Source organism: Sycon ciliatum, chromosome 8 (genome assembly GCF_964019385.1).
Source record: "Sycon ciliatum chromosome 8, ocSycCili1.1, whole genome shotgun sequence".
Classification (NCBI taxonomy): Eukaryota; Metazoa; Porifera; class Calcarea; order Leucosolenida; family Sycettidae; genus Sycon; species Sycon ciliatum.
Genome location: NC_088650.1, coordinates 11,356,701 through 11,465,878, shown reverse-complemented (window position 1 = coordinate 11,465,878; position 109,178 = coordinate 11,356,701). Strand labels below are relative to the sequence as shown.

General features: G+C 47.7%; 3 protein-coding genes across 8 annotated transcripts; 1 reads left to right on the top strand and 2 right to left on the bottom strand.

The window, feature by feature from the left end:
* The first annotated feature begins 7,471 nt into the window (after positions 1-7,471).
* On the top strand, positions 7,472-65,611 carry LOC135823409 (trithorax group protein osa-like). Of its 5 annotated transcripts, none has more exons than XM_065336256.1 (12): positions 7,472-7,979; positions 8,087-8,151; positions 32,033-32,205; positions 36,102-36,222; positions 48,360-48,395; positions 49,213-49,263; positions 57,512-57,850; positions 60,168-60,432; positions 60,869-61,173; positions 62,029-62,105; positions 62,686-63,020; positions 63,410-65,611. In XM_065336256.1, exons 1-12 carry the CDS (start codon positions 7,907-7,909, stop codon positions 64,114-64,116), a joined length of 2,547 nt encoding a protein of 848 aa, XP_065192328.1. In that variant the 5' UTR covers positions 7,472-7,906; the 3' UTR covers positions 64,117-65,611. The 5 variants fall into 5 exon arrangements, with proteins under 5 accessions (XP_065192328.1, XP_065192327.1, XP_065192329.1 ...); XM_065336255.1 differs by having other exon boundaries at positions 7,475-7,979; positions 63,407-65,611; XM_065336257.1 differs by having other exon boundaries at positions 7,477-7,998; positions 63,407-65,611.
* A 3,221-nt stretch (positions 65,612-68,832) lies between these two features.
* Positions 68,833-72,011, bottom strand: LOC135823408 (tryptophan decarboxylase-like). Its single transcript, XM_065336254.1, has 2 exons — positions 71,728-72,011; positions 68,833-70,685 (listed from the first exon to the last, which is right to left on the bottom strand). The coding sequence occupies exons 1-2, from the start codon at positions 71,892-71,894 to the stop codon at positions 69,329-69,331; spliced, it is 1,524 nt and encodes a 507-aa protein (XP_065192326.1). The 5' UTR covers positions 71,895-72,011; the 3' UTR covers positions 68,833-69,328.
* Positions 72,012-72,967: 956 nt separating this feature from the next.
* Positions 72,968-93,574, bottom strand: LOC135823407 (kinesin-like protein KIF3B). 2 transcript variants are annotated; one of them, XM_065336251.1, is made up of 28 exons: positions 93,281-93,574; positions 93,032-93,120; positions 92,360-92,467; positions 89,513-89,583; positions 88,613-88,666; positions 88,207-88,292; positions 87,853-87,891; positions 87,288-87,371; positions 86,809-86,888; positions 85,864-85,933; positions 85,146-85,238; positions 84,603-84,674; positions 84,105-84,165; positions 83,641-83,684; positions 81,746-81,789; positions 81,413-81,508; positions 80,296-80,360; positions 79,830-80,020; positions 79,430-79,522; positions 78,416-78,541; positions 77,757-77,876; positions 77,282-77,400; positions 76,711-76,827; positions 76,058-76,163; positions 74,849-74,991; positions 73,992-74,084; positions 73,524-73,707; positions 72,968-73,314 (listed from the first exon to the last, which is right to left on the bottom strand). In XM_065336251.1, exons 1-27 carry the CDS (start codon positions 93,290-93,292, stop codon positions 73,593-73,595), a joined length of 2,391 nt encoding a protein of 796 aa, XP_065192323.1. In that variant the 5' UTR covers positions 93,293-93,574; the 3' UTR covers positions 72,968-73,314; positions 73,524-73,592. The 2 variants fall into 2 exon arrangements, with proteins under 2 accessions (XP_065192323.1, XP_065192324.1); XM_065336252.1 differs by having other exon boundaries at positions 78,416-78,520; positions 93,281-93,573.
* Positions 93,575-109,178: the final 15,604 nt, after the last annotated feature.

Here is a 109,178-nt window from a genome sequence, read left to right as displayed (position 1 = left end):
CTACAGACAAAGCGCGCCGGAAGCGCGCCTGCAGGAGATGTACACAAGCGGTCATTCTGACGGCCTTGCGCAGCTCAACAAACCCGATCGCCTCTCTTCTCTTTATTGATAGTTTTTTTTACGGAAACTAACCTTTCGCTCAGAGACAAACATCATCCCGGGTCAGATTCGGTTTTGCACTGGGATTAACATTCTCTTCGTCCTCTGCGGCTTCCTCCTCCTGATCAATCTCTGAATAGTCCACGATTGCGACCAGCGGAGTCTGCGGAGATGATGAGATGTCCAGTCTGTCATTGAGGGCATCGGCGACAGGGGGAGTCCCCTACGGGGTACCGGGACGATGATGGAACAAGACCGGTTTGTTGATATACGAAGAGAGTCTTTGCGGTCCGCTTTGTGGTCCGCTCTAAATTTTCTGCTAGCTGCTACCTTGCTAACGACTCAGTCAGAGGCTCAGAGCGGGTACCAGGTGCGACAGAGCACTGTGACTGTGACGGTGAGTTCCTAAGTTCATATCCAGTCGCTCACACTCACAGTCACACATGAGGTACTGCAAATGCCATTATTCTCACGAGGCGCGTATATAACGATTTCCCAAAATTGACTAGTTAACGTGTACCAAAGGTATTTTTTTGTATTTGTATTTTATTATTTTACTTGGGCATTCCCAACAGACCCAAAGGTCTTCTTACAGGGTGCCCAAGATGAATGAAAGGTAACGATTCTCACTCACTGAGGCTGCGTTTACACGGAGACGAAACGAAACGAAACGGAACGAAAATGGGCTGGCCTCGAATCGTTTTCAAAAAAAAAGTTACACGAGAACGGCAAATCATTTTGAACCGTTTACACGAAAACGGAAAACGGGCGATCAGGCTGGAGTTGGCACGTGCTGGCTTGGCGCAAGGGCGGGAAGTACCACGATAGTTGGAGTTGGTACGTGCTGCATGCGCTGGTGGTCGCAAAGGTCAGGTGTTTCCCGCGAAATATAGTCCCGCGCGGAATGGTTTCCATGACCGCGCTCCGTTTTCACTGTTTTCACCGAAAACGTTTCAAAACACTTTGAAGTGCGCTTCCATTTCGTTCCGTTTAGGTATCGTTTTCGGGCGTTGTCGTGTAAACGATAGTAGTAAATGCAACGATTTCGTTCCGTTTTAGGTCCTACTTCGTTGTCGTGTAAACGCAAACCGTTTTCAATCGTTGTCGTGTGAACGCAGCCTGAGGCTGCGTTTCTCAACGCTCAATAGTAGGCCTTGACGGATTATGCTAGCATAATTTTTCGCATAATTCCTACCAAAATCGAATAATCGCATAATTCGAGGCAAATTAATTGCATACGAATCGCATAAATTGGAATAATCCGCCTGTTCGCATCAAATTCCATACAGTTGTACATGTTCTACAAGTACAAGTACAAGTAGATGCACCAGGAAGTCGTAGGTTTACGACTCCCATGATAACATGTCCAGTCCACAACAACTGAATCAGTGACGGTCGTAGCTACAATTGTTTGTAGGTCGGACGGCGCGTTGAGCCGTTGACCCCGTTGAACTTTTGCTACTACAGTACAACGCCCTAGGCCTCGACCAAAATTAATATGCTTGCGCATATTTCCGCATATTTTTTGAGACAGTTCATGTATGGCATATTGAGTGACAAAGGGAATATTGGAATGGAGCCAGCATATAATTCAAATATTCTGAAGAAAATGAGGACAAAACGTTTATATTATGCACAAAATTTGTTCAGAAATGCCTTTATGGATGAATTTGGAATGGTTGAGGCGTTTGCTACATTTCCCCATGGATGAACACTATCGCTACGGTTGCAGGGGAGTCTGCGGGGACACACCCCAGCCATACTGCAAGTGTTTTGATTTGCACCATAAGCATGATAGCCGGGTTGTAATTTTACTGAAATGATCTACACTTTCTGCTTATGTCGAGCATATTTTGGCATATTTTGGCATATCTTTTTGCATATCTTGCTAAGCCTTTGGCATATTATGGACGTTTTCCCTGATATGCGACGAGCATAATATGCTCTTTTTTTTAGCATATTTGGTCGAGGCCTACAACGCCCTGTACAAAAAAATCCCTCTGTTATTTTGCACAGAACCATCATATACATTATTTATTTATTTTATTTCACCTTCCCGTGGCCAGAGAATATAGGCCAATATGGAGGGAGGGGGCGGTAGCCAGCCATGGCAGTAAACAAAAACAAAGCAAAAATAAATAAAATTAATATTACACATTACTGGAGGCAAAGAGAAACAAATCCGGATGAAGAATTAGCAGTTATTAGAACACGAGCTTCATGTTGGCCTTGAAATCCTTTAGCGTACAAGACGATTTTACTGATAGAGGCAGGGCCAGCCAGAGAGAATAGGCAGCGAAAAACGGAGATCTGGTATAAGCTGAGGTTCGGGCTTTAGGTAAAGTGCAGGGATTGCGAGTAGGACGAGTGGGAAGAAACCAGTTATATTTCTTCCCACTCGTCCTAGCAGCATTATGTGAGCATAATGCAACATAATAATGATAACTTTTAGCATAAAAATAGCATAATTCTGCCATTTTTTCAGCAATGCGAAAAGCATAATTTCACGAAAATATTAGCATAATCCGTCAAGGCCTACTCAATAGGACAGTATATGTATCGATTTCTGTATAACGATTTCTATTTTAACGACAGATTTCTCCTCGTTAACTCTTTAGTTTAGAGTAGGGAGGGCCGGTTGCGCATATTTTCGCATACCGGTATTTGGTCCTTTTGACACAAGGTCGCATAAAGTAGCAAATCTAGCATATTGTACCAAATGTAGCATATTTTGCTACAAGGAGCGAAGAATTCGCATAATTATAGAGCAGATTGCGGGAATGGACAAGGAAACTTACCACGGCACGCTCGGTCAGGGAACACTTCCAAACTTAGCCCGGAAGGAAAAATGCTCATCCAAACACGGGGCGAAATTTTGACCCGAAAAGAGAGTGTCCGCGACTCAAGGTCGCATAAAGTAGCAAATCTAGCATATTGTACCAAATGTAGCATATTTTGCTACAAGGAGCAAAGAATTCGTATAGAATAAACACCGATGTCGTAGTGTTTATGGGAATATAAACACTGCTATAAAAACCGAGGCGTAGCCGAGGTTTTTATAGACAGTGTTTATATTCCCATAAACACAAGACAGAGGTGTTTATTCTAATCTATGTATACCTAGCTTCGTTTTTGGCCTGAAATACTGGTCCGAAATAGCTGTTTTAGTATCCCAGTATACTATAGTATACTATTATGTGTAGGTAGCATTGCGTGTTCCAGACCTAAGACCTATCTTTCAACCAACATCTGCATCAACACCCTGGTGGCTGGGTGGTCAAGATACATGTAGGTGCTTGGGAATCTTATGTTTGCAGGTTCGATTCCTGCTGAAACTTCTTTCTTCTCTTCAATTTTTTCCTTTTTCAATTGGAGAGAAAATTTCTAAGTCCTTTGAAAGTTGAAAACTTACAACCTCTAAGTGGGTAATATAGCAAAGTATATACCCCAAGTTAAAGTGGTGAATATGGAGATATATATTGACCTTTGATAAATACCCACACTCATTAGTGACCACACCATCAACAGTATCAAATTCAAATAAATTTGCTTGACTCAATAAATACCACTGTACTTTTCCATGCAGCACTACTGGTGCACTGCACTTTTCCCTAAAAAGGAGTATTTTATAAACAGTATTTATTGGCCTAGTGGTATTTTATAAACAGTATTTATTGGCTTTTGGGCCAATAAATACTGTTTATAAATATCACTAGGCCAATAAATACTGTTTATAAAATACTCCTTTTTAGGGAAAGTGAAGGTCAACATATGTATAATAAATGTAGTAGCCTCAGGATTTATTGCAATTACATACCAGTTATAAAAACCTCGGGGGACCTCGGTTTTTATACTGGTATGTAATTGCAATAAATCCTTCGGCTCTACATTTATTATAATACATATTCACCAGTTATAGATCACAGGAATTAGTGGGGGTTATATGAGCTGGGTATAAGCATAATTATTATCACTGATATCAGTTCATATTTCGAGCATATTTCGAGCATATTTCGAACATATTTTTCTGCTTTTGTGTGATTTCGAAGCATATTTTGAAGCAAGTGGCCAATATGCGAAAGCATAATATGCGACATTTTTGAGCATATTTGGGCCCTCCCTAGTTTAGAGTTAGCACTTCGTTATAATATTATGGCTTTTACAGTAGTTGATGCACACCGGTAAGAATTTTACTAAAATTAAGGGTCTGTACTCCCGGCCCAGTGTTCGCAGGTCTAGGGCTGCGCAACGCCCGGCGCGTACTGGCGTGATGCGACTGGATTTCATTGAGCAAGACTGCAGTACAGGTTTGGCTCCACGACACGTGGGTACTGTCACTTGACACGTGACTTAGGCTTTGGGAGTAGGCACTGGCGGATTACTAGTATGCTGGCATAATTATTGGCATAATTTGGTGGTTGAACATTTTGAGCATAATTTGGCATCCTGTTGGAGGTAGGAGCATAACTACATGATTCACCACAGTTCTAGTATGTAGGCTACACAATTGTGTACAATGCACCTGATCAGTGCTGGTGGTCTGCATAGTAAAGCCACTAAAGCCTAGGATTCGGAGGTCATGCAGATAGTGTTTTCAATGAAAAGCAGGGTAGAAATCATGGCAACACACTATTGTATGCTCGAACTCGTCTTCTTCAAAGTAACGTTCTTTCTCACACTGATACAGTGCATGTAGCAGAAGATGCGAGTGAATCAGCCTTTATCAGGTATCCTGGGGCAGACGAGATAGTGACGGGTAGTCCGCAAAACTTCGCGTACATGTAGAGTCTACATTATGCATGTTACGAACAAGAAGTCATAATTATGACCTCTCGATTTTGGCAGCCATGACTGTGCAGGCTATGGATATTGCTCCAATAAACAAAATTGAGGTATAGTTGATGTTCGGTCATGTTGGAAGGAGTGGTGGAGCTACGAGAGATGAGCTGATTACTCGCAGGGTGAGGGTAACATCGGTTGGACGAGTATGACGATTACGAAGACAGTTCCTGAACATGATAATTTTCAAAGGTAACTCAAACTAATTTGGCAATGAAAAATCTTTTTACGAAAGAAGTCAACTAAAGAATAGAAGAAGTAATGTTTTCTCTTTCCATGTTGATCTTTAGCATGCAATGCATGGATACCTTGGTATGGAGATACTCATGTATTACTTGTACGTTGTACTTATGACCACTTGCAAGTACGGAAAAGGCACAATTTTCCGAACTTTGAGGCTGTATAAGTACAACACAGTGAATATGTATCCCCGCGTGCCAAAGCATAATATTATGAGGATTTTGCGAGCATATTGCGAGAATCCATGAAAGCATAATTCCATGATCTCGCGAGAATAATCCGCCAGAGCCTATTTGGGAGGCTAAATATTAATTCCTAAATGCAATAATAATACAATCTTATCAGCAAAGAAAAAAGGACCAAGGAACTACAAGTTACGCTATAATGTCCCCTGACACCACCAGTTACAAAACAATCAGCTCATGCGATAACATTGCACGACCCTGACCAACGGTACTGACGTTTTACAACTAAACTGAATCATATTATCTTCCTTATTGGCCATGGGCCATCGTGAAATTAAAGAATAATAAATGAATAACTGGCTAACAGCTCTAGCACATCTTGGATGCGCACTCCAACAGCCTTCCAACTTGGACGTTCTAAGTTATAGAAATAACAATCATAACATAAGGAGGGAAGGTGAGCGCAATCAAGACAAGCACGAGTTGAAAGTCCAGCTGTGAAGGACGTTGGAGGATAATCATGCATGTCGATGACGATACTGGCAAGACCATTGGACAATACGGTCAAACCACGATTCAAGGACGCAAAGCAACATTCCACACAACTTGTGTGGCTCAAAAGATGCGAAGATCAATATGAGGGGAAGCTATGCGAACAAGAATCATGCAAAACCGAACGCCACGGTGCTTCGACTACGGCAATTTAGATGGACAATAAGCAGCGGTAACAAGCAGCAGTTTCACACGACGATCGTTTCGCCGTATACATGTGCTGTATACATGTAAGTACACATTTTCGTTCACGAAATCTTTCGTTAGATCACTCCACCAGAACGAATATAGCGAAAGTTAATTCCAAACGAAAATTTGGTACTTATGTATAGATTATAGACCGGTTAGGAGGTCTATACAGGATATATAGACCGAGTAAAAGACCGAGGTCCCCTTTTCTTTTTCTAAGTTGGAGAGAAAATTTCTAAGTCCAAGAAGTTCTAAGGAGTCAAATATAAGTAGTCAAATATATCGTGTATTTGACTAAGCAGTCAAATACGCGATATATTTGACCGCTTAGGTATCAGGGAAATTAGTGGGGTCAAATACTAAGAAGGCGATAAACAGTAGATAAAGGACGGCTCATCAGATGTGCAAGAATGGACTCAGATGGAGAGCCAAGGATTAATTTATAGAAAAGAAAAAAGGACCAAGGAACTACAAGCTACGCTATAATGTCCACTAACACCATCAGTTAATAAACAATCAGCTCATGCGATAACATTGCACCGTCTGACGTTCTACAACTAACTGGCTATCAGCTCTAGCACATCTTGGATGCGCACTCCAACAGCCTTCCAACTTGGAAGGTTCTAAGTTATAGACAGTTTACTCCAAGATGTGCTAGAGCTGTTAGCCAGTAGTTAGTTGTGGAACGTCAGTACCGTCGGTCAGTGTCGTGCAATGTTATCGTATGAGCAGATTGTTTAGTAACCAGTGGTGTTAGAGGACATTATAGCGCAACTTGTAGTTCCTTGGTCCTTTTTCTTTTCTTTTCTATAAATTCATCCTAGGCTCTCAATCCGAGTCCAATCTTATCAGCGTTCCTTTTTTACACTTCAGGTTTACCGGTACAACACCCAACAATTAGTGAGTAGATCTCCTGATACAATGTTTATTGTATTGGCAATTTGCCTGTTGGCAAAGCATGGACACAATGACAATAGAATGTCATATCTTCTGCAATTTTAAAACAGTCCATGGCCTGGTAGTTGCAAGTGCGAGTCGGGTTTTGTTGGGCAAATCCAATAGCGAGTTTTCATCACTCAGAACATAGACCGGTTACGGAAACTAAAATCTGCGTCCCACCTAATATACCTTTCGTTGGTGTGCTGCGCCTGAGTTGGGCACTGGACCTGTCAATGAATTTTTCAGCTACATCAATGCGGCCCACCACTGTCCGCCTGTCAACTCCTAGACGGGTGGTGAGCTGCATGATCCGAGGCACGGATAGTTTGTGTCAAATCTCCAACTTGCAGTGACATCCAAAGACGCTGGCTTGTTCGTGCAAAGGATTCATTCGAGAGTACAGTTCGTTTACTTGACAGCACCGGACTCAAACGGCACGACCCCGGAAGCCAACGAGGTCGGCCACATGTCAAATCCCCACCCTCGCACAACTATGCGTGCTGACAAAGACCTGTCACAAGGAACGAAAATAAATATCATCATACGTGAATTCCCAGTAAGTCTGACCCAATGTGACACCGAGCAGCTGCCTTAGGGTATGCAACAAAGCAGGCAAGGCCACGATGCGAAGCCTGGAAAAAGAGGTGATCAGGCCCATTCCTGCTTGGCGAGATCAATATGAGACTGCACAGTAATGGCTCGCAACAGCCATTGATGGCCTATTTCCATGGTAAAACTGAGCAGAGAGGCCGACAATTCCTACCGGGGTGGAGATGGAATATGGAAGACGAGAGTGGCCGTTGACTTTAGCCCAGAGGAAGAGTTGATATGGTCAAGAGGAGTATTTGTCAACCCGGCTGTTTATGCAGCACCGTGCGGGACAACAGGCCCACTCAGTCCGGCTCTGCAGGAAACTAAGGGCTGACTCCATGATCCGTGAGTCCTGCAGGTCCATGTAGGTTGAAGAAATGTTTGCTTGATGTGATCGTGATTAGCACTACCTCAACTGCTGCATGTCATTCTGTTACTTATGCTCGCACTAGTTGCTGTTGCTGCTCAAGCGCAGCGGATCGACTCAGTACCTGAAATGGCTTGTAAACGTTTTGAGGTGCGTATTCATTTTTACTTCAACGCATTAGTACCCCACACCACACTCAATCTCCGGATAGCTGAATGCCCCATGGAATCCACGCGGAATCATATGCATACTCAGAAAGTGTACTAGTTTGAGGGAGGTATAACGGGAATTTACTGAGAGAGATGTTTTCGCTGCCTAATGGTTGCCTTTTTTAGTTATGAAACTATGAGTTGTTTTCCTACTAAAATTCATTCTCTGCCGAGTGCTCTGAAGAGACCAATGATGTCCATTCGTGCTACAGACTTATCTTAATTGTTATTATTTAAGTTTGTGTTCCTCCATTCGTTGCATTCAATTACCCTAACTGCACTGTTTGCAATGTTTCGAGGGGGGGGGGGGCTGGGGCATCATTCCTTTCCCCCCATTTTGTCGTCAACTCTGCACAGCTATGGGCATCTGCTTGTTAGCGTTTACCCCACAATTCATAGTTCATTTCGCCACTGCCCGGAAAAACAAACTATTGTCTATAAATTGTATTACCTTCATTATTGTATCCGTCACCATTTTGGTTTACGAATGCATTATTTAGTCAACAGCAGATTTGGAAGAATTTTAGCGCTAGCTCCATTAGGGACCGGCGGATTCTGCTCGAAAAGGTGGCAGATTCTGCTCGAAAAGCAGTAAAATTGGCAGAACCATATACATGTAAACCTTATGGCGGGCAATTCCTCGAATTCTGCTCCATTTCTTTATCCGCATACCAAACATGCATGAAACTTACCACAAAAAGCACCGAATTCTGCCGATTTTTCTGCCGGCAGAATCCGCTGGACCCTAAGCTCCATCGTTGCATATCAGAGTGCCAATTGTTTCTTCGCAAAGGTATCACTTGACTTATACTTTATCTCTTCCCCACAAATCCGCAATCGAATTAAAAATTTATTGTCACTTTAGAAGCCTCTTCGATTCTGACCTTTTTCTGGACTCTGGGGCATCCCGTAAAAATGAAAATACAAATACAAAATTGAACTCTGATGGTGAGCCAATTTTAGTGTGAAAAAAAAGGAGAAGGACAAAAAGTTCAAATAATCTGCGACGAGATAATAATTTAATCAAAAGCTATAAAGAGTATAAAGGCCGCAGACATCACCACGCTACATACCCCGCAATTTTCTTTAATTAATACACTGCCTGCCGACTCTTGCCGAGTGGCGCAGACACCACCGTACCTGAGGTCCTCTACATTTGCAAACCAACTCAGGGATCTTTTTAACCCTTTATGGGTCTCACATAAGCGTAAGGGTCGTATGTGACCCTTACAGTAAAATCGCATTTTCTGTGAGTTTTGTTGCTAGGAGACAACTAAAATGGTGCTCCACGCGTAGCTGAGGTTCAAGGCTTTCCAGCGGTGTAAAAAACAACCATACTTACCATACAATTTTTTGCAGTATCGATCGACTGAAGTCTGGTGAAATTGGTAAAGACGACCATCCGCCATGCGCGCATTTCGAGAATGGGAGTGCGTCTCGTAAGGCCGTGTCAGAAAAGCTTTCTAAGGACACTGACGGAACCAGTCTAGGCTGGATGTCCCTGGAGGATTTCCAGTGTAATGTGGTGAGAAAGAGAGCCGCGTTGAGGGCTCCTAGCTCAAATAAATCGTCCCCGAATGAAGAAATCAAATTTACCAACCAGCGAGGAAGCACAGCAACAGCAACTCTTACAAGGTCTTGTCAGGTGCGATCAGCTGATTCGCCTGGCCGTGAGAATCACGGCATGCGTGACATCGCACCTGAGCACTCAGCTGAGCGAGAGTGAATCTGACGCGAGCGGCGCTGAGGTGAACGAACCAAAATTGTGATATTGTGGAACTGTTGCTGCTGGTGCATCGCCGATGGCGAGGTACTCGAGTTCAAGGACGGAATTAGGAGCATATACTCTTCACAAAGACGTAGCGCTTACCTGATTGTTTATCATAGGACTTCAGCTCCATCACGAACTTGGTATGCACTTCGTGCTGAGATTTTTGTGTTTTTTGTTCGCAATTGTATTTTCTCTCAACTTGAAGGGCTACCACGGGTCCTACCCTTACCTGGATATAGTCATATTTGTGTTTTCTGGACTCGTCCAGGCATACAGATTTTGAAAATATAATAGTTTACCCATACCTACAATTTACAGAACTTGAGTTATGGCTGGTTGTTTGTGCGCATGTTTGCGTGACCACCCCTCACATACATTGAGTAAGACCCACAAAGGGTTAAAGACCCAGTGGCGTTTAAGAAGTATTTTGACCTTCTTTTTGGAATCTGTTGAGTTTCTCGATGATCTTGATAGTTCTTGTACTAAGCTTGAAGTTGACTTGGTGTTTGATTACTGTACTGCTTGATGTCTGGATTCCAATTTTTTTCCTTTTTTCTTTTTTTTCTTTTCTTATCGCCCCTCCCCCCGAGACACACACATCATAGCACCATAGAATGGGGTTGTATTTTTGTTGTTTTTGCCATGTGATTAAGCAATCACGATTGAAACGAGGGTTGCCTGCTGCTCCTCGTTGCTAGTCTTGAAGAAAAAAAATCACGCCCATCTGCTGCTGCTGCTAGCTGCCAATATTGATGCTGTCCCTGCGTTCGCCACCTCCAACTGCTGAGGTGCCTCGTTCTGTGGCACTACCACACCTTGGTCCGCCCTGCGTTGATCCGGCCTCGTACTCTCGTACTCTGCTCATGCTGCCGTACTCTCGCGTTGTGGCCTCGTGGGTACGTCTTACGCTATTTGCGCTTGCCACGTGCTTATGTGGCCCGCCTTACCTGGTGGTAGGCCTAGCCCAAATTTGCTCGAGGCGCTTCGATATTTTGCCGGCAAATTTTGCCCGAGCACTTTCCATATTTTGCTTGGCATTGCCTTTTGTTTCCGATATTTTGCTCCATTTTGCTCCTGCTTTGTGGCAAAAATGGCTTCGAATGAACCGTCTACTTTGGTAAAAGTGGATGGTGACTCTGATGAGGAAAGCAAAACTTATAATGGTGTCAGTATTACAGATTTTGTAGCATGATTTCAAATTTATGTACCCCTGACAACCTGCACGAGCTATTTCAGCACGACATTGGCCCATGAAACCAAAGAAATTTGAATAAAATTGCCAAAACACACCAGGATCCTCTGTAAATTCGATAATTTGCTCGGAATTTGCCGGCAATTTCTTTTCGTGGGAAATTCCGATATTTTGCTGGAAGCATTGCCGGCAAATTTGGGCTAGGCCTACCTGGTGGGCTCTCGCGCCTTATTTCCCATATAAGCATGGTGGTGTCTGTCATTGTGGGCCGGGCGGCATCCGGGGACTTCGCCTCTTCCATACGTGGTATGTTTGCTCCGCCACACCGCCTGTTCTATCTTGCGTACTCGGTTAGTACTGTACCTTGGCTGAGGCTTAGTACGCGCGCTGGAGTCCTTTCGTGCCATAAAAGGAACTGCTTCCTAATATAGAGATTAGGCGCCATGAGCCCTGCTTGTAGTAAACATTGCATTAGTAGCGCTGATACCTTTATGCAAATATGGGGTAGTCTCGCCCGCGCATATGGGCGTACTCGTACTGCGGCCTGGGCTTTCCCCAATACGGCTGCCCGCCATTGCATGCCAGACACCCCCATTGTTGCGCGCCTAGCCACGCGCGTGGCTTTTGCCTGCTGCTCGGTTGTCAGCGATAACTACGGTTTGCCGTACGCTGCAAACCTACATTTATCACTCCCCCCTCACGTGACCGCGGACTCCTGCATATACACTCACACAATAACCACACAACTGTTTGGGGATAGCGCGCTTCTTGTATTATGCCAAACTTGACACGCTGAGTCCAGCTTGACTCAGCTGAGTCCCTAACTGCAATTTACTGCTCTAACATGAAGCCGTGCCTGGAAGAAGAGAAAAAGCGAAAAAAAAAAAAAATTCTGGCCTTCTGCAAGCAATAGCAAGTAATGAGTGACGGCTGTGTAAAGTCGCACAACCATGCAGTCGACCGGATGATGGTGAGTGTCCGGCACACATCTTGCTCTGCTGCTCCACCTGCGCATACCTGATACGGTGGTGCGCTTACGGGCGGGCTGCCTGGGCCCCAGATGCCTCCTTGATGCGCCACGGAGTGCCGTCGAAGCACCTGTATCACTTCGGTGATCCAAATGCGAATGCAGCCTTGCCGGTCGCCCGCCGGCCTGCCGCCTACGCGACCAGCCTGAGACTGGCCCTGCCGCATTTGGCGCTTCTAAACGCTGCGATCCGGTAGACAGCTCACTGGGCTGCCAAAAACGTGACTGGCTTGAGGACAGTTCCATACTGGGCAGGGCGCCCAGCTCAGGTCGCACGCCGTGGCGGCGTGAGCTGGGCGCGGTGAGGGTTGGTGATAACTACAGTTTCCTCCTTCCTCCTCCGGAAACTTCCATTTATCACTCCCCCCTCACGTGACCGCGGACTCCTGCATATACACTCACACAATAACCACACAACTGTTTGGGGATAGCGCGCTTCTTGTATTATGCCAAACTTGACACGCTGAGTCCAGCTTGACTCAGCTGAGTCCCTAACTGCAATTTACTGCTCTAACATGAAGCCGTGCCTCCCAAAAATAATGGGGGTGGCCTCGCCGCACGCTATCCCCTATTCTTGGTCCCGTCGATCTCTGTGCTGTTCGCTGTAGACCTGTGATGGCATGCCTGATTCGGTATACAGTGAAACCAGTAGCTAAAGACCACCGTGACCAGCGACCAGTCTGGTACTACCGACCACTTCGCCGGGCACGGACGGTCTCACATTCATAATGGTTGTGCGGTGCAAGCCTGCAGCCAAGGACCACCTGCCACTAAGGACCGCTTTCTCTGGCTTAAAGGGGTGGTCGTTAGCCACAGGCTCAACCGCACATGTATCTCTTGCGGGTCAACCCTGACCACCTTCCGGCGGCCTGGAGCTGCCGTCCGGGCACCTTCCTGGCCGCCAGATCCTGTGTCAGCTTGAGGGCGTCTACCAAGGGCATTGCCATGAAGGACTGCTAGGCTTTCCCCTGGTTGGTAGCTCCTGCTGGTGCTGGGCACTACTGAATTCGCTGACGACTTGTCAACTTCCGCGGGTAGTGTTCGCACGGGGGATACCTGGGCGCCCCAAGCCGGGCAGACAACAGCCGAAGGGCTGTCGTGTTGGATACAAGTGTGACTAGCTACCTGCCTGGTACTATGGACACCTTCGCCGGGCACGGACGGTCTCACATTCATAGTTTGCGGTGCAAGCCTCCAACTAAGGACCAAATGCCCCTCAAGACCGCTTTCTCTGGCCCCAAGGGGTGGCCGCTTAGTCAAAGGCTCCACCGCACATGCATCTCTTGCGGGTCAACCCTGACCACCTTCCGGTGACCTAGAGCTGCCGTCCAGGCCCCTTCCTGGTGGCCAGATCCTGTGTCAGCTTGAGGGGGTCTACCAAGGGAATTGCCATGAAGGACTGCTAGGCTTTCCCCTGATTGGTAGGTCCTGCTGGTGCTGGGCACTACTGAATACGCCGTCACAACTTTTCCGCTTCCACGGGTGGTGTTCGCACGAGGGGGATGCCTGGGTGCCCCCCGCAGAGCCGACAACAGAGCCAAAGGGTTGGCGCGTTGTATACAATTATTAGTTTCTCAGTTATTCTTGTATTTTGCCTCTTTAATAGGTCGATGACGGCTTCCCGCCCGCCGATCGTCCAAAAAAAATATGGGGTGAGGCCCCTATCCTGCACCAGGCAATAAATGTGGCCGGGAGTATGCGCTAAGGGCCAGTCAGGACCTGCTGGGTGCCCGAGCTACGGTGCTAACAAGCAAATGCGAACAAGCAAGCTCGAAAGGAGATCTTCGGTTGCACTCCCCATCTCAGCTGCAAACAAACCACGCTCCGAGGGAGAGCTGTCCCTGCATTTTGCAAGCCTAGCTGTAAATATACAAAGCTCCAAGGGGAAATGCCCCTGCATTTTGCAAACATAGCTGTACACATCCAATGCTCCCAGGGGAGCTGCCCCTGCATTTTGCAAACATAGCTGTAAACTTCCAAGGCTCCAAGGGGAGCTGCCCCTGCATTTTGCAAGCATAGCTATAAACATCCAAAGCTCAGGGGAGCTACCCCTGCGTTTTGCAAACCTAGCTGTAAACCAACAAAGCTCAAAGGGAAGCTGTCCCTGCATTTTGCACACATAGTTGTAAGCATCCAAGGCTCCAAGGGGGGCTGACCCTGCATTTGCAAACATAGCTGTAAACATCCAAAGCTCCCAGGGGAGCTGCCCCTGCATTTTGCGACCACACCTGTAAACATCCAACTTCAAAAGCTCCCAGGGGAGCTGCCCCTGCAGTTTGCAAGCATAGCTGTAAACATCCAAAGCTCCAAAGGGGAGCTACCCCTGCGTTTTGCAAACCTAGCAGTAAACCTACGAAGCTCAAAGGGGAGCTGCCCCTGCATTTTGCAAACATAGTTGTAAACGTAGAACTAGAAGGATCCAAGGGGAGCTGCCCCTGTATTTGCAAATATAGCTGTAAACATCCAAAGTTCCAAGGGGAGCTGCCCCTGCATTTGGCAAACCTAGCTGTAAACCTACAACGCTCTGAGGGGAGCTACCCCTGCATTTTGCAAACCTGGCTGTAAACATCCAAGCCCCAAGGGGAACTGCCCCTGCATTTAGCCAACATAGTGGTAAACATCCAAAGTTTCAAGGAGTGCTGCCCCTGCATTTTGTCCGCACAGCTGTAAACTAGTTTTAAAAGCTCCAAGGGGAGCTGCCCCTGCATTTTGCAAACATAGCTGTAAACATCCAAAGCTCCAAGGGGAGCTGTCCCTGCATTTTGTCGCGTAGCTGTCAACTAGCTAAAGCTCCAAGGAGAGCTACCCCTGCATTTTGCAAACGTGGCCGTAAACATACCCAGCTCCAAGCCCTTTTTTTTTTTTTTCTTCCTCGCAAACATAGCTGTAAACATACCACGCACTAAGGGGAGCTGCCCCTGCTTTCTGCAAGCATCGCTGTAAACGATTACATACAAGGCTCGGAGGGGAGTTGCCCCTGCTTTTTGCAAACATAACTGTACCAGGCCCCAAGGGGAGCTGCCCCTGAATCTTGCAAACATAGCTGTAAACATACAAAGCTCAAAGGGGAGCGGCCCCTGCGTTTTGCAAACATAGCCGCAGCGCCGGGCATAACGCCACCCAGGCGAGGCGCGCTGCCCCTGCCTTGACCAATGCCGCCGCAAACAACACGCGCAAAGGGGCGCTGCCCCTGCATTTGCTCGCATAGCCGCCGTATCAGACCGCCGGGTCAGCCGCCATATCAGACCGCTGGGTCAGCCGCCATATCAGACCGCTGGGTCAGCCACCATATCAGACCGCTGGGTCAGCCGCCGCCGCCATATCAGACCGCTGGGTCAGCCGCCATATCAGACCGCCGGGTCAGTTACCATATCGGACCCCGGGGCCAACTGCCATGTCGGGCCGCCGGGTCAACCGCCGCATGGGCTAGGGGCGCTGCCCCTGCCTCTGCCGCCGCCACAAACAGAGCTCAAAAGGGAACCACCCCTGCATTTGCTCGCAACGCCGCCGTATCAGGCCGCCGGGTATTCCGCCGCATGGGCGATTACGTAGGGGAATCGCCCCTGCCTCCGCTAGTACAACTGAATAAGCAGCATGGGCCAATCGCCCTGCCCGCCGGGTGCGCATAATGTGTGAGTGTGTGTGTGTAACACACATACGCGTGTCTGCAATATGCCCTGCGCGGTCGTGACGGATTAATCCGTCGCACCTCGGGTAAAGTGTTAATTACTGAAAGTAAAACAAGGTCGCCAGCCCGCCAACACCGGCACGTACTGCCGGCTCGCCGTGGTATCTAAACAACAATGGCAACAGCGACGACAGCCGCAAGGAAAAAGATAACAGCTTGCCATGTCCAAACAAAGCCCCAAAACAGCAAAGTAGACCCCACATGCTGAGACTTGGTGTAATGCCGCCTAGTACGAGTAGGAAGGAGAGGGGAGCGACAGCACTTAGAGGCGAAGCAGGGTGAGGGATGGAGGAGAGGAGCTAAAGAGAGAGAGAGAGAGAGTATGTGTGTGTGTGTGTATGTATGTATGTATGTATGTATGTATGTATGTATGTATGTATGTATGTATGTATGTATGTATGTATGTATGTATGTATGCGTGTGCGAGGGTGTGTGTGTGCTTGCGTGCTTACCCACGTGTGCTGAGAGATATAGACTACACAGCGAATGAAAAAGGAGGCACGCATTGGTTGAGAAGAAGTTCAGCCGGTTTGCTGCCATGATTAGTTGCTCCCGCATAGCATGAGTTCGGGACTAAGCCGAGTCCAGCAGCTGGATTAGGGAGCCGATGAGAGGAAATGGACTAATCGTCCGCGTGAAAGAGCGTCCGCAGCGGAGTTGTCCGTGACCGTAATATGGGTAGTCAGCGAGATAAAGCCTTGTGTTCTGCTACCATGCGGGGGCTGAAGTGGGCTAGTTCCGTTACGGTTGGATTTCGGCAAGTCCCGGATTTCACACTGCTCCAACTGCCTTTTTGTCGCCGTGCAGTATGAATTTCTTGTCGGACTACTTAGGGCCCCAGAGGGCGTAAGCTCGTGTTGCAAGGCGCGATGGTTCTGAAAGTCTGCCAGGCCTCGACCCAGTAGATTAGAGATTCAGTTTTTCTCTTGCCAGAAGAGGAGCCGCCAATGACAATTCCACTCAGTGATTGCCATCGGATTGATCGATTCTAACACGTTTGGTTGCTGGCTGCGTGTGGGCAGGACAGGAAGGAAGCATTGTGGCCAGCTCGACGTATTCCGCACGCCGTATTGTCCTAATCGTCTCCCGTGCGCCAACACATGCGCCGGCCGGCATCATAGCGCCTCCAAGGAACTCAACTAAACTGGTCATACACGACAGTGTCCATGCCTGCATTTTCGGCCGGCATGCTCATCGCCCGAGGCTTGTTGGTCAGGGCCGACGCTGCCGTCGCCGCGGTCTCAAACGAGGAATACCAGCGATCCGCTGCTGAGTAGGATCCATGCTCAGGTACGGGTATAAACCACGTAAACCAACTAGCTTTAGAGCAAACGAGAGCAAAAAAATTCTGGCCTTCTGCAAGCAATAGCAAGTAATGAGTGACGGCTGTGTAAAGTCGCACAACCATGCAGTCGACCGGATGATGGTGAGTGTCCGGCACACATCTTGCTCTGCTGCTCCACCTGCGCATACCTGATACGGTGGTGCGCTTACGGGCGGGCTGCCTGGGCCCCAGATGCCTCCTTGATGCGCCACGGAGTGCCGTCGAAGCACCTGTATCACTTCGGTGATCCAAATGCGAATGCAGCCTTGCCGGTCGCCCGCCGGCCTGCCGCCTACGCGACCAGCCTGAGACTGGCCCTGCCGCATTTGGCGCTTCTAAACGCTGCGATCCGGTAGACAGCTCACTGGGCTGCCAAAAACGTGACTGGCTTGAGGACAGTTCCATACTGGGCAGGGCGCCCAGCTCAGGTCGCACGCCGTGGCGGCGTGAGCTGGGCGCGGTGAGGGTTGGTGATAACTACAGTTTCCTCCTTCCTCCTCCGGAAACTTCCATTTTTCCTTTCCACTTATCCCGTTATCGGCCCTCTTATAGGCCTTTCACACGACGGGACAAAGTCACGTCTGTTCGGGCTCGCGGGCGGATCACCAAGGCGATCATCAAATGGCGGGAAATCTGAATCCGTAGACCCGACGGTCTCACGGCTGTTACGGGGAGGTCACTTGGCAAGATGGCGGCGACCTGTAGCAACGCCCCTGGCAACAGAGGTCACACGGAAAGCGTGGGTACGCTCATCGCATTTTTCAAATTTTCATGATCATTTCTGCAGAAAGAAAAGGTTCTGTCACTTCGAATACTTGAAATAGTACTTTTATGGATTTCGTCTCTTCAGTCTCTTGCTCGTCAAAAAATGTTGTTGGAGGCAGCTGTGCTCCGCGAAGTGCAACGGATACCGCTCAGTAGCAGATAAAGGAGATGTGCTTCGCAGGACTCTTTCGCAAAATGACGACCTGCGCCTCGGATCGGAGGAGAACTTTTTGTCAAGTTTACTCAATCTCTGGACAGCTATAGCTGTTTCGACCTTGTTAGGTCTCATCAGCGGAGTTCGCAGTGTGTGGCCGAACAGATCAGCAAGAATTAGTTTCAACCCTGTTACAGTGTTAGGTCTCATCAGGGGAGCTCAGAGTGTGTTGCCGAACAGATCAGCAAGAATTAATTTCAACCTTGTTAGGTCTCATCAGAGGAGCTCAGAGTGTGTGGCCGAACAGATCAGCAAGAATTAATTTCAACCTTGTTAGGTCTCATCAGAGGAGCTCAGAGTGTGTGGCCGAACAGATCAGCAAGAATTAATTTCAACCTTGTTAGGTCTCATCAGAGGAGCTCAGAGTGTGTGGCCGAACAGATCAGCAAGAATTAATTTCAACCCTGTACAAGGAAGGACATGGCACTGGAGAAGGTGAAGCTTATGAGTCACATTGCCTAACTTGCGTGCCAGAACCTCCGCTCTGCAGGTGGCCATGAAGGTGTGGATGGCATCACCCAGAACCTGCCTTGTTGCTGTTGTAAAAACCAGCTTGCCGCTGAACAGCTTGCGACATGCTGCATACTCTGTGAAGAGTCTCGAGTAGCGATCTCTCAAGGACTTTGCCTGGGCAAGCAGCTGAACCTCGCCGCTGTCCGCAGGTGTGCGGCTCTGCATGACTGTAAGGGGAACAGAAGTGAGGGCAGCAATGACATCCGGTTTCAACGCACGGTGTATGTGGTTGCCGACAAATGCTCCGGAGTGATATGCTTGCCGCTTTATTTGGTACTGTGGCAGTACTGCTTCCAAGGAAGTTACGCACGGGCCAGCTGCTTTTTTTAAATCTTTTACTGTTAATTTCTCATGCTCTTTTCGAGCCACATCACCTCTCATTCATCAAATTGAGTTCCTTTTCTTTCTCCTTCCATAGGAAGTGCAGACTTGATGCCACAGTCTGCAAGCCAGCAGCCACTACTTCCTGCTGCTGAATGTGCAGCGTCACACACTGCAGCTGCCTAAGAATGCTTTGTGCTTCTGACTGTAGGTGTAGTTGTTGTGTTGCTGTGTCGTGTACGTTCTTGTAGCGTCACAAACTGCAGCTGACTAAGAATGCTTTTGTGCTTCTGACTGTAGGTGTAGTTGTTGTGTTGCTGTGTCGTGTACGTTCTTGTAGGCATTGATAAGTGCTGTAAACGCTGCAGAGTCACCGTCATCTGCAGCAAGAAACATACATTTGCTCAGTGCAATATCGATTTGATGTGCGTCAGCACAAAGTGCACCGTAAATCCAGGGATAAATCCCTAGATCTAGGTGGAGCACAGGAATACACACGTCTTGCAGCTCAACAGGAAGAATGGCTTTTCTAATCACGTGGTTGTACCGCCGTGCGTGCTGCAACGAACTCTGTATTTAAAGCGTTCCGGCAGCAAGTCAGCAATTGCTTTGTATGGCGGTGATGCAATGTCGTACAGTTTCATCAGGGGAATATCCATGCCAATTATTGCATCGTCTAAATGCAGACTGGATGAGGCTGGAGCTACATGCATATTCATATGCATGAGTTTTTTGGTCATCACACAACACATTAATACTCAGCACAGATTCAATGGCTTTCGCATGATCTCTCACAAGGTGCTGAGTTCCACGGCTAGTACTACACAACTTTTCACCGCCTAACCTGCATACCAGCTGTAACTTTTCTTGGTGTTTTTCCATTTCAAATCCACTGAATAAATAACAATTTCCACTAAATGTTGCAAGAGATTTGGACCCAGCGGGGCCAACAAGGAATCAGCGGGGCCCCAGCAGTAACAAAAAACAGCTACACAGATACTCTTCTCCTCGGGAAAACTACCCTTGACGTGACGAAAACTCGTTGAGCACCTCAAGGAGGCAACAAACTTCGGTGACTAGAACGATCGAACGGCAACAACTTCAGAGACAAATTTCCATGAAGAATGGCTTTTCTCGGCGAAGGAAAGCTCAAATTCACTACTTTTTTCTTTGGCGAAGTATGGTCAGGATGTTGCGCAACTGTAGCCGCGAGGACAGCTCGACGCGGTGATCAGAAGTGGTGCTTTGGAGACCCAACTGAGCAGAGATTGCGTTCAAAATACACCTCCTTGAGTACAAATTTTGAACGTTGAGAACGGGAAAGTCCCGGGAAGCGCCATCTCCTGTACAAAAACCAAGTGGGCCCGTTTTGTACTGTCGTAACAGCCGTGGGTCTGCCCGCGACATCCTGATAGCCTTGTCACACGACGGTTCGTGCTCACGATTTCACGATACCATGGTTCTACGATCCACGGCAAGACACTTCACACGACGACTAGCTCTGCCGACACGGCGCACGCGAGTCGGTCACGATTTGACTGTTGCCTAGGTAATTGTAATGGAGGCACGTGTTTTGATGGAAATAAATCAAAATATTTTTTTATTTTCATGCCTCCCGGGAAAATTCAAACTCTCTTTGCCTGATGTTGGAGTAGAACAAGACTGAAAAGACGACTTTGTTGCTTTGGCGTTCTTGACTGGATTTCTGGGACCAAGGATTTGACAAAGCCGCGTAGCTTTGCTCTATTTTTGCTGTTTGTTTTCCGTGGCCTTGGGCAACTGGGTCCAGACAGGGCAATCGGCTCACAACCTACAGGGTTTGGAGTGCCTCGTTCGATTTCCCAAATCCTTTTGGCCGTTCAGCCGTTTTGTTGCTTTGTCTTCTTTCGCTGCTCGCGTCATCATCATTTTATCAGTCGATTCAAGTAGGGAGCAGTAGATTTCGATAAGCATCCTTTCGGATTCTGGGCTGAATGTCCGGGTGGCCATTGTTCAGAAAGTCGGACCTGTGCTGCTGTTCAGGAAACGCTCAGTGAGAAGACGCGATCGCGAACACAAGCCAAACCAGTACAGGAAACACGAAATCGAAAACGAAAACGCACAGCCAGGGGGTCAGGATGTCGCGGGCAGACCGTCGGGTCTACGGATTCAGATTTCCCGCCATTTGATGATCGCCTTGGTGATCCGCCCGCGAGCCCGAACAGACGTGACTTTGTCCCGTCGTGTGAAAGGCCTATGACCCCCTGGCTGTGCGTTTTCGTTTTCGATTTCGTGTTTCCTGTACTGGTTTGGCTTGTGTTCGCGATCGCGTCTTCTCACTGAGCGTTTCCTGAACAGCAGCACAGGTCCGACTTTCTGAACAATGGCCACCCGGACATTCAGCCCAGAATCCGAAAGGATGCTTATCGAAATCTACTGCTCCCTACTTGAATCGACTGATAAAATGATGATGACGCGAGCAGCGAAAGAAGACAAAGCAACAAAACGGCTGAACGGCCAAAAGGATTTGGGAAATCGAACGAGGCACTCCAAACCCTGTAGGTTGTGAGCCGATTGCCCTGTCTGGACCCAGTTGCCCAAGGCCACGGAAAACAAACAGCAAAAATAGAGCAAAGCTACGCGGCTTTGTCAAATCCTTGGTCCCAGAAATCCAGTCAAGAACGCCAAAGCAACAAAGTCGTCTTTTCAGTCTTGTTCTACTCCAACATCAGGCAAAGAGAGTTTGAATTTTCCCGGGAGGCATGAAAATAAAAAAATATTTTGATTTATTTCCATCAAAACACGTGCCTCCATTACAATTACCTAGGCAACAGTCAAATCGTGACCGACTCGCGTGCGCCGTGTCGGCAGAGCTAGTCGTCGTGTGAAGTGTCTTGCCGTGGATCGTAGAACCATGGTATCGTGAAATCGTGAGCACGAACCGTCGTGTGACAAGGCTATTAAGGGCGCGTTCAGACTACCGATAAAAAGTGACCGATTGGGAAAGTCGCCGAGGTGATTTGATCACGTGACGTTACTGGCACGTTACCGGTGGGAAAGTTTTACTGCCGGCCGCGGCTGCTGCGGCAGTAAACTTTTACCGGCAGTAAAAAAGTGCTCAAGCTGCATGCGCGCTGCGAAAAAAAGGGAAAATCCCTTGTCAGTGCCGCGGTGAGAGCTGAAAACTTCACGGTAACGTTAGTTTGTTATCGGTAGTGTGAATGTCCTTCACGGTTTATCGGCATTCACGGTTTGACGGGGTTCACGGTATACCGGTAGTCTGAACGCGCCCTAAGGTGGCTGGGGCGGTACAACTTTTTAGGGGTCATTTTGATCACATTTTGACTGCATTTTTGAGTTTATCGGCAAGGTGGAGATGAAATTTGAAAATGTTTTCTGGTGAATCTCTGGAGAAGAGCCTTCTCTAGCCTCCTATAGTTTTATTTTTACTTTTGGACAAAATTTGAAAAAGTTTTATGAAAGGTGCGTGAAAAAATAACACGAACCTTTCATAAAATGTTTTCAAATTTTGTCCAAAAGTAAAAATAAAACTATAGGAAGCTAAAGAAGGCTATTCTCCAGAGATTCACCAGAAAACATTTTCAAATTTCATCTCTGCCTTGCCGATAAACTCAAAAATGCAGTCAAAATTTCCCAAAAAAGTTGTACCGCCCCAGCCACCTTAAGAGTTGTGTACATGTATATCACTGTTGAGGCATCCGATGGTAAATAAAATAAATACTACTACTACTACTACTACTACTACTACTACTACTACTACTACTACTACTACTACTACTACTACTACTACTACTACTACTACTACTACTACTACTACTACTACTACTTGACACAATCTTTATTAGGAAACTTGAAATGGAGATGTGAAACACAAATACAGCCATGTAGATGGAGCAGCAATGCAATACAATGTCCAAAAACTCAAGAATTCATTATCATGGGGCAATGTTGGGCAAATGTCTGTCAGGTACTATCACGCTCAGGCTGCCCGCAACCTGCACATCGTCGTGAAATTCATCCTGTTGCGGCGGTATGACGATCTTGAACCACGCAAACAGGTGACTGCCCATCGCATAAGGCAGACTGACAGCTTACAACGGAGCTGACCCATGATTACCGATACGTGTAGGTCGACGTTCTTCTCAGCAATCAGGCATGCCAGTGTCTTCAGTGCCATTGAACATTCTCTGCCAATCATGCCCGAGGTAGAAAAAACTAGCGGTGTAAACGTACCTCTGTCAACTGCTGTCACCCGCTCTCCGTACTGGCGCTTCTTCATCCGTTCATGCGTTCGGAGCTGGCTGATGACTTCCTGACGCGACAGCAAGCTTGCCTTTGGGTGTGTAACCCGGATGTCGAAAAAGGCATCTTGCTGTCTCGTCCAGAAGCCACAAGCCCGGATGTCCAGGCGGGCACCTGCCGAGCGGTTGGCTGTCCTCCCTTGGAGCCGCTCACCATCATATGGTAGTAGAGGCGGTTCCACCTCCACATCCCGGACCGCCTCACGCATCACGTCAGCCAACAAGTCCCGGATCTCATTGTGGCGTGCCATGGGGTAGCCCCCTGCCGGACACATCATCGCATGGTCTATTGTGTTTGCAGCACCACATACACAAGTCAGGGGGAGTCCGTCAGGCTGCAGGCCGTAGCGGATGCAGAACGCATCTCGGAAATCCGATTTGTTCAGCACCATCTGCATTTGGGACGATGGTTCCGCCGTTACCCAAGATGATACGCCCTTTTCCGCGGCATTCTCCACCAACAGAGCCTGTGTTGCTGTCAAATCCGGGCGCAATTCGCTAACGAGACCCGTGGCTTGGGCAGCTTTCTCTCTGCGAATACGCCCGGCCTCCTGCCGGCTGAGGGCTATTGCCTCGTTCAGCTGGTCTGTTTGAGTAGTTTCGTTGGTGCTGGTTGGATGTTCTGGTGGTCTTATGCAGGCCGCCACAGGAGCCACAATCTGTCTGGATGCAGAAAACTCTTTCTCGGCCTCCACCGAGGGCACAGGGATTGCCATGCCACCAAACCGCGCTGGTAGCGATAGCAACTTTCTCAGTGCCGACTCCTCCGAACACGAATGGCCGCTGAGCGCTGGCAGCAGCTTGTCCGTAATGGCGGCGTCGAGACGGGCCAGAAGATGCGCAGGGCAAGATAGGACGCGCAAGTGGTACCGCCACTTGGACACGAGGCCCTTTACAAACACCTCGTACGCAGCATGTGGCTGAGTGGTGGCCACCTCCGCCAGGCGATCAACCTGCAGCGTCCACTTGTCGATCAAATCTGTGATATACTCCTCACAGAAGACCGTTGTACCGAGTGCGCCGCCAAGATAACGAGCACCCTCGGTCACAACACGAATGCCCGTGTCCCTGAAAAGCTCGAGTGCCAGGGCCGAATGCTGCTCCTTGACAATTAGTGTTGTCTTGTTCGCGTTAGGGTAGTACCCATACCCAGGGCCATGCTCCAGAATCCCATCCCAGTACTGCCTTAGATTGAGGAGCTGTCCGCCACCAGCATCGTCATCAGCATACCATAGCTGCACCACGTCGGGGCAGCACTCTGACAGCTTGTCTATCAATGGCATCATGGCGACCGCGTATATCGCCATGGCGAGAGGATCACCTTGGCAGGTACCCTCCTGACTCCTTATCTCTCCACCACCCGACACAAACAGGCGGCATGGACTGCTGTAGGTGTTCTTGAACACCTGCCCCAGGGCAGGGCAGACGAGTGGCACGTTGTGTAGGGCTGCTGTGCGGTTCATAGCGTTGAAAGCGTTGGTGGCATCGACCAAGAGCACACCCTCCACCTCCGGCGAGACAAGCATGTCGGTCATCGTATGCACGGCAGCTTCACACCCAGACGGAACACCAACACAGAGTTGACGAGGGGCTGTGGCGTGCATGGCGTCATACTGAATTATCTTCATCACAGCTTTGCCTATTAGTCTCCGGAAAACCTCCCCAACAGCGATAGGGCGCACCCCCGGTTGCTTGTCCAGTGGGATGAGGCGGGCCGCAGTGAACGAACTTAGCTCTTCTGGTGGGACTTCCTGGGTGCATAAGCGTTTTCCTGCTTCTGCCATTGCCGCACAGAGCTGGTCAGACGCTGCAGCGAAGCAGGTCAACATGCGTTTCCACGCATCAGAGTCCAGGCCCGATGGACCGGCCGCTCCGGACATTTGACGACTTATCTGCTTGATCAGCGCTCCTGTGAGCCTGGCAAAAAGGATCGGATCTTGAGGGGTAGCCGCGTCATGCCCCTGCAAGAGAGCGTCATCCGGAGGTACAGCAGGCTGGGGATGCTTATCAAGCAGAATGTCACGTACTGTTGAACCTGGGCTGCCGCTGACAGTGTCGCTCATTGACAACACTCCACCCGAGCCACTGGAGCAAACCATCCGAATGGCTGACTGCGTTTTCCCAGAACATACGAGTTTTGAAAACAAGGTGTCGTCAATTTGGCCTGACTGGTCGACGTTCCGGGTATGGTGTGCCGGAAGATGCGCCTGGATGCATCGGCATTCACGCAGCAGGGTGTTGATGTCTCCTGACTTCCAAACAGCAAGTCGACGCGTCAGGTGAGTTCCGTGTTCGGAGGAGGAGCCCTGTCCGTGCGGTTTCTGCAACAGGAGGTGGCACGCGACAGCTATTGATGTCCAGGCTCGTTCACGGTTGGGCGCCGCATCGGAAAATATGCGAACCAGTCGTGCAATTTCCTCAACAAATTGCTTCCCGGCCGCTCCGAAGGGAACAATAAACAAATTTCTCCTCCAAGTCACACACTCTTCATACGCCTCCTGCAGGCTGTCTGGTTGACCCTCAGGAGCAGTCGGCAAAGGGCCCAAATCGTGCGCCGCTTCTGTACTGGAGTTGTCTCGTGCCGGCTGCTGTGGCTGGGGCTGACTGGCCAGCGGTGTAGACGGGGTGGTAGACGTTGGCCGCTGCGACACGGCTGGGATCGGAGAGTCTGGATGCTGCGACGCCTGCCGCAACTCCTGCATTGACATCTGTGAGCTGGCCTCAGGCTGCGATGCATCGGTGGTTAACGACTGCGTTGAATCGAGAAATGCCAGAAGATTAACGTCCGCAGTAGAAGGCAATGATTGGCTGCATGCCAAAGCAGAGGCTGATGCTGACTGGAGGTCCTGTGTCCTCGTAGAGGCTGTTTGTCCACTACCAGCTAGTGCAGGCTGAGTACCATCTGGCGCTGCAACGGAGGCGCAACTTCTCGGCGCCTTGCTAAAGTTAGTGTTTCTGCATCTCCCCTTTGAAAGCGGGACGCAATTGTCACAACTGACACTATTCTTTGCGCAGCTGCAATTGGCACAAGAGCCCAATGCGTTACACTTGCAGCATTTAGGCATGATGAACACAGGACATTGCGTGAAAACTGGCTCCGGAGCTAATACCTCACAGCTCCTGGGTGGAGGTGATCCAATACTGAGAAACAGAGAAAATGCAAAGAGTAGCGCTAGCAATTGGAGTCCGCCACCAAAAACTTCACTAGTTAAGGGTGATAAATGACGCGGGGGCGCTATCAGCGCAAATGGTTGCACTGGGAAATACTCTAACATAGAACGCAAGGAGGGTAAGGTAATGCGGGGTAGGGAGCTGAGGTGAGAAAAAGGTGACGGTCCCAGAGGACGCCACAAACAAGTGAGAACACGAATACTTGCAAGGAAAGCAGCCAAGAACACAACACAACCCAACACCAAGAATAGAAAAGAGTACAGTACCATAAAACAGGTGTCCAAGCTTCCTCCTCAGTCAGTTGTTAATCGTCAGAGCTCCAAATCAAGCAACCGTCCTCCACCAGCGCACCAGCCAACTACTACTACTACTACTACTACTACTACTACTACTACTACTACTACTACTACTACTACTACTACTACTACTACTACTACTACTACTACTACTACTACTACTACTACTACTACTACTACTACTACTACTACTACTACTACTACTACTACTACTACTACTACTACTACTACTACTACTACTACTACTACTACTACTACTACTACTACTACTACTACTACTACTACTACTACTACTACTACTACTACTACTACTACTACTACTACTACTACTACTACTACTACTACTACTACTACTACTACTACTACTACTACTACTACTACTACTACTACTACTACTACTACTACTACTACTACTACTACTACTACTACTACTACTACTACTACTACTACTACTACTACTACTACTACTACTACTACTACTACTACTACTACTACTACTACTACTACTACTACTACTACTACTACTACTACTACTACTACTACTACTACTACTACTACTACTACTACTACTACTACTCCATACATACATGTAACACTTGTTCAAGCTGTAAATATGTATTTTACTAGAATCGATCTTCTCGTTCCAATTATGAAACGAAATAATTATCTTGACAACTTGAAATGTTACAAGTAAATAATCTCTGTGGAGATAAAAGTTTAATAATAGCTATGAAAAGTATGAATGCCGTAGATATCATCACGTAATATGACAATTTGTTAGAGGTTTGAAATTGTGTGTTTCCAGAATCGATTTTCAAGCTCCGATCATCAGTGAAAATACGGTGATTTCTGCGGCATTCATACTTTTCATACATGAACATGTAGCTATTACAATAATGTTACCGGATATTTCTATGTTTATTACTTGAACAGGAGCCTCCCAAGTTGGGTGGTCTGTTGCTTTGGGTCATCGAGTTGTAGCGAGACCGGTATGTCCCAATAGTCTTACTAGTTTCGTCATCATCCAGTAATTTTCGGCATTCTTTGTTGCCATGGAACGTAGCTCGTGCTCTCATTGCGCTTTCCTTCCCGTCTTGGACCTTTCCTAACCTGAGCCTTCCAAGTCGGAAGGTTGTTGGTTTGCGCCTCGGAGAAGGGTTGGAGCTCGGCGTCAGGTCGTTGAATGGCTCAGTACTCCTTATCAGGTTTGTGCCATTTTGTCGCACTCGCTGACTGTACATGTATATGATCTGGTTACGTTGGTGGACAGTTTGTCATAACTCGTAACATTGTTGTCCTTCTCCTTTTTTCCACAAATACAAAATTATGCGAACTTAGATTATGCAATTAATTATTCAAGTCCTAACTGCCTACCGCATGCGCTCTACGGCTGAGGTCGTTAACCACGCTAGCAACACGACTCCAAGTTGTAGTAGATACCGGCATAAATTCTTCAATGCAGCTGTTCCGGCCGTACAGATCTCATCGGGGAAACTTGCAAGAATACTGAACGGGTTGACTATGTGAAAAAGCATTCTGTTATACAGAGAAATTATCGTGGAAGTGAAGTAACGCAGTCACACGTTTTGTGGTAACATAAGCGTTAACTAACACAGTTATTATTATTTATTATTATATGCATTCCCGCGGCAGCGTCAACAGTGCAAGTGCAAGTCGCTCATGCACAAACACAGTCCACACGTTCGCTTATGCTGGACATGGTAAGAGAAACAGTTGATATAGGAGACATAAAGACTACACGCACAAACGTAGCTGTAAATCCTTTGTGTATAGAATGTTTAAAGTGTATTGAGCGATATTTCCGTGATCTGGGAAAAAGGTGACGGCGCGGTTTCATCGCCGCAACCTCTACTTGCAGATCATATCCAGTAGCTGCCTCCATTCGCTTCGAACTGCAGCTACGTCTGATAGGCGCTCCAGATCTTCCAGGCTCTGCAATCGCCCGCACGCAGCTCGGTGGAGGTCGTCGTCGAGCTTCACCGGCAGGGTGATGCGAGGGCGGCCTCTCCACCTGTGGTCATCACATTGAAAGTAGCTGACCATGCTTAGGACGGCGGGGGTATCACTGGGAAGTCGAAGGATATCGGGCCAAATAGCCTCCACCGAGCTCTGGTGATGATGCGGCTGATCGGCTCTGCCTTGCACCTGTCGTAGAGTGCTGTTGTTGCGATCTTCTGCGGCCAGACAAAGCCGATCAGTGAACGGAGCTGGCCGCGGTGGAATGCGTCGAGTCCACCCTCGGCAGCTGCCGTGAGTCCCCATGTGCCGGCGTTGTATACTACCACTGGTAGTACAAACGCATTGTAGAGACGAAGCCTCAGTTCTTCTCCAACGGTACTGCGCCGGCTCCATAGTGACCAGAGCGATCTAAACGCTGCAGCGGCTAGTTGTTTCCTCCGAGAGACATCCTCGCTATCCCCGAGGAGTGAGCCGAGCTTCTTGGTGGTGCGCCACTGTTCCGCCACCCTGTCCAGGGATCGGCCCAGAACGGTAATTTCTGTTTTATCCGGGTTTACCTTCAGAGCCCATCCGTTGAGGACGTCACCGATAACCGGCTCCAGGTCACCCAACCAGCCAGACTCTGTGCTGATGAAATCCGCGTCGTCGGCGTACGCAATTTCAAACGGCAAGCCGAGATCCGATGATGGCCGAGCCCTGGCAGTAGCAGTGCTCCTTACATCCCGCAAAGCTGCCTCGAGATATACCACAAATAGAACAGGGGACAAGGAATCGCCCTGGGGCGTCCCGATAGTGGTGTCGGCGGATTCGGATGTTGCTGTGCCGATGCGTACACAGAAGGACGTGTTGGCTAGTAGGACACGGATGAGACGGATCTCGTCCTCGTCCAGGAAGGAATTGAGAACTGCCAGTAAACGGTCTCTGCGGATGCAGTCAAATGCTTTTGACATGTCAATGCCGAGGACCACCAATTGCTTCTTGTATTTCTGACAGGCTGCAGCATACCAACGGTGGCTCCAGATCACATCCGCCGTTGACCTGCCTCTGCGGAAACCGCTGTGCGTTGAAGAGAGACATTGTTCTACTTGTGATGATATTCTCTGAAGAGTAATGATGGAGAGGGCTTTGCGCAGTGCCGTCAGCAGGACAATTGGGCGAAGGTTACTCGGAGGTCCAACTGGCTTGCCGGGTTTCTGGAGCGGGATTAATGTCCCCTTTCCCAGGTCGATGTGCTCGTGCATCTCAAACATTCCATTCAAGATCGTGGCAAATATTGGCGCCAGAGCATCCCCTCCATACTTGAGCAGCTCGGCCGGGACCAGATCGGGGCCCACTGCTCTGCCGTTGTTGAGTTTTTTTAAGCTGGTAATCACTTCTGCAGATGTAATGGGCTTGTTGAGATGCCTCCGCGCTCCATCAAATGGGTCCATGCCATGGCTGACATCGCCTTGAAACTGCTTCATGAAGTGACTTCTGACGATAGCTGCCGCTTGACCGTCGCTGCCAGCAAACCGTCCAGTTTCATCCGCCACAGCCGGTTTCTGGGCTTTCCGTCGTCTCATGAGGTGCACAGCTTAAACATGCGTGCCCCGTCCTTCAGCCTCTCAATCTCTGCTGCTTTGGCCTCCAGAAGCGCCTCAGCGTTGGCTCGACACTTGTCTCTGATGGTGTGTTGAAGGTCATTTCGCTGTCTCTTCAGATTGGCCTTGACTGCTGGGTTGGTGGAGTTGTTGATACTCAGACGAATATTCTTTTGCTTGAGTGATAGCTCTTGTATCGCAGGGTCTGGTTTCTGGTGTCTGCTACGGTTGACGTATCCCAAAACGTCCTTGGCCACGCTGCTCACCGTCTGCAGCACATTGTTGCACGTGTCGAATGGCTTTGTTTTATCCCAGGTACAAGCTGCTGTGTCCAGCTCGTTCGCCAGTCTCTCTCTGTATTAACACAGTGCGCCTGATAATTGTATCTACAGCGCGGGCAACTGAAATCCGACCCCCTGAGCGGTGCGCTCACATCGCAAAGACCCAACACGGGATGGTAAAACTACGAAACAGAGACCGCTAGAATGTAAACCCACCGCTCAGGGGGTTGGATTTCAGTTGCCAGCACTGTACATGTACATGTTGTACATGTACAATGTATGCTCGCAGTCCGTCATTACAGTACATGTAGTATGATTTTGCACTTACATGTACACTCCGTGTATTTGCAAAGAAAGTTGGAGGTGGTATATTTCTGCTGCTGGATCAGATGGAGTATAATGCATGTAGCGCTGCATTTGTCTTACTACTGTAAATATACACATTTTCGGCAGCTATTTAATTTCGGCTATATTCGGCACCGACCCAAAACGCCTAAATTAAAACGCCGATGAAATTTTTCACAGCATCTGGCAGTGTCGCGCGCACTACACCATGCCCTCTACCCCACGCCGAAAATAAATCGCCGCCGAAATGTCAAAAATCGTGAAGTGCCGAAATTTTGCAGCGCCGAAATTTTGTATATTTACAGTACCTGGTAGACTTCAGAACTAAATATTGCGACAGAGCTTGCTGTGTCTGTATGGTTCGGCTGAAGAGCGCGTGGTTGTGATGAGTTGGGAATGCAATGAACTGGTAGACTACAATGATAGAATTTGATCCCCGTTTGTTGCTATTGATGGAGGTTATGACCAGAGGATTGCAAAGCGTGTAACTCCAGTTTCAAACAAAGCCCGCTTGGTCTTACATGCTGCACGATGCATGTGCACACACACACTGTACGTACATGTACATGTACGTGCTATACGTTAGGCACCGGCGGATTCTGCTCGAAAAGGTGGCAGATTCTGCTCGAAAAGCAGTGAAATAGGCAGAACCATGCAATCCTTATGGCGGGCAATTCCTCGAATTCTGCTCCATTTTCTTTATCCACATACCAAAACATGCATGAGACTTACCAGAAAAAGTACTGAATTCTGCCAATTTTTCTGCCGACAAAATCTCCCAGTGCCTACTAAACGTGCAGGTGTTTTCTCCATCACAAACGGCAATAGTTCGGTTCTAGCGGAGAATTTCACGGCCTTCAGGTGGGCAGCGTTTTCAGATTTTTGACTTTATATACAGCCAGGCCCATGACACTCGGAGTAAGTTACAACCGAACCAACCTTACGGCCATTGTCGACTTGAATTACCCATCACCCTTCAAGCCATTTTCTTGCTTTGTAATTTTCTGGTGTATCAGTGACCTTTTGTTTGGTTTTGTATTTCTGGTGTGTCAGGTACCGGCGGTGCCCGCCACAACGTCGCATCAGGCATGCGTGACGACTGCACAGTTTCTAATCCTGAGTCCACCTGTGGCAGACGGGCTCCATCCGATCATCCGCGGACCTCATGCGGTGCAGCCAGTACTCCCACGAGCCCTGTCCAGAGGCGTTATGGACCGACTCAAACGGTACGGTCATGATTGCATGGAAACTTGAAAAAGGACTTTTGTATGGCTAGGAAAGGTGTGTGCTGACCATACTCAGGGAGGGGTGCTTTCTTGCAGGTTTGCCGAGTCGAAGGTTCGATGGACGCCTGGTGTGCTCTGGATGGCAGTCAGGAGTCAGTCAAGTGTCCTGTCAAGTCGGCGGAAATGCGCGAGCTCCGGAGTGGAGAGCAAACACATTTCCTATGAACCATCGCCGACGTCGCTACCACTATCTCGTTTTGTACAACTATTTGGTTTCATTGCTGGCCATTGCCTCATTCACTGGGGCTACAGCACCGAGACCACGATGACCTACAGCACCGAGACCACGGTGATATTATAGGTTTAAAGAACTACTGTAGAGGGTCTATATTCATGGATAAATTCATGGCACCATTTCAGAACAACGTTCAACTCATGCAGGGGGAACTCTCCCTTCAGTAAGCAGCACTTTGATTTCTACTGGCACTCGGCCTTACACACGCCATCCAAGTTTTCACCAGTGATGCATACAAGTTGTCTAATGAGTCTAAAATCCCAATGTACATGATTGTATAAGAGCACTTTAGCTATAAAGCACAATGCATTTCTGTCCTATGAATTGTGCAAATAGGGTCTTATGGACTCAAAACATACGCAGAAGTAGCCAAAATTTGAAGACGTTATAGGCAATAGAAGAAGTTAGCCGCTCCCAGCGTTGAGCTCAACCCTCCTCAACAATGCATGGACGCTTTCTCAGTTTAGACCTGGATGGAGAGTCAAGAATTGAAATGAGACAAGTTTAGTTGGTCAAACTCAAACAACTCTAAAACCGATACTGGTGAGTCAGAAAGTACTAGGGTCCAGCGGATTCTTCCGGCCGAAAAATTGGCAGAATTCCGTACTTTTTCTGGTAAGTTTCATGCATGTTCGGTATGTGGATAAAGAAATGGAGCAGAATTCGAGGAATTGCCCGCCATAAGGTTTGTACATGTATGGTTCTGCCAATTTCACTGCTTTTCGAGCAGAATCCGCCACCTTTTCGAGCAGAATCTGCCACCTTTTCGACCAGAATCCGTCGGTCCCTAGAAAGTACAACAACAGAACAGTTAGCACAAGATCAAGACTACATGTACAAAGAGGTTCCCTTTCGCCAGTGGAGAGCGCTCAATAGAACAATGCGTAGCACTATTACACAAAAAAGGCCCTAAGGAGCGTGGCCTCGAAATCCAGCCTATGAAATAATTGTAAAAGGAATCGCATACTAACATGTACGCGTACAGGAATATTTATCTGATATACATGTATGCACATGACATACTTCTACTGCAGCAATCAGAGTCAAGTGAGACCTTGAAGTTAGCAGTATTATCAAGGTTGTTGTGACGAGTGCAGTGTAGCTCTTCCAATGACCTACATTAGATACATGTATGGGATGCGGGCAGGTTCAACAAACGACGTTACGTTGTATTCGTGCCAGGCTTAGCTCTAGCTGCCTTCTTCGTCCTCGGTCGCTGCTTTACGTCAGCACGATAGTGAAGCCATTGTATTTGGTTACTAGTCTTAGTTGTATTGATGCGGCCTTATCGATCGAATCGCCTGGCTGCCTACAACAATCACTGACTCTGTACTCAGACCAGCTAGCTTGGTGCAATATGCATGCATGCAGGACAATGGTTCATCGCGATTGCGCAACATGGCATGATAAAGTGCGTCGACATGAACAACACGCAGTCTTTATCATGAGTTTAGAGGATCTGTGAGGCAACACCAGTGACCATGTACCAAGGAACACGGCCCGGATTCTGGCAGGTTTTTACTTTTTACATAGAATGCCACCGAGGCACTGTGACGATCCTGAAATGCAATTATGCGCGCGATCTAAGATGCTCGGACTTCGCCGGACTGAGTCAGCGTGAGGTGATTTGGTAGAAATCTCGAGCTGTACACGACTGTACAATGACTATGTTATTCACCGTATTATTACATGTGTACATGTAAGTCCAACGGTTGGACCAGCCACCACAAGTGCTGTTCCTGGCTCAGCGGCTCTGCTTTCTCTTCTTAAAAACCCTATCGTCTATTGTATTTTTCAGCAGCTCGGACTATTGTACTTATTTACCTGTGGATACCTACAATGTACAATGCTGTCACCATAATAGACATGTCACAGAGCTAATAACAGTTAAATATAGTACTGTAGATGATGTACTAGTACATGTGCTTCATAAAATCTCGGATGTTGAGCCAATAGTAGTGAGTTGTCGCACTATCTGACTGTACATGTACATGTATAATCTCATTAGCTTGGTGGACTGTTAGTCATAACTAGTATCTTATATACATGTAGCCTTGTAGGTTCTTTTCTCTTTACATGTACAGTCATATACAGTCATTGTAAAGAGGAAAGGGACAGATGGATACGAGTCCAACACATCTCTAAAGCGCTAACCAAACGCTTACCAACTCGGAAGGTTCTAGGTTAAGCAGAGATCCAGGAGGGGAAGTTGAGCGCAACGAAATGAGCACAAGCCAAATCCCACTGCAACTGTTGCTGTTACTGTTGCTGCTGCAGCAGCTTGGAATTGTATTTGGACCGCTTTGTCAAAGTATCTTACTAGTCTCGTCATTGTCCAATTTTTCGTGAATACAAATGGCCGTCCGAGTTTTTTACAACCTGATATTGCGCTACTACACGCTGAGAACATATTTCAGCATTTTCATGTCCATTGTACCTTATAGAATAGGAGAGGATAAATGAGATCATGAAACAAGACACGGGAAGCGTGAGTTTCGAAGTCTGAGGAGGATGTTGAACGGTCGCTGTTTAGGTGATACATGTAACTAATAACTGCATGTGTATCATAGCGTATTCAAGTAATTGCTGGTAGCGCATCGCTGGTCATGGTCATTGCCACATTGCCATTGGTGAGTAACAGTAAATAATTGAGGTCCCTAGTTCGAGTCCTGATGCATGCATGGTGCTAGTCAACGACTACGTGTTTGTAGCTGTGTGCGCGCTTTAGTGTGTACAGTAGGGATCTGTGACTGTAGACTGTAGTGCCCTGCTTGAGTTACAGTCAGAGTTTGAGAATTCGCAGTTAGTACTCAACTGTGTACAGTACATATACCAGTATTACAGCTTTTGTCTACTAGTAATCCAAATCCTGCAACACAGCGCATGATCACCACAGGTGCCATTAGCGACCTCCCAGAGCACGCTTGCTCCCTGAAATGCCTTGCCGAAATCCGTCCCCCTGCCTCGCGCAAGCGCTGCTCGTTTACTCTTTATCTCTGCACCGCTTGCTTGCGCAGGTCAGCCGTCGAGCACGAAACCAGTTACCTGCGTGAATTCCTAATTAGCTGCCATTCTTTGCTGCACACATGCACCGCACTGGATCGAAGCCGAGGGACGGCGGCAGCGCTAATGAATTGGCGGTGCTAGTGGGATGGCTTTGGCCTAGATTTGACGAGCAAAATGCCCGGTAGAAAGTACAGCGTGCCAAACTGGACTGTCATTAATTCACAACTAAATGTATGGCACGAGTCGTAGATTGTTGCTTGCAACTAGCATGCGCTGACCGTACACCCTGCCATTCAGTAAAAGCAGTGACGGCTTCTTTATACCATCACCATCCACGGGTATCAGAACAACAATAGATGCTGGAAGATTCACGCGATTGTATGATTGAAACCGTGCATGCGTGCAAACCGAAGAGCGTTCCATACACGTGACGTCCACTGGGTAGAATCTCCACATGCTGCTCTCTCTCTCTCTCTATTCACGGACGCACTCCACGACGTCTCGGGGGAAGGCCGCAAGTTCTTGCATGCAAGCGCAGGCAATATGATGATTCCGACTTTGGCGCTGATCTCTGTACACGTTGTGCTCCTACTAGAAATCCGCTATTTCAAGTGGCACATGAGCCGCACAGCACCACAGAGGAGCTGAGCAAGAGGATTCTCGACGTCTCAAATTCGCTACCGATTGACGAAGACGAAAGCCAGGAGATGGGGAAGGTAAGGAACTAATAATTCCTCTAATCTTGCTCCTACTGCTGCTGTAGCTCTATTGTTTGACTGTCAAGTAACAGAGAGTGTTGAGAGCTTTCTCCCTTGGCTCTTTGTATTGTGAAGTCCGGTCACTAAATGGTCGAATCTTAGGCCAATAGCTGTCTGTGGAGTGTTGTTGAACACACCACGGAGGCATGGGACCTGTCCAAATCTGTCACTGTCCGACAGGTTCTGCTACAGGTCGATCTGTCTGTCATCAGTCCCGGTGCGATTTCTTGCTGGTGTGAAAGGTGATTGTGTATCAACTGTCGCTCGCGTATCGCATGTCTAGGCGGTAATACTAGTAGTCATGCTCTCGTCGTAGGCAAATGTAGAGACTAGTACTGAAGTTACAAAGGACCCGGCTGTACTGCCTAACACGACTTCCGCACAGTATCCAACCATAACCTTTTTTCACTAGTTTGAGGGAAAGACACACGCGGGAAAAGTCTGAAGAAAAAATTGACTGGCACCACCACGACTCGAACCAGGGACGCTCGCTTGTAGCTAGCGATGCTCTAACCACTGAGCTATGGTGTAGTCGTCATCCCAGCAGAGACCGTTTCCGAGTTCATAACTAACTTACTTTAAATGGTAAGGGAAGCCTGCATCATCCATGTTCGAACATTGACTCGTTGTGGATATGGTAGTAGTCCACTCACAGAGGCCTGCCAGATAACTTCGGATGTCCGAGGTCGCCACCTTCAGTGACGATAAATGTCCAAGTCCCTCAACGCCATAATACTGCGAAGAAGGACACACTTCACACTGGTTTCAATTCTGCCATCAACCGACACGTGGGAACCATAATCTCTGGTAAGCCTCTCTCGGCGCTGCCTTGGTCTTCACGCCGTTTTTGGAGGTGTTCGAGGGCAATCATTATTACGGATAATGTCTAAGATAAAGACCAGTGAGAAACACCTTGAAATGTGGAAACGCGCGTCCCATCTCTAACACACTTGCACAGAATGATGTGGGAGGAAGGAGGTCCAGTAATCTTCCTCATCTAACCATTACCTGACCCAAGTTTAATAGCACGCACCATGTACCATGTACTGTCGTGGACATGGAAATCCGGTCGATTGACCGGGGCCGGCGCCTTCAGCGCGTACAGAACGCTGCGTGAAGGGCACATGTTGATCCGATGCGACTAGCGCGCTGCAGCGCATAAAACGCATGTGTGTACCGCTTATCCACGGCTGCATGGCCAGCGCCCTGGGGCCGCTAGACGTGCGACCGGATTTCCATGTCCACAACAGTAGATGTATGCGCCCGTCGCGAGATGAGCACGCACATCTGCAAATGCGCTGGATGTGTAGCCACAGAATTGCATGTACTTGTATAGCAACGATAGCGGGCAAGATCCGAATGAAGAAGATCAAGATAACTGCCCAATCCACACAACTGGCGAAGCCTATTATAACTCAGTACATCTACGTCAGCACTGCTCTGCAGATCCCCCGTACATGTACTGAAACTATGGAAGTAAGAGCGAAGAATGATGCTCCCTGTGAGCCCCTCTGGCCAAGAATCTCTACTATACCGTCATACTGCGGCCAGTGTGATTGAAAAGGAACTCCTGTGGAGGCAACGCTCACTGTGGACCAACCTGCAGTACATGTACATGGTTGTATACAGTCCCAAATTACATCAGCCCCCAATTTTATTACTGCTTTCTATCTGCATTCGCCACCTTTTCATTGGGCAGATCTGCCCGTTTGGTTTGCGAATTAAAATAAACACAACAACAACAACAACAAATAGTGTTTCGTTAATACACAGCGGATGACTTCGGGCGATCGAAGGAAGGTAACAACTTTCTATCCTCTTTGGTGACCGCAGAGAGTATGGGGTATGTGTACAATGCCACCTGAATATGCAGTTCAACATCAGTGAAAGTCCCAGCGTTAGCAGGTCTAGGGCTGCACAGCGTCCGGCGCTAACTTAACCACTCGATCGGAACTCATTCAGCAGCACTCGTGCATGTTAATTTTGTACATGATTGTAATACAGCAAGTACAGTGAAAGATGACATTGTACATATTCATGTGTTGTATAATCCTGCCATCCTGGCTCCATTTCAATACCCGCGTTATCCTAGTCTCTGGCATACGGTGTTGGTCCAGACGAGGACAGCGACAGGAAATTGCAGGACTCCTCAGCTCTAAATATGTACATGTACATTAAAGACCCTTTCAACGATATCCCGAGGACGACGACGCCACCAAGTGAATCGTGGCGAGCAGCAATCATGGCCAATCGTTTAACAACCACCCTTGGGTTTACTGGCATACTAACCTCGGGGAAACCTTCCCTTCGGCTGGAACAGTTCATGAAGATAAACTAACAATTATTGTAATATCTGTAAAAAATCCCCAATACTCTTCACAGCCCAATTTAGCAATATCAATGATGTAGTTATTTTGGAGTGGGCCGGTGCACGGACGAAACGACATATGAGCCACTTGGTCTGGCTCCTCCTGAAAACCTCAATTGCCAAAGGACAAGCAGCCTGAATTAGTCTACTTTTCAATACGCCAATCATGACCAAGGGATCGTCATGTATGGCTGTTAGCTATAGCATTAGCATTGTGTTGGTAAACTTTCAGGCTTTGAGTGAAGGCCAACTGAGCGGTCGTCAGTTAGTTGTCTTTGTTACACTTACCTTACCGTTTTAGACTTTGGATGCAACCAGCATTTTTGATGCTATTCGTCACTGTTGGCATATGGACCCTAATAGTGTTCGTTTTCTCTGCATACAAGTCTACATGCATTCGGCTCGCCTTCCTGCATTCTCTATCGTGTGTTTTCTAACTGATGAATGTCACAAGAGAACGTTTTTTTGGAATAAAAGATCCACTGGTGCCTCGCTTGGATTGGATGTGTGTATGGAAGCTTGAGTGCTAAGTGGATTCCGTTTTTCGTTATTCAAACTCTAGAGAAGTTGTTGGCTCCCCAAACTGTAGTTCGCGCTTTTACAGCCGACCTGACTTGACACTTGACTGACGCACAGCTGCCATCCAGAGCTTACCAGAAGTCCATCGAATATTCGTGCTGATAACGGAGTATTTCTGTACGTTTTATCCCAGGTGATAACTGGAGCCAGTGCTAGTGGAGGGCAAAGCACCACTTATTTTTCTGGGTGATGTGACGGGTGATTTCCCCGAAACACTGTGCATTGAGTAGTGAGAAGGGAGTGGTGCCTTCTTGCAAGTTAGTTTGCGGAGTCGAAGATTAGATTGGCTTCCCAGCTGCTCTGGACTGGATGGCAGTTGTGAGTCAGAAAAGTCACGTAACTTACTTGTCGGGAAAGGCGCCTGCGTCAGCGTTGGGAGTGCCACTACTTGTCTTAGTAATAGTACTAAGGAACGCATGTACATGTACATGTTGTTGTACATGTACATGTACATAATTATACTTAGTATACTTATTATAATCCAATTCTAGTACAGTACTACTAGCATAATTTTTGGCATAAACAGGTCCTTTTTAGAAGGAGCATAGAATGGCATCTGAAAAACAAGGGCAGATGCCCAATGAGGCTGTTATATACACACCTGCTATTGAAGGACCATACATAGCGCTTCTTGTCGATTTGGAATACCGTATTATTTTAGCAGCCACATAGGACAATCACATCTCCCTCAAGTTCAGCGTTTGCTTGTGAACTTGGTATTCCTCTTGCATATTATTGTCTTGTACTTCCACAAAGCTTCCAGTCCACATCATGACAATGGTTTGAGTCCTTTTGTCATGACGATTATCTCAGTTATCTGTTCTTTCTGGTCTTTTTGGTGAAGCATATAAAGCATAATAGGTTGTTTTCTCGAGCATCCTGCGAGCAACCGCTAGAGCATAATCTGGTCACTTTCTGAGCATAATCCGCTTACCCCTAATCTTCGACTATGATACAGATAATATAGAAAGGAAAAGGACATAATGGATACGAGTAAGGAGTGACTCTCCATCACTGTAACTAGATACCAGAATTGTAGTAAGACCGCTTTGTCAAGTATCTTACTGGCCTCGTCATCGTCCAGTAACAATCGACATTCTTTGTTCCGTTGGGACTGTAGCTTGTGCTCGTTTTCGTCGCCCTTACCTTCCCCTCTTTGGTCTCTCCATAACCATGAACCTTCCGAGTTGGAAAGCTGTTGGTTAGCGCTACGTAGATGTGTTGAATCTAGGTGTCAGGACATCGAATGTCTCAGTACTCTGTCAGTTTTGTGCCTAGGTGTTGCACTTTCTGACTGTATAATAGTATCTGGTTACAGTGATGGAGAGTTACTCTCAACTCGTATCCATAGGTCCTTTTCCTTTCTACATTAAAATTTTAGTATTGGCTCAACATCCGAGTTTCAAATTGCATACAGATAGAAAATAATTATGTTTATAGTAAAGAAAATAGAAAGGACCCAGAAACTACAAGTTACACTATAATGCAGGGAGTCGTAAAAATACAACTCCCTGCTATAATGTCCACTAACACCACCAGTTACTAAACAATCAGCTCATGCGATAACATTGCACGACACTGACCGACGGTACTGACGTTCTACAACTAACTGGCTATCAGCTCTAGCACATCTTGGATGCGCACTCCAACAGCCTTCCAACTTGGAAGGTTCTACATGTAAGTTATAGAAATAACATGAGCAGGGGAAGTCGTTTCTTGGTCCTTTTTTCTTTGCTATAAATTTATCCTTGGCTCTCCATCCGAGTCCATTCTTGCACACCGGATTAGCCGTCCTTATCTACATGAATACAACGAAACGTTCGTCGTGTGACACTGCTGCTTGTTACCGCTACTTATTGTCCATCTAAATTGTCATAGTCGAAGTACAGTGCTGTTTTACTGAGGCGTTCGGTTTTTTTCAGGATTCTTGTTCGCATAGCTTCCCCTTTTATTGATCTTCGCATCTTTGAGCCACACAAGTTGTGTGGAATGTTGTTTTGCGTCCTTGAATCGTGGTTTGACCGTCTTGCCAGTATCATCATCGACATGCATGAAAATGTACATCCGCCAACGTTCTTCACAGCTGAGACTTTCAGATCGTGCTTGTCTTGGTTGCGCTCACGTTCCCCTCCTCATGTTATTTCTATAACTTAGAACCTTCCAAGTTGGAAGGCTGTTGGAGTGCGCATCCAAGATGTGCTAGAGCTGTTAGCCAGTTAGTTGTAGAACGTCAGTACCGTCGGTCAGTGTCGTGCAATGTTACCGCATGAGCTGATTGTTTAGTAACTGGTGGAGTGGTTGTGCTATTGGACAATAGCGTAACTTCTAGTTTCTTGGTCCTTTTTTTCTTTACATACATAATCAGATGCAATATTTTTGTGAAGCGGCCGGGCCGTGCATGCACCCCCCCCCCCCCCTACATGCGTCACGTGCACAATTACACGTGGTGCTGCGATAGTAGCCAAGGGAAAAAATTTGTAACATCGAAATTGTGGGCACAAGTTATGCGATCAAGTCCGCCAACTAAACTAGATTTTGAAAGTCAGACGTGCACAACCTAGCACAAAACTGACAAGGAGACCTGAGTCATCCCACGGCATGAAAGTCAGTTTGAGCACTGCTCGATAGCGCTAACCAACGCCGTGGAATGTCTCCGTACTCCTTGTCAGTTTTGAGGTAGATTGTGCACGTCTGACTGTTCAAAATCTAGTTTAGTTGGTGGACTCGATCGCATAACTTGTGCCCACAAATTCCATGTTACACAATTATAAATAGAACTAAAAATAAAGCTGAGTGCCAACAGATCAGCGCAAGAGAGCAGGGAGGTATTATTCTTTGTATTCTCAGTAAGAAACGACATACATGTATTTGCAAGAATGAACTCGGATGGAGAGCCAATGATTATGTATAAAAAGTAAAAAGGAACAAGAAACTAAACTATAATGTCCACTAACACCACAAGTTACTAAACAATCAGCTCATGCGATAACATTGCACGACACTGACTGACGGTACTGACGTTCTACAACTAACTGGCTAACAGCTCTAGCACATCTTGGATGCGCACTCCAACAGCCTTCCAACTTGGAAGGCTCTAAGTTATTTTGGTTGCGCTCACCTTCCCCTCCTTATGTTATTTCTATAACTTAGAACCTTCCAAGTTGGAAGGCTGTTGGAGTGCGCATCCAAGATGTGCTAGAGCTGTTAGCCAGTTAGTTGTAGAACGTCAGTACCGTCAGTCAGTGTCGTGCAATGTTATTGCATGAGCTGATTAGTAAGTAACTGGTGGTGTTAGTGGACATTATAGTGTAACTAACTTGTAGTGTCTTGGTCCTTTTTACTTTTTACATGTATTTGCATGCAACACTACTCTAGTCCGGATGAATTCAATCTCCGTTTCCATCGTTTCCCATTTGTCTATTGAGAGTCGGACGTACATGTACATGTATTAGTCACTACGACATTACTAGCGCTAGCTGAGGGAGTTGATTATCATTTCATTGTTATTTCAAACGCTGTACTCGTACAGTACATACATATACATGCATACTTCCAAAGTACATAAATGTATCGATTATTTTACTCTGAGCTCAATGCAGTAAAGATCAATGAAGTAAAAAAAAAGAAAGATCGATGCAGTAATGTGAGACCTTGCAACCAGTTGTAGCTGCCACGGCCACAAGGTCTAGAACGTCGAAAATAAAAAGCTCCCCAACACGTCATAAGTGGGCCGGCAGTGGGCCGAGATAAAATCTGCCCAGGCGCCATCTAGCACGTCATATTGGCCAATGGCTAGCGATGTTACATCATTATGGTCATGCATAACAATTTCTGAAAGTTTTGGAAAAACAAAAAGACACAAGCTATCCAACTCTCTTGGGCCCCTTTGGCTTTGGCAGGCTAAAGTGTATCGTGGTCATCTTTTCTGGCAATGTATTCATGGTATTATGCAACACTGAAGTTCCAGGCACGGCAAGAGTCACATCCACGAACATGTCCAAGGCCCCACTTCCAGGAACGTGGCCCACGACCATGTGTATTATCTCCTCTAGTCTTGCTCCTGGTACCTAGTTCTCTTCACTTCGTCTTTAGTTGTTGGTTGGTTTATTTCAGTTCCTCACGGCTGGAGAAATTTGTGCCACGACGGCGAAACTCACCAATCACGCCCTTCTGGAAGGTACATGTACACGTATGCTGCAGCCAAGAGGCTCTGAGGCAAGTAAAGTCTGAAAAGATCCTGCACTCATTCCCTGGGGCATCGAGGTATTTACCAGTTGGCTGGGCCCTAGGCCCCTAGCTAAGGTTCGAAACGACCTGAACGCTCGGAAGAGATTGAAGAGACAGGCTCAGCCGCAGAGTGCAAGCACGGACATCCGAGAAGCTCCTTCAAACTAACGTTCCTTGTTCCTGACCGCATTCAACTTGACTGGTAAGTCTATCGCCATGCAGCTAGCCGTGACGGTTGATCGCGTAAAGTGTGACACACTGTACATGCACTGTATGTTGTAATAGAGGCAGAGGCAGTACACGTTGCCATTTTTTTATGTTACTGAAAACGTGCGGCGGAAAGTATTAGTAAAGAGTCCAATAAGACCAATAAGTAACGAGTAATGACTAACTGTCCACAAAGGTAACAATTCAATCATGTACATTTGTATTACAGTGGAGATCGGATATAACGACCTTGCATAATTATAACGACAGGTTGAGTTTAGCGACACACACTGTTGCCCAAGTCGTTTAGTCAGTCCTTTGTGACGATCGGGTTGAGTGACAGATCGAATATAGTGACATTTTGTTCTCTCCCGAAGGAGTGTCGTTACCGGTATATCCAATCTCCACTGTTGTGAAACGACAGGTTCTCGAGAGTGAAAGGCCTTCTCGCTTGTGACATTGTGTTCGTTTCAATGCAGCTGTATGCCGACTCCGCCGTACCGCTGATGATTACGACGTAGTATACGCTACATGCGCTATGTGCGGTTTGCTGAGTGCGCTGTAGTTGTATGTTGTATGTGTATGCTTTTCTCATATACGCTGTCATTTTCACGCTATAACTACCTGGTGGTTTTAGTGTTAGTTATTCAGTTCATTCAGTTGTTCCATTCATTGTTCATTGTTATTAGTCGATGGAAGTGAAAGATACTGTTGAGAATAAATAGTTGTCCTCGTGCCGTGTGGGGTCGTTCGTTCCTGATACTTTAGAGAACCAGAGGGTTCACAACATTTGGCGACCACGCCAGGATACGAAGCGAGCATGGCACAGGAACTATGGATCATCGAAGCCAGCTTTATCGCCAACGGAATTCGGTATGGATTTGAAGGCGATAGGTTGAGAGAATACGTGGAGAAGAGGCTCCGACAGAGCGAGGAGTTTGAAGAGCGCAGTGCTAGACGGCAAGAGTGTGCGCTCCGCGCAGAGTTTAACGAAAAGCTCAAGAAGATGGCCGAGCGCATCGCCGTCAGTACATATTATGAGGAAGCGAAGCGAGATTTGCTTGCCTCGCCCAGAAGGACGCCGGACAAGGCGTGTAAGACTTTGCTTACAGACAAGCAGCGGTCAGAAGAGTATTCGAAGCCAGTGGGAGGATCAGACCCAAGGCCCACTGGGTCGGTGCAGTGCATGGTGACATCGGTCGGAGACGCTCAGAAGCAGCTGGAGTCTCGGCCGAACGACGTAGAGGCGCAAGAGGCGCAAGAGTTAGAGGCGCAAGAGTTAGAGGCGCAAGAGTTAGAGGCGCAAGAGTTAGAGGCGCAAGAATTGGAGGCGCAAGAGTTAGAGGCGCCAGAGATAGAGGCGCAAGAGTTAGAGGCGCAAGAGTTAGAGGCGCAAGACATAAAAGCGCAAGGCGTAGAAGATAAGGAAACGAGAAGGGCGATACTACTGGTTAGCACGGAAGAGGTCAACGGCGAGACTGTGTGGAACACAGAGATCGGATGTGTGTTCTCGGGTTCCGCGCCCGCCCCGGATCGAAGCAGTGTACCAGTGACCGTGTCGTGTATGACAGCCCACATCGGCGAGCTTGGTAAAAGTATCGGTTGTGTGTTGTCTGGTTCAGCGTCCGCCCCATGTCGAAGTGGATCGGTAACAGTGTCGTGTGCGACAGCCCACAGCGGCGAGCTTCGCGATGTCGAGTTGTCTGAAGTGGTGGGCATTAGTGATATTCTACCATGGCCACCACCGCAGCAGCAGATGACGCGTAGTAAGCCCCAAATCGTTTGACTTGTGAGTTTGTACGGCGGTGAGAAGCCCTTTGGTGGGGAGAATGTTGTGAAACGACAGGTTCTCGAGAGTGAAAGGCCTTCTCGCTTGTGACATTGTGTTCGTTTCAATGCAGCTGTATGCCGACTCCGCCGTACCGCTGATGATTACGACGTAGTATACGCTACATGCGCTATGTGCGGTTTGCTGAGTGCGCTGTAGTTGTATGTTGTATGTGTATGCTTTTCTCATATACGCTGTCATTTTCACGCTATAACTACCTGGTGGTTTTAGTGTTAGTTATTCAGTTCATTCAGTTGTTCCATTCATTGTTCATTGTTATTAGTCGATGGAAGTGAAAGATACTGTTGAGAATAAATAGTTGTCCTCGTGCCGTGTGGGGTCGTTCGTTCCTGATACTTTAGAGAACCAGAGGGTTCACAACATCCACTGTATAACAACGTTACGGTCAGATAGTGCGACAACAAGGCACAAAACTGACAAGGATATTGAGATATTCAACAGCCCGACGTCTAGCTCCAACACATCTATGAAGCGCAAACCATCACCCTTCCATCTTGGGTCGCTGAGGTGCGGAAATTTCCAAATCCAAATGAGGGGAAGGGATGCGCCACGAAGATGTGTACGAGCTATGTCCCTGGGCAACAAAGCACGTCGAACGTTACGGGATGATGGTGACGAGACTAGTAAGAACATTGAACAACCCGGTCTAACTACCTGTACAACTCGACGACGCAAGGCAACAGATCACCCAACTTGGGAGGCTCAAAGGTGGGTACAAATACATAAAAAATAAAACAACTAGGGGAAGCCAAGCGAATACGAAAGTCTTGTATACATGCCGGCGTTGTGCTAGTCGGTATATTGGTAGAACTGTTCAGCACATGAGCGCACGGATCAAACAACACACACCACTTCACATTCTGTCAGAGGAAGCACGTAAAGACCGGCCTAGGCGTGGCAGGCTACGGAAGCACCCACTACCTGTGCTGCCCCAGCCTTCTCCACCAAATCCAGTCCGGTTATCCGGCGCTGGTTTAACAGATTCTCTGGTGGCTGCAGCATCAGCAATAGCAACAGCGGTGACGGTAGTCGATGGTGACTTGACAGCAAAACCGACACCACAGTCCATCAATAGCACAGATCGTGGTAAACCAAGGAATTCTCTGCCTCCTCAACCAACTCCAGGCACACGCCCCCTGCCGGATCCACCACCATCTGACCAAACCTCATCAGCGCCAATATCGGAGCAGACTACAAAAACAACTTCTCAAAGACCAAGACGTTCAACTGCTAATTACAGTATGAACTATGATACCGGCAAGCAACAACGACACAGGGCGAGACCCAGCGTGACGGCAACACTGGACGTGACTGCCAACGATGAGGACGATGACGGAAACCGCACGGAAGGAGGAGATTCTAAGCAGTGAGTTGAGTGAGGGAGAGAGCGTGGGTATGGGAGAGTGTAAGAGTGAGTGTGGGCGGGTGTTTCGACCTCGTAAGTCTTCTGTGTATGATCATTAATTTTGGTATCTCGTCCTGAATGTTGCCAAGTTTATTCTGATTCATGTTTCTCCATTTTGTCTCATGGACGTCATGGTTATCAGTTACAGGTGAAAGTGTTGGAGGCTGTTTTACAACGCATTCATAAGCCTGACCTTTGTGTTCAAAGGGAGAGAATTATCTATTTGAAATTGTTCAACCAGTAAAATGTTCTGTTAGTCTGGCCCGACAAGGCCAGAATTTTGTCACTATTGTTGTTTCATACTTGAATTTTGTCCCTTTGAGTGCGATCTTTCACGCACATGGTATCTTGCAAGAATTTCTTGTGATACTCTTTTTCAATTTTTGGCATTGTTTAGGTGTTACTGATCACTATTCATCCTTTATAATGGTCTGTGTTGCAATTTGTTAATCAGTATAACGATGCTTCCTGATGAGCATTGTGCGAAAGCTAGTTCGATGCATTTTTATATTTTTTCGTCGTTCCTATTATTGTTCTGCACATTGCGTCATTTCCATCTAGTTGTTTCGTTGTCCATCACCACTTTTCTCTAGAATTTGTTCGTCACATCTCAACAAAGTCTTCGTGAAATGACGCTGATCGGCTGATTCTGTTTATTGCCATCCTAGAACTACATTTTTTGCTTGAAGTAACACTCCTCGTGTAACCGAATTCCGGAAAGGGATACGTACTACTACTAGGGAGATTCAGAGAGTAGAAACTACAGCACTCAAGTATACTCAAGTAACGTTGCCGTTGGTTCTACTCAGAGCGACAAAACACTGCACAGGTTTGATGAGGGTCACCGACAGTCGACACGTACCCGGACCCACTGATCACTAGCTGTGTCTCAAAATATTTAGCGCATCTTGGAAAATAGCATCCTCCAAACGCCTTGCATTGTACCTGGATATGATTGTGTGAGCTCTGAATGATTGGCCGTACTTCCATGCTACAAAATGTACTAGTCACGGCGGTGCCAGGTACAATGTAGATCATACAGCCAAGCACTGCGTTGGCTTATGCCAGTCCTTCTTCGCCTTGCAGTGTTCGGCGCGGGAAGCCCAATGCTTGATGAAGAAGAGATATCGCACAGGTGTTAGCGATAGTATTAACGTTTTCATGATTGTACGTGCTCTCCTTACGATTCTGCAAAAGCCAGCACTGATCGAACGCCGTTATGGTGAGTCCGGTGTTGTGCTGCCGTGGCGCACCAAGTCAAAGGATTGCATAATGCACACACTGAACGTAAAGTAGCACTTTAAAATTTGAATGATGGTTGATAATGATGTGAACGGTATGCTGTATGGTCTTCTGTCACGTCGTTGATTATCTCTGTGATCTGCCTCTGCTGTTATCTGGTGTCTTTCGTATCGACCAATTATTGTGTGTCCGCGGCCCGGTCACTACCATGCTGGCAGGCGGGGAAACAGGAGGCGGAGGAGGACAATGAGATCGTAAGTATTAGTATTTTTATAGGTGGGTTGACTGTGCGAATCTGTGGTGTGCCCACTTGTGTCGTGATTCCTGCATTGTATGCCCGTATGCCAGGTACGCCGTCTGTGCGTTTCCAAGGCTCCTGTCGGTTGCTGCGAAATGCTTCCATTTCTGGACGCTTGATTCATGCCAGTTTGTCGAGCTGTGGCCATTGGTCGCCTCGAGTACGTCTCCCGAGTCGCTGACAGAGCGGATGTAATGATCTAGGACGGTGTCCAAGGCAAAGCCATCAATCAGCGCGAGCTATGCAAAGCTGCTGTCACTGCTGACAGCCGCACGGGCTTGGTTGTTGTCGGGAAGGATAACATTCAATCGTGTCGTCTCGGGCACACAATTCCATCTCTCTCGCGAGTCTCGGTCTCCCTCCATTGCATACCGTTCAGAGGGCAGAAAACCCTGTTCAACTGTGCTCGTCCGTCTCCCTCCGTGTACATCTATTCACAAACTTACCGTTGCATGTTGGTTCTGTGTGGCTGCTTCTGGCGTCACACGAATACCTTGGAAGCATTGAGGCTGTGCATCGGATCCTGTTGAATACTCTATGCAGCCCGATGGAATATGGACCTTGCCTCACCATACACACCATACAGCTCCAGCTCGCCCTTGATCCGTAATACTAATAATGGTCGGTCTATCTTGCTGGCCCGGCTAAGCGGGCTTATCCTCTCAGGAGCTCACGATCACTAGCACCCTATTTCTCTCAACAGTCAACACCTTTTGCTTTTATAGTTGAGTGACACTAATTTCCTGGTGACAAATCTGTATGCTACCCTGCAGCTGATCAGAACCCTGAAGGAGAGGAGCCACCAGTTTCAAGACAAGGCAAAGGTGAGTGAGGGTTGCGAGAAAGGAACGCCGATGCTTTATAGTTCTACCCTGTCTTCTCTTGCCGTGAGCTGTCAGCTGAGGTTGCTGGCAGTCACTGGGATAACGAGTTGGTGCTCTGCTGTCTGATAGTGATAGCCTTGGCCATGATTTCACACTCTGGCATTGTTGTGAGTGATCTTGTCTTGGCCATGACAAAGCTGCTGTTCTGGTGACAGGTGGCTGACAGAAACAGCGCCTGTCCAATCACCTGCCTATCAATAGGTTGCCCCTCGTTTGAACTGTTCGCTTCCAGCAGTAGCAGTGCAATCATGTAATGTGTTACTGTCAGTGAAGTGCTACGCGTATACCAGTAACAGTTACAGCAGGTTAGCATCCAGTCAAGTGACAGTTCTATACTTTTACTTTCTATCCCAACTCACTACCAGCTGTCACTGTGTCAGAAGGAATAGTATCAGTAACAATACTTGAAGTATCCGTAAACCCTTCGTTGAATTGTTGGTGTGTGTAATGGCTACTGAGGGTAGCCGGCTGAGAGCGCATGGAGGAGAAGAGGAGAGATTGTTGTTGAATTAGTGTGCAGCCCAATGGTAGATCTACATGTACTGTTCGTACCTGTACTTCTACTAGTTCAGTGGTTTTTTTTCGGGGGTAACGGCCTCTTTTACGGGCAAAATAAAGTCATGTAGACGTGAAAAAATAGTGGTTCGGTGTAGGCCTTGACAGATTATGCTAATATTTTCGTGAAATTATGCTTTTCGCATTGCTGAAAAAATTGCAGAATTATGCTATTTTTATGCTAAACGTTATCATATTATTAACTGGTTTGAGGGAAAGAGACAAACGGGAAAAGTCTGAAGAAAAAACTGACTGTCACCATCATAATTATTATGCCGCATTATGCTCACATATGCTGATAATGTATACTGGTTCTGTGCAAAATAGCAGGGGAATTTTTTTGTAGAGGGCTTTGTACTGTAGTAGCAAAAGTTCAAGGGGGTCAACGCACCGTCCGACCTAGCTACGACCGTCACTGATTGTAGTGGACTGGACATGTTATCAAGGGAGTCGTAAACCTACGACTTCCTGGTGCATCTACTTGTACTAATCGAATTGGGTCTTGTACTTGTAGAACATGCATTGTACAACTGTATGGAATTTGATGCGAACAGGCGGATTATTCCAATTTTATGCGATTCGTATGCAATCTGCCTCGAATTATGCGATTATTCGATTTTGGTAGGGATTATGCGAAAAAGTATGCTAGCATAATCTGTCAAGGCCTAGTTCGGTGGTTGTAGGTCCGAGCAACTCAGGACGACGCTCTTCTCTGATCATGCGTGTTACTTTTCAAATCTCACTGGAGAGTTACATTATTTACACGTTTACATGTAATATGCTAGGTCTTTATCCTTCGCTTTGTCTGCGTGGCAAAGCAAGAGATCTCTGGAGCAATGTGGGGAGGAGAGGTCAGGTCTAACAATTACTCCGGACTTCGGACACGTGTGCTTGGCGTGTGTGCCTCTATAAGACATTGTCTACATGTGTCACATCTGCACCTCAATTGGCTGTACAATCTACTGACAATCAAGACAATTTTATCAATAGAAAATTAATGTTTCCGATGGTTTCACCTTCATTGTACAGGTACTTGTAAAGCAAAACCCGTCCTTATGCAGAACGTGTAGCGTTTTTGAGTACATGTACATGTATGGACTTAGCACTATACCAGTCATTGTATGTGTATCATTCTTTCAGTGCAGTTGGTTCAGTGAAGCCTTCGATTTCACTGGCGTCCTCGGGCATTTACGAACCAAAAAATACACTCCTGTTTTTACATGTACGTGTACATGTAGCTATTTCATGCGCTTCACATTCATATACTCCCTGCATGCTGAAGACCCAAGGGTGAAAGTTAAATCAAATTATTTGAGAGATATTTACGACGATTGCAGTGTAAGACCGTGGTGGTGAAAAAGGAGATGGCGACATACCATGTACCGATACATTGTGATTGCTACTAACTTCATCCGCAAGGAAGTACTGCCAGTAGCCTAAACCTGCCGCAGTGATGACTCGACCCTGGAAATATTCGAGTTCGATACTAAGATTTCGTGCGTTGAGCCTCAGAGTCGGAGTCTCCGACAGTATTGCAAATGCTAGTTATGGCTTGGAAAATAGTTGTAAGGGATTTGGCGACGTCACTCCTGGGACCTCCTGTCAGGACATTGACAGCGTCTGATTCTTAGCACTTCTGGACCTGAGCTACATTGTAAATACGTGCTTCAGCGTGTCGCCTCCAACAAAAGCAAGGATTGTGCGATGTTGATGCGCCGGAGAAGTCTTCTCCACTCGCTAGTCTACTTCTAGCGGATTTTGTCATGGTCGTACGTGGAGATGTACATTGTCATGGTCGTACGTGGAGATGTACATGATTGTACATGTATTAGCCACCTTGTAATTGTGTGGGTGAAGAAGGAGAGATACAGTCATGTAGGTTCAGGCAATACCAGTGACATAATGTGGAAGACGACAGATACAATATCTTGCATACTAAAAGCTGAAAATATAAAGGCGACTTGGAGGCAAGAGTTCGTGTAGGCCTTTATCACTCCGGCACATCATACTGGTGGTAGTGCAACTGCGAACCTCTCTTGGCGCATGTATGTACATGACTGGAAGCGCCTGTGATAAGGCTGGATGCGTGTGCAGCTGATCCTGGCGGGATTTTCAGTAGAACCATCTGCAGTACCAGTGCAGTGGTGCTTTCCTCAATGCTATGGCCTATGCCTTTTGAAGGAGTTCTCTGGTCTAGTTCACTGTAGTGTAGTACATGTAGTAGGTGTGAACAATGCCGATACCGAGGGGGCGAGGGTCCATTCATGCCATTCTCTTTACCCACTTCGGATTTACTGTTCCGTGTTCATATTCTTGCTGCTTGTCCGAAGACTGCGAAGAGCCCTGACCGTCCCGGCATGACAAGGCGTATCTCTGGGAAGCTGCTCATTTGTCAGCGTTGAGTTGAGCGCATCTGCGAAACCTTACCACTACCAGTACAGTGCCAGTTCATGTGTGGAGTTGACAAGCGTGCCTAGGCCCAGCGCCGCACTTGATGATAATGGAAGCAGACTATTGAGTGCATTCCTTGTGTTACCTGAATAGCCCATCGTGCGTTGATCACCACTCGCGTATACCATACCGATAGGCGATACGTACGTGTCGTTGCAAGCATAATGATTGTGCATGTGCAGACGTGCCAGTACGTACATGACCTGTACGTGTAAATGTTTGAATCTATTATAATAATTATTAAAACTTACTTTGAAGCTATTTTTCGGCTCATCATGCGATCACCTGATGCTGTGATGGTCGGAGGCATACCATAAGTAGAGAAACGTTCGTACAGTACATGTAAATCGTGTACACACTGTAAACCTGGGCCGGGGGGTGTGATCATGGTGATGAAGATCCACACCAGACCACCACACTGTAGAGTGTAGCCATGCTGTGCACAGTCAGTGTACCCATACTACACATTGTATGTGACATAGTCATCACAAGTCATAGTCATTGCTGTCTATCTAGCTATGCACTGATAATTATGTGCTTGCTGGAGCATGGAAGATGGAGTGATCACTTGAAGCGATCTCGAATACACTGTACTTCAGTGTAAGTAATGCTCTATCGCCAGTATCGGTGACTCTCTTCACCAGGCGCTTGGCAACCATGCTTCATCTACGGCATCACGAAACCAATAATTTCAGTTCAGAACTGGATTCTCTCCGAAACTGCAGCATAGTGTAGAAAGATCCATGTAAACATGTTCTTCTAACGGTGCTGTGGAGTGTAGAGTTGGTCTCAGCGGAGTGCTGACGACCAGAGTTCATTCTCAAGTGGGAAGAGGGCGGACGTGACTGATCAACTTACAATGTACTAACTTCAGAGAGTTTAGTGTTTAATAATATCTTGGAATCTTGTGGCTATGCTTCGTTTTATAATCCTATACAAAGAGTTGAGCTGCATCGCACATACATGTGCATTGTACATGTAGATGTAACTTCAGCCTAAACCAATGTATTTCTTAGGGAAACGAAATAGCCGAGCTGAATGTCCTTGATACAGATAGAGCTTACTTTTACCGTACCGTAGAAGCATGGATTTACATTGTACTATCCACATGTACATGTACATTGTAGGCCTTTGCGGATTCTGCCGGCAGAAAAATTGGCAGAATTCGGTAAATTTTCTGGTAAGTTTCATGCATGTTTGGTATGTGGATAAAGAAATGGACCAGAATTCGAGGAATTGCCAGCCATAAAGTTTGTATGGTTCTGCCAATTTCACTGCTTTTCGAGCATTATCCGCCAATGCCTAGTACATTAGTCATTACATGTACAAGGGAGCGTCTTCCCACTCCCAGCTCTCCGCGTGAAGAAGATGAAGTCATGTGTGACGGTACTAAGGGCTTCTGATCGCCATGACGGCATGAGGCCTGCTATCGATCGGCAATTGAGAGTTGGTCGAGCCTGGGTATGCATGGCACCCGAGCAGTTTATCACTGTCTGGGTCGGTGGGCTTGCCATTCGAGATCGACTGTGACAAGGACTTGGCGAAAACGTACATGTAGATGCGGATGCACGAAAACGTACGACTGCTTCCTTGATGTGCCTTTGGTCTTATCTGGTCGTATTTCATTGTAGTCATACGCCTACATGTATTCGTCATTGTACGTGTGCGAAGGGCATATTGGGGGGGGGGGGGGGGGGGGGGGATAAAGCTACCTTTTAGTACCCTTTAAAGCAACACGGTATGCAGCTTGTTTTTCCGTGTACATGTGTGTAGTTTTTCCCTGTTCCTTTGATGCTGCTGCCTTATAACACACATGACGCCCCTACGACCAGAATGGTTATGGGTTGTTTGTACATACATAATAAATAGCAACAGGGTGTAGTATACTTTTGAGAACGGTTTTATGCACGCCAATTGGGCCAATCGCGTGAAACCATGAAGTAAGAGTCAAACTAAGTAGTACTACTTCGAAGTAGTATGTTTTACAAATTCGGCATTCACTCCTCCTTCTCCATGCGTTGCCAGTCAGACGGGTAGCTTCTCTTGTCTTGATCATGCTGGTAGCCTAGTGGTAGGTGCGAGTCTTTTGCGTTACGTATCGCGTTACCGTTCCCCCATGTACCTGTTGTCCCCCTTACTGCTTGGGCGGTCCTCGCGAATATTGCCATTGCATGTTATTGTTGTGTTCCAGTCCAACACGATGCCAAATCGGCCCAACATAATGCCAAGTGTTCTCGTGTTATAATCAACACGGCTGCACCACATTGGCTGAGAGTTGTTGGGCACGACAAGTATGACTGTACATACATGTAGTACTAAACCAACGATCGTGCACGTAGATGTACACGTTGTGTTAGAAACGCTTATCGAGCATCAAGCGTACATACATCCCACTCGACTGCAAAGACAACTTTCTGTAGAATGGCATTGCTGCATTATCTATTTCCAGTCATGCGAGCTATGACGGGCGAGGAATGGCGAGCTAGCTGGCCTGAAGCTCACGATGTAAAATGTCTCACAGCAATGGACTGTGTCGTTTCGTCGCGTCGTGGCGCGATCCGCGTCGGTGCTCGACTTTGCACTGATATTGCAGTGACGCTGTAGACCTCTAGCTCTGCGTGGGACACAACGCAGATCTAGCGTGCACTTGTGGATGACTGTGCTGGAGTCGAGTACATCACGGCACACACGGGACGACACGTGGATGCGAGGGAGCCTCGGCCCGTGATGCCCGCCCGCATGTGTGTGCAGATCGCATTGTGGTTTGAAAACGGACGCACTCGTGGTTCTAGGATACCAGTTCAGTTGGTTCGCCATTGGGTTACCAACCTACGCCGAGTTATCGCCGCGACTGTGAGGACCGATCTGTGGGCTGATCAACCAAACAAAGTGGGTACTGTGCAACTCGGTAGTGTGCTCGTAGTTTTCCGTTCTCTAGCCCTCTGATCGCATCATATCGCCACTGACTTTCCCTGAGTGCAGATCGATAGCGGGGCTTTTACTGGGCGAGTCGCCATTGGCAATAGCCACACATTCTCCGTACCTAACCGGTGTGGGAGATTACGCCAGCAATGGTCTACGCGTGACCAATACAGTTCTTGCGTATCAGTTATCCGCCAGCCGAGCCGTGCAGCGAGCAGACCCGGCCATCGCCAGTACACGCCAAGGGGGCGTTTAGGACAAAGTGTGGTGCTTCGGTCAGGGAGGCTGCTCCAATCTTCATCTAGAATCTACATGACTGTAGATCCTGTAGCGTATGATGTACATACAAGAATCACGCAGTTGTTAATAATAATGGCTGTCACTTGGTACCGATGCTCACAATGCCTCGCGGTCGGCAACAGCGGTCAGAAGACGAAGTCTCTAGTTGGAAATTCCTTGTACATACACGACCCGAGGCCAAAGCCGTTGAGAAGAAATAATTGTAATTCGGGACCTGGCACGCGAAAAGTGGAAGTAAGCATTAGATCTATAGACCCGAAACAAGAGCTACAAAGAGAATTGCAAAACTGATTGACACTTGCAACTTGTTGATGACAGAAGTTCAGGCTCCTCGCTGACAGGCAACTTCCGATCCTTTGTGGCAAAGGTGTGAAGAAGGAGCCCGTTCCGCAGTCACCAGTGGTCACCTGGTCAACATACTGTTCGCAGCAGACGTGTGAGCGATTGTTCAGTGCTGTGAGTGTGAGTGTGACTGTGCCCGGGCCATGTTGTGCTGAGTGCAGAGGAGGTGCGGCACACCGACAGTCCCAGCTCAGCACGTGGCAACAGTAAGTGCTGAGTCGAAAAAAGACTCGAAAATCCATTCCCTGTTTACAGGGTGGCACTTTTCACGTCCCTAAATCATTTTGATGAAAATTGAAAGGTTCAATGGCGCTCCAATCATTCCTTTCTATCGCTATTACTACTCACTGTAATGGGAGCATTCCAATAGTGGCAGTAATGCCGAAGCTCCGCCAGATCTCCCAGCTATATCATGGATTTGATGAGCTTCTGCTGCTGGAGCAAGGGCTTTATGTCAGGAAACATGCCAGGATAGAAGAATAGGAATTTCGAAATGCAAAGCAGGCGCTCTGTGATAGGCCGCTACTTGAAGCGCTCCACTCTGCTGAAGTCGCTGGGAAGAGCTTTCAAGTAGTTCTCCAAAGTACCACCCTCAGTGGGTCTTGGTAGCTGAGTGACCTTGATTGATAGCTCGACCAATTAGAGAATCACTGTTTTATGTTCATGACCCTCCTGATAATGGCGCTTGTAAAAGCAGAATATGTAGGGAAGCCCAACCGGCCCAAGAATCCGAAGAGCACGTGAAGAGGTTGCGATTGGCCGGAGTCCACAGCATGGCCGCAGTCCGCATGGAGATGGGATAGGCTGGTGCTTTTGACAGCCCCCTGCAGCAATCAGGACCATCCGTTGGTGAGCGCCAACCGCTAGTGCAAAGCTGTGGCCTTTCACCAAAAGAAGCATGGTGGTCCTCGTTCCCAATTCCCCACAGTGGATGGTCCCCCCTCACAGTAGTCCTTTCAGACAGTTGAAGGTTTGAGCCGAACATTAAATTTCAGCAAGAAGTCAACAGAAAGTGCGTGCGGGACATCGGCAGATGATAATTGTGCTGAACATCTGGTCAAATTATGTCCATGTTTGTTAACTAACCCTACCCTCACCGGAGCTGCCACAGGTGCTGAGGACCTTTTAGCAAACGTGACAGGTGCTGCAAGGTGATAAAGCCTGATGCTGGTGTGAGGTTGTGGAGAGCTGTGCTGTCAGCTACCATCGCCAGTAGCTCTTTGAGAACGGTGTGTAAATCATCATCCTGACACTGCAGTCGAGCAGGGGACATTTTCGGTGTCCGTTCTGTTGTTATCACCGGAGAGCTATGGAGATTGCCACATGTGAACTTCTAACGACTACTTAGTACTCTCAGTGTTTGGACTGTGTCTATTGAGGGTAGAGATTGCGAAATACTAGCCCTGGAGCATACTATGAATTGGCAGAGAACCCGTTGGGTCGGTGGGCAATGGCTTACAATGCTTAAGGTTTCATCTTGACTTTCCAGGCTTTCTTTCCAGACTGTGCCACAGCAAAGTGTTCAATGCTACACCAATGCACCAGTGCTGGGATCTATGCCGTTGACTGAAGCCTGGAATTTGCTGTGTGTCCAATTGATTTCTATTGTCCACTGCAGCTCAACCGCCTCTGCTCGAAAGCAGTCGAGGAACAGAGCAAGAACACTAAGACTGCTTTCCAGAGCGTTCTGAGCCAGGATCCACCTCCAAAAAAGCTCGTCGACAAAGTAACGGTGGCCAAGACTGCCAAGGCCCAAGCCAATAGTAAGCCACCTGCAACTGCTGCTGCTGTTGCTGTTGCCGATTCCAAGAAGCAACGGACACCGGTCGAGGAGGAGAGCACCGACATAAGCCTAGCCTCGACAGGATCGGCCGCAGGCAGCTCAACCGCTGAATCTGGCAGTAATATGTTGGACCCCTTCGAGCCCAGTCAAGCCAATCATTTCCCCTTGAATCAGGTGAGTGGGACTGTTCAATAAAGATAGATAGCAACCTGTAATTACCAATATCCAGGTTTTGTAAACTGGAGCGGCTGTATGCCAGTCTAGGGGTTTGATGTGAGCTCTGTATGAACCCATTTAGTAAAGAGAAAGAAAGAAACAAGTAGCCATGTTAAGTGTGCATTCGAAGTTGCAGGACCCAGTGGCTTCCGTGATGATCCATTGATGGCTGGGATCTGTTTTGGATTAACTGTAGGTGTCCTTCCCCATTCATCAACCTTTTTACCTTGATCTTCAAAATCCAGAATCATTTCAGAAGGATTACAATACTCAAGAGGGCAACAATTATTAATGGAAGCAGTGACTGTTAAGGTCCGAATACACAGGGATACAGTGCCAAATCAGCTATGACTGTGGTCAGTGGAGTGTAGGTTTTACATTACTTAGTAGATCCGGGTCTGGAGCATAGCAGTGCAGTAACACAACAGCAAACGCCCACACACTCAGACTACCGCAATTTTCTTTAGCAGGCAGCCGGGTTACTGTATAAGCAGAAATATTCGTCTGGAATTTAGTTTCGTCTTCTTCGTCCAAGGAGCTTTTGGACTAAATTAAATGCCGGACAAATGTCGATTTGTCCAGCTTTTCAATACACTCTTATGATTCATGGACGAAATTTTCAGCCGGACGAACTCCCCTTCTTTGGAGTTGGACGAAATTATTGACCGACGAAATGTTCTGCCTCTACAGTACTTACATACTTAGTTGCCAACCAGACCGGTTTTCCCGGTATCATACCCGAACACTACGGCAAGTACCGGCATACCGGGAATTTTCGAAGAACGAAGAGAAATGGCACAGAATCACGATTGTTCGAAAACAATTCTTTTGGTGTTTGAAATGCGAATTGTGACCAGTGCGGCGCACGTACACCATTTCTCTCAGTGTTGGTGTTAGAGGAGTCGGCGAAGTGAAGCGGCATTAGCATGCTAAAAGCCTAAAACATACGATGTCGCTAAGAACTGTCTGTACAAACCATGAAAAAGGAAGACATAAAACGAAAAATGGCGAAATTGGCGAAAACCGAAAAAAAATTAAAGGAAACAGGAGGAAGCTAAGGGAAACTGCGTGCGTGCGTGCGTGTGTGTTGTGTGCGTGTGTGTGTGTGTGTGTGTGTGTGTGTGTGTGTGTGTGTGTGTGTGTGTGTGTGTGTGTGTAAGGGAATGGCTTCAGCTGGGTTAAAAAGTATGTAGACCCCGAATGCAGGCCAGTAAACTATACAATGCTTCCGTTGTGACTGTGCTGGGCAACTATTTTGGTGATTGTATTAGTCAAATCTAGCCATAAGAGCAAGAAAGTGCTGGCACCTTGTAGGTGCAATTTCTAGGATCTTCAAGGCCTAATTGGATAACCCCCACTGTGAAGGGTAATCATTGTTACAAGTCAGCACTGGGAGAAAATGCTCACTGGGAGGTGGCAGGCTTGAGTCCCCATGTTTCTCTCAGGTGGCATCAGGAGTTACGTTGGGCTGACACGTGTATAACTTGTTCCTGCTGACCTTATCATACATGTACATGTAATGTACAACCCATAGTTCAGATCGAATCGTTCTGATGGTGTGCGTGTGTGTGTGGGGGGGGGGGGGGGGGGGGGGTGCAAAATGTTCCAGTGGCAGTCAAGTTGGTAATACTAGTATTGGATCTAGAAAGTCCACACAGCAATGTATAAGCATACATCTTCAAATGATATATATGCGTTTTGAGAAACAATCTATATAAGCCGATTCTATTTTGTCACACGCAGCAGTGTGTTGTGCATGTGAGCAAATTCCTAATATCTGGACTGGACACTTATTATGATGCAATAGCCACAGAGCCAGTATCACTGAAAACATTACTTACACTTGGGGAGTTTCCCTCACTGGCAAACCACTTACCGTATACATGCACGAGGTGCTAGCATAGGTGTGAGATATTGTTGTTAAAAAGGTGACAATGACTAAATGTGACCTCGCGATATGTTCTCTGGTGCTGGCATTAAATGTCTCACCTAAACCTTTATCGCTAAACTTGGTTTATCTATTATTCTCATGGCGCGAGATCATGCTGTTTTGCGGTTAGGATTTTGGTATAAAACTGCTCTGTTTTGACCTGCATGGCCTGCATTTTTTCATTCGTACAAGTATTTGTCTTTTGCCATGGCGAATTTGCCGAAGGGTGGAACGGTAAGAATTCGTTTGGTCTTGTAGCAGAGCTTAGTTACTCGCTGTAGCATTTCCTTCGAGGAAGTTGGTGTATCTAATGGTGATGCTGTGCTATGTGGTCCATGCATGTAGGGCAATATCAATTCCTCGCACGCTCCAGTGCCGGGCAGAAACATGCGCCCAGAGTCCGACATTGCGTCGACCGGCACTGCCCAGCATCTGGCGCCAGCGACGACCGGTTCCGCGCCGTTGCTGAACGACACCGCAGCACCGCCGTACGGCCCGCTCTTTCCGAACTTCGCCGGTTCGCAGATGAATAACCTGTTTGCTCGCTACCCGCCAGGTCACGACTCGATGGGTCCTGCGCCCCATATGCACCACTATCCTCATATGGCAGGTACGTCAACGTATGCTCACTGGCATTGGCGTTCTATCTCGAGGATTCTCCACAGGCTAATGGATACCTATCGAATTACTCTCACTGCCATCACTTCAGCGTTGATTTCATGGAGTGAAGCACGGATTAGGTGTGAATAATGTGAAGTTTTGTGAACCCACGTAAGACAATACAGATTTCGAACTGGGGCCGGGATGTGTTATTCTGTTTTGGAAAAAAAACATTTCCTTGTGCCTGAGATGATTGGCCTTTAAAGACAGGTCACGGGCAGACTCTCAATCCTGGCTTCTAGTACAGGTGTTCTTTCAGTGCTGGTGGTTCTAAGGAACGGTAATCTCTAAAGACAGGTGGTCTCTTAGGAAAGGTGGTTTCTGGGTGGAGGTTTGATTGTTTGTACACTCAAATGTATGGTGTCGTAATGTTCTGCTCTTTTCAGGAGACGCGTATGGTAATAGCAGTTCGTTGTTCACGCCCAACACACAGCCAACCGAGCCTATTGGTACCCTGACATCGGTACTGTCATCGCGCCCGTTCCCGGGGCCAGACCGACCTAACACCCACACAGTCGCCACCACCCCGCCGTACAGTCGAAAGCCACCCGGCAATGACAAGGTCGCCTCGTCGTCATCGTCCTCGTCGTCGTCGTCCAACTCAAAAAAGAAAAACAAAGACAAGAAGCGTCAGATGTTCCCGACAGAAGTTACACAGGTCATGAAAGACTGGCTAAATGCGAATATTGAAGTAAGAATCACGGATGGGTGACAATGGCCTAGACATTAAGAATAACGACGAAAGTAAAATTGTTGCAAGTTGTATAGGCATTGCAGTGTAGGTGTGTTGTTTCTTCCTCTGAACCTGAAAGTAAACAGAAGTAAGCATCAACAGTAGTACTTTGCATGCATCTTCCATGTTGAGTACAGACGAGAAAGCATGTAATTGTTCCTTTAATGCACATTTTATTTTCATTTATTTTTTTCAACGATCACAGCTCACAGGAAAAACCAAAAATTGCATGTGGGAGCATAGGGATGGTGAGGCTTTTTGCCCTCAGCCGACCTGACGTCTCGGCGTCATGTATGTGAAATTAACACACTGAATTTGTCTGTCCCCAAACACTAAGGAGTTTTTAACAGTAATTTGAAGGTTTCTAGGATAGACAGGCATATTTCCCCCATCCACTTGACCACCACCACTCCTAATGATCAATGCGCAGATCAAAGCAGCTAAGACGGAAGTATAATGGGGCAGTGCTCCTTCTGCAAGAAGACCTTTTCAAGCTCATGGTGTTCGGAAACTTTTTCCTCTCTGCGATACGTAGAATCAGAGACCCGCAACAAGGGGTAGCACTGTTATTATATATTCACAAGTTGAGGGAATGGAAAAGGGAAAAGTCTGAAGAAAAAATTGACTCTCACCACCAGGACTGGAACCAGTGACCTTCGCTTGAGGCCCTAAGGCCCTAATCACTGAAGTATGGTGACCATTATTATAATCATTATTGAAATAATAATTTGATATTACTCCCGATCCATCATAGTTATAGCAAACTCTTTTCTGCGCTGTGTTCACTTTGCTGTTTGGACCCTTGCAATGTAGAATCCCTACCCATCGGAAGATGTGAAAAAGCGAATAGCCAAGCAAACCTCACTGACGCTCCTTCAAGTCAACAACTGGTAAGCGAGAGCATGCACTATGCAGCATGGTAATGGCACAATTCGTATTCTATACTCCTCATTGCAGTCCGCGAAAACGAATGCCGATTTGTACTCTCAGTTGTGCCATTGTTGAGGATTACTGGCTAGAAAGTTTTGAGTATTCACAAACTCCTTGCAGCCGTTACACGTTTCGTTTCCTCAGTTCAAATGCGCAAACATAACTTAAAGGATGCGCCAATTTGTACGTTACCTTTTAACCCTGAAGCTGGGCCAGACCTGAACAATCGCGTCAGAGTGTTTTGGACTGGGGAAACGTAATGATTGCAGACTAACGTTGATTGCTATTACAAGGACCTGCATGGGCGTCTTCTTGTCGTAATTATGCTGCAGCCGACCTACATGGTGTACGGGGTTGGAAGGTCCGTTATGGTCGGAACATGCAACCATTTGCAATGCGTTCCGTCTACACAGAACTGTGAGAAAGTGAGAGCGAGAGAGGCAGAATAAGCGGGAGATAAAGAGAGAGAGAGGAGAGAAAGAGAGTGAGCAGATTGGCTTTGACAGTTTCCATTTGCTGCTATTGTTTTTGCGCTGCTAGGTTTATAAATGCTCGTCGGCGCTTAGTGCAACCGTTGATTGATCAACGCTCTGCAAGTCTAAATGGACAACCACCGATGGTAGTACCAAACCTGATGGGAAAGAATAGAAGGAGAAGTCGTCCCACGCCAACAGAAATGCCGTCGAACAGTCAGCTGCCGTCTGGCCAGCTGTCAGCAGCGGTGTCTTCGACCACCGTTGCCGTTTCGCCGAGCCGTCCGAATGAGCTGAGCACGAACTTCTCCTCGATGAGTTCTTTGACCTCATATCATCCTGGTCAACCCTCACCTCCACAACCTCACCATGGCCCAGGGATGGCTATGCATCCCACTCAAGGTAAACAGGCTAATAGGAATTGGAAAAATGCCCAGTTTCTTCGTTGTCACTTTTTAACAAACCAGTTCAAAGCGTTTTGCTCGTCTCCAAATTTTAAAGCATATCTTCAGTCAGCCTAATGGGTTATTTCTAGCGTTGAGCATCTGTTGGGGTGAGCTTCCTTTTTCAAGCCGTCACGTTTTGCGAACAATGGGAGCATTGCAGAGCCTCGGTGTGTGTGTGTGTGTGTGTGTGTGTGTGTGTGTGTGTGTGTGTGTGTGTGTGTGTGTGTGTGTGTGTGTCTACTCCACGGGGGTCCCCTAGGCAGGTGTTATTTTATCCAAAGGAGTGTGGAGCGTGAAGGCGAGCAAGTTAAATTTCTCCTTTCTTTCTTGCTTACGTTGCAGCAGTTGCAAACGCCTGGGCACCGCACGGCGCACACAATCCAAACTCACTGATGGCAGGCGCCGGAGGCATTTCCGACTACCATGGCTTTCATTCAGCGTACCCATCAGCGGCGAGTAGCATGTACCGTGGCAGCGACCCTGGCAATGTGCAGCCCCCACCTGTCACCCTGCCATCTCCACCGCTCAGCGCCGTCATACCGCAGTCCACCGCCCAGGAAACTTCGGCAGCCCAGCTGCATCAACAACAGCCAGCTGGAGTCGCATCTCAGGACATCTTCCCCAACAGCGGCGGTTCCAGCAGCTCGGCCATGCCCATGTCGCAGATGCCCGGCTTCATGATGGTCTCATCGCACCACCAGGTACCGCCGTCGCAGCAGCATCATCTTGACCACAGATCAATGTACCCCGCTGGGATGCACGTTGGCCCGGGGCCAGCGGGAAAGCAAGCGCTGCCGCCCAGTTTGAACCAGTCATCTGGCCAATGGCCGCCGCAATGGGGACAGTTGCCCTCACAACAACAGCAGCCCTCGCAGCAACAGCAGCAACTGCCGTCGCAACAACAGCAGCAAATGCCGTCGCAACAGCAGCAGCAGCTGCCCTCGCAACAACAACAGCAGCTGCCCTCACAACACACGACGCAGACTCAATCCTCGCCTCAAGACACCGCGGCCAGCACGGAGACGGCAGGAGCGGCAGTGCTGCGGCAGTAATCAGAACAGGTCGTGTGCAATGTACATATGAAGGCATCGTGTGAGTTCCGAATATTAGTCTTGAAACCTCTCCGTTCTTCCATTGAACACTGGATCTGTCTTCTTCAATCCTAACTCTTGGCTGAGTGTATCGACGTTGATAACTACTTGAACCAGGGAATCACAGATGTCACTGCCTGGATGTTGGTCTCGGACCCGAATCACTCAAGCTGAGCCAATACACATAGTGCGATGTACACGTGAAGTCGCCGCAGGTAGTCTGTCAATGTTCATTATAACTACTTCTAGAAGAATCGCAGTCGTTGTCACCCTGAGTCCTGATACTCGTCTCAGACCTGGACAAATCAACGTGAACGCATGTACGTAGTACACAACGAACTTCTTGTACAAATCCTAACAGTTAGTACCGGTTTTGCTCCACGACAATAATAACCAATTTGTTTGTTTCTGAAGTCAAAATGGCTTCACTTCAGTCCCCCCCCCCCCCCTCGTAAAGTTAATTACTTTCTCATACAGTGCAGGTCGATTATGAGGCAGGTTGTGCTCAATACTACTGCAAAGCTTCCAAGTAGCTGCCTGTACATACTCTCGTTGTACTGGCAACGCAGCTGGATCAACCTGTGACCTGTCTTGCACACACCTCCACATGCCTACAAGCCCAGACAACACTGGTGCATATTTACTCTCTTTTGGTAGTTTCTTCGGCTCTTTTGGTACTACGGTTTCTTTGGCTCTTTTGGTACTACGGTTTCTTCGGCTCTTTTGGTACTACGGTTTCTTTGGCTTTTTTTGGTAGTTTCTTTGGCCTTTCTGGTAGTTTCTTTGGCTTTTTCGGTAGTTTCTTTGGCCTTTCTGGTAATTTCTTTGGCTTTTTTGGTAGTTTCTTTGGCCTTTCTGGTAATTTCTTTGGCTTTTTTGGTAGTTTCTTTGGCCTTTCTGGTAATTTCTTTGGCTTTTTTGGTAGTTTCTTTGGCTATTTTCCATGGGTGTTGCACAGCTTGTTTATTCTCTTCCTTTCATCTTTCCACTTGACAATAGTACTGTAAACCTGGAAAATTTAGGCAAGATCGAAAACTTGACAAACTTAGCGAATAGACCGATTTTACCAAGGTTAAACCTTGCGGTTTCCTAGCGTTTCTAGATCAGACAGGTTTTGTTTCAGAGCTCTAGCACTAGCACTCGGATGTCGGGTGCCATTTTGAGCAGTGGAAGTCTACGGCATGCACATTCTAGATCTTGGCCGCAGTGAGAGGGGATTTTTGATGTGCAAAAATTGAGACGCCGCTGAAAACACCGTCGAAACGAAATCGCTACGGGAATCTGTTGCTAAATTTTCCGGTTTACAGTGCTCCAAGTAGTAGAATGACGGCATTTCAAATGCTCTGTGCATATTCCTCCAGCTGTTGTGCCTGTATTTTCCCCCTGCTTATGGACTTTCCCATGATTTTTTGAGTGCCCTTGGTGACTTTAGTGATATGGATACTGTTCATCGAGATTCGATACTGACTATCATCGGAGCAGGATGTAAGTTTGTGCTGAGCTCACATTGGTTTATGCATGTCGGCTTGGGCACATGTCAGATCAGCGGTCCACAATCGTCATAATGATCATAGTATCTTTTCGTGTTTTTTACATGTACTTTTATTTATTTTGTATTTTTTTTAGTTGTGAAAATGATCACGAAGCGTGCATGCACTCAAATATGTGGCCGCGAGTGCTCTTTATTGCAAAAGAGTTTTACTTATTAGCGAGGTTGTCCTTGACACGCACTTCCTGATCTTTACAGCTAGCTGTAGTAACTGCTACCGTCTCCACTCTCTCCCTGGACTGCACACGAGATTTACCTTGGAATGAGTGATGATTTAAAAAATAAAAAAGCCGAAGCCGACATGGATGCTGTGTGCAGTGTAGAGTGGTGCATGCCAAGTATTAGTTGTGCGAACTAATACAAGACTAATTATTATTACTTGTGGGAAAGACGTGTCGCGGTTAGGACTGTGGTGTTTAGCTGGCCACACTCACACAAAGAGTCACAGGCCGCATGTCCAGTGTACTGTGTAGTGTGTGATTACAATACAATACAATAATGCCCATCCGAAGATGATGGCAGGTCCTGAAAGGACCGACAGTGTTTCAGTCACACGGCACAGAACTTCGAGTGGCGAGTGAGGTCCTGGCGACGGCGAAAATCTCGGCCGCAGTGGCACCTGAAATCCCGAGACATAGGTTTAGGCGGCTGGATGGTGTTGCAGGCCAGTCTCCATGGTCTCCACGCACGACGGTCCTCGGCTAGGCTGTACCAGTCATTGATGTGGCGTTCCTCTAGGTCAATCACGATGTTGTCACGCCAACGCTTGCGTGGCCCGTGGCGAGGGCGCGTCTTCTGGAGCTCACCAAACAATACGCACTTCGGTATTCTGTCGTCCGACATGCGTCCGACATGCCCCAACCAGCGAAGACGGCGCGTCCTCAGCATCTCCACCACTGATCGCAAACCAGCCCGCTCCAGGATGACTGCATTGGAGAGATGCTCATTCCATTGTTCTGACTTGCTGACGTCCAGGATAAACCGAGCACAGCGGTGTGGAACACTGACAGACGGCGGGTGTCGGTTGCCTTGACAGCCCATGACTCACAGCCATAAAGTAACGTTGAGAGGACGACTGCAGAGTAAACATGAGTCTTGGTACGCACAGAGATGTGGCGGTTTCCGAAGACAGCAGAACGCAAGGCACCAAAAGACCGGGAGGCCTTGGCAAGACGGGAAGAAACCTCAACCGACAACTGGCCATCATTAGTAATACAGCTACCGAGGTATGTAAATAAATTAATTCGTTCACGATTTCGATGTCGCCATCTGCCAACGTCAAGCATCCGGTCGGAGGGGGATCAGCATTGATGACCATGCACTTTACTTCGTTTTACCAAAACTGACGGTGAGGCCGAACTGGGTAGCGACGGTCACGAACAAAGCGGCAGCAGCATCCATGTCCGTTACTGAATGGGTGTACAACGCGGCGTCATCCGCAAACTGAGACTCGGTTATGATAACTTATAGTGCATTGAGACAAACGACTCTTGGCAGTCCGGTCGCCAACAAGCTTACGGGCGATTTTGTACGAGACTGGGATACCGGCACATTTGCAAGGAGAACGCCATGCATCCATCACCACGGCAAAATACAGATTGAACAACACGGGCGCAATGCAACCTTGCCTCAAACCATTGTTGACTGGGAAAGAATCCGAAGAAGCTGTAGACACTCGCACGGCTGCCGACATTCCCTCATGCAGGGACTGTAGTACAGTGTGTGATTACTTACATACCCACACTGTATGTACGAGGTGACTTCTTCTAGGCCGGCTTGAGGAAATGGTCGGTCACTAATCTCACTATTCACAAAGCAATTAGTTGACTTTACAGTGTAGATCTACACCATTACATTGCTCTCACCATGCCGCTACCGTGATCAAGTAAATCAGGGTGCAAAAATAAGTCAGTGGAACCACGATTACAGAACCCGACCGTATTTTAGTGACTCAAGAAATATCCGTTTTGTTTGTTTTTGTTTCACACGTTTGCTCATTGCCGCTCATCATTTCAATCCCCCTTGCAAATGCATATCCTGTTTTCATAGCCTCTGCAAGCGTGTGCTCATAATTCAATAATAAATTTCGTCCTCAGAACCATTCCTAATCCAACCAAGGCACAATGCGCATTCAATAAGGTGAAGTGGCTCTGAATACAGTGAATAGGCACCCAGTTGCCAAATGCTTGGTAAAATTAATTAGTTACGCTCCGGAACTGCTGAGCTATACTTCCGTGGGTTTTACTTTTAGGCACGCGACATGTACCGAAACAAACAGGCACCTGTCCATTGAGCCTACGATTAGTATGAGTGCTGTAACACCAGCTCAAGAGTCAAGTACTTCAAAGAGAGAAGTGTCATGGTGATGAAATTTCAGTTTTCCATGCGGAATGTGTGGCAAAGCGGGCTGGTGTACCGTTGGCAAGTGGTGCTCAAACGAGTACAGGCAAGCAAGTAAGTGCGTTGAAAAGAATTGTTCTGCACAAAGTGAACACCATGATTGACAACTCAATATCAGTGCTGGAAAACCTACTGTGGGTAAACACAACTTGTCCACATGTCACACCACATGCTTCAGCTTCGTCACTTGAAATGTTGCATAGTGTAAGTACTTTTATAATGAGTTTGACCGAGATTTCGATATTAATAGCTAGTATCATCATGAACTGTCAAGATACCGTATTGCAGGAAATTTTCAGACGGAACTTATTTTCGTACGATTTCGTACACGGCCTCTTTTGTACTAAAATTAATTGCGTACTAAAATTTGTTCATGTGAAATTATGTACACTATAGCATGCATACTGCTTGCGAACACGTGTATTTAGCATGCAGCATAGCTAGCACTGTGCGAAAATATAATCCGTACGAAAGGTCGAAATTCGGCTTTGTCCGAAAATATTTCCATCCGAAAATTGACTGCTATACACTGTCAGTAGGCTACTTAGGTACATGTATGCATAGATGTTGCAACAAGTCAGACCTCTTTTAATCTTCAGCAGGACGTGATATACCCCTGCCATTGGGCTCTGCACCAGTCACACAACTAATCAGGCATGGTGGATTCTGGCGCAAGCAGCAGCTTGCTAAGCCGTTAGCATTTCTCGACACAATTTTACAGCCGGTGGTAACACGAATGTGTGGGCTTTACTTCACTTTTATGCAATTTAAATTTTTTTATCGTGAAACCTACCAGCCGAAAGCAGATGAAATATGAAAGGTTCCAAAATTGTACAGAGTTTTTATACGATGAATTTATTATCAGCATATCAAGGGGTTTCAGTAGATGAAACTTATGTATTCGTGCAAAAGGTCTAGTTTGACGTCATGTCAGTACATATGAGACGTGGCGTGCCTCGAGGAGGCCTCAATAAAATATTTCCATAGCTGCGATATAATCAAATTGAAACTGACGTGCGTGTTTTTGTCATAACGTACATTGTAAATGCTAGAGCTACGTCAAGTATTAGTAAGAACTGAGATAGTTCATCAAAGCTACTTGGATTAAATTAGAAAAATAAACCAATAAATTAGATGTCAATGTCAATACTGTTGAATACAGTTCCATCACCTAGTAACTTGTGTGATCTATGGAAGAAGCGAAGGAAACGCCAAGGACATGGTCTAGGTTGTTAGTTCCTGCACACCATCGCGGATATCCACCAGCCCTCGCATCAATCTCTCCTTTGTGAGGCGAATGTACAGGATGCACACGCGGATGACGAACCGGCCGTCCGGCAGGGTGGTACCGGAAAGATAGATGTTGTCGCGCTGGTTGATGAACAACAGTAGGTTCTCGTTCAGCTTGCACATGTGCTGGATGTGTTCCTTGCTGGCCGACGACGCCGTGTCAGCGCTATCGTCAAGCGAGGCCGATTTGCCAGCCTGGCCGGGCGGAGAATCGTAGCAAAACGTCAGGATCGACAGACTGGGCTCAGTGGCGAGGCGCACGCCCAGGCTCTCCATCTGACGCAGCTCGTGCGCAAACTCTGCCGTCCAATCCAGCCGCTCGTCCAGCGCCTGGCGCCACTTGCTCAGGCCGCACAGCTGCAGAGGAAACCAGAGACGGAGTCCGTAGCAGGGCCGAGTCAGCTGCATGGACAGCTCCAAGAAGTTGTCCTCGTCCTCGCACATGCCCGGCAGAAACGGCAGATCGGTCTCGACGGAAAAGGCTCGCTTCAGATGCGCCCGCTCCTTGACCATGGTCAGGCCAGTGGCCTGCGGCAGGAAGAAGGACTTGTGAAGGTCGATGGCTATGGAGTCCGCCTCTTCCAGGCCGTCCAGTGCGTCCCGACCGCGCTCGGTCAGGTTGAATGCCGCGCCGTACACGGCATCCACGTGCAGCCACACGTCATGACGCTGGCACACCACGGACACCGCGCGGAGATCGTCGACCGCACCGGTGTTCGTCGTGCCGGCGCTGGCAACGACCAAGAACGGCTTGCGGCCAGCTTTCCGCTCTTTGACTATGCTCGCCTCCAGTGCCGTTGCATCCATTCGTAGCTTTGCATCGCAGGGCACTAGGCGCATCGCTGACTGCGGAATACCGGCCATAACTAAGCCTTTCACTATGCACGTGTGTGTTTGACTGGTCGCGAGCACAACGCCCTCCAAGATCTGTTCTTCGCTGAGATATCTGCGGCGCGACGCCAGAACACCAATGAAGTTTGCCATGGAGCCACCAGACGCAAATGATCCGAATGATCTGCCCGGGTCGTATCCCACTATCTTGCCCATCCAGCGGATGACATTCGATTCGAGCTGCACTAATCCGGGGTTGGACAGAAAGCGTGCCGTGGCTCGGTTTAGACAGCTACACAGCAGCTCGGCAGCTGCTGACTGAAGCAGTCCGCCAGTCGGTACGTACGCACAGAAACCGGCTGCCGAGTCGTTCTTGCCACTGCGGGCCGCCACGTTGCACACCAAGTCCAGGATGTCGGCCATATCCCTGCCTGTCTCCGGTACATCTTCCTCTTGTAGTCTGTATATGAACACAAGTAGACATGCAACCACCACCAGCAACAACATCAACAGTCAGTTGCTCTAGGATTTCAAATAGGGGTGAAAGGGGTGATCAGTTTGTTTAGCTGCGGACCCGTTAGCAAACGAGTACCCGTTAGTCGTGTACGACGGTACAGTACGGTAATATTAGCTGGTTTGCCCAGTTGTAGAATTCGATGTACAGTTCGAATGTGTTGTTGCTTGTTCGATCCTACTACATATGACAATTTTGACTGTTTTACATGTAGCGCAGTATGTGCGCATGCTGTGCTTGTCGCGATGTAGTGTACTTGCTGTGAATTGCATGACTTTGCACGTCCTGCTCGCATGAAATGTATAGTAACTGTTACTATTGCAGTATTGGCTGCTAAAGGGTACCCGATAACCCGGCCGTTAAGCCACGTACCCGCTTGTAACCTAAAAGGGTAACCGTTTCACCCATAATTTCAAACCAACCGGGTACACGTGTACCTGGCACAACTCTTGCAACCGGGTCAGTCCCGGGTACATTCAAGTGCGGCTAATGTACATCAGGGAGCCTTAGGATTTCCTGATTGAGTCCCAACCAGGTTACACGTGACCCGGTATTCTTTTTCCAAGCGGGTCCAAGTACCCCCAACCGGGGTCCAAGTACCCCCAACCGGGTCACTGACCCGGCTCAGGAGCAGACACTGCTACTAGGTGCGTATGGGGAAGGGGGGGGGGGGGGGGTGGGAGGGGGCTGTTATGTCCTTGCGACACACTCATAGGTGCAGGGTTCATTCAAAGTTTATGTATGGTGTGAGGCGCCAGACACAGTGGTGCCTACCTACTGGACATTACCATGATTACAGATCTCGTTGCCTGGAACCTCAGATGTTTAATATAATTCTTATAATCTTAACACACAGTTTCGTATGATACACAAAAACCATTTCAGCTGTACTCAAGGCTAGCTAGCTGGCAGGGTTATAGCTTTCCTGAATCGTTCCTACGCTCCCAAGGCTAATTTCGTGGCGATTCAACCGAGCTGTGCTACTCACTTGCTAGCAAGCCGCCGTGCAGCTTCCACGGCCTCCGGACCGTCCTCCAGCGAATCAATGAAACGCGTCGGTCCGGTATCCATGAACCGTATCGCGTCGGTCATCGCTACGGTCATCTTCTCTAGTAATTCCTGAAATCCTTCAGGTGATATTCTAAGCTCGTCCATGTCGGGTGCTTTTCCCAGCGAGGACCTCAGCCACTAGTGCACTACTGCACGCTAAAATAATGTTTCCAGCGTCCTTGTTCTGGATACAAATAATTCGTTGGGAACGAAATCGCGAAGTCACGGTCCCTTACTTTTTTTAGGTGAAGAAAATAATAACGCTGGCATTGATTTTTATCACGGTCTAGTCTTGACTGACTTGACACGACACAAACGTAAACGTGACTGTCGCCGTAAAGGTGCACAAAAATTATGCACGCGCACAGCCGATAATCACGTACTCAGTACATGACTTGTGACGTTGTGTAGATCTACACGTACACGTGGCGTCTACAATGTGATCACTGATCAGCTGATGAGACAGACTTCAAGATGACAGCGATACAATAGTCATAATCATTGTATCGCTGTCATAGAGCCAGAGAAGAGTGAAATAGTTGCACGAGCACTCGTCGAGCAGTCGGCACGTCGCCGAACTGACCTCTGACTCTGTACAGTCATACAAACTACACATGTACATTGCGTTGACAGTTTTACATGCTCTTACCAGATACCATGGATACAGCACAGGTCAATGATTAGGTATGTTCGCAACTGGATGAGCGATTCAGCATGCATGACAGTCATCATCAGATCATGGTCATGGATTTTAATTTTCACTATGACTGGAGACTGAGCATCTGTACAATCATGTATTGTAAATTTTGTACAATCGTCATGTACGTGAGAGAAGAGAGAGAGAGAAAGAGAGGAGGGAGGAACAAGAAGACCATTGGACGGGTCACGGAATCAACAGTTGAAAGGTTTGCATGAAGATCATCATTCTGGTAGTGAAATATTGTGTCAAACATGCAATGCAGGAAAGTGAAGTGATAGAGGAAACCCATCCTCTCTTCTGTTCATTGCAGAATAGTACATGTATCAGATAAAAGACATCTCTAATTTTAAATGCTGACCACTGGCAGAAGAGAGAACTCCAGAATAAGTTGCTTTTTGCCCACACTAGCTGCCCAACATGCATGCTCAAGCCGAGTTCCCCAGCTCGGACCACCATTGCCATTGGCGGATACAGTCTGTCCAATAACCGTGCTGGATTAATTTTTTTAAAAGGAAAATGCGCAATGGGTTGCGTTTACTGGCCAAAATTGCGATGCAACATGTACACCATTATTCTTCATTGATTTTTCATATGTTATTGCAGGAAGAGATCATAGGTTAAAGCAAAGGGTTTCACTCCGGGACTAGAATGCAGACATTGCGAACAAAGACCAGCCAAAGCTCAAGTATGAAGAGTAAGACCAATCATTAATTTTGATGTCACAGCATAGACTGAACAAATTTAAATACAATTTTATACAGGGGAGGGGATAACAAAATGCTAGTGGTCAACGGGAAAATATAATGTTTTAAAATAGATAACAAAAGTAGTACAGTGCGGTGGGGGTTCTGGGACAAAAGTCACCTTTGACCCCTGGCTGCCAAATAAGGAAGAATAGTCCATATATGGCAGATGACCTTTGACCTGTGAGCTGCCATATAAGGATGAATAGTCCATATTCTTCCTTATTAGGCAGCCAGGGGTCAAAGGTGACTTTTGTCCCAGAACCCCCACCGCACTATACTACTAACAAATTTACACTGTGTGCAAGTTCAGACTTTTGAAGAAACTGATTAGTCTTCAAATATTTCCGGTGACCCATTCTACAAGTAATGGGTGCTGTTCGCTACAAGACCTCTGGCAGTCGGGAACTGACTGGCAGCCGTGGGTGTAGCAGTCGCGGGCCTTCCTGCTTTGGACGCGGCCTTCTTCGATTTCCTGTAGGAAATGATAGTGAGGAGCAGAATTCAAATCAGAACAAGCTACGATGTGCGTTGACTGTCTAGAATGCCCTGTGCACAGCATCCGGTACAAGTGTGTTACAGGAATGGACAAGTGATTAGACCATTCTTACCTTGTTGCTTCATGCAAAGATACAGACCAGGCAAGGAGTTTGCTGGGCTGCTAACATCATACCTGCGTGACATGCAATCATGAGTTTAATTTGGAAGTCACGGTGAAAGGTTTGGGGTTACAGGAGATGGCAAACAGTTTGCTCTTACGCCTTCTTTCCAGCCTTTCCTGCCTTTCCGGCACGAGTCGCCGCCCGGCCTGATTCGATAGCTTCACGCATAGCAACTGCTTCCGTCAGCTCGCTGCACACAGAAGACAAAAAATCCCGGATTTCAATCTCAATACATTTTTTCACAGTGAAACTTACGATTAGTGTGGGCAATGGAACCACACATGCACGCACGCACACACACACACACACACACGCACACACACATGCACACACACACACACCAACACACACACACACCACACCACACATCCCACCCTCTCCAGCCAGCCCCCCCACCCCCTCCCCCCCCCCCCCCCCCGTCCCACACACACACCACTAAAAATGAATAGCAACATTTCATCCAAGAAACGTTGCACTTCAAAAGGCTGAGAGAAGAGATGGAAATGAACCAAGTTGGAATGCAAAGAGTTTCCTAACAGACCAGCGTTTTGTGACTCTAGATGGTCAGAAAGGTGCCCAGTAGGCGGACGTGCCCGGATTAGGGCCGTCCGGATCTGGGGAGTTTTACTGCACTCGCTTCACCATCCTTTCGTCCTGGTTGTACTGTAAAACTGCCCAGATCCGGGCAGGTTGGGACCGAGCACTGTCCGTAGCTAGGAATTGCCCGTAACTCAGAACGTATGTACTTACTGGCATGCAAGAAAACATCTTTTATGCCAATTAATTAGTTTTTGGGGCCCTTTCCCCCGTTGAAATGCCAATTTGTATGACTCTAAATGTATGACTGTAGATGGGTCAGAAAGGTGCCCGGTAGACGGACGTGCCCGAATTAGGGATGTCCGGATCTGGGGAGTTTAACTGCACTCGCTTCACCCTACTCTATATTGCTCGTACCTGACATCTATGATGAGATCCTCGGCGCCCTCGTCCAGAGCGGCAGTGAGAGCTGCCTGCACTCGCGGCGCCACTTCCGGTCCCTCGTAGTCGCGAGTAGTTCTGCCTGCCAAGTCCAGGTCCACTTGCAGTGCGTTTTCAGGCTAGAGCGCATAGCAAGAAGTAAAGCAAAGTTCACAAGTTCATGTTACCACCTATACGGTAAAAGCAGAAATTTTCGGTGATGTAATATTTTTGGTATTCTCCAAAATCGGCGGTTTGGTGGAGGGAAATTTTCGGTAAACCCGGTTTCCAGGTAAGTGTGCTAATACTACATGCATACAGTACCGGTTCTGCCGAAATTTTCGGTGGGTTTTATTTTCAGTAAAAATTGTCGGCACCGAAGTTACCGAAAATTTAACACCACCGAAATTTTCTGCTTTTGCAGTACATTGTTGTGTTGAGAAACGTAGCCTGGGATGACAGCTACATATCAGAGCTCATAGTACCATAGTTCATAGTACCATAGCTCATTATCCTATCCACGATGGGAATTAACCATATTGCGTGACCGATCCTTTCAATGTTCTTATCTTTCATTTTCCTTTCCCAACTGGACTCTTCCTTGGTTCCCCCTTTCTCTCTAGCTAATCTCTTGCACCTTTTTGCTATTATTCATTTAATGTGGGGCTTTGAATAAATCATGGACACACCATAGCTCAGTGGCTAGAGCATCGCTGGCCACAGGCGATGGTCCCTGGTTCAAGTCCTGGTGGTGAGAGTCAATTTTTTCTTCAGACTTTTCCCATTTGCATCATTCCCTCATATCAATGAAAACACAACCAGCTTAGGGAATTTCGCTTGCATCAGTATAGTGTTGAAAATACAACAACAGTGGAAGGTGAAACCAGAGGAGAGAATATTGAAGTTTGTGTAGTCATAACATGGCTCAGGGCTAGGCAAATAGACCTCAACTCACTCTTAGCCATTATCACCGCCGCTACCGCTGCTTATGCTGCAATTCTATAATTACATCGCCAAATTTTCAGCCTAGAGTCTTCATCGGGAAGAATATTGAGGAAAGTGTCTGAATTGACTGATATTTTCGTTGCCGGTGTGTTGTTGCATGAGCCATGCCTATTCGTTTCAACAATAGTGCTCGAGGATGTGTTTAACTGTGCTGTTCATGCACTTGCAACTATGCGTGTAACGGTCGTTGAAAGCACTCACCCGATACTTTACGTGACCCGGTGCGATAACGGAGTGCTGACTGCTTCGTTTCCGTTTCGTCGATGTGTCCCGCGACTTCCCCATCGGCCTAGGGAGCACGACTTCGCTGGGGAAATCAATAATTATCAGGTAGAGCATCAAAGAAAACCAAAGTTGTAACACCCTGTATCTGCTGGACGAAAGTCTCAACTGAGTGCATGCATATAGCATCCCCCTCTTGTGTTCACTTGCATAGCAAAGCGGAGTCGATTATAAATCTAACCTTTTTTGTTCTTTAAGTCTAGTGAAGAAGGGTGAGACTTCTATTCGGAGAATAGTGGTTCCTATTCATAACGGACCATAAAGGATATGTGCAAATTGTCACTACAAATGGGAAAATATTGCCCCTCTCCAAGAGAAGCCACAGTCGAAGGTCGTCTAGTGCATTGATAACTGCAACGCTAACGCACAACAAGGGTTGACGCATACCGTGCTTCCCAGAATGTAAGTCGCACCTTTTTACACTAAATTTCAAGAGCGAAGAAGGGGGTGCGACTTACAATCGAATGTGACATCCTAGTTACGTGCCAATATTGAAACAACATGGCCCAATTCTGAAAAAGGTGGGTGCGACTCATAATCAAATGCGACCTATAATCGGGGAAATACGGTACCTATAATCTTCTTTGACATCAACCAGCGTCCACTGGTCGGCATCCTCGTCCCACTCGGCACGCGACATTATCCTCTCCCTGACGTCTTCCGGTACAAAGTTCTCCATTAGCAAGTCTCTGCAACGGGCAAAGCACAGTACATTCGGCGATACGTGATCAGGTTTTAAAATGTAAATGTTAATGCTGATTGGAAGTTGCCATTCATACCTATCCGCTTCTATCCGTTTTGCAGCAATATTCAATTGTGGACTAGAGGAGGAGGTCTCTTGATCTTGAAATGAAGCTGATTTGCTCGTCAGTTGTTGTGCGCTCCTATCGCACTTTCTCACTACATGTTATCCTGGTACAGTCAAGTGCAGCTGCTTCAAAACTCGTCCCTATGGGGTCTTTTCAATTTTCAATTTAATATTGGTTCAGTATCTAAGTGGAAGCTGATTTGGGGAATAAAAAGAAGCAAGCATTGCAGAGATGAGGAGAGACCCTGGTACAGAACATATAGGAACTGATCTGGTGTACAGCTCTACACAAGGATGTTTGTAGCTGCAGTGCCTTTTGTAGCAAATTATCTTACTTAAGGCGAATTTCCCGAGTCAGATCCTCCAGTGTGGACATGAGGTCAAGTCGCTCATCAGCAAACACACTCTCCAGATCGCTGATATCCTGCAGGGCAGTCTGGTACTTGCCATACAGCTGCGAATGTGGCAGAAACAAAACAAAACACACAGCACACAATGATAGCTTGAACAAGCTGCTGCCAATATGCGGGATGTTATGTTACGTAACGGAAATAAAATGCTGGAATGATACTCGATCTCCAGTCAGCTAGCTTCTTCGAACTTGTAAGGCCAAAACACATGAGCTGAGAGTTGCCGAGCCAAATGCAATGAAGTGAAGTGCGATGAAGTGTAGCTAGCAATAAAGCATTTTTGAACCGGTTCAAAGCATCAACGTCAGTGGGTTCAAACTAAGTGAAACACAACACTCTGTACAAGAATTGCTGCCAGACATTACAGGAGGAAAGAACCCACCAGCGGAAAGTCACTTACAGCGTTGAGTTTCTTTGTTTTGACCATGACCTCTTGCTGGAGAGAGCTGAAGGTTTCCGCCACCTCAGCAGTCGACTCCTCCTTGGCTTCGAGCTCTTGTTGCAGTTCTCTTTCCTTTCTCTGCCGGAGAGAACAGCACATTAGTATAGAAGCCATACATGTCAGTACTAGGAACACTAATAAACACCAAAGCAAACGGTGTGCTCAGTGCATTGAGTGAACAGCGACTGAATGAAGCGGCTGTCAGTTGACAAGCCCTTTGTTACGTGCCACTAATGACAGTATATTTTGTTAGGTGCCTCCTCCCGTTCCATTGGAAACCGTGTGTCCTTGTCGGTAACTTTAATGTTCTAATGAAATACGTACAATATCACACCAATTTAAGGGGTTCACGCCGAACGCAGAACGCAAAGTGCAGCACCTGACTTTGGTACTGTCATTCAACTGTGGTCTTTCGCAGTAGAAGCTTTCCATCGCCGAGCCCCAAAGCTCAGACCAGAGATCCGCTGCTGCTGCTGCTGCCGTCGTCGTTGTTGTTGTTGTTGTTGTTGTTGTTGTTGTTGTTGTCGTCGTGGTCGTCGTTGTTGTTGCTGCTGCTGTTGTTGCCGCCGTCGCCATCGTCGTCATTGTTGTTGTGAAAGAGGACCAAAATGCCCTACCTTTTCTTCGGCGATCTGACGTCGCTTCTCTGCCAAGATCCTCTCCTGGTCTTCTGTGTGGGCATGGATAGTCTTTCCACCGACCAGCAGTTTCCCTTGCATTGCCTGCATATAGTCAACATAGAGCTGTGTTGCGACACACACATCAGGTTAGGCACTCGAAAAAGCTAGCTCTGTACAATGTAATTGTACAGCCTAGGCATAGCCGGCAATCACACAAACAGTACAAATCACAAAACTTCAAGGGAAATCCCCTTCTCCCCTCATTATTCCACTTCTCTCGACTTCGAATGTGTTCACATCCTCATGCAGGCACAGACACTCATGTCAATGAAACGAGACAGCTTGGAAGCCTAGTAGCCCTCGTTATGCTTTTTTTACCTAGATCGTCATGTGTGTTGTTCAAACCGATAGAAACGTCTTTGCTCTACGACTATCGAGCAAGTGTTTTCGTATTGCAAAGAAGGTTTTATCAGTTCTAATAACACGCATGACGACCTCAGTAAAACAAAGCATAGCGAGAGCCCGCTCGTTCCTAATTTGTTTTAGTTATAATAAGAAAGTTAAGCTCAGAACCACAAATAGATACAATCATAATTCAAAACTCGCTGATGAGTCCACAAAGGACGAAACAGCTCTGTCCGCAGGTTGAGTAATTCAAAACTCTAACTCCCAGACAGGTACATTCTACCAAAGGTATTATAGTTAGTATGCAGCATTGGGTATTACGCAATGGTGCTAGCTTATGGTGCTAGCTTATAAATTTATCATTTTCCTATTTTGTCAACACATAACATGGGATTCGAACCCGCACTATCGCCCCGCATACATTCCCCCGATACACTTCGCATACACACACATTCTACCAAGTTGCTTCACGTTATGCATATCAATTTTTTGTCAGATCTGGATAAGAAGAACTCCGGATAAGACAAACAAACTTGTTCGGTCCCTTGAAGTTCGTGCTAACGAGGTTTGATTGTACATGGACTCTGCAGGTGCGTGACCACTCACGTCAATAGTCTTTGATAGCTTCTTGACCGTGTCCTGTTCCTTGACGAGCTGTTTCGATCTCTTGTGTAGCTTGTGCATGAGCTTGTCCTTCTCCTGCAGGTTTCACAATCACATTGTATGAACCATTGATACAATGCATGTACAGTACGCGTAACAGTATGATTGGAAATTCGGACGCAAGCCAAGGAATTCAACAGCTTGTTACAAAACGAATCCATGCTGTACGTATGCATGGGTGTTCAAGCCATTGTCCCATGACACGCAATGAATATAATTATGTTATCAGATCTTACTTCAGACGTGCTGTGTGCTAACACACGGAGAAAATGTGCAACATAACACTGCTACTGCTCAGCACGCTTATGGCGCGTCGCAGTGTCATTTTGCACTTTGGTCTTACCTCGGCAATTATTTCCTTGTTCTCCAGGATGGCGGTTTTCTCAGCCTCGATCTTGGCTTGCTGCTCCTTGAGCCTTAAAGCTGCATCTAACCGCGGGTCGTCCTCTTCTTCAGCACCGTCGTCGTCTTCTTCTTCATCACCTTCCTCCTCTTCACCCTGGCTTTCTCCGTCTTGGTCACCCTCTCCCGAACCTAACATGAGGCGTGGCACGAAAAGCGTACAAACAGGAGCAAAATACTAAGCTCTCTGCAGTAGCACACAAACAGGAGCGAAGTGCTAAGCTCTCTGCAATAGCGTACAAGACGAAATCGCAGCAAACTGTTTGCAACTGGTCCCACTGACAGCGGCAACACAGCAGATAATGAAGAGTATGCAACATCTCAGCTAGGAACACTACATTTTCTGATATACTCGGCATCAAAGCCGGTTGAGCTTGTCGCCACCCCCTGAATTTAAAGCCACGCACCTTTTCGTTTCTTCTTTCTCCGCTTGCCTTTTTTGTTGCCCCGTTTTTGCAATTCTGACTGCAATCTGCATGGAAAAGAAAGAAGAAACAGCAAAATACAGGAATTCGAATACCACCCTGTATACTCTGAGCAAAAGAAAAAGCAACGAATGGCTAGAGGAGTAATGAGCAGAGCAAAACAAACAATGGTGGTCATCATGCAAGTTAATGCTTTCTTGCTAACGTCCCGGACCTTTATCATGAATATCTCACCAGTGGAATTGAAGATACAGTAAACCTTGTGACTAACGACCACCCCTTGAGGCCAGAGAAAGTGGTCTTTAGTGGCAGGTGGTCCTTAGTTAGAGGTTTGCACCGCACAACGATATAATTCTTATGAATGTGAGACCGTGCCTGGCGAAGTGGTCTGTGGTACCAGGCTGGTCGCTAGTCACGGTGGTCTTTAGTTACAAGTTTTACTGTAATACAGAGCCGAAGCAGTCCGGTCATTTTTTTTCATGATGTTTCATTCATCCACTCCATATAGGGCTTGAAAGTGCTACGTCACAGCATAGCAACAATTTCAAATATTCAAAAACTGGATCCACTTGGATCCGAGCACATTTCAAGCGGTCTTACTCACAGCAAGGTGATGTAGCCAGTGCAACTGACTGATTTGGCTAATAGGGGCGGGGTGACAACTGCTGGCAAAATAAAAGTCACACCTGCATGCGACATGAGTGGGTTGCTATGCACCCACATACTTAGGCAATAGCAAAGTCACACCTTAGTGGATCCAAAATAGAAATCTGATATCAACTTACTACTCCCTGGGCGTTTTTGACGTCATCACTTTCAAGCCCTATCGTTTGCTCTCATCATTTATCTCATGCCGAGATTCTCTATACTGAAGAATGTTCATTCCATTTCAAAGTCTTCTGCACCCATCACACGCACTATGCACGTCCAGTGCTGGCAACTGAAATCCAACCCCCGGTGCGCGGTGCGTTCACATTCTGGCCGTCTCTTTTTCGTAGTAGTTTTACAATCCCGTGTTGGGTCTTTGCGATGTGAGCACACCGTTCAGGGGTCGTATTTCAGTTGCCAACACTGTACTGTGTACATACTGTGCACATACTTCTGTATCTCGTCTTGGTACTCGCGAAGGAGTGCGTCCTTTGGGTCTTCGTTGATCTTGGGTTTGTTCTTGATGTTCTTGGCCCTGTTTGCGTACCTGCAGTAACATCAACATTGTGAGACTATGTTTGCAGATGGGTGTTAACGTTGTACCAGCAAGATGTCAGCGAATACATGATATCAAACTGATCAAGTGCTGATGTCATTACACGTGAAAACTGAAAAGGCACAATTAATGTGCAGTCTGGTTCGAGGAATCAAACAGGAATACGACAAAAGAAAGACCTGCTTTGAGTGTTGATAAGTGCACAAGGATCTTTCAATAGGTACTCACCGAAGTGTTGTAATTGTCTCCTCGTAGTTGTAGTCAGCTGGTCCCTGATCAGTGGGGACAGACACCAATACATGCAGCAGTACAGCAGACAAAATACATCTTAGAACCTGCATGGACATTACCTATTACGCTTCCTTCCTGTCAGCAGCAGGAACAGCGAATCTAAAAACTGGCTCCTACGCAGTATCTGCTAACCACTACCCTGGTGTCTGGCAGTTGCTTTACAGCCACGTTTGTACTACTGTTCACCCAAGGAAGATGATGATGTTGTACTGTACATGCTATTGAACCATGGTACACGCTGCTGCGCTGCCTTGTACACACTGCATTGTATCGCTGACACGTGCACCTTTTTGTGCTGGTAAATACACCACTTTTGTGCTGATGCGTACACCACTTTTCATTATTTTAATTTAGTTTGTCTTCTTCATATACCTCAGTGCAGGATCCAGGGCAATATCGATCTGTCTCGTATTTATCACACTGGCCCATGTGTATGGCAAGCCCCTGCAGTACAGCACTGACTAGTAAGCACTTGCATTTGAGAACACACATGTTGTTGAGGGGCACTTTTCTCCTACACGATTGAGTGTTGCGATTCCCAAGATTGACTGTAGTGTCCGTCGCTCTGAAGCAACTCTAGTGAACATAGCAGTGCAGTGCAGTCAAGCTGTACTCCGTCCAGCAAGACATCAGAACATGGCTGTTGCTGACAGCTACTACTGCTGCGGATATTGAAGTCCGTTGAGAAGTCAAGTGGCCACAGGGCTCTGGCCTTGCGGCCGTGAGCAGTGGTGAGCAGTGGTGTGAGCAGTGCTGAGCAGTGGTGAGCAGTGGTGAGCAGTGGTGTGAGCAGTGGTGAGCAGTGGTGAGCAGTGGTGAGCAGTGGTGTGAGCAGTGGTGAGCAGTGGTGAGCAGTGGTTGAGCAGTGGTTGAGCAGTGGTTGAGCAGTGGTTGAGCAGTAGGCCTCCGCGGAATATGTCGGCATAATTTCGGGAATTATCGGTGTGATTTTTAAAACGGGAATTATTGGCAATTTTTGTGGAATAATCGGTAAAATTTGAGCAATGCCCCCCTTTTTTCAATTTTTTTCCATTTTAACACCATGATTTGTACCAAAAAGCTTGTGATCCTGAATGAGTTGATCGCCCGGTATTTCAAAAGAGAAAGAAAAAAAAGCTTCCAGCCGAGTTTCACGCGAACCGTGATTTTTTTGCCCGTACAAGTGGCAAAAAAACCCGTAAGCGGTACGGTATCTGCAAAAAAGGGAAGAAAAAAAGCATTATCGTGAGAATTATTGGTGGAATTACGGGAATTATCGGACGTAATTTTGAGCAATGCTCAAAGGAATTATCGGTAAAAATACGAGCATATTCCGCGGAGGCCTATTGAGCAGTGGTGGTCCGTTTTTGCAGTGTTACAGTGCTAGTACGCGCTAAGCAAGTAAGAGCGCCGGCAGCCCCGGTCACTCCAACTGATTTCAATGTCCACAAAAGTAGATGAGTGCTTCCAGACGAGAACAGCAGTATTCCCATTCCGTTTTTGCTTTAGCGTAGCTCTGAGGTCGACACACTTATTTATTTTCTACCCTTCCTCTCTCCGTATTTCTGCCCCTCCCCCCTTTCTCTCTCATTCCCTCCAGCGTCCACATGTATCAAAGGAGGCTAACCCGCCTGTTTGTGGTGCGACTTTAAATAAACTTCTACAACAACAACAACAATAACAACAACAACAACAACAACAACAACAACAACAACAACAACAACAACAACAACAACAACAACAACAACAACAACAACAACAACAACAACAACAACAACAACAACAACAACAACAACAACAACAACAGCATATGCCTAGCATCAGTCATTCTCCCATCATATCTTGCCACCTACCATGGTAGCTACCATCACTGTTCTGGCGTTTCCACCCAGAGAATCTGCCAAAGCATTGCACACAAGGCATAGCAGGCATAGCAGGGATATGCACACACTCACTACTCATTTCCCACGATCCCATGATCATTATTGTTTTGATACAATCATTTGCTGCTTCACATGTTAGCGCCCAGATTTCCCTATACCCATTTCATTATGTACGCAAAGGTTTGTACTGTCTCTGGAATAGTGCATGATGTACCTGAAACGCAAAGCTGTTCACACACCGTCATTCATATCAATGTGTATGTATTCATGTTGCTTAGAGTTGGGGAAAGCATGGTAAATGACATCATCATGTTGCTTAGAGTTGTGGAAAGTATGGTAAATGACATCATCAGTTGCTTCGAGTTGGGGAAAGTATGGTGAATGACATCATCATGTCTACTTGGCAAACAGGTCTTCCATGCACGGGAACTGACCTTGTAGCAGACGTGTCAACTTGGAGTCTCGGTACGGAACGAAAGAACTTCGGCTATCGACCTGTGACGGAAAGATGCACGCAGGCATGTGTGCTCTAGTGCACATGGCTTTCAAACGCAGTTTTCCTCTATCTTTCTACGTTTCTTGGTTACTGTAAAAGCCATATATATATAACGAAGTGCTAACTCTAACGAGTTAACGAGGAGAAATCTGTCGTTAAAATAGAAATCGTTATTCAGAAATCGATACATATACTGTCCTATTTAGCGTTGAGAATGAGTGAGAATCGTTTACCTTTGGTACACGTGAACTAGTCAATTCTGGGAAATCGTTATATATGCGCCTCGTTAGAATAATGGCTTTTACAGTAGCACAATTTGTTCTGACACGACTGGCTCTCACGCTTCATCTGATAGTTTACACATGACCGACATGAAGTGAATAATAGTTTGGCTACACAGGTAAACTCAAGGCGGCAATGCTCTCCATCAACTTACCAGAGCAGAGATTACGTTTCCAAGTGTCGATAGCGATAAATTAATTTTCGTTGCTTCCTTGAGACGTTCACCCTGCAAAGGATATCATTATAACAAATCGCATAAATCTATAGGTACAAACTGCTCACACAACAGCGCTGAAAAGGTACGAATAAATAAAAATTAATATCAAACCAAATAATAAATGTGCAGATCAGCAACAATTCATTGAAGGAAGAAGAAAGGACCATTAAGTTACGAGTGATGACTAACAGTCCACCAAGGTTTTGTGCCTTGTTGTCGCACCATCTGGCCGTATTATTATCTCTTTACCTAGGTGGACGTTTAGTCATCACACGTAACAACAATCATCACAATTCAAAAAGATGGACAGGGTTCCAACGATTGTCATGGCAACCGAGCCGGCTGATTCCCTCTGTCTAAGCCACCATGCTATGCTCCCCCTCCAGTATCAGTCCTGACATGTCAAAAGTGGAACCCCTTGGCTAAAGAAAAGAGTGCGACACAGATCCATCAATGGCAAGTGACTATGCTATGACTTACTGTTGCACCTGTCTTGGACTGTCTCTCACTGCCTGCCAAGTCCACAAGGTTCAGCTTGCCCACGTGGATATGGTTTTCGCCATCAGGCCCGACCTGCATGCACAGATTCATAACACATTTCGCACAGGAACGACACTGAATTAGTTACTATGTCGTCTCCCTAAATGCTACAACTCTGACGTAAACACACTTTCAGCAAAAGAGAAGTTTCACATTCGTCACATGACCCTGCGGGGCAGCCATGTTGGTTCCAGCTCCAGTCAACCCCTGCATCTACATCTATAAAAATGTCACATGATATCGGCCATGTTGGTTCCAGCTCCAGTCAACCCCTGCATCTACATTTATAATTATGTCACATGATATCGCCCATGTTGGTTCCACTGTCTGCATGACATGATCATTTTCGGTACAAATTTCGTCACATGACAAAAGCATCAAACTACTCTATAGCCTGTGGAAATTAAAATGGGACGTACGCATCAATTACTCCCCATTAGGTTTTGCACGGCAAGTCCACTACAACTGTATACACAGTTACACACCTTGATACCAGCTCTGCATTACAGGTCGTGGACTTTTGTACTAGAATGGGTTGTACCTGCCAAGTATGGGGCAACTTGCCCCGGAAAAAAAGGTGACGGCCATCTTAGATGCATACATCCCATTAATAAGTGCAATGCGTTTCCACTGAGCTTCCCTGCATAGTTCCACTGACCTTGCAACATTCCACAGTGATGATGAAGATAGCATGCGACCGGGATGAGTGCTCGTTCATGTCAGTACACCTGCAGAAGCAGTCGGTGGAAATGGAAGGAATGGGAAAAAAGGAGGCATGTTTCAAATCCAGAATGTAAAAAATGGACAAATTCCCATGGAAACCTGTCTATGTGCGTAGTCCCTAGCTACATTCGCGGGGGAAAACACACTTTTCCAATCGTGGAAAACCTACTTGTGAGCATGCACAGTAGCATACCATAGTGTTAGGCAAGCTCCAGATATGCCCACATTCCGTACCCTCGTCAGACAGCACTTCAGTATCGCCCAGTTATCAAAATCACAGTCACCACTTCCGCTGCACACCTGGCTGGGCATCCCATTGCTTTGCAAGTTGCTAATCCCTCCCCATTTTTTGTACGTGCTTTTCATTTTCATTTTTCTCTTCTTCCGTGGTTGGTCTCACCATCTCCCCAGTTCAATTGGCTGTCTTGGCATGCTACGAGGTGCAGAAATATATTTAAAAAACAATACCCGTGCATCATGCCACACCGACAATGGGACTGTGTCACCTACCAAGAGTGGAAAAGAGAAGAGATTATCCTGTTTTTTTTGGACTCCACATTTTATCCCAGCCAACACAATTATATGCATACTGCTTCCGGCGCTGTAAATATGCTTGGAGCTCCAAAGAGATGTTGGAGAGATATGACAAATTGTAAAACAAGTGCATCGCAAGCGAAACAATTCCGACTCGGGAGGGACGCCTAAAACACATCGGAACCCCCTGTCAATAGGGCTTGATGCGGGATGCAAAACAACTCAGCGACATCCGTTCTCGTTAGAAACGAGTCAATAAAGCTCCAATTTCTAGGAACCCTGCAGATGCATATAAAGAATGAGAGTATGAGCAAGATTTAACAAAGGACCAGGTTGCCATACTTACCCGACTGATCTGTTCTTGTTGCCCACGGTCATAACCCGTTCGATTTCATCGGAATTCTTTGCAACAAACGCCTTCAGATCCTGAGAAGCCAGAATGGAAATATCATACAGAAAATAGTCAACATTGTTCGTCAAGTACATACCATCATATTTACGTCAGTAGTGCAGGGAGAAAAAATAAACATTCCACTTCCGTCATAACACTTCGTTCTTCTGTATTGGAAAAGCAGAATAAAATTGTCATGGTTCACGCGAGACTCGCTTAGAGTCTGAGTTTTCTGCACTACTCTCCAGGATTATGGTGCATATGTACATGTAGCTACTAAAGCGATGGGAGGTAAGTAGATCACACCCACCACTAGGCGGTCAAAGACCGACAAATCCCATTCACTGCATCTATTATCTCCTAGTGTTCCAGGCCACGGGTATCGGAAAGACCAGCCACACATTGTCCATGGTGACATTCTCTCTGTCACCTACCTTCACGTATATACCGGTGTCTGGCCTGTCACGCAGTTCCAGTCGGTTCTCTTGGTCCTTGGAAAGCAGATCCCTGATCTGTTCCTGCAAAACAGCAAATAAATCCACAGCATTGCATGTGGGTGAGAAAGTTACGGTACCAAAAAGGAATCGGATAAAGAAATCTGCAATAGAAAGACATGGGTACAGCTAATGGGATTTCGGTCTTTGACCACTTGGCGGTGGGTCTGATCTACTCATCTCCCACCGTTTAGGCGCTGCATCTGCGCCTTTGATCCTAGAGGGTGGTGGCGTTCCCACGGCGGATGCGGAAAACTCGGCTTCCAGCCGAGTCTCACGCGAACCGTGAAATTTATATTTGATAGAAAGAAAATTAGAAGATAGCCTATCAAGGTAAATGGTTCCAGGACAACATACAGGTTGTGTGATGCAGTACACAACCCACAGTAGCTGTCAAGATTCTTGTTCATCAGAATTCATTCGGAGCCAGAGCCTTCTGTTACACTGTGTTGACATTGAGATAACGGTAACAATGAGTTGACGACGGGACCAGTGGCACTCTTACCTGGTATATTTCCAGATAGGAGGCCCGCACAAGGTATTGCTAAGTACACATATGAAAAGGACACACAAACGTACACACACACACACACACACATGGATTTTGCTTCTGGAAGGATGTCATTGTACTTAAGGCAGGGATGTAGGAATTCAGTAACTCGATGACTACTTTTAGAACTTTTAAGAAGCTTGTATCAATCAATGGGCAATTGCAGTAAGACAATGATAGTGTACAGGTCATACCCTGGAAGTGCCTCTTCATATTAATCAGGGAACGTCTCAATTTAGTCCGTTGCCGTGGCAGAGTTTTCGACACGTATCAACATGCAATGCAGGGCAGCAATGAGTGCACTCTCACCTCATCCTCAGATCGGTTGATGTGATCGAAGATGTGCTTGAACGAGTTAGGAATGACACCGCAGAGCGTGGGATCTGTGCGATCACCTGTGAAAAGTAGGATCACAGCAGGGGAGAGCACTGTAGGGTTTCTTTCCTCCCTAAACATGGTCACCAAGTGTACCCAAAATACATGGCCAAGAGTAAAATTTAATATACATCTTCCAGGGGGGTCGGAAAGTATTCGACATTGGTGCGGCCATGAATGGGTGAAGGGTCCAGGGGTCCTACGCTGGGAAAATGGCGAAGGTTGGAAGTAATTAAAAGGTGGTACTTTTATTCGCCCATGCACGTCACATTCGAATTGGTGTTGGGCACAACGGGAACGTGAAGCCGAGCCTCTGCTAACATCCACCCCCAATACTTACCTTCCATTGTCCAGGTCTTTCCAGTTCCTGTCTGTCCGTAGGCCAATATCGTGCCTGAAGTCACATATACATGTAAACAAGACCAAAGTAGCATACGGTACATGTAAGTCAACTAACATCTGGCACATATTTATTTCAGATGGTGAGCCAAGGAAAAATTGTAACAAGGAAAAAAAGAGTGTGGGCGCAAGTGATGAGATTGATTCCTTGAACTTGTGCCGACACTCTTTTTTGCATATTTATTTTCGGCCACTAGGCCCGGTCATGTTTGGCCGAAAGTTTGTTACGGCCAAAAAATTGTTTTGCAAGGTTTGGTGTGACAGTGCACGCAGGCGGCAGCAGTACAGGCCGAAAATTCGATGCGGCCGAAATGGGTTTTACCCCTTGGAGGCCGAAATTTGAATGGGCCGAAAATCTGTAGACTTACAGTAATCAACACTGGAGGACTGCTATCAACACTGGAGGACTGCTATCAACACAAAGCTATGATCACTTTGAAGTGTCTTCTCACAGAAATTTTAACGTCACAGCACAGGGCCCAAAGCCAGAAACTCTACAATAGAAACAGAGCTCAGCCGTCCATTCTGTATCCACTGTTGATGCTGTCCAGAACAATGAAAAACGTGTGGAAAAGTGCTGTGAAACATTTTTTTACTTTGCACCATATTTGGTCGTAAACAGAATTTTATTCGGCGAAACAGAAGCGTAACAGTTCGTAGATGATTCTCATGCAAATTATGCCCATGTTGAGCTTTGGCAATACACCCTTAAAGACGATGTCCTCTCTCAATACAGCAGACAGGAATTTCTTACAAGTCGATTATAATTCTGCAGCACTAACTGCAAACAAGACGGCATGGAAAAGCTAAGTGGCCTCATTAGAAACCTGTCAGAACATACCATTGTAGCCCTGTAGTACTGATTCAACAAGTGGGCTGAACGTCTCATCATACAGATCCTGTTGTTTGGAACTGGAGGTCATAGCACACAACAAAGAACAATGCCGGTCAGGTGGCCCGAAGCATGCAACACGGGGAAGCTACAGCAGTTGATCTCATTAAAAGTTAAGGGCAAGTGATATTTTAAAGAGAGATCACACTCCAGATGTTTATGCATTGGCAGGACAACAGGACAGTGTGTGTGTGTGTGTGTGTATGTGTGTGTATGGATGCATATATTTATCGGTGTGTCCGCAAGGAGTAGTATGAACTTCAGGGCTCACGGTTGTGCACAAATACGTGGGCGCCATTTTGTTTCTGGCCTGCTCACGCGACGACAGGTCGACTGTCACGCGACCACAGCTCGACCACCCCTTGTACACAAACTCTAGCCATCTCGCAGCGCATTTTCAGTGCGACACATGCCTCTTCAAAATAGAATAAGGTAGCACGGGTAGACAGTACGACACTGAAAATTTGGGTGGAACCAGGCAATATGTGAACTAGGGGTTCAACCGAAGGAATTTTTGATTTTGGCCCCGGGAAACTAAAGATATTGTCACAAAGTCCGCGAATGCTCTACAGCGATCCCTTGATCTAGGGAAAAATCGCTTCGGTTAAACTGTAGCTTAGTATCTCCTGAAGATTTTGAGCCATCGATTGTCAAAATCGGCCAATATTGTGCTACCTTATTCTGTTTTGAAGTGAGCTAAGTCGGCAGGGGCGCACGCGAACTCCCGTGCGCGACGACAAGGAAGGAAGCCTGTGCATATGCGTTGTACGATGCGGAAACTACACCAGCAAGGCAGCGGCAAGGCGTTTTTGCAATGTTTCCTCCGTGACTGACAAACTCTTGAAATATCATTGACCGTTTGCTGTCTCGCTCATCGGCGCTCTACTGCTGTGTGCTTCAGCAGCTATGGCGAACCGAAAATACATGACCAGTACAACGGCGAAGCCATTTGATTCGTCCTCTTGCAACGAAAGAGAGTGGCAAATCAAATAATTCACATCTCTCCATCGTCACTTCTCACAGCAGCGTGGCACGGCTCTTTCACTCGTGTAAGTGCATTTACAAAACGCTCTGAGAACAGAGATAACGAACTAGAACACGGTGTGAGTCTTTGCTTCATTCCATCAAGGAGCTCTTGTCCTCTACCTCTCCTCACCTGCGCCAGTGCACCGGTGGACGACATAGATGTCGATCCCTTTCTCAGTAAAGACTCGGCGGCAGAACTCGCGACTTCTCATCGCAGGACTCAGCGTGCGAACGAACTGTCTGAAGCCTTCGGCTTACGAGGCCAGCACTGCTCGCAACACACTCGCTCGGAAAGAAGCAATAACAACGACAGTGAATGGCAACCAAAGTGAAACACAAGTCCCCAGCCGGTCTCCGTCTTCCTCAGTTCTACTTCTTCTTGTCAGTCACCAGGTCACTGCAACTCTCTCGAGTCCTTGCTGTGCTCCGCGCCGCGTAGGCGTGCACTGCCGCGTGCATAGCTCGAGTCACGCGAGCTCATTTCTATGGTGATCAGATTTCAAGATGTCCTCCCACGTAATCGAGTTTTGGCATCCCAACCGTGAGCCCTGAACTTGAATCTTTAACGAAATGATGCCAGACAAGTATTCCTTCCTTGACTCTCCATTCCTACTACTTGGTCCGCCCAGTTAAAATTGGCGCTTATCTTCTCACTTGGTTTTTTGGTGTTTTGCCTGTGCCACACGGCATGGAACCACCGTTTCACCATGCGAACATAACCATTGACCATTGCATCCGACGACATGGCAGCACAAACCATCACTGAAGTTGCGATCGGTTCGTTTGAGTCTTTTTGACGGAGCTGCCGCCGACGAACACTTCCGTCAGCGCAAGAAAACACTGCAACCTCCACTCGTGTCCGTAAAATAGGTCAGGATGTTCGCATTTCAGAGCGATGGAGAACACAGTTTCTGTCTACTTCCAGCTGTCTGATGGCAAGGATTGTTTACCCCGGGGACGTATAGAAAAGCTGAAAAAGCGCTTCGCGAGCTTGAATTTCAGTGCTTGCACATTACAGCGCCTAGTGAAGGGCTATCACCAGCAAATCGCTGACGAAGAAACTGCAGCTCATGTCGATATCTCCAGTAAGTGAGACCAATACGGCGGACACACTTTGAAGCTCACAGAGGACAGGGCAAAGGAGCTAATCAAAGAAAACACGAAGTTCTGAGAGAAACACTCGTGCAAAGGGCTTTCAGGAAACTAGCCCGAAAGCCTGGTGCACGGCGTTGTAGGTGCAGTACGTACAGGTGCTACATCAAGCGGAAGCTATCAATGCGCTGCATGTAGATCTTCAAGCACCATGCACCAGCGGCTCGCGTGGGTACGGGTGCTGATCAGCAAGTAGCCATTTGAAAAAAGGACACTGATATGGCGTTGCCTTTTTGTCTCAAACAAAGACACATTATTGCGACGAACGGGGATAACACTTACAGTCAACATGCGGGCAGTCTCACTCAGCTTCTGATGGGAAGTTGACAAGCACGCACTGCCTTTGAGCGTGATTCGAGACGAGGAGAAGTGGGACAAGCTATGAAACGACCTGTGCAGCAGCTGTCCGGATCGTACGTTTTGAGCTCTTCCTCCAGCGACGATAGTGGCGAGGAGGATGTGTAACTTGCTTAAATTTCAACTGAGTTGCTTACTGACATGTAAATAATCATGTATATAGTGCTTTGTGATCGTGGCTTGCTTCAAATATTCGTATTTCTTTCCTGAGACAAGTGTGAAGATAAGCGCCAATTTTAACTGGGCGGACCAAGTACTTACTCCCAGTCATAAATACTGTCGAATGTGAACGACTTTGGCGGCTCGGCACGGTGGGTGTTGGGATTCTGCACAATCACAGTGCCCCGCTTGACATCCATCTCAACAGTCCTGCAGAGAGAAAGCACAGCACCGGCAAATATAGAAAAGGCTCACCTAAAAGTGTGCTTGAAGCTGAAGTAAGCCGTTATGTACAACTAATCAGCAGGGGTGAAACGAAGGTGTCAAAGGTTCCAAGAACGTTGTTTACATTCGAAACAAACCTCTGTTTTCAATTGAAAAGAAGGTCAACATAGTCATTAATACTACATGCATGCATGCACTGATCTTCACTGTAGTCTTATTATACTAGTTTACTACAGTGCTGGCCAAAGAAATCCAACATCATTAATAAAGTAGCGCCGCGCTGGAGTGCACAGACTAGTATGCGTAGTGCCAGGGCTGTGTAGCGCCGCGCTGGAGTGCACAGACTAGTATGCGTAGTGCCAGGGCTGTGTAGCGCCCGGCACTATCAATGAGGTTGGATTTCTTTGGCCGGCACTGTAGTACCCAGTGGTCATAGCCTCTGCGTGATAGAACTGTAGATCTACACAATCATACAATTAGGTCTTGATTACCATGCATCATGCATGGTTTTTGTATTGATACACGTCTTGTGTGTGGACTGCACCGCACCGTTTGTATGCTTTCTTTTTCTCCTTGCTGTTCATCGGGCGGCATCTGACGACCACCTGGACACACTCGGCCTTCTTGCTGGAGCCGAGCTGCGCACACAAATTCAACGAAAAGTGCGAGAAAGAATTCAATCGATCAGTTGCTTAACCTTCTTGCAGCGGAACTAGTAAATCACGGATATAGATGTTCTATAGGCGATCAAGCAAACACAACCACGGATGCATTGCCTCAATTCGTACGACTACCTACCGCCGTTGCCATTACGAAGCTTGTCGAAGCCTGAACGCTTCGTGCCGAACGATACGCTGAGCTGTGCTAACGATCGTGGACTGCTGCTAGCATCCAACTGAATCTTGGAGGTGGACAGGGCCGAGATTTCTCTCCAATTTTTTTCCACCTCAGACGATACTCGATAGCGGAGTCGTTTCTATCTTTCTTGCTGTTCTTTAGCTGGAAACTACTCGGTCATGCATGCCCAGCTCGCTGAGGCGTGGGGCTCCACTCGGCCGGCTGTGTTTCCATCTCTCAAACGACGTATTTCCCAAAACTGATGACTGTGTAACTTATTTACGATCAACACGTACTGCAATAATTATTATACTAACTCTGCCGGCCTTGTCTTTCAATGAGTAGTAATGAGCTCCGTCTATGTAGACATGGTTTATCGTGTGATCACTGCACTGTACGTACTGATCACATTGTACTTCACAGCGCGCTAGCACAGTGCCAGTGGTAGCAGTTTGACTTTGAGTTTGAGGCTAAGCCTAAGCACTGCATGCGGCTTGTGAAGTTAGTTAGTTGTGTGGTCACAAATCGTCTGATCCCCTTGGTTACAGTCTACACCTGGCAACACTCGCTTTCCAGCATCATGCTCCATGCAGCAGCGCATGCATGCGCATGCCATGGCATTATTTACAATAATATTATTATTGTATTGCCATGGCATGATTATTTTACAGTATTTTAGTTGTATGATTTGACTGCATGATCTTACTGCAGCGGTATAATTTTAATACTCATAAAAAGGACACACTTCAGGCTCATTACAAACATCTTGAAAGTTTTTGTCTTCACAAGTATACTTTCAAGCCTTCTCATCAGGTGAAATACAGGCAAGGGAAAAGGAACAGGAACAGTGGATTAAATACAGTAAGAAGGTGGTAAAACAGCGCAAAAAGAAAGAAAGAAAGAAAGAAGATAGCTAAAGTAAACAGCGAAAATTGCAATAATGACACAAAGGTGCAAATGGTGCAAATGCGACAAGACACCTACGTGCGTGGCAGTGACAGGAACCGCATCAACCAGAAGAATAACAAGATCGGCAACGGCGGCGATGGCAGCGACTAAAGCACAGACAGAGGCAACGGCTAGGGTCCACTCGACTATATTATATTATTATTAAAAGCATGTCCGCGTAGGTGGCGGGGGTGCCACTTTCGCTTATGCCATTCAGGATTGATATCTGAAGAGTAATACGATACAATAAAATGACAGAAGTGACGTCAACAAAAGCCGTTAGCAACAACACCAATATGACTAATGGAAAACTTCATCCAAAGTATAAAATAAAATAGAATATGCATACAACATGTCTGGTCAGTCCTGTTAGGTGGGGCGGGCTCCACGCCATGCCTGTCGGTCCGCTGCCATTGTGCGGACTGTGTCAACATCTAGCGGCTGGTGGAGGGTAAGTCCATGCCATGATAACAGTTCCGTCTGCAAGACCGTTACCAAAGTCGTCCGAGGTCGACCCCTGAAGCGTTCAGTGCCCTCGTCGTTGGCCAGGCGAAGATACATATCCACTGCCAACTGTGGAGGAGCAGTTGGGGCCAAACGAAAGATATGGCCAGCGAGACTGTAGCGCTGCCTTGTGATCGTCTCGCTGATGGGGACAGCTCCGCAGCGCTTATACAGAGTGTCATTGCTAATTCGTTTAGGGTACCGCATGTCGATGATGCTCCTTAGCTGGGTCCTGTGGAACGAATCCATTCGCGCGAGCTCCGACATCGGTAGGCCCCAAGTGCCGCAGTTGTAGGTAAGGACTGGGATGACGTAGGCGCTGTAGAGCCTCAGCCGAAGACCTTCACTGATCTGGCGCCTCCGGGTCCAGATCTTGAGGAGTGAGTTGAAGGCGGCGGCGGCCAGTTGACGCCTCCGAGCAGCATCTTCGGCGTCACCCAGGAGGGAGCCTAGTTTGCGGACAGTACGCCACGTTTCTTGGTTCCTATCGGGAAATCGGGCGACGGTGGTATGCTCTGTCTTGGAGGGATTAACGTTCAGGTTCCATCTCGCAAGAACTGCTGGAGCTTGTTGTTCAACTTCACTGAGAAGTTGAACAACACTCGACTAGCCATGTGAAATCGGATGTGTCCACCGCACATGTTGATTGTTCTGATGTTAGTTCTGATAAGTATGAGTCGTCCATTGCTAGTCATTTGTTTGAGCATCCTGATTGTCGTGCTGTGTATTCGGATGATTGTTTTTCGATTGTGTCACGTGTACGCAGTGCTAGATTGCTGAATGTTTTGGAAGCTGTATACATCCACACAAGGAAACCCAACCTTTGCAAGCAGAAACAAATCAAATTCACACTTAGGCTGTTAGGTAGGTCGTCAAAACCTCGTTAGTTACATGTATGTCCAGTGGTTGTCTCTTGTTGTCGCACTACATGTCGCGCTTATTGAGTTTTCTCGCATTTGCACCTTTGTGTCATTATTGCAATTTTCGCTGTTTACTTTAGCTATCTTCTTTCTTTCTTTCTTTCTTTTTGCGCTGTTTTACCACCTTCTTACTGTATTTAATCCACTGTTCCTGTTCCTTTTCCCTTGCCTGTATTTCACCTGATGAGAAGGCTTGAAAGTATACTTGTGAAGACAAAAACTTTCAAGATGTTTGTAATGAGCCTGAAGTGTGTCCTTTTTATGAGTATTATCGCATTTTTGTCTCAGAGGAAACTGTATAATTTTAAATTTAAATTATGACTGTATACAGCACGGTACACGTACATGGTACACGTACATGGTACACGTACATGGTACACGTACATGGTACGTTACACGTACATGGTACACGTACATGGTACACGTACGTACGTACATGGTACACGCATGTACATGGTACACGTACATGGTACATAACATGAACAGTGATCATGGTCAACCGCATCGTTGATGGCAATGCTTCCGGCTGGTGGACCGTGCCTCAACTCAAGCAGGAAGGTTATGACATGTCGGTGGTCCAGTTCCGCGATCAGTTGGCTATTCGCTATGGCCAGGAGCCGAATGCTCTCCCGTCGCATTGCGATGGCTGTGGAGCTGCTTTCTCCCTACAGCATGGTCTGGATTGCATGAAGGGTGGGCTCATCAAGCGCGGGCACAACGATGTCCGCGACTTCGATGCCCGGCTGGCAGACGTTGCCTGGGGAGGTGTGGCTGTCGAGCCGGTGATGGTACCTGTGCAGGATGGCAACAACCGTCCCACACTGCAGGCGGATTGGCTGGTCCGGGGAGTTTGGGAAGGAGACAGGGTTTGATAACTGCATCGTGGATGCCGACGCACCCAGCTACGTCCGCTCGAACCTCTCTTGGAACGCCGTATCCAACAGTGCTGCCTCTTCCAAGAAGAGAAAGTGTAATGGGTAGCCGAGTGGTAGGCGCGGTGAAATCAACACGAATTACTTTTATTCTACTTCTTTCAGGTACACACCTGAGATATAATTATTAGTGAAAGAAGAAGCGGCAAAATAAATAACTTTCTCTCCGGTGCTCACCTAGAGGCTGAATCCTTATTCTTCGAGTTAGCTTTCATTGCTATCCAATCTAATCTAATCTTCTCTTCATCAAAACAGAAATGTGCAGCCGCTTTTATGCAGCAGACGCCGTACGCTTACATACGGAGATACACTAAATATACATCAGGCAAAGCTCCGTATTAGTTCCGTACTGCTTCCGTATTGGTCGGGCAGGGATACTACACCCTCCCTTCCTACAGATAATCACGCCCTCGTGATTTTCAAAAGTAGGCAGGTGGGTGAATGTTCTGTCTGGGCCGGAGATTGTACGGAAGTGCAGGAGGAGGCGGAGCGGGGGGGTTGGAGTTGAGGAGGAGGCGGAGCGGGGGGTGGGGGTTGCGGTAGTGGTGTATGTGCCGGGGTGGTGTGTATCTCGGGATCGTATGTCGGTGGTGTCGCAGGACGTAAATCTACGTCGGTTACTTGATGATATGGCTTCAGGCGATTTACGTGAACAATTGAAAGCCTCTGGCGATCCGACAATGAACGAATGCGGACTGTGACATCATCGATCACCTTCTGGATGACATATGGTCCTGTCCAGAATCGGTGAAACTTGGGGGACTCATTCTGAGGGACCACTGGTGAATGTAGGAGAACAAGCTGATCCTTCGTGAACTTCGGTGGCGGGCGAGATGTACCATCGTAACCCTTCTTCTGGTGCTGGTGTGATTTAAGGCCGTGCTGGCGGGCACGCTCAAAGGCAGCCTCAGTTGAAGTACGAATAGAAGAGACGAATTCAGGGTAAGATGGTGGTGGTGAGTTACGGGGTAAACCATACATCACATCGAGAGGCAGAACCGGATCATACCCAAACTGGAGGCGGAATGGAGAATAGCCAGTCGATGCATGTACACTAGTGCGGTATGCTAGCGCCGTGGGTTGGAGATGCAAGTCCCAGTCTCGGTGATCAGAGATGGATGTTGCAATCATAGCTTCTAGTGTCCGGTTGAATCTTTCAACCATGCCATCACTTTGTGGGTGGTAGGGGGTGGTTCTGGTCTTGGTGATATCAAGCATAGTGCATAGGCTTTGAAACAAGCGACTCTCAAACTGGGAACCTTGATCAGTGTGCAAGGCAGCGGGTGCACCATAGCGACAGATCCAACCATTGAAGAACAAACCAGCGACAGTAGAGGCGAGCATGTTGGGCATGGGGAAAATCTCAACCCACTTGGAGAAGTAATCCATTATGACTAATACGTACCGATTTCCTCGATCAGTGATAGGAAGGGGGCCCATGATGTCCATGGCGACACGCTGGCTTGGATAGGATGATGTTTGCGATTGCAGAGGTGCTTTCGGTTTGGGCTGAGGTGCTTTCCGTTTTTGGCACTCCGGGCAGGTTCTAGCACCCTGTTCGATGTCATCAGCCATGTGGGGCCAGTAGAACCGTGTACGGGCCTTGTCGATGGTGCGGTTGACGCCAAGATGACCCGATCCAATACCGGCATGCAGTGATCTGACAACAGTAGGACGTTGTGACGCAGGCAGGACCAATTGAAGATACGAGGACAGATCATCAGTCGACTCATACCTTCGGTAGAGAACACCATCTTGGACAATGAGACGATTGAACTGCGTCCAGAGTCGGTGCACATCAGGATGAACAGCAGCTAACTCATCTGATCCCTTAGGTGGTCGTTGCTGTGACCTCACCCACTTCATCACTAGAGAAATCGAGGGATCCACAGCTTGGCTAGTGCGGAGGGAGGTAGACGGCAGCCAGGACGCTGACGGAGCAGGCTCACGAGTGCATTGGTCGAGCTCGCCTGTGGACAGAGAGACACCGCATGAACTCACAGCAGCAGATGCAGCAGGCGGCAGACACATACTCTTGGCAGCAGGGGAAGAACACACATGTCCACACAATCTTGACAAACTATCGGCGTTGACATGCTGAGAGCCAGGGCGATGCCGAGTTTCATAGTCAAACGCTGATAACCGTTCTATCCAGCGTGCAACAATGCCATCCGGATTCTTGAATGAAGATAGCCAAAGGAGGGCTTTGTGATCAGTGCGGAGTAGGAATGTGGCGCCGAGCAAGTAGTGACGGAAATAGTGAGTGAATTCAATAACAGCCAGTAACTCACGCTTTGTCGTTGTGTAATTACGTTGACCAGAGGACAGTGTCTTACTTGCATAGGCGATGGGATGTTCTGCACCATCGGAGCCGATTTGTGAAAGGACCGCACCAATGGCATGATCACTAGCATCTGTATCCAGAATGAAGGACTTATTGGCATCAGGATAGGCAAGGACGGGTGCTGAGCTGAGGTGTTGGCGGAGCTGATCGAAGGCATTCTGTGCCTCGGGTGGCCAGGCGAATGTTGAGTGCTTCCTTGTTAGCGCATGCAGAGGTGTCGCAATCTTAGCAAAGTCATGGATGAATCTCCTGTAGTATGATGCAAAGCCGAGGAACTGGCGCACACCCGTGATGGACGTAGGTTGCTTCCAGGTGGAAACAGCCTTAATTTTGGCGAGATCAGGGCGAACACCATCAGCAGAGAACACATGACCAAGATATCCAACAGATGAGTTGACTAGAGAGCATTTAGACGGCTTCACTTTGAGGCGGGCCTCACGGAGACGGTCGAGGACAGAACGTAACCGTTGGAGGTGTTCCTTGAACGTCCTTGAGAAGACAATGATATCATCCAGATATACAAGACACGTGGATGGAATAAGATCTCCCAGAACAGCATTCATCAGGCGCTGAAACGTAGCAGGTGCATTGCATAAGCCGAAAGGCATGCAGGTCCACTCATAGAAGCCAAATGGAGTGACGAAGGCAGACTTACGCCGGGCATCTTTATCCATGCCGACTTGCCAGTAGCCAGAAGCGAGGTCAATAGTTGTGAAGTAGCGGGCACCACTCATGGCGTCAATGGCATCATCAATACGCGGCATTGGAAAGGCGTCTTTTACCGTGATGTTGTTAAGCTGACGGTAGTCCACACATAGGCGAATGGAGTTGTCAGGCTTCCGGACAACGACAATAGGTGCAGACCAGGGACTGTTCGACGGACGGATAATGTGATGATCACGCAGCTTATCAATGTGCTCCCTGACCTCTTGTTGCTGGTGGATTGGTAGACGACGCGGTGCTATGCGTACAGGAGGTGCGCCAGAGGTGTCGATGGTGTGCGTGACGAACTCTGTGTGGCCAGTGTCAAACGGGCCGGTGGAAACACAGTCAGCATACTCACTCATCAGGTCTTGAACGGAACGGCGATCGGCACTATCCAGGTGACTGAGATCGAACTGCGGTTCTCGAGAGCCATCGTCTGCAAGTGTAGTAGCAGCACATATCGCAGAGGTATCATCGTCGTCGACCGGAACACATGGCATGATGGAGCCAATCCGCACACCCTGTGGTAGTGTGATCGGCTGGTCGGAGAAATTGAAAACTGGATAGCCAACCGTAGCAGAAGGGGCATCATCATTATCCGCTTGCACGTGAATGGCAGCATCTTGACAGAGGAGGTCATAACGCTCGGGCAGCTTACCAGATGCTTCCAGAAGATAATCACCCGGAGCTGGAGAGAATTGGAGCTTGCCAGGCAGAAGTACTTGGCTGAACGGCGGTATTGCGACAGGTGTTGTCAATTGGACATGACAAACTTGGTGGTGAACACTCTTGGTATCATTATTACAGGCATCAGCACGAGGTGGAGAGTTGGTAGGGAACTTGAGTGAATTGTCCGCAGGGTTGAGAACGCAACCATGGGTTCTGAAAAAATCAACTCCCAACAAAACATCAGGCTGAACATCACCAACCAGAACATTGTGAGAAACTTGCCGATCATCAATGGAAAAAGTTAAACATGCAGATCCATGCAAAGGAATAGATGACCCATCAATTGTAGCCAAATCCGGTAGTGACTGTTTAACTAGAGGTGTACGCCCAGGCAAGCTTGACCAAACTTTGTTGCTCACTAATGTCACTGCCGAGCCCGTGTCAAGCAAAGCGTTGAACTGCATGGATTGAATAGTAACTGGTACTGTGAATGGACGGTGTACGGAGGAGCGGTGAAAGAATGTAGCAATGTGGGACTTCAGACCACCAAACGATGGTGTTAAGAAGAGTAGGTAAGCAACTGCTAGGACTGGCACCCCAATACAAGCGAACATAGCAATACGTCTAACAGCATGAATGACAGGGGGTAAACCCACTATGGCGAGAATACAAATGAGCAAATAGGCTCCTATTGGTAAACTAACCGGCTGGTGAGTCCGAAGCGCATCACGCACAGCAGTTGGACTCAGGACTGCTGTGGACGGCTGTTTCCCGATGGCTGACGGGGCTGGCGGCACTCAGAGGCATAGTGGCCAGAGCGACCGCAATTGAAGCATGTAATGGGTCTCCTCGGCTGGCTGCGTTGCAGCTGGCTGCGTTGTGGCTGGTGGAGAGGTTGTGCGGTTGGACCGGCGTCACGTTGTTCGAGGCGAGCCAGTCGAACGCTGATGGCTTCCAGCGATTTAGCGACTGCCTCTAGCTGCGTTTCCTGTGCGACTCCGCATACGGGAAGAGGTGGTGTTTCCTGCTCTTCAGCCTGCAGGATGGAATGTTGGTGAAGGGCGGCGAGTAGGGCAGCATCCAGGGTATTCGGAGCTAGTTCCCGGACCCTGACACGAATCGACCTGGAGTCGAGACCAGCAAGAAACTGGTCCTTTGCAAGGACATCCCTGTCCGCAGCGGCCATGTTGGGATAGGATTGGGCGACAGCCGCCCTTACTTTCTCACAGTAAGCGCTGGCCGACTGTCCCTTCTCCTGTCGCAACGCTTTGAAGGCGGCCCGGTGTAGTTCCGCACGCTGAGCGGGAGCGAAACGGTTTTCTAGGGCCTGAGCGAGGTTAGCGATAGCGCCTTGACGGGTCGCCTGTGGGAGACTCAGGTAGAATAGCTGGGCGTCCCCGGTGAGGGACAACCCCAGGAATTGAGTTTGCTCGGCCGGCGTCCACTGGTTCACCGCAGCAACCTGTTCAAACTGGGCATACCATGCCGACCAGTTGTCATCTAGCCGACCTGCGTATTTGGCCGGGGTGGCCCAGTTGTGCACGTGGCGGGCGGGCGCCGGAGCAGCGGCGGCTGGTACAGCAGCGGCGGCTGGTACAGCAGCTGGTTGAGCCATCACGTCAACGATTGACTAAGGGCCAGGCGGGTTACAAGACGAGTTCCGTAAACAGGTGAGTTCGAATCTGAAAAATTTGATTGAACCACCGCTGCCACCAATGTAATGGGTAGCCGAGTGGTAGGCGCGGTGAAATCAACACGAATTACTTTTATTCTACTTCTTTCAGGTACACACCTGAGATATAATTATTAGTGAAAGAAGAAGCGGCAAAATAAATAACTTTCTCTCCGGTGCTCACCTAGAGGCTGAATCCTTATTCTTCGAGTTAGCTTTCATTGCTATCCAATCTAATCTAATATTCTCTTCATCAAAACAGAAATGCGCAGCCGCTTTTATGCAGCAGACGCCGTACGCTTACATACGGAGATACACTAAATATACATCAGGCAAAGCTCCGTATTAGTTCCGTACTGCTTCCGTATTGGTCGGGCAGGGATACTACACGTACATGGTACACGTACATGGTACGTTACACGTACATGGTACACGTACATGGTACACGTACGTACGTACATGGTACACGCATGTACAGTTGCGCTCGGTGAAATCCGGCCCGAAGTGCAAAGCCGGCGCCGCGAAGCCAGCTCCCATTACATCACTGGCGATTTGTGGGTATGAACTCAACTGTACGCACCTCGTGTAAAAGTTCGGAGTGCACGTGTTGCATGCTAAAAACAGTTCAAAATTTGCGTATGAGTACAGCACATATACATGCACAGTTCATGCGGCTCACGTGCACACTAGCACTAAGTCTTGTACAACTTTGAGGGCGTCAAGGGCCGCATCAGTACTGGGCGCCAGTTATGCACTTCGGGCCGGATTTCACCGAGCGCAACTGTACATGGTACACGTACATGGTACATAACATGAACAGTGATCATGGTCAACCGCATCGTTGATGGCAATGCTTCCGGCTGGTGGACCGTGCCTCAACTCAAGCAGGAAGGTTATGACATGTCGGTGGTCCAGTTCCGCGATCAGTTGGCTATTCGCTATGGCCAGGAGCCGAATGCTCTCCCGTCGCATTGCGATGGCTGTGGAGCTGCTTTCTCCCTACAGCATGGTCTGGATTGCATGAAGGGTGGGCTCATCAAGCGCGGGCACAACGATGTCCGCGACTTCGATACCCGGCTGGCAGACGTTGCCTGGGGAGGTGTGGCTGTCGAGCCGGTGATGGTACCTGTGCAGGATGGCAACAACCGTCCCACACTGCAGGCGGATTGGCTGGTCCGGGGAGTTTGGGAAGGAGACAGGGTTTGATAACTGCATCGTGGATGCCGACGCACCCAGCTACGTCCGCTCGAACCTCTCTTGGAACGCCGTATCCAACAGTGCTGCCTCTTCCAAGAAGAGAAAGTACAAGGCGGCCGCAGAGGAACTGCGAGCATCCTTCACCCCACTGGTCTGCTCAACTGATGGTGCACTGCACACAGAGTACCGTGCGTATCAACGGCGACTTGCTATGCGACTCGCCTCCAGGTGGGACAAGTCCTACAGCAACGTCATGTCCTGGGTGCGGATCCACCATCAATTTGCTATTTTCCGGGCTGTCGACCTTCGTCTCCGGGGTTCACGTCGTCGTCTCGGTGGGCTCTCGGCCTTGGCGTTGGCCGCCAACATTCATGTGTATGGCACAACTTGTTGTTGTGTGTGTGTTTGTTTTCTTTTCTTTCAAAGTTTGACCTTTCCAGCTGCCATTCGCCCTGATCATGCCTCATGCGTATTTCACAGTATAGTATGTTTCCGCTCATTTTCTTCTTCAACACACGCTAGCTGTATTACTTTGTTCTTGCCCGTACAAGAGGCTGCAGTTGTGAAAAAAGTGATCATGGTGATGTACATATACCTACAAGGGTCATAAAACTCTCATTCTCGAGTCAATATCAACACCAACTCCTAACCTACATGTACATGATTGTACAGAAAGTCACCCAACACCATGAACACAAAATGTTGTAAACCACCAGTTCTCAATTGGGAAAGGCCTTCGCGCTTATGGCATTGTATTCGTTGAAATGTTGTATTTCGACTCCGCCGTACCGCTGATGTTGCTGCATGGCATACGCTATATGCGTTGTGTGCGTTTTGCTGTATACGCTGTTATGTCCAGTTTTATATGCTTTGCATGTACGCTGTTTCTGCATGCTATAAATAGCTGGTGTTATTAGTGTTCATTGTTAATTATCAGATGAAGTGAAATATACTGTGTAAAGGAAAAGAGTTGTCCTCGTGCCGTGTGGTCGTACGATCCTGACAATTTAGAGAATCTTAGAGGGTTCATAACATTTGGCGACCACGCCAGGATAGGAGCGAGCATGGCAGAGCAACTACACAATTTGGAAGCCAGCTTTATCGCCAATGGAGTTCGGTTAGGATTAGAAGGCGAGTTGTTGATGGAACATGTGGAGCAGAGGCTCCAACAGTACGAGGAGCGTGAGGAGCGCAGTGCCAGACGGCGAGAGGAGGCGCTCCGCACCGAGTTTGACAAAACACTAAAGGAGATTAACGAGCGCATCGCCAATGCGTATGAGGGTGATGGTAAAGCCGCGATGGGAGGTACAGAGGAAGCTCCCAGTAACAGCGGGGGGCGTCAACCGTTGATGAAAATCCCCTCATATGATGGAACGCAGCCATTGGAGCGTTATCTTGACCTGTTCGAGGACATCTGCTCCAAGAACGAGTTCGAAGAAAGCGAATGGCTGCTGCGACTGCGCATCGCGCTAGCGGGTAGCAAAGCGGAGAGGATATGTATTGGATGCAATAATTACGAGGAAGCGAAGCGAGAGTTGCTCGCCTCGCTCGGAAAGACTCCGGATAAAGCGTGGAAGACATTGCTGACAGGCAAGCAGCGGTCAGATGAGTCGTTTCACCAATACGTTGTCCGTGTTTGCCGAGAAGTAGAAGTGTGGGCCACACTCGCTATGACAGAAGATGGCGAGGTGGACACCAAGTATAGCGCCGATATAGGTAAAATGTCCCCGGTGCTGCAAGCAATGGCAAAGCAGGTAATCTTGGAGCAATGCGGACCTGAGATGAAGACGTACCTGGTCGAACGGCAGTGCTACGGGATGTCACTGCGCCAGGTACAGGAGCACGGCGCGTCTTACCAGGTCGCGCACGGACGACAGGGGATACTGCCAGGAAGCCAGTAGAACGATCCGTGCCAAGGCCCACGGCGTCGGCACAGTGCATGGCGATATCGCTCGCAGATGCAGAGAAGCAGCTAAAGTCGCTGCCACTGGAAGGGAGAAAGGGTTTTCTGCAGCGAGAGAGACTCTGCTGGAACTGCCTTAAGTATGGCCATATGGCCAGAGAATGTCGGTCAGGCTCGAGATGTACGAAATGCCAGAGGAAACACCACCTGCTAATACATGAGGTGTTGGATAGAGCAGGTTACAGCCGGGAGAAACCGACTGAGATAGTTACGGAGAAGAATGTTGGGTCGTGCTGTCTACACTCGCCAAGTGTGCGGCTGATGACCGGAGTGGCACGAGTTGAGGGAAGAACTCGAAACGCGAAGGTTCGCGTGTTCCTGGACTCGGGTGCTGAGGCGTCATTCGTGACTGCAGCGTTGGTGTCAGCAATCGATGCAGAACACGTTGGGGTTGAAAATGTAGAGGTGAAGCCGTTCGGCGCGGAACCAACCCAACAGCGCATGGATAAGTACGCCATCACGATCCAGGGTAGCTCCGCTAGCATTCGGGTACGCGCGTTCGTGAAACCAACGCTTGAGATGGACCTGAAGTGCGCAAGTCCGCAGACCATTGCCCAGTGGCACAGTTGGGGAGTAGAGCTGAGTGACAAGCCTCAACAAGGGACATCAGACGAAATACATATGCTGATTGGTGCAGACTATATCAACGCGGTACTGCACAGCAAGAAGGAAGTTAATGGTGAGACGGTGTGGAACACAGAGATAGGTAATGTATTATCTGGTCCAGCGTCTGCACCAAGTCGAAACAGTCAGCCGGTGACCGTGTCATGTGTCACAGCCCACATTGAACAACTATGGCAGTTGGATGAACCTCCAGAACAACATCAGCACCTGCCATCTTTCCCGCTATGTCGCCAGGGCAGCGGGTACCAAGTGGGTCTCTTGTGGCGAAATGAGCGTCGCCCAACGGATAACTTTGCTCAAGCTAGAGTCATCGCAACGCGGCTTCTTGAAAAGCTGAAGAGGAATGGGAAGCGTGCGCTCTATGATGATGTGCTGATCAGGGAGTACCGCGAGCTTGGAGCAATTGAGCTGGAGCCATGTGAGAGCGATGCCGGGTACTATGTACCGCATCATGGTGTATTCCGCGAGCACGCTGCAACCACGAAGTTAAGAGTGGTGTTCAATGCCTCGGCGACGGCTCCAGATGGCAAGTCGTTGAACGACATGGTTGACCCTGGACCGTCGCTATTGCCGAGTCTCGCAGGTATGCTATTACGGTTCCGTGAATATAAGAGCGCGCTGCAAGCGGACATCCGCAAGGCTTTCTTCATGGTCGCGGTTAATCCCGAAGACCGTCCGTACCTGCGTTTCTTGTGGCCCGGGCGAAGCGACAGCGATGAACTGTTAACCTGGAGGCTAACGAAACTGCCATTTGGCGTAAACTGCTCGCCGTACATGCTTACTGCGGTGATTCAGCATCACTTGAGGGAGCTACGGGCGTTGTCTGCACCCAAAGAGCGAGATCGTATTGATCTCTTGCTCACGAGTTTCTACGTTGACGATTTGGTCTCTAGTGTGTCAAATGCCTCGGAAGCCAAGGAGATGCAAGAGTTCAGCGTGCGTGTGCTTACGGATGCTGGCATGGAGTTACGCAAGTGGCGAGGCAACGAAATCCCGTGCGATCCAGAGGCCGGAGATAAAGTCCTCGGTCTGAAATGGAAAACCAGTGATGACTTGCTCAGCATAGCAGCGCTAGGCGAGTCCGATAGGCCGTCTGTTTGGACCCGGCGATCCCTCCTCAAGTGTGTTGCATCAGTGTTTGATCCGCTAGGTCTAGCAGCACCGGCAGTTGTGCCGGGAAAGATACTGCTACAGCAAGCCTGGAAAGTCGGAGGCGACTGGGATGATATGTTGCCTGATGGCATCGCAGCCGCATGTGCGCAATGGTGGGGAGAGTTGGCCGAAGTGGTGAGCATTGACATACCACGTTGGATTTGCTGCAATCTTGACACGCCGATTGCGCTTCATGCCTTCGCCGATGCCAGTGAGAAAGCGTTTGGATGTTGTTTGTATGCAGTCGTCAATGGACAGTCGCACTTGGTATTTGCCAAGGCCAAAGTGTCACCTGTGTCTCCGCCCACGTTAGCCCGCCTTGAGTTACAAGCAGTATGTTTAGCGGCTCGCTACGCTGAGTTTGTGGTGAAGGAGCTGCGTGTTACCGTCACGCAAGTCTATGGCTGGACTGACAGTCTCACTACCGTTCATTGGATCAGTAATCCATCGTACAAATGGAAAACATTTGTGGCTAACCGCGTCAGTCAAGTCCAAGAGATATCGAAGAAGGTCGGCATTGTGTGGAACCATTGCCCGGGCCTTCACAACCCAGCAGATTTACCGTCGCGTGGGAGTAGTGCACAGCAGATCCGTAGTCCGTTCTGGAGGGGCGGACCAACCTGGATCACCGAGCCCAATGACTGGCCCACCGCATCCTCAACCGCAGCTACAGATGAGTCCAGTGTAGAAGTACGAGTGTCAGCCACCACCTGTAGTCGAGAATCTGATAAGGAATGGTGGCTCCGATTCAGTAAATGGTCGAGGGCACAGGGCATGGTGACTCGGATGTTGCAGTGGAAGCACACTGAGCCTCGTGCTGAAATCTATTTTGCAGCAGACAACGTATTGTACCGCATCGTTCAAGCCGCATGTTTCGCTGAGGATCTTGAGCTGATTAAGCAAGGTCAACCAGTGAAGCCCGGGTCGAAGGTGTATCAGCTTGCACCGTTTCTGGATGAGCATGGAGTGCTCAGAGCCGGGGGACGACTTCAGCACAGCGAGTTGGCGTGTGAAGCCAAGCACCCAGTCCTGTTAGGCAAACATCATCTGACCGATTTGCTGTTGGAGAAAATGCATGTTGAAAGGATGCACCAAGGTGTAGAAGGAGTCTTGTCGTTTATCCGTCAGAAATTCTGGATTATCGGTGGTCGACGAGCGCTACGCAACATTACTCAGCGATGTGTTACATGCCGCCGCTACAAGGCTAAGGCTGCCTCAGAAGTCTGCCCGCCGCTGCCAGAAGACCGAGTTGTTCACGAGAGGCCGTTCGCAACTACCGGCATCGACTATGCTGGTCCGTTGTACGTGCGCCGTGGTGAGTCATCTCCGAAGGTATGGATAGCATTGTTTGTGTGTGCCACCACCAGAGCAGTTCACTTGGAGGTGGTCGATAGTTTAAGTACCGAGTCATTCTTGATGGCATTTCGGAAGTTTGTCGCAAGACGTAGTTTGCCGTCTCGGATCAGGTCTGACAACGCTACAACGTTCAAGGCGGCATCTGACAAACTGAGTGTGCCATGGATGTTCAATCCTCCAGCTGCACCATGGCATGGAGGCTTCTATGAGCGAATGGTTGGTACAGTGAAGAGTGCCTTGAAAAAGGTAATGGGAACAGCGTTTCTGAAGGTTCAGGAGCTTGAGACCATCTTGTATGAGGTTGAAGCAGTGGTGAATAGTCGTCCGTTAACTTATGTGTCTGATAGCCTGGATGAGCCACCAGTAACCCCTGCAATGATGATGGGTAACATTTGGATGTCGTCAGCGAAGCCAGCAGGTACCCCGGACGCTACGCATATGTCAGCGAGATTGCGTTACCTCAGTCAGACACTGAAGCATGTCAAGAATCGTTGGGAGGTGGAGTACCTAAGTCAGCTGAACAAGCACCAACAGACCATGTCGCGCCCTTTAGCTGTGGGTGATGTTGTCTTTGTTTTCGATGATACCAAGCGCAAACAGTTCTGGCGTTTGGGACGGATCATCGAGTTATTCCCTGGTCGAGATGGCAAGCGTCGTGTTGCCAAGGTTAAGTTGAGTACCAGTACCCTGTTGAGGCCGATCCAAAGGTTAGTGCCATTAGAAGTATCGTCACAGGACGTGGCTCCTGGGCTTGCCGATACCGCTCAACCTGCTATCGTCCCTCAGCAGCCAGCGTATGAACCGCCAGCACCGTTACCACCACCACGGCAGCAGGAGATGACGCGTTCTGGGCGCGTAGTCAGAGCCCCGGAT

Coding starts and splice junctions, on each gene's coding strand:
- LOC135823408 (XM_065336254.1), bottom strand. CDS start 71,894: ATGGACGAGCTTAGAATATCACCTGAAGGATTTCAGGAATTACTAGAG. Junction 70,686..71,727: donor GCACGGCGGCTTGCTAGCAA/GTGAGTAGCACA, acceptor GTTCATATACAG/ACTACAAGAGGAAGATGTAC.
- LOC135823407 (XM_065336251.1), bottom strand. Junction 81,790..83,640: donor CAGTGATGGTAGCTACCATG/GTAGGTGGCAAG, acceptor CCCACTGATCAG/GGACCAGCTGACTACAACTA. Junction 80,361..81,412: donor TACCAAGACGAGATACAGAA/GTATGTGCACAG, acceptor TTTTCCATGCAG/ATTGCAGTCAGAATTGCAAA.
- LOC135823409 (XM_065336255.1), top strand. CDS start 7,907: ATGCAGCACCGTGCGGGACAACAGGCCCACTCAGTCCGGCTCTGCAGG. Junction 7,980..8,086: donor AAGGGCTGACTCCATGATCC/GTGAGTCCTGCA, acceptor TGCTCGCACTAG/TTGCTGTTGCTGCTCAAGCG. Junction 36,223..48,359: donor AAAGCCAGGAGATGGGGAAG/GTAAGGAACTAA, acceptor CCATGCTGGCAG/GCGGGGAAACAGGAGGCGGA.